This window comes from Stigmatopora argus, chromosome 12 (assembly GCF_051989625.1).
Source record: "Stigmatopora argus isolate UIUO_Sarg chromosome 12, RoL_Sarg_1.0, whole genome shotgun sequence".
In the NCBI taxonomy this organism is placed as follows: Eukaryota; Metazoa; Chordata; class Actinopteri; order Syngnathiformes; family Syngnathidae; genus Stigmatopora; species Stigmatopora argus.
Window position 1 is genome coordinate 6,344,724 of NC_135398.1, and position 141,107 is coordinate 6,485,830.

General features: G+C 40.7%; 9 protein-coding genes and 5 long non-coding RNA genes across 25 annotated transcripts in view; 6 read left to right on the forward strand and 8 right to left on the reverse strand.

Moving 5' to 3' along the window:
• Positions 1 to 9,839: 9,839 nt before the first annotated feature.
• LOC144086174 (uncharacterized) lies at positions 9,840 to 10,736 on the reverse strand. Its single transcript, XM_077616005.1, has 2 exons — positions 10,358 to 10,736; positions 9,840 to 10,233 (listed from the first exon to the last, which is right to left on the reverse strand). The coding sequence occupies exons 1-2, from the start codon at positions 10,560 to 10,562 to the stop codon at positions 9,998 to 10,000; spliced, it is 441 nt and encodes a 146-aa protein (XP_077472131.1). The 5' UTR covers positions 10,563 to 10,736; the 3' UTR covers positions 9,840 to 9,997.
• A 1,361-nt stretch (positions 10,737 to 12,097) lies between these two features.
• On the reverse strand, positions 12,098 to 13,812 carry LOC144086111 (uncharacterized). Of its 2 annotated transcripts, none has more exons than XR_013304355.1 (3): positions 13,038 to 13,812; positions 12,902 to 12,976; positions 12,098 to 12,140 (listed from the first exon to the last, which is right to left on the reverse strand). It is a non-coding gene; the product is annotated as an uncharacterized LOC144086111 (long non-coding RNA). The 2 variants fall into 2 exon arrangements; XR_013304354.1 differs by lacking the exon at positions 12,098 to 12,140 and adding an exon at positions 12,147 to 12,367 and having other exon boundaries at positions 13,038 to 13,810.
• Positions 13,813 to 15,244: 1,432 nt separating this feature from the next.
• LOC144086109 (transmembrane 6 superfamily member 2-like) lies at positions 15,245 to 18,585 on the forward strand. Its single transcript, XM_077615908.1, has 10 exons — positions 15,245 to 15,511; positions 16,092 to 16,198; positions 16,268 to 16,365; positions 16,445 to 16,548; positions 16,628 to 16,710; positions 16,800 to 16,924; positions 17,182 to 17,283; positions 17,355 to 17,447; positions 17,667 to 17,786; positions 17,875 to 18,585. Exons 1-10 carry the CDS (start codon positions 15,420 to 15,422, stop codon positions 18,082 to 18,084), a joined length of 1,134 nt encoding a protein of 377 aa, XP_077472034.1. The 5' UTR covers positions 15,245 to 15,419; the 3' UTR covers positions 18,085 to 18,585.
• A 509-nt stretch (positions 18,586 to 19,094) lies between these two features.
• On the reverse strand, positions 19,095 to 20,892 carry ndufa13 (NADH:ubiquinone oxidoreductase subunit A13). Its single transcript, XM_077615909.1, has 5 exons — positions 20,739 to 20,892; positions 19,935 to 20,013; positions 19,585 to 19,656; positions 19,409 to 19,478; positions 19,095 to 19,314 (listed from the first exon to the last, which is right to left on the reverse strand). The coding sequence occupies exons 1-5, from the start codon at positions 20,830 to 20,832 to the stop codon at positions 19,195 to 19,197; spliced, it is 435 nt and encodes a 144-aa protein (XP_077472035.1). The 5' UTR covers positions 20,833 to 20,892; the 3' UTR covers positions 19,095 to 19,194.
• Positions 20,893 to 21,243: 351 nt separating this feature from the next.
• Positions 21,244 to 34,444, reverse strand: LOC144086041 (transcriptional repressor p66-alpha-like). 5 transcript variants are annotated; one of them, XM_077615793.1, is made up of 11 exons: positions 34,252 to 34,444; positions 27,024 to 27,511; positions 25,623 to 25,773; positions 24,961 to 25,089; positions 24,804 to 24,881; positions 24,592 to 24,711; positions 24,345 to 24,521; positions 24,018 to 24,276; positions 23,565 to 23,950; positions 22,594 to 22,825; positions 21,244 to 22,365 (listed from the first exon to the last, which is right to left on the reverse strand). In XM_077615793.1, exons 2-11 carry the CDS (start codon positions 27,506 to 27,508, stop codon positions 22,226 to 22,228), a joined length of 2,157 nt encoding a protein of 718 aa, XP_077471919.1. In that variant the 5' UTR covers positions 27,509 to 27,511; positions 34,252 to 34,444; the 3' UTR covers positions 21,244 to 22,225. The 5 variants fall into 5 exon arrangements, with proteins under 5 accessions (XP_077471919.1, XP_077471920.1, XP_077471921.1 ...); XM_077615794.1 differs by lacking the exon at positions 34,252 to 34,444 and adding an exon at positions 33,837 to 34,189; XM_077615795.1 differs by lacking the exon at positions 34,252 to 34,444 and adding an exon at positions 33,699 to 33,795 and having other exon boundaries at positions 22,729 to 22,825.
• An 11,029-nt stretch (positions 34,445 to 45,473) lies between these two features.
• armc6 (armadillo repeat containing 6) lies at positions 45,474 to 48,935 on the forward strand. The gene is made up of 7 exons (XM_077615517.1): positions 45,474 to 45,797; positions 46,589 to 46,674; positions 46,756 to 47,326; positions 47,506 to 47,651; positions 47,731 to 47,862; positions 47,961 to 48,098; positions 48,166 to 48,935. Exons 1-7 carry the CDS (start codon positions 45,677 to 45,679, stop codon positions 48,376 to 48,378), a joined length of 1,407 nt encoding a protein of 468 aa, XP_077471643.1. The 5' UTR covers positions 45,474 to 45,676; the 3' UTR covers positions 48,379 to 48,935.
• A 465-nt stretch (positions 48,936 to 49,400) lies between these two features.
• Positions 49,401 to 53,655, forward strand: slc25a42 (solute carrier family 25 member 42). The gene is made up of 8 exons (XM_077615464.1): positions 49,401 to 49,784; positions 50,710 to 50,860; positions 51,092 to 51,203; positions 51,438 to 51,463; positions 51,568 to 51,734; positions 51,828 to 51,944; positions 52,610 to 52,761; positions 52,853 to 53,655. The coding sequence occupies exons 2-8, from the start codon at positions 50,783 to 50,785 to the stop codon at positions 53,176 to 53,178; spliced, it is 978 nt and encodes a 325-aa protein (XP_077471590.1). The 5' UTR covers positions 49,401 to 49,784; positions 50,710 to 50,782; the 3' UTR covers positions 53,179 to 53,655.
• A 4,041-nt stretch (positions 53,656 to 57,696) lies between these two features.
• On the reverse strand, positions 57,697 to 77,711 carry LOC144085978 (uncharacterized). Its single transcript, XR_013304314.1, has 4 exons — positions 77,288 to 77,711; positions 75,589 to 75,677; positions 67,170 to 67,812; positions 57,697 to 58,039 (listed from the first exon to the last, which is right to left on the reverse strand). It is a non-coding gene; the product is annotated as an uncharacterized LOC144085978 (long non-coding RNA).
• Positions 77,712 to 87,845: 10,134 nt separating this feature from the next.
• LOC144085979 (uncharacterized) lies at positions 87,846 to 89,954 on the forward strand. Its single transcript, XR_013304315.1, has 2 exons — positions 87,846 to 89,244; positions 89,634 to 89,954. It is a non-coding gene; the product is annotated as an uncharacterized LOC144085979 (long non-coding RNA).
• Positions 89,955 to 99,073: 9,119 nt separating this feature from the next.
• On the forward strand, positions 99,074 to 124,236 carry LOC144086162 (neurocan core protein-like). Its single transcript, XM_077615989.1, has 19 exons — positions 99,074 to 99,205; positions 102,178 to 102,381; positions 103,812 to 103,994; positions 104,902 to 105,076; positions 106,152 to 106,279; positions 106,607 to 106,891; positions 108,202 to 108,321; positions 108,790 to 108,870; positions 108,940 to 109,088; positions 109,177 to 109,348; positions 110,645 to 111,586; positions 115,551 to 115,661; positions 117,499 to 117,612; positions 118,597 to 118,648; positions 118,790 to 118,896; positions 119,253 to 119,335; positions 119,923 to 120,067; positions 121,379 to 121,561; positions 123,142 to 124,236. The coding sequence occupies exons 1-19, from the start codon at positions 99,133 to 99,135 to the stop codon at positions 123,246 to 123,248; spliced, it is 3,414 nt and encodes a 1,137-aa protein (XP_077472115.1). The 5' UTR covers positions 99,074 to 99,132; the 3' UTR covers positions 123,249 to 124,236.
• On the reverse strand, positions 120,301 to 124,557 carry LOC144086164 (uncharacterized). Of its 2 annotated transcripts, none has more exons than XR_013304366.1 (2): positions 124,432 to 124,557; positions 120,301 to 121,603 (listed from the first exon to the last, which is right to left on the reverse strand). It is a non-coding gene; the product is annotated as an uncharacterized LOC144086164 (long non-coding RNA). The 2 variants fall into 2 exon arrangements; XR_013304365.1 differs by lacking the exon at positions 124,432 to 124,557 and adding an exon at positions 123,036 to 123,808.
• Positions 124,558 to 125,069: 512 nt separating this feature from the next.
• LOC144086163 (uncharacterized) lies at positions 125,070 to 125,952 on the forward strand. The gene is made up of 3 exons (XR_013304364.1): positions 125,070 to 125,204; positions 125,702 to 125,760; positions 125,844 to 125,952. It is a non-coding gene; the product is annotated as an uncharacterized LOC144086163 (long non-coding RNA).
• A 327-nt stretch (positions 125,953 to 126,279) lies between these two features.
• LOC144086167 (cold-inducible RNA-binding protein-like) lies at positions 126,280 to 137,323 on the reverse strand. 5 transcript variants are annotated; one of them, XR_013304367.1, is made up of 13 exons: positions 137,156 to 137,323; positions 136,436 to 136,535; positions 135,441 to 135,547; positions 135,231 to 135,357; positions 134,407 to 134,572; positions 134,208 to 134,269; positions 131,730 to 131,825; positions 131,463 to 131,526; positions 127,462 to 127,660; positions 126,843 to 126,929; positions 126,657 to 126,736; positions 126,542 to 126,561; positions 126,280 to 126,358 (listed from the first exon to the last, which is right to left on the reverse strand). XR_013304367.1 is itself a non-coding variant. In XM_077615995.1 (7 exons), the coding sequence occupies exons 2-7, from the start codon at positions 136,533 to 136,535 to the stop codon at positions 133,046 to 133,048; spliced, it is 570 nt and encodes a 189-aa protein (XP_077472121.1). In that variant the 5' UTR covers positions 137,156 to 137,323; the 3' UTR covers positions 132,604 to 133,045. The 5 variants fall into 5 exon arrangements, 3 of the variants coding, with proteins under 3 accessions (XP_077472121.1, XP_077472120.1, XP_077472118.1); XR_013304368.1 differs by lacking the exons at positions 126,280 to 126,358; positions 126,542 to 126,561; positions 126,657 to 126,736; positions 126,843 to 126,929; positions 127,462 to 127,660 and adding an exon at positions 129,101 to 129,524; XM_077615995.1 differs by lacking the exons at positions 126,280 to 126,358; positions 126,542 to 126,561; positions 126,657 to 126,736; ... (2 more) ...; positions 131,463 to 131,526; positions 131,730 to 131,825 and adding an exon at positions 132,604 to 133,053.
• A 643-nt stretch (positions 137,324 to 137,966) lies between these two features.
• Positions 137,967 to 141,107, reverse strand: part of LOC144086166 (dipeptidyl peptidase 9-like) — an 11,266-nt gene continuing 8,125 nt past the window's right edge. For both annotated transcript variants that reach the window (XM_077615991.1, XM_077615990.1), the window contains exons 16-21: positions 140,913 to 141,058; positions 140,572 to 140,718; positions 140,353 to 140,505; positions 139,909 to 140,051; positions 139,709 to 139,820; positions 137,967 to 138,850 (exon numbers count right to left, since the gene is read on the reverse strand). In XM_077615991.1, the coding sequence (XP_077472117.1) occupies positions 138,758 to 138,850; positions 139,709 to 139,820; positions 139,909 to 140,051; positions 140,353 to 140,505; positions 140,572 to 140,718; positions 140,913 to 141,058 (794 nt within the window). In that variant the 3' untranslated portion in view covers positions 137,967 to 138,757. The remainder of the gene's footprint in view (positions 138,851 to 139,708; positions 139,821 to 139,908; positions 140,052 to 140,352; positions 140,506 to 140,571; positions 140,719 to 140,912; positions 141,059 to 141,107) is intronic.

Genomic DNA, 141,107 nt, shown 5'->3' on the forward strand with positions numbered 1-141,107 from the left:
TTCTGGAACTTTGTCTACTTCATTCTTGGCTCGCCGCAGCACATGCAAGAGCTCAGATAACTCGGATATTTTCAACCCGTCTGAGTAATGCGCATATCTTTTAAGTGGAATGGACAAATGCGTTCCCATCTTGAGCGGTAATGCACAAAGAGTTAAGGTTCAAATGATCGATGACCGTCTTGTAAAAAGTACTATACAGTTGTACAATGTCAAAAACAAATAGTTTATTTTGCCAATTTGACATGGCAACTATCTACCGTTAATAAATGTGGGTGTATTTAAATATACTGATCTTACAATAGCAATGACTTCTTCACATGCCATTTCCAGATACTGAGCGCTGGTCATTAAAAGAACACCAGCACAATCAACATGTTAGTTTACGATGAATCAATTGACAAGTGAATACTTTTCTGATTTTCTACTACTTAAGCGTTGTTTTAAGTGCATGTGTGTGTGTGAACTTACAGAGCTTTGTCCAGAAGTTGCTGTTTTTCTTGGACCTCCTGCTTCAAGCTCTCTACTTCCACCTTCAGCTCGATGTTCTACAACAAATCAAACCACCAGCGCTTCAGTTTCATTTATAAACCCCCATTCTAATTATTTCTGTGGCAATTAACATTATGGCTTAAGATGAGATAAAATAGCAATTTGCAACAAACAACATTTCTTTGCATCATATATGAATTCAATACATACTATAAATATATACACCGCATTTTTAGGATTATAGGTAGCACTGGATTATAAATCGCATAATTGGAAGGGCATTTTTTTTATTTTATCAGAAAAAGAACAAACATACATTAATGAAGCAATAGTAAAAATGGGCAACTGTTGAGATAACATTTTTTCATAGCCTAAAAAAATACATAACAGTCAGTGTAATAGTGTCAGAGTCGGATAGAAAAGCAATGGGTTTATGGTTTTTTTTCAAAATGTTATACAACAAGGAAGACTGAATGAACGTATATACTGTATCTCAGGTATCTAATACTAAGCTTTTGGCTGTCTCTCTAAAACTAGCACGATCTCACTTTCCTAATTTCTCCATCTGGAGAGTCAATCAGAGCTTGTAGGTGTTGCGTATCATGAGTTCAGAATCTGACCCTGCATTCATGACTGGTATATTTAGAGTAGTGAATTCACGGAAGCCAAGGTATTGAGCCCCTGGTGGTCAAAGGTTAAACTCTGCAGGTTGTTTACTATTGCTGTCCTACCAAGGTTGACCATAGTGTTCCCTGTACTAGTCCCTATCTTTTTAATATTTAATCTGGCCATCAAGTTTGGTATTTTATACACCTTGTGGTGCTGGACACGAGTCACAAGTATGAGGATGTTCCAGACATACTCACTTAAATCAGACAGGCAGGCAATGATTGTGTTGCCGTAATCTAAAACCAAAATGACTCATTCATGTTGTGGTGCAAAAAAAAAAGACCAAAAGACTGATCACCTGATAGGTGATCTAAATAATGTCTGTGTCAACAATTAATTTTGATATGTAATTTATTGTCTTTCAATTCATGTATGTGTTTATCTTTTTAATAATATGACTTGACTTCATTAAAAAAAAACTTCCGAGTGCATTGATTTGTAAAATGAAAATAGAGTACAATACTTTTTTGGTAACTTTTTGGGGTAGTATCAATATGAGACTTTTCAGTGTAGGGCACCCAATAAATAGTAAGTCAGCGGCTTTGACACAAGCTGTACTCTTATTTGAATGATTAAATTTGCCACCTTAACAATGATGATAATGTAACAAGCCGCTGAAAGGAATGTTTATCAGTGTGTGTCAACAACACAGCGGCCATCTTCAAAACAGCTTTATAAATAGACACCTATCAGGGTAGGCCTGCACCTGCTATTTTGGCCTCTGATGGCCCTCAGCAACAAACCCCCTCAAATAAACCAGACACGGACGGAGGGAAGCTGCAACATTATTGGATTGGATTGGATTGGATAACTTTATTCATCCCGTATTCGGGAAATTTCATTGTGACAGTAGCAGAGGGTGATTAGACAGAACAACAAAGCAAAAGCCCAAAGTACAAAGAAAATCAAAGTAAATGGGATCATTAAGAATCACCAAATCAGATCATTAAGACAGAAAAGCAGCAAAAACACAAAACGAGCAAGAGTGTACGGAACTACCGTCCACTCTTGCATGTTTTGTGTTTTTGCTGCTTATTGCTTATTGACTATATCTCAAATTATTTCCATAGATGACATCTTTAAAGATAGAAATACGGGTTACGGGATGGAGAACTGACAATCATTTACTGGCATAGGGTCACATCAACATGTCCTGTCATTAAGGCTCTCGTGCGACCACATGTGAGTGCATTCAGCCAAGCTAAAAATAGTGCGATAAAGCTTCCAGAGGGATCGCTATGTGCCCACCTAGGCTGTGCTGGGTTTCACTGAAATGTTTAGACAGTGGGCGCCGAGCCCTCGGTCATTCTGCCCTGCCAAATGAAACAAGCCCCAGCCGCCGCGTGCACGTATGGAAGATTTAGTCGCCAATCACAAAGTCATTAAATTGATAAGCGGAGAGATAGAAGATCAAAAACCTACTGGAAAAATATACTGACTAGAAATCTGTCCATCAGTTCTGGTATACACTCACAAAGCTAATAGTGTTGATCTAATAGGCACTTTTGCATGTATTTGTAATTCAGCAGATGGCATAAGCTGAAAATGAAAAACATTCACAATTTGGCTGATCATTTAAAAAATGACTTGCTTTGTTATTTTGTGCCACAGTTGCCGTTATTAAGGAAGTTTAGTCAAATGCCAGTCAGTCTTTAAATTAGAGACTGCACTGATTGAGAAATGTGATTGTAGTTATTTTTGTGAATCGGCCATATTAGCTGGGCCATGAGACAGTTTATTGATCCAGGATGAAAATTCATTCACTGATGCCACAGAACATTCATTCATGAGAGAAGCCGATGTTCAGATGATACACATTAGGTATACTTATATACTGCAGAACATCTACCATCACGGTGCCCCGATATTTTAATAAAACCCAAAGAGCACAAAACCAATTCCTAAAAATCTGCACCAAAAATAATTTCAGGCTGCGCACTGCCAAAAAAAAATAAAAGCAATGGCGAACACATTCATTAGATCACATGTGTCAAAGTGGCGGCCCGGGGGCCAAATCTGGCCCACCGCATCATTTTGTGTGGCCCGGGAAAGTAAATCATGAGTGCCGACTTTCTGTTTTAGGATCAAATTAAAATGAAGAGTATAGATGTATATTAAATTTACTGATTTTCCCCCTTTTAAATAAATAATTGTAATTTTTTAATCCATTTTCTGTGTTTTTAGTTCAGAAATCCTTTTCTAAAATCTAAAAATATATTTTAAAAAAGCTAAAATAAACATTGTTTTAGATGTTTAAAAAAATGAATATTCAGGGATCTTAATCCAGTTCTTTTAATCAATTTATATAAAAAATATATAAATATTATATCTAAAATGGTCCGGCCCACATGAAATCGAGTTGACGTTAACGTGGCCCGCGAACCAACCCGAGTCTGACACCCTTGCATTAGATCATCCGATTAATCAAATTTTGTGGCCAGAGTGCACAATCCTATCACTTTTCATTGTAAAACAGACCATTTAAAGCAACAACATCATTATTGTCCACAGTTTCCTGAGCACCAAAATGTGTCATTTGCACACAAGCACCCACCGTGCATGGAGGCAAAAGTTTCTAAGCAAATGGTGACACCTTCTCAAATTCTAAAAACAACGCTGACAGTTGATGACCAGAGCAGCTGAGCCAACAAACTTAAGATTGCTCAGGAAAGCCCATCCGCAGCCAATTCTTTTTAGCAGGAAAATAGCATTAACTTTCTTATTACCTATGTATTTATGTCTAAAATGCCTTTCCTATATCTGCATTCTCACCCTCTTGCTACTGTGACAACGAAATTTCCCGAATACGGGATGAATAAAGTTATCCAATCCAATCCAATCCAAATCGGGCCTGTTTACATTTTTAGTATTAACTCGTTAGCTGCCATTGACGGTGTGAGAAGTCCAATCCATTTTGACTGGGAGGGTTAGCAGGAGGGACGGTTCTCGCCGTCAATGGCAGTGAAATAGGTTCACTTGCTATGGTAGTTAATGAGTTAATGTAACAAGTAGAAAAAATATTTAACTATTTTATTATTATTAAAGTATGATGCAAAAATGTAGCAATATGCAGCAGATTTTATAATATTTAGATTGACACTATTAAAACAAACCTTGCAGTAAAACAAATCACAAAAAATAGCTCAATTTATCACATTGGGTGACCAAGTGTATTTATGTAAAGTACAAAGTTAAACAATTTGTCTGCAACCTTATTTTACCGCTGCACAACTGAAGAAGAAAAAAAGGAATTTTATGCTTTTTCTTTCCTTCATTAAAATCACCTTTTTAAAAATGATAAAAAATCAGACGACTAGGATTCAGAGTCACAGGCAAAAATATGTGATTGGGACATCCCTCGAATGAATTTGTACATTCTATTTTCCACGCGCACTTACCGTTCGATAGACATCTTCGCTGCTCTCCTCGTACTTCTGCTGAATTCTCTCCTCCAGGAAGTAGATGCGCAGCTTGAGGCTGAAGTTCTCCTTCTTCAGGTCGTTCAGGTGCTGCGACAAAGTACGGTAACTGTTATACATGACCGTCAATTAGGGCCGACGCCACTTGTCATGTCTTTTTCGGTTCAAAAATAAAAGGTCCTCCTCCGCCTCTCCATATCACACCCGGCCTCTCTTTCGGCCTGGTACTCGAGTCAAATTCTGCCCCGGTTGGGCCTCTGGCACCCCATTAACCAAAGCACACACTTCAAAACGAGTCTAGAAGAGTATTTGAGGTGCAGAGGGCATCTCTGCAGCCTGAGTGCTCAAAGATGCATTCGTGTCAGCTCCATGGCGTGTTCTGAGGGTGAAGGGACGCTGCTCGGGTTTAGTTTACAGGAGCACGCGTTTGTGGAATCCCAGACCGCCGGGGGAGAAGGGGGGAAGCGGCGGGGGAGAAGAGGAGGAGGAGGAGGAGGAGGAGGAGGAGGAGGAGGAGGAGGAGGAGGAGGAGGAGGAGGGACGAAGACCAGAAGTGGGGGCAGGAAAGATACTGACTGAGTTTACAGGCACTTGTGATATGATGAGAAGTCTCACCCTCTGGAGAAAAAGGGGAGCTGACACACACACACGAGTGCAAATATCCTCTTCTTGACCTCTTGGCTAAAGATTTTAGCGTTTTTGTAAGCGTTTTTCCCCTTAAAACACATGTGTGTGATTTTTCTTAACTATTCTTAAATTGTTCAACGCCCACACTGTGATTTTAAAATATGCAACCTACATATCCTGATCGGAATGAATGGAGATGTTGTTAGTTGGATGCAAAAACATCGTGTAGCATTTTAAAACTAAAAAAATACTTCCTAAAATCATAAAGTTCAAATATAATGAAAAGTAAATAATTGTCCAGTTTTCGCGTCAAACGACTCAATTCATTGGGCTAGCCTCTGGAGTGTTCACCTTGGCGATCGGGGGCCACTTATGTTGACAAAGATACAATAGCGCAGTTGTTCTGAAACTTTTGACACCAAGTTCCACCCTTCAAAAATATTTCCCTCTCCAAGTACAACCAAAATGAATAACATTAAACTACAGCTCCCTTGTAGGCTCGAATTCTTACTCCACCATGTACTCCATTACAGTACTACCTTAATAAATATAGGAAAGAAAAAATGGACTTCAATAATTATTTCAAATATTTTACACTTACTAACTTGTTTGAAAGCCACAAGGTGGCAAAATAATAGCAACATCCTCATTGAGATTTTTTTCAATCTCTCACTATTGTCCAAAAAGATAATGAAATCATTTGGAAATATACAAATTTATTTTTGTAATGTCATTTCATAATGGATGCTAGTGATCCAATTTGGATATACTACGTGATGACTTCCTCTTCCGGATGTGATCACTGAGTGTGTCCATTAAAGTGTCCTATTGCATCCTGCCGTTCAATAATTCAGAGCAAAATGGGTCAGGAACCAAATTTAGTGTCCTGATATATATAAGGGATGACATCATGTACCGCATTAAAACATGACACGTTCACTTCCGTGCACGCACACACAAACGCAGCTCTTTAAGTCGTATATATCTAGCACTATTTGTATGTGTGTGAGGTATTTACATAGATTTTTTTTCATCTTTATTGACGAGTGATTAATGTTGGATAGCTTTGTTCAAATTGGGGGCGAAAAAAATGCATTTGGATGTTCTATTTTTTTCCTTCTCAATACATTTCCCAGGTATCGGCAGATCAGCAAAATCAGGTGTCTCAAAAATACATGATCGGGACATCCCTAATATATAAGGTTATATTCTGGTTCATTGTTAATAACCTATTGGCAAAGGAATATCATAATGTAAACTAAACAGAGCCCTTTAATCCTATAGATGAGGGAGCATGAAAATCTGGGCCATGGTGGAGGCCTGAGGGAGAAAGCAAGAGATTCCATTCAGGGTATTTTCCATGCGATGCCCTCAGCTGTAGGTGATCCCATTTCTGGAAGCAACTTGTTTTTATCATTTATATACGTCACATAAAAGACAATTGTAATAACATTTTTCCCTCCATCAGACAGGAGACATGTTGGCAGTATATCCATAAATAAAGAGAATATGATTTTAAATCCCATCAATCCTCTTCCATTGTCGCACCGAAATGACAACCATTAAGATACTAAAGGTGCCAGAAGTTACTGCAGTATGAACAGGTTAGAACCATTTGCAACAGGCACAATAGGAACACTCAACTACATTTTAAGGCTCCAAAAATAGAAAGACTGTATACGTGTAATCTTGCGATCATACTTTTGACCACAAGACGGCGACATAGAGCACACAGTCCCTAGATGACCAAACATTGATAAAAGACATTCACCAATACATACAAAAAAAGGAAATGTATGTACCTGCTCAAACTCCTTTAGAGTGTGGGGCTGAAGAAGAGGAGTGCTGTCGGATTCTTCTCGGCTCACATCTAAAAAAAGAACAGTTTAAATTCCAGGAAGAAAAATCACAGTATGCTCTACTTTAATGTTTATATGAATTGTGGGAATGTTCTACCTGTGACATCAGATGATGTGTCCTCCTCCACAGCACTGTGAAAAAACCTAAGTTAACTTTCAGTGGGTTGACATAGAGTAAAATTGTACAATAATCATATTTTTTTATGTTTGCTAACAGACAAAATAAACATCAGCTATGCATGCCTAAAAATGTCCACATTTTAGCCTCCAATAACTCAATTGTTAACTTTGGTTTTTCCATTCAATTCTCTTGGCTTTAATAACAGTATTTTTAAATAATCTGTTTATTATTGTTTTACATACAGTAATATTGCTGGGCAATTTCTGTAGTTGCAGAGTCCAAAAATTACATAAACATTAGTCATATTTCAAGACAGTTTTCGGCACTTAGTCAGCGCCTACATTCTAAACCAAGTGCAATCTCGTATAGTGCTTTGTACACACGGTGAAAATATTATTTATCAACATTACAATTCAATAAAAATAGTTTTGTCTTAAGAACTAGCATATGTTTTTCCCCATGTATCTATGCAGTAAACCCTAATACATTAACCGAACTAAAACGTTATTATATAGAAATTACACAACAATATTTGAGTGACAACTCTAGGTCCCCAAATTCTTCGAGGGTAGCACACAAATTCGCCATCAATTATAAAGACTTATTCAATTAAAATGACTTCAAACTCAATACAGCCTTTATAGCTCAGTCAACTACATGAACACATTTGACAGTTATGACTTTAACAGTTATGAGTTGGGTATCCGTTTGAGTTTGTAAAAAAAACTGACATTCACATTTGTTCAACATCTAATCTTACTGTAAGCAAGATCATTTGGATAAAATTTTAATTTTTGGGACTCGCCATGATCCCACTCTTTCCAGCGTAACATTGAAACATGATTTCATCTTTTGATATCATACTATTAATAAAGAAGAAAAAGACAGACATCTTGAGACTTTTCACATTCATGTCATTTATACATCTGTGAGAATTTATGTTAATGTAGGACCACTAATTAGCCTATGGAAGACACAGCAGGGAACCTTTGAAGGGATGACAATAAACCTTAGACTAGCTAATCAATATGTATACCATGCTAGCTTGCATGCTAACCTAATGCTAAAAATCAACGTCCACTCAGGAATACCACTACACACGCAGGCCCACGGTTTCAATGCTCTTGTTACCCATCAACAAATGTCACATTCCTGAAAACAGCTGAAAATGACAAGACAGACAGTTGCGGCATGCCAGAGATTTAAATAGTTGAGCACATGAGCAAATGACTCGTCCACACGCCGTATTATTGTCCTCCAGCACAATGAAACAACACTATTGTTTTTTGTTTTTTTATGTGCCACACTGCAATATATTGAGAATTGACATGTGCCTATTCATTAGCATTATTTAGCTTTCATTGTACACTATATGTCACGTGTAAATTCTCTTCTTTTTGGGTTACGCCGGCGCATTTTAATCAAAATAGGCCACCAATACGCGTGTAATTGTTATATCGACATAACACCCCCCCAAAAAATGACGAATATGTAAATGGAGGCTGTACTGAAAATGAACGCGGGCCTTGTGCTTATTGACAAGCGGACCCGCGTGGAATTTACAATTTGGTAACAATATTGTTGAAAAAAAAAGAGGTTTTAAAAAGAAAATCTTGGCTAATTGGCATGTTGCGTTTAAACGCCGCTGTTTCCCGATTAGCTTAAAACAAGCAGCTCACCTCTCACATTCGCCCCACATCGGCGTCGAAGTCCTATCCATGCAAGTGGCGTTAATTCCTTTCAAATCAATGCTTTTCAATGTGGCATTCAAAGGACATGGTATTCTTGAGCAATCATTTCGGGACAGGAGCAAAGTGGAGCGTGTTGGAACTTGGCAGGGGAGGAGGGGGAGGACCAGGGGGAGGACGAGGGGGAGGTGGGGGAGGCAGAAAAAGCGACACAAAAGCGCTCTTCGGCTGCAGCGTGTCTCAACGTGAGGATGAGAAGGACAGTCGGAATGTAGCTTTACTAGTAGGAACACGCTTGATATGCATGATATTTAGCTCGAAATTCATCAACGACAATGTCCTTACTTGCAGGGCACGTGAATGCATCATTGCATCTGTCCACTGCTAGTGGAAAGGAATGTGACTTGTTAGTAAGTAGTAAAAAGGTGATTGTAATACGTATATCTGGATAGATTCAGATCTGCTCATTTGCAATTTTTTGTCTTTCTTTTTTTTTTACCTCACTTCATTTTCATTGTATCTAAATCTTTAAATTTCATTTTAGTTGTATGTATAATGACAATAAAGGCATTCAATTCAATGATAGTATTAGGACTATTATATTATAATTACATTACATTATATTATTTTATATTATATTAAAATATATTATGTATTAGTTTATTTGCTGTTCAGCTATTGTCGGTTTTAAGTCATAGTGCCTGTTGATTACATTATCTGCACTGATTGATCGTGGTGTTTAGTTTAGGCTTTAGATTTGAGAAAATAGGGTTTATTAGTGGGGCAAAGTTAATAGGATTATTGCACTGTTAGAAGTCAATCATAGAAAATTCAATTAAAACGGTCACTTTGAACAAGTAATCTTGTTAAAAACAACAACAACAAAAAGCACCATGTCACATTGTGGCAATGTGATAGAAGATGTAAGCAATCACTCATGATTTACAAAGCAACTATTAGAACCCAATTGACACCTTCAGAAAGCATTTATCATAAAAATATTCTTTCACATGCACTAACTGTAATAAGCACTAGACTGTACAGAATACATATCTCTATATTTATAGCTTGTTTTTACATAACAGGGAAAAAATCCAGAGGCCAGCCTTTTAGCGCACATTCTCCTCAAGTCCTCTTCCCAAAGACCACACGGGGTCCCGATCTGGAACCCCGGGGCTCCGTGGAGATGATCCAGATAGCGGGCGACTTCATGAAGTCTTTGTCGGCCATCTTGTTCTCCTCAGCTCGGGCCATCTCCTGCAGCTCCGGCGTAGTTTCTGGACACCAGTCGGCCACAAATTTGTCCTTGGCCTCACAATAGTTGACCACCACCTCTTCGGGCTGTTCCCCAAAGAGCCAGTCTACAAAACATAACGCCGTTATGCATGAGATCATCGTTATTCCAATCTACATCATTTTTACTTCAAGGTGTAACATAAGATACTACTACTGCTCGGTGTAGTAGCAGCACCGCTTGCTACTCACCTGCGAAGTCATGGATTAGGTCCATGATGAGGTGGCCGATAATGGCGTAGAGAACCCCGACAACGGTGAATACGGCCATGAGTAGATAGAGCATGTAGGTCGGCATGTGGATAGCATCCCTGGACGGGGGTACGTAGCTTTCAAACAACACCGCCCCATCGTCTTCTTTGTAACGGATCTTTAAGTTGTCTACGGGCACTTCCATGGTGTTCCAAAACTTCGCATGGACCGAGTCAGGAAATCAGTCTAGAAGCAAAAATCTGCATCTCTGCTGAATTGCGATGGGAGATGAGAGGAAAGAAACACGGTTAGGTTTTCCCACTCTTCAGCGCCATGCGTGTCTGTCTGCACGTTTGTCTGAGCTCACAGAGGTAGATTAAAGCAGCTTGGCGCCCTCAAGGTCAGATAAATGTTTTGTCTATGACGACGTTTCCATTCAGACAGGTACACCACGTGTCTAGCTCTATTGATTATAAACCCTTTTGACAGCTCTCTTGTGGTCTTGGTTATGCTCTTGCTAGCTATTCCTATGTCTGATGCTCGCTTTAGCTATTTATTGATCTTTTTCATAGTTTTAATATCGTTCTGACTCTTGCTAGCTCTGTCTATTCGTCTCTTTCTGTCTCTCTATCTCAGTCTCTTGCTCTGTATCATCACTATCATCATTTTATCCAGCCCTTAACCATCTTGCTTTCCCATTTTTTATCTACTTTTTTTTTACTAAGCAATATAATGTAACTTTCTCTTTCTACCTTTCAGCCTGTCTATCCATATAAATAGTGTTTAAGGCAGATCTTGACTAATCCTTTCCCCTTTCCCATTGATCTTACTGTAGCTGACAGTTGCAAATATATATATATATATATATATATATATATATATATATATATATATATATATATATACATATAGCTAAAATGGATTAAAAAGAGAAATGACACAACTTGTTTTGTTAAGTTGTTTACTGGAAAGAAATTTAGTTCAACAGTAACACTTGATGGAAATAGCAGCTCCGCACCAGAAAATTGTATCTAATATGATTTTTCATGTCCAACATTATACATTTTTAATTCCTTTTTTATCAGAGAAGGATTTGGAATGGTTAACAATACACGTTGAAAGTGTCATAGCGAGAGTTTTGGTATTATTATCTGAGTAATTGAAGTATACAGAGTTATAGAAGAAAAAAAAAAGCATTTACTTAAGCATTCCTCTAAGAGACTATCCAATGACTGAAAACAAACCAGGTGGCATCATTAAAGAATAGAGGGAGGAGATCTGTGGTCTCCAAGGGCAGGTGAAGGTCACGCCATGTGAGGATGCTCTTTTTTCTCGCTTGATGCTTCTCCACGGACTTTTAGCAGCCTGGATGGAAGGTCCTGGTAACCTGGCAACATCCCTTCTTTCTCTCCTTCCATCAAGATAATTTGCACTCTCAGTTGCTTCTTTCCTTCACCAGTTTGGGCCCAAAAATTCAGTCTGGAAGGGGTGAAAGTCCAGTGGATTATTACAACAGACCAGTTTATCGTTTGCGCGTTTAAGTGAACAAATAATCGGCAAATCATACAATCTTGCAGGCAATCATCGCATTATACATTAGGAAAAACTCAAATCTAAAATCTTCATTCTTCCTTGTGGACAGCTGGAGAATCTGCCGGTGTTCAAACACAGGCAAGAGGGACACGACTGGGTTCATGGTTGAGCTGTTTTCGACAAAGGGAGGAGTTCTTTGTATCAAACTGTTCGGTTGAGTGGCTTGAAATGTACTGCAAAGCACACGTGTCTGGAAGGATGGGCAGATCGGTCATCTTTAAGGAATGACTCTCCCAAAATAGCCAACATGACGTGAGGCATGAGACGGGAAATGTGGCAATTCGTCTAATCTTTACACATTCCCACTTTGAGGCACTTTTACTGGGAGTCCAATATGGTGGTGAGCCAGGACAGAGGTGAATATAGGACAGCGTTAATAGGATTGACGCGTGTCACCATGCAATATCAGCATTCCATCTGTGTGGGAATTACGACGCACTGAGAAGTGGACGCTAGGTAATACAGGAAAGAGGCTTAGAAGCCCCCGTGACCACTCTACATATGAAAATACATACATACATGCGTGTAGAATACAGATACTGGTTAAAAGAAAATGCCTCTCTTGCTTTACAAATGACATAAATCACTGTTATTATTGTAGTGATACCTTCACTGTATTTTAGGTGTACAGAAATTGGCAGTTAACCACTCATTCAGGATCATAATGGTGATAAGCGGTAGAAAAAACGGATTTATATGTTCGGGGGTCCAATCGCAGCTCATTTGAAATTGTTGTATTTATTACAGAAAAACGTAACATACCATTTAATCTGCTATAAGTGCCCAAAGCTACTCCTAAATGATTTCTTTGCGCTAACCAAAAATAAAAAGTCTTAGAAAACTGGACCAATGGACAAATGGTAACTTGAAAGACCTCAAAACACATTTGAACTGGAACTTTTGACGCTGACAGAAAAGTAGGAGAAATGAAAGAAAAAGAAGATTCTGTACCTGGCAATGAATATTTGTCTCCGTCTCTCTTTTCCTCAAAGCGGGGTCTTCTAAATTAGTTGCTTTCAGGTACATCTGCAAAAAACAAACAAAGTTAACCTCTTAAATGGAGCCTCTGTCAAAAGCACAAACATACCATCATAATTTGACTCTACGTGTTTTAAAAACAACAAACTAGGCTGGAGCGAACGCTTAGCAGTTCCTCCAGATCTCCTTCAACTAGGGTTCCGTCTTGTTATCTTTCTGCGGCATGTTAATGTGGACAAAGCGACTGATGACAAACTGCCACTCGATGATGATGAGGGCGACGTTTGCGAAAAGAATGAACCAGGAGACGGGATGCAGACCGCAGTAGAATTCGTGGCTCATGTTGAGCGAGACGGAAAAGCGCCGTTGGTTCAAAATATCTCTTGTGAAGGTTCGGCTGCTTCGGACAGGCGCTCCTCTCGCTAATCCTCGATTAGGATTTTGCTCACACGTCAAATGATGTGTCGCCAGGTGGATACATTTACTCGAGTCAGCAGATTAGCAGGTTGTTTGATAGTTACTACATATTCACTTATAAACCAGGATAAAATATGGACCACTCTAAAGTACCACAATGTCTCATAAACTGCATTTCATTACTATAATATCACTTTGTACTTATTTATGTGACCACTTATTCAGTGTTGACTACTACTTATCATATTGATGACTTATTTATTTATGATTTATTTATTATTTGTCTGTTTGTTTGTTGTTATTTGTGCACTCCATGGTGAAAGCTTTAAATCTCATTATACTTGTATAATGATAATAAAAGCATTCAGTTCAATTCAATAAATGTACATGGAAAAAAAATTGGTCATGTTTTTTTCCAGAAATGAATACTATTGGTTTTGCAGATGAAATCAGTGATTTTGGCGGGATGTTGCATCGATGTTAGCGTCTGACAGATTGATAACAATTCATTTTGTGATTATGGATATGTTATGTGGTTTTGTGATAGAACATACCTGTTTTCTTCTTTCAAATAAAAAAAACTAGGAGGAATTCAAAGCTAGAAGAGCTCCAAAGAAATGCACTAGAAGCCGACTAGAGTCCTGGAGGCATACAACGCCGTCAGGTGGGCCCATACGGACCCCTCAGGCGGGGGTGACCACCGTCTTGGGTTTGTCCTCCGGCTCCATCATCCACTTGAAGTAGACGTCCCCCAGGAGAAAGATCCAGTAGATGACGGTCAGAGAGGTGTTGACGGTCATGATGCCGATGACCAGAGGATGTAACATGGTGGAAAGCAGACAAAAAGGAGCACACTTTGTAAATATGGAGAGAGCTGGCGTCTATACCTCTTTCGACTTTGTGGCCCTGCAACTCTCGACTCGGACTGACCGTGACGTTTCTGCGGCGTGACGACGCGTAATCCTCTTCAGCCGCTTTATTGCAGAAGATAAGTTGCATTAGATGAAGGCCTGTTTTGAAATGTCGGAGCAAAAGATGTTACATAATGCACTTATCATTTACATCCATGCTGAAGAAAATCATGGGGATCTTTTAGATAGTTTATGTGCTCGCCAATGTACATAATCCAGAGTGATAAATCCTTCAGCGGAATTGTTCATGCTATAAACAAACATGACAGATCCCTTAAGGAATCAAATATTTCCACCACTTAGTTTCATATGGATCAAAATGAAAACAGCATTGTGGAACAATGGGAGCTATCAGTGTAATACATATTAATACTATAATTACAGTAATTGTGCAATGTACTTTTAATTAAATCCCTTTACAGCATGTTGCCTATAGATAACTGCAGTCTAAGGTTGGACGGACTTACAATAATATTTAAAAAAAAAATACTTTTTCATTATAGAGTTTGACTAAGTATTCTTTTGGATAGTTGTACTGTACATAATAGCAGTTGTTTTAGACAGAAAAGACATGTAATCTGTTTCATTTGTACTGGCACTGCCAGACCTCCAGTCAAATTGGATTGGACGTCTATCATTGTCATTGGCAGCCAATGAATGATCACAAAAAAAATTATAATGATATATATATTGTTTTTTTTAACCCAATTTCGATCCAATTTAAAGCTAGTAAATTGAATTTGGAAGCTCTGTCCACCCGGGGGCAGTGTTGGCAATTTCAGCATTTGTACTTTTTTTTTTTTTTAAAGGCTATGAGTTTTAAACAGCAAGAAGAAAATCCTCACAAAGCACTTTTAGTGAAAAGCTGTTATTTTTTTTTCTATTTTTTGTGCCATTTCCTACTCGTTAGTACACTTTCACATTCAAGTAATTAAATCTGAGAATCACTGTCTGTCCCTGGGAGTTGGACTTTGAAACCTGCTGGGAAGGTGGAGTTGATGTTAAACTGATCAAAAGGCGACTACGCCAACAATCACCTGCACAATTGGAGCCAACACCAAGCTCTAGCATGAGTCCACTTCTTACTGTGCGACGTTAGGATTGGCAACTGGCAGGTTTTTGTTCCTGGGACGTTTGAAAAGAGCAACCGCTGAGTGGGGATCATGAGGCTGCCCGAAGAAGTGTGCGTGCTGGGCCTCTCGCTGCTGGCTCCCGCACTTTTGTACACCATGAACAACGTCCCTGCGCTCCAGGGGTAAGTTACCTCACAGTCAAATGCATTCATTTGACATTTCGCTGGTTTTCTTGATTATTTTCTCGGGGGTTTCCACAAATATTGTTTTCATTAAATTATGTTCATATATTCCAAACAAATTGGACTTTTCCCCCCTCTAATCAGATTCCTTGTATATATGCTGACGTGCCGATGTCACCAGCACAGGACCTTAAAATGGTCGCGAGGGTGCTGGAGCCTATCCCAGCTAACTACGGGCACCAGGCAGGGGACACCCTGGGAGACAGGCAACTAATCATATGGACAATTTAGCATAGAATTAGCCTAATTTGCTTGTTTTTGGGATGTGGGAGAAAACCGGAGTACCCAGAAAAAAACCACGCAAGCTCAGGGAGAACATGCAAACTCCACAGTGAGGACGCAGCTGGGATCGAACCCTCGACCCCAGAACTGTGAGGCCATCGCTAGTACTTTCATTGTAGTTGTAATATGTAGGATTCTACAATTATTTCATTATGTTACGTATCGCTCGTATTACTTGAGGTACCATATTAATATTTTAGCCATATTTATTTTATATTTGCGGTCCTTTTTTCCGCAGGCCTCTGCTTATCCTGGGAATCGGAATGGCTGTTCTGGGATCTGTTCTTCTTTTACTACTCCTTCTAACAACGCCACATAAAAAGACCGTGGATCCTTTATTTTACGGTAAAGACCAACCCGGGACAATAAAAGAGGCCGATTTTACCGTTGCACCGCTTTTTGTTTTGTGTCTAGTGTTTGCCGAGTTGTCTTTTACTTGTTTGGTGGGCCTAACCAACGCCCTGGAGCAAGATGGCTTCATATCAGGCTTCATGAGTTTCTACCTCAAGATGGTAACAAGACTGTTCAAATAACCAGACAGTCTGAGTCACATTTCAAGGTCAAAGTCACAATAAACTGGAATCTCTTCAGGGAGAACCTCATCTGAGCACTGCCTACGCTGTCATGATGTCCTACTGGGAAGGCATCGTTCATTTTGTCCTCTTTCTAACCATCATACACCGCATGTTCAGGGGGTAAACGAAGGCTTGACAATTTTTTTTTCTGTGTTATGCGTTGGATTGAAATGTCAACGACTCCTTTTGGTGGTTGCAGGAAGTGCTACCGGAGTCTGGCACTTTTTTGGGTGGGATCCTCCATCATGCATCAACTTGTTCACATCCCTGGCGTGGTTGTGGGTGAGTACGCCAACAATATGGATTAAAAAAAAGGATTGGGATACCTGACTATTTGGAGTGATGCTATTCCTCATATGTGCTTTTTTTAGGTAAACATGGATCCAACATTCATCCCGCTTTTTGGAGAAACATTCCCTTCTTTTTAGCACCTTTCTGGGCAGCTACCATTCTTTTTAGCAGGTCAAGAGAGATGCCTATCATCCCAGCAGACAGGGTATGTAAAAAAAAAAAAAACATAAAAAAGTGGGAAAAAATTGTTGCTGGAATAGTACCACAAAATATTGACCTTTTAAAATGACTTCATCTAAAGCAGTGGTGTCCAAACTACGGGTTTGTGGGTCAACTGCGTCCCACTGCCCAGTTTTGATTGGCTCACAGTTTGATTGATGTCAGCACATTCCAGATTGAGTTGTTAAGAGTTGAATCCATAACGTTGTAGTGATTCTCTGAAACTGGTTTTGTCTTGACTAGATTGCCGCCGAACAAAAGAAAAGTCTGCTATCCCGTCCTCTTGAGCTGCAACTTGCAGTATTGCTACTAGCAGGTGTTGCCGTCTCGGTTTTTAGAGGCTTTGTAAGTACTGCAATCCAAAAAAGTAGCCAAAATCCTGTCTGTAAAATGTGTATAACCCAAACATTTTTCAGGTGGTACTGGATTGTCCTCTGGACTTCTGCTTCAAATACCTCTATCAGTTTGAACCCTATCTCAAAGATCCTGTGGCCTTCCCTAAAGTCATGGTGAGGGTTTGGGGGATTGGGTAGAACTTCCACACTAACCACAAACAGTAACTATTCTATGTGAGAAGAATGCTAAACTGATGTTAGTGTTTTTCGGACTATAGGTCATACCTGAGTATTAGTCACGTATCGATTTAATTTTTTAAAACAGTTAACGGAGGAGAAGGGGTCTGTTTTTACAGAAAAATAATTCTTGATGGGGTATATTTTTTCCTGTAGATGCTGGTCTATTTGTTCTACGCGGTCCCCTTGTTGACAGTCTTCATCTACGGTCTGATCAGGCCTGGTTGCGGTTGGATGTTGGACTGGACGGTCTTCTTTGCTGGAGCTACAGCTCAGGTAAAGTCTGCCTGCCCTGTTTTTTTTAATATTTTATGAGTAATCTTCCCCGGAGTTATTTTTAGAACTAAAACACGGCTCTTTTCAGGCGCAGTGGTGCCACATCGGAGCATCTCTACACTCTCGCACGCCCTTCACGTACCGAGTCCCCTCAGACAAACTGTGGAGCGTTATCACCTTCAATATCCTCCTTGCTGTTGTGCCTGCTCTGCTGGCTTTGCACTGCCACAACAATGCGGCTTATTTCATGAAACCTGTTCCCCATGGACAAATGGATAGCAACAAGAAGAAAAAGTAGGCCTTACGGGGAGCCGAGGCTTCTCCAACGACATTTGGCATTCCGTCAAAACTAATTCCTCTTGGAAGACCTTTTCGGCACACTACCTATGTTTCAGGCCTCCCATCCCCCCCACATAGAGGAAAGCTATAATCATGTTCCTGTGTGTGAACCTGTGTAACACTCCCTGTATGGACTGCTGAACTCAGATAAGGAGGCTCTTGACAGGGCTAAGGACTGTGATCAGTTCATACCCATTTTTAGGCAAACCCCTATAATATAGGGCCGAAATATCATTATGTATTCTTGTGGTCTGGCCACATATTCATCAGCTTCTGACAACCATCTAAAGTAAACAATTAGTAGTAGATAAAGCGAGGCAAACATTCTTTTGATTCACAGAACAGATATATCTCCTCAAAGTGAGCGTTATGGAAGACCCCAAGAAATAACTCTCTGTCGCAAATCTTAATGTTGTACTACTAAGTGGATATGATAATAAAGTACTCCATCTGGGCTCAAGCCATTTTCAAGAAAAGGAATCGGGCGACAATCACACACTGACCTGGTTTGATTGAAGCTGATCTTTTATCAGAAGATGATGTCACACTGATCTATGTGTTGCACGCCGTGGGCTTTCATGACTGATAAGAGGTGAACCCTGGATGAAAGTGGACTGTCACAATCTGCAATCAGTCATGTGACGTTCTTGTAAGCCTTTAGGAATTTAATGAGCCACAAATTAGTCCTTTGGAAAATAAACCAAAAAATTGAAGACCCAAAGACATAAACAAATTGATCTGGTTAAAGCTTGGAAACGAATTGAGGGGGTTGACAAATTTGGGTACTGTTGACACTGGAAAAAAATAAAAATAAATTGGTATATATATTTGGTAAAAATTTGGAGTTGTAGATACTACATCTATTTTTGCATTCAATATTTTGTCCTTGATTTAGATTCATAAGTGAGCCCACCAAAAATGTGGAGGAAAAATAGTTTAAAAACATAAATAAAAAAATACACCAGTGAATAGAGGTAAAGAAAAAGCATTTTAATAGTGCATTTACAAGGTAGGTGAAGCCGAGGCTCTGATCCATAAAGTTGGGAAACGTGTCCACCTTGAGGTGGATTTACACGTACCACAAAAAACCAAAGCGCTTGTGTAGAAACTCTTCACGAGGTCTGAGGTGAAAAAGCTCCTCAGACAAAGGAGTTACCCAGCGATCCGTGTGAAACACGCTTTCACCCACCTGCAGGAACGTTAAATATTGGCTTGTTTACAGTCGCTGCATGTTTTGTGCTCAACTACTTCCTAAATGACATTTCTCTAATCCATTTTTTTACCTTCCAGCCAGGAACATCCTTCATGATAATAGCTTCCTCCTCCAAATTTTCCCTCAGCAGCCGAAGGTTTCTACCAAAGAATGAGAACAGTTGACAGAACATATACAAATTCAGTCACATAATGATAAACTTCCAAAAGGGTGGCACTTATGTGACGAAAAATATTTAGCCGTCACCTGCGATCGTGTTCCGCCTGCATGAGCGGCATCATCGCTATCCTGGCTTCCAGCTCCTCGATCTGCAAGCGCCTGTGGATAGAAGACAAAGTAGTCAAGTTACCAGATCAAAGTCTTAATATTACCAGAATTTAAACATAGAATGTAATGAATGATAGAGGTTAAAATGCCGATGTGACAAGATTAAAATATTTGTGTTGCTAATGTTAACGTTACGTGAACCCAATTTCTTGGTTTCTTGGTATATTAGTTCTGTTTACGTTTTGTGAACCAAGAAGTTATTCGGAGTACGCAGACTCCAGTCTAAATGCAGTGGCTAAAAAGTATTGGGTACACCAGAATGTTCTTACCTCCTTTCCCTGTTCCACTTGAAAATTCTCCAGTAGCCAAACACCATGATGCCGATGCCAATCCCGAACATACTATAGCCTGTTGAACGAGAGTTTTCCCATCAGGTCACTTTGCTCCATTTGGAACAACAATTCACCAGAGCTCCCAGTACATATCACAGGTGCAGTAACTACGGTGCATTGCCTCATATTTGGCGATTCACAAGTCACGACTCGGTCCCGAAGTATCCGTGTATCAATTTAGTGTTTTTCTTTTAGGTTTGAACAACATCTGGCTTTCATTATCACATTTTCTCAGTTTTGCGGCTATTGTCCAAATTGTCTAAATATGAAAAGATGTACAGCACTGAATATTGAACAGTAATTTTAAAAATGGCAGGTCAAAACATTCACAGCCCTGACCGTCACATGACTATGATTTGGGAATTCATTAAAAAAGGCAATACTTTAGACTTGTATGAATTGCATTTTGAAGAAATAGGACTTATCTCTCGACTGGTAAACAGACGAGATAATCACTATTTCAGCGTCTACACATTTTGTTGCACCTTTCCCAGAACATTCAGACCTTTAAAGCCATGAATGATACTTATAAAGACACACATTTCCCTTCAGTGTAAAACCAGGGTTTCAACCTTTACCTCAAACACTGCGCCAAGTCGTAACTATTTATAATATAATAATTTAGGAGGTTCAAGCTAGCCTGTTAGCATTAGCATTACACCGATAACCCAAGCCAAACGAGCTTTTGGTGTGCTATGGTTAAGTTTGAAATTTAGCAGTTCGCGAGGGTGCTGGGCGTACCCGAGAGTCCTCTTTTGGGTAGATTTCGCTTGTAGTCGAAGGCAGCATAGCCTCCTGGAGGTGGCATGTCCTGCTTCACCTTGGAGCCCGCCATCTTGCCCCAGCCTCCACTGACAGTCCAGTCCAAAACACGCTAGTAAGGTCCCCGAAGAAACTCTTTTTCTATAATATAGCGAAGGACGAAGTGCACTTGAGCGCCCTCACATGGCTATTTGCTGCCATTGACAGTGATAGATTTCCAATTCATTTCATGTTATTAAGAGGAACAAGAGAATTCGGTAGCACTCTGCTCTTATTAATACATTTTCTTAAATGGCATGCTTTTTTAACATAAAAATCACTGTATGTTCTTTTTTTTTACATTTTCCTCCTTCCTGTCAGAAGGTTCTGTACTTACACTGACCATTAATTGAAACTAGTTATAATTAATTATCAACACCACTAAATGATTGTCAGGGACATATGTATTGCACTTTTTATCAATTTTCATACAAAAGACCCAAAATGAAGTTTTAAAATGTATGTTTTATTCATTTTGGAGCTAGGAAAAAAAGTTAAAGCAAAAATAAATTTTAACAATCATTTTCACAACTCAATTTAAGTTTGGTTGCAAAGAAAATATGCAAGGTGGTGAGAAGATTAAAAAACAAAAACGTAATTGTTTTGTGCTTTCTGGGTTCACAGTGGGAGAAAATGTTTTCTATTGAATTAATTATGGTTTCTTGTTCCAGCGTGTTAAAATTCAACTCCCCGGAATTTGCTTTTTTCCACTGAAGATGTGACACTCAAATTAAAATGACAACATTGACATGAATAAAAAAAAAAGAAGCAAATTACAGATCATTATAAATGATATCACCATGCGTTGTTAGCTAAGGTGCAAAATGAACATTAGGTTTTAAAATGTAGACATGCTGTTAACAAAAAAGAAAAAAAATGCAAAAAAAGTCTTTGTTTCTGAAAACCACAATATAGTGAGTTCAAAAAAACAAAAACAAAACATCAATCCAAAAATAAAGAACAAAAAAATAACTTACTGTCAATAAAAATAAATTCAAACTTTTTTAACCTATGAAGATGAATGTAATGGAACATTTACAACGCTTATCCGGAGAAATTTGCTTTAAGCTATGTGTATTTATTTATTTATTTTTTAGGGGGAGCATGACTAGAACCAAGTATATTCAAGCGTTAATCATTTAGGTGGTTTGATACAAATCTCAGTCATCACTTGACTACACAGACAGTAGAAGAGTACCAAGTTTCACCTTTTTTGTTGTTCGCCCCAATCAAATCCAAATTATAAGAGGGACAGAAAACCTTAAAACTAACAGAAAAGAAAATGCTTAAATGAAAACACACATGAAGGAAACGTTTTTTGTCAATGTTTCGGGATTGTAGTTCCCAAATAGTCCTCCTGGAGCGCTGTTGACCGCGAAATTGAAAGAAAAAAAAAGCTAAGAAGTGGGTTGGATTTGTTTACTTTTCTATTTCCATGTGTTTGCAGTCTGCGAGATGGACGAGCGAGAGGGGATCATGTCCAGCAGGTACTCCCTCTGGCGTGCGTCCACGCTGGCTGAGGTCTTGTGCCCACTCAGGCTGGGGTTCACGTACGCCATCGTCACACCTGCGTGATTAAAAAAAAGAAAAAAATTAATTAAAAAAATAAAATCAAATAAATAAAACATCCTGAAATTCAGCTGAAATGTCACGAAGAAACCGCCAGAGTGCGCAGGACCCCCCGATAGGGGGCACTGCAATTGTCGTCTGAGGTTCGTTCGCTGGGGGCCAGACGGGAGTTTTAAGAGAGCGGATGAGAGGCGCCAGAGTCGGCCTTCTGTGAAAGCCAGTCTACCTTTGTTGCTGTTGCTCTGCTTCTTCCATGAAGTGGACGAGGCACTACCCCCACTCATATTCCTGCTGCCGCCGACTCCGCCGCCGCTCACCTTTGAAATCTGGGCAGAGCGCTGCGTCACATGCTCGTGCTTACCTGGTCGGCTGACCAGGGAGGCGGCCGCCACGGCGCTTTGCAGCTGGGAGGAGGACGAGAAGGACTGGGGGATCCCCCTGATGCTCCCGTGGGTGCTCTGAGACAAGACAGGTGGGCCGGGTTATCAGCGGCACTAAAACATCCATTTTTTTAAAGAATTGCTCATTCTAGCCTATCCTAGTCCGAATGGATTGGACGTCTAACTGAACCATGACCGTTTACATTGTCAAAGTGGCGGCCCGGGGGCCAAACCTGGCCCGCCGCATCATTTTGTGTGGCCCAGGAAAGTCAATCATGAGTGCCGACTTTCTGTTTTAGGATCAAATTAAAATGAAGAGTATAGATGTATATTAAATGTCCTGATTTTCCCCCTTTTAAATCAATAATGGCAATTTTTTTAATCAATTTTTTCTGTGTTTTTAGTTAAAAAATCATTTTGTAAAATCTAAAAAAATATATAAAAAAAGCTAAAATAAACATCGTTTTAGATCTATAAAAAACTGAAAATTCAGGGCTTTTAATCCAGTTCTTTTAATCCATTTATAAAAAAAATCTAAATATTATATCTAAAATGGTCCGGCCCACGTGAAATCGAGTTGACGTTAAAGCGGCTTGCGAACCAACCCGAGTCTGACACCCCTGGTTTACAGCCTATGGGTAACTGTTGTTAACAACTCACTAACACACCGCAAAAAAAAGTCTTAAAACGAATATGTTCCTAGCTTGCAGTAAAAAAAAAATAATCGCCCTATCGCATCCTTGTCTTTCCTGTACTATCAGTGAATTTGTGTATATATCCCTTTGTGACAGGGTGCCCCGTCGGTAAACCAAGTCACCTTGATGGATTGATGGTGGACGATGTTGGCCCCTCGGTGCAGAGAAGACGTGCGGGCCTGTTTCAGCTGCTGCGCCACCAGCTGCTCCGCCTTCAGCGACGACGACGACGAGGAACCGCCGTGGGAGATGGACGAAGACGTCTGCTGGATGAGGCGTTGCTCGATTTCCTGCTCCTGCTGCAACGCTTTGACGAACGCCGCTTTCAGCCTATTGGTGTGCTCGGCTTTCAGGGCCTTTTTCTGATTGGACGACATGCAGTCTTCGCAGAGGACGGTGCCGCCTTTGGCCTTGTCCTGTCTCCACCTGCACGTGAAGTCGGTGTGGCACTGGGTGCACATGTTGGGCTCTCTGATGGCGGGCTTGGGTAGAGGTGCCCCCGTCTTCCCTGGAGAGAAAAGACACAAAGTTGGAGAAGCGGTACAAAACATGTACAAAACCCGCCGCCGAAATACCTCGGTGAATGCTATCCAACAGGTTCTGGACCACTTCCTCGAGTCCCACCAGGTAGATGAACTCATTATTGGCTGCCGAGGGCAGGAAGTTAAACTCTGGAGCGGGGGGCTTGGGTGGCGGGATCTCGAGGAGTGTCTTCTCCAGTTGTTTCCGCAAAGCGAGTTTGGCCGCCGCCTGGCGGCTGGCCGGACTGTCATTGGCGCCCACCAGCGACACTACGCTACTTCCCGAAGAAGAACCCTTCATACCGGACGAGCCCTGCGATTTGCGTCCAATCGTTAGTTTGGCATGGTTACGCCGGCGATATTTAGGAGCGAGATAATGACCAGCGAGGTTGCGGAATTTCCTACTCTGATGAGGCCCGGCTGCACCATGTTTCTCTGACCCTGTCCTGCAGGGGTTGAGGTCCTGGCACCCAACAGCAGAGGGGGCGGCCCTGAGCCCCCACCTCCGGAGGCTGCCAACTGCTGCTGTTGCTGCTGCTGGCGAAGAGCCTGGATCTGCTGTGGAGATATAGAGATGGGCTAACGTTAGCAGGTATTAGCCTAGCCATAAATTAGCCAAACGACTTACCTGTGCTCCTCTGACCAAAGGCGGCATAATGATCTGGGAGCCATGTTTCGACGAAATCTGCTGCCCTCCGCGCACCAAAGGCGGCGGTATGACCGTGCCCAAACTCCGACCGGTTACAATCTAGTCGGACAGACGGAAACGGACAATGGGAAACGCTGCCGGAGAATGGAAAGGCGACGGCCGTGCGAGAGACGCTGTCGTTTAGGTTTAACCTGCTGTGAGCCTTTGCTGCTCCCGATAGTCCCTCGTATTAGAGGAGGTGGGGCGCAGGTAATGGACAACCCTGAAGACTGAGGGATGGCAAATATTTGGGGGTTTAGGCTTCGTACAGCAGATACTAAATCCGATTTTTTTCCAGCAAACTTTTACCTTTTGAAGACAATCCCTCTGTAACTGGCTCTGTCTGAGTTTCTTCAGCAACACTAGCTTAGCCTCCTCCAGCCTCAGTTCTTCTTTCAACCTCTTGATGACACGCTCCCGTTCAGCCGGGCTGCTCTTCTGCGTTGGAAACACGGGATCGATCACTTAGAACACAGGTGTCAAAGTGGCGGCCCGGGGGCCAAATCTGGCCCGCCGCATCATTTTGTGCGGCCCGAGAAAGTAAATCATGAGTGCCAACTTTCTGTTTTATGATCAAATTCAAATGAAGATTATAGATGTATAGGAAATATTTCCTGTATTTTAAATCAATAATTGCAGATGATTTGTACAAATTTGAATGTCCAAAAATGATCTATCGATCAGCACGATTGAAAAAAGCTGTCAATTTATTAATCAATTAATTTTGGCAGCCTAGTTGGAAGACATACTGGCCCTCCGGATGAAATCGAAACTACAACGTGGCCCGCAACAAAAAATGAGTTTGACACCCCTGACTTAGAAGAAACATAAGCTTCACGGAGAGACGTCATTTGGACTCCCGTTAAATTTGATCAAGCGTGACGACGGAAATTTCCGTCCATGTTTGGAACTCTTACGAGGAATCGTTGCGTTTGTTTCAATACAGTGATGGTAATAGAAAGACGTCTCACCATGAGGAGTTCGGTGTCCAGCTCCTTCAAGTGGCTCACGCCATTCACAGGTGGACTTGGTGAGTCGTTATCTGACAATATTATGACATCATCATCATCATCATCATCCTCTTCATCTTCAGGTGATGGAGGCCGCTTCTCTCTTTTGACACTGTTGAAAATAAAGAGATAAATTGAGCATCTATCACGTAACTAACCAAGGCCGCACCAATGACAATGTGCAGTTCCATGACGGGAATAGACGTCCAAACTATTTTGACTGAGAGGGATAGACAGAAATAAATTGGATGTCATTCGCCGTGAAGGCAGTTAATGAGTTAAAATTGAAATCTTCACAACCATTGCACCATTTGTGTCATCTGAATTGAATTTATTACATCGCAAAGCATGCAGGAATGTAGTAAAAAAAGGAATATAATCTGTCTTATTTTTGTTTAGGACACACATTGGGCTGTAAAAAAAACAGGGCCAGGCTTGAGACTCTACCCACACATAATGCATTTTATGAAGCATAAGTCAATGCACTAAAACACGAGGACCGTCGGCCTGAGCCGCCCTCTTTGTGGTCGCGTGTGTGTGTGTGTGTTTCCTCGGGGCTTAGCACCATCATCACTTCCTGTGGATTAATCACTACTTCCAAAGTAGTCACATGATCTCAAAGTCATTATCACGTGACTCACTTTTCCTCCAATACGACACCCCCTCCCCTCTCTGCTTCTTCCATGGTGGTAGCCTTGGCAACAGCCGGCTGGAACCGGTTTATGACACACGGCTTCATTTTGTGTGCGTGGACTTTTTAGGGTTCAGGTGGTGAGTTGTGGCAAAATGGAGGCAGACCAAAGGTCACCTCTGAGTACAGTTGTGCCTTTTGCCGTACAATGTCAACATCTAGGAAACTTCTAAAAGTCTCTTCATGTCCAAAAATAATTCAATTATATGAATTTTGGGCCATGTTAAAAAAAGCAGTCCCCAGTATCTAAAAGCCAGTTTCATGGATTGCCATTTTTCACTGCTGGTAGCCGCACATCGCTACTGAATTTGAGGATTTGCACAGACTTTAAAAATGAATTGGACAAACCCTTGGAGACGTGACTCGTAGCGTTCCATTAGCTCACCATTTTTCACTTTTTTATGGCGCTGCCATGATGTTTTCAGTCCTCTGTGGTTAAGCTTGTATTTGGAGTATTTGGGCAGAACCCAAGACATTGGAACGTTTGACTTCATTACAATCTAATGATTGGTTCAGGAAATGAACAAATGCAGACAGCAAACATTTTTATCCAATTTATTTTGACTGGCAAGGCTGGCAGTGTCCATTCACTGCCAGTCAAAATGAATTAGAAGTCTTATCCATGTTTACAAATGAGTGTGAAAAGGCCCTCCAAATTGACAAGTTCTTACCCTTTGGAAGTGCTCATGTCCACTGGTTGCTCACCAGTCTGGACCTCCACTTTGATGGTTGCCTTCACCTCACCAGCAGCCAACATGCCACCGGACACTTTTGGTTCCGCAGGCTGGAAACGCCTCACGGCATCCACGTCGTTCTCCGCCTTCATTTCCTTGTCAGCTCTGTCACCGCATCCAATCGGATTGTCCGAGTTTGCTTCACGAGCGGCCTCGGCTTTCACCGGCTCGTGTTCAAAAGATGGCGCTAATTGCCCCGCTTCCTCGTTAGCTCCGATCCCGATCAGACTTTGAGGGCCCTGTTCCACTTTGGGCTCAGGTTGAGGTGGCATGGTCTCCCGGGTCGTGGGTTGGGAGTCCTCCAGCTTGGGTCTTTTGCTTTCATTGTCAGGACTGGAAGGTTCCGTAGTAATCCGCGGTTCTTCATCCCTCTCCAGTGCCCTTTTCTGGCTGCGTGTCTGGCGGACGGCCTCCTCAGACATCCCCTGTGAATACATCGCCAAAAGGATTTGGTTACATATGTGGATTAGGTAGGGAGTTCAAGAAAATCTGTGGGTCATGTTGTCCACTCATACCCACATTTATCAAATTAGCCACGCCTTTGACACATACCCTCACCAACTTTCACTCATAATTCAAAGTTGAACAAATGGTTGGTGGAGAATGAACGTTCTTGGTTCCACTTTCAAAATAAAAGCCTTATTAAAGTAGGAGGAGCTTACTTTATCTTCGAGATAGAAACATCTTGATTACAAAACTATTTTTGCTTCCATTTGCTAAACAGAACTACACCAACCGGTCGGTTCATGAAGTAACCCTGCGTAATTCTATGACATCCAATGCAAGAGATGTATAAAATATTTTATTTTTGGATCCATGACAATGTGCCTCTTAGTAACATTGTCAAAAATTATGCTTTGTAATAGCTTTCCATCTTGATATGAAGATTTTGTTTTGCTAATTTAGACAGTACACAAAATACTATAATTCAACGATGATTAGAAAGAAACTGACTGATGTAATATAACAAAAAAGTTCACTGGCTACTTGCAAACATGTCAATGTATATAGATATATTTTTTTTTAAAATACATTTCATATTAGAATATTATTCAAGTGTCTGAGCAAGCTAAATGAGCATGAGTACCATCTAAAATGTGGAAAATTGGTAGCCATGGAGGCTTCAGAAGAAGAAATAATTCATGTTGGGTTATGAGATTTGAATTTTGCTGCCTGCGTTTAGAACTGGCTGCTCTGCATCTTTTGATCTCATTCACATATAATCGCTTCTGCGATGGTCTGACGGACTGACCTTGATTCAAAAGCAATGAACACAGTGTTAGTAAAATGCACTCCAGACAAAAAAAAAAGTTGTGGAGCTAAATTCCACAAAAATTGATCAAGCGTTTTTTTCTTCTTCACTTTTTCAGTAACTATCCAAACATTGATTACAACTTGGATAGTTTAAAAACTACACAGGAGACTGAAGTCCAACATATAGTGAAAAATTCATCCCACAAGATAACGTCAAACGCCAGCAAAACTCAATTTTCTTCGATTTGATCCCACTCTTAAAACCTCAGCTCATCTTTTAAACGATCATTTGTTCAGTCACTCACACAAACACACTCCCGCATTATCATTGCAACGCCCGTCCTGAGTCTCTCAGGGTCAAATCCCAACCGAAACTCAAGGAGACACGAGGTCAGCCGGCCGTGGCTCGGTAATAATTATGCCCAGCTTTCCACTGATAATGACACTATGTGTGGAATTCCTCATTGAATAGGCAGAATTACAAAAGAAGAAAAGCCAAGAAGGAGAAAAATTGTGAAATTACAGCTACATGGATTCATGTGACGAACAAAATTCAACACCCATCTGCCATCATTCCACTTTGACAGTACACTAATCATACTATTCAGTTTGCAAACCCCTAAATATTCTGTAAATCCTTCTTCACGTCCAACAAAAGAGGAAAAACTCAAATGTGCCAAAGGTTGACATGCTCCAAGTCGGACCAATACGGCATGCAGTGGGAGACGACCTTTGCCCGTAGTTCACAGAAAAGATAGTCGGAGATGCACGCTTGAAACTATCACACTATAAACTTCTACTGTAGCATTAAAAATAATATTCACGCATCTACAGAACACCACCTGCCTACCATACGGCGATAAATGAATTTTTACGAGAAAAAAATAGAATTACAATCACGGCGGTTTTCACATCTCAATGGGGGTAACTATGATGCATATAGAATATGGCAACAGCTGACTAAGTTTATGTTTTTTTTTTTTTTCATATAGGCTCTTACATCACTAAAACACACATGACATGACCCTTCCCAGGATTCATTGGGACACACAAAGCACTTTTCCCGAGAACTGGTTTAAACCAGTTGGCTAGTGTGTGTATGTGTGTGTGTGTGTGAAAGAGAGGGAGACGCCGAAGCTAGTTTTAACCCTTCAGGTGCCGGAGCAGACACTCAGCGTCCACAGTGGCGGCCATTATACGTACTGTAGCAGAAGGAACGCCGCTACGTACCCCACGACCTCGGGACGACCTGTTTTTTCTTACACCGGGTCTGAATGGCTGACGGTTTCACATTTCATCTTCGTGGCATTTTTTTTTTTAACACGCGTTTCCTTTGAGGCCTTACACACACATACTTCAACACATGGATCATGGCCCCACTGACCCACCCATGAGCATGGTAATACAAGCAACCAGTCTGAAAAGCGTACAGGCAACTAAAACGCATGAAAATGGATTGCGTAGATCTGATGGCGATGACGTGTGCTTGCCCTGCTCGTATTGCGCCACATTTTTTTATTCATATTTCCCATCAGCTCTTACAACGTGGAGGGAAAAGGTCAAGCAGCTAAACACGTAGTTAAGCAAAGTGTGTTCTGTTTAGCTATTTTTCACCACCCAAAAAAGAAAAAGTACTATTCCTTTTGAATTCCGTCCAAAGTTATCATTCAGCACTGGGGTGTGTAAACTATTTTACAAAGGGCCACGGTGGATTCAGGTAAAATGAGCATTATTGTCTTTCTGCATTGATTGAGCTTGAGAGTTGGATCTTAAAAATTCTGCATGTAACCACAAAATGGAATTACAGAGTCTAATACTTTATTCTTTCCAATGTGCTCAAGATACATTAGCTACAGTTGTGCATGTGACAACGTGAGGATTAATCTATGATAATCTAGTTATTACGGCTCAAATAAAATATACCACATAGGAATAGATCACAGGGCACTCACTCCTAAAACTGCTTTCAGGACAAAGATCCATCCCAAGTAAATCAGGTGTAGGATAAACAACTATCAAGACAGAGCACATAGGCAGGTCGATCTGTGATGATTTCTAGGGTTTTCATTCTTTCACCCAGTAGCTGACAGATTCTCACTGTCAATCAATCTCCCTGTGGGGTAAACACATTTCCAGTATGTTTAGATCATGTTCATATTCACCCACTGACAGATTCTCTGTCAAAATGCCGAATACACAAGTTTTAGCAGTTCAATTTTCATATAGACCGAGCGGGACACAATCCCATATTAGGGTATTCTCCTACGCACAAGAACTATTAAATTAATTGCTGTACATTTGTTGTGCAACTTGGAAGTGTTGAACAATGTCAGACCAAAATGTTGCAAGAAATGATAACCGCCGCTCCATTTTTCCTCCTTCCCGACATCATTTCAGTGGCAGTTTGAGAATCCCCACGTCTGTCATACTGCTCCACACCATAGCACTCAACTTGTTGAGATCCTGATCTTTCACTTAAGCAGGGGTGTCCAAACTACTCCACAAAGGGCCGCAGTGGGTGCAGGTTTTTGTTCCAATGCATCCAGCACAGACAGTTTAACCAACGAGGTTTCTTCTGAAACCAAGAGCACTTGACGGCAATCAACTGATTACGCTTTTGAGACAGCAGATTGGTGAAAATGTATCCTCTTCTACGGTTGTAATGAAAACCTGCACCCACTTCGGCTCTAGAGGACCATTTTGGACACCCTATGGCTCAAGGCCTTTGAAACCCCTTAAGTCAGTTTGAGTAAAGCCCTAGCTTTGGTCTAACGCCCGCTTCTGGTGTTGAGCAGTATAATTGGTCAAGAACAGATCTTCCTTCAAAAAATCCTGCCTAGGAAAGCGTCAAGTCTGCGAGTTGGTGATGAACGGTCAGAAATCTTATCAAAATGACAGAAGGGGACAGAAAAACTTGGTAGCGAGAATTTCACAGTGTTGTGCTCGACCTTTGGCATCCAACTGTCCTCAAATCAAGTTGTCCTGTAACGCCAGCACTCGGGCAGCGGCTTAAAATGTTGCCTCCAGACAAAACCTTTACACAGAACAGTGGCCGAGCACACAAACACCCTCAATCAGTCTTGTTCATGCTCAGCGTAGCGGCACTTTCTAGAAAGTGGAGCAGAACAACGCTATAAAACTTCTGGGTATCTCCCAACTCACGCGTTCAGGTAAAGCCTGGTAATTTGAATTTGACCAACGTACTCAGTCAATTTGACGGACTGATTTGGCAATGTCAGCAGAGTCCTTCATGACACGTAACCTTCTCCACTCTTCTTTATTTATCTGACCATTCATCAAGGCTGGACCCCATTTGTTCCTAGACAATGCCTCAATGATTGTTTAAACTGCTGTTGCAGCATGCAAGGAGCTGGCCACCCCAGCATGCCCAAATGGTGAGCAGATGTCCAAGTTATTTAACAAACAGTAATTCAAATCATTACTGGCATCTGACGCACCCTTGATACCGTTAGAACGGCGGTATTAAGATGACAACTCATTCAATAAATGAAAAATGACTTGATGTTACACTGATCACAACATTAGCTATACATCTACAAATTACCACCATCCAACATTGCATCGTGAGAATTTTAAATATACAATGTGGATACTGAGGGTCACTTAAAAATCAAATTCATCGTCTAGTTAATGGTGTTGCCATTGAAAAGAATTCTTCTTTCAAAAATAAGGGAATATCTGAGTGAGCCCAACATTTTGAACAACTGTACGGCCAAACAATAGCATTGTGATAAGAGCAGGTGATATTACAAAAGCCTATCTGAGGAGTGATGGATATTATGACATAAGACCTTAATATTTCATCACACGTACAAACATTGCCACAGCTGAAGTTAAACAGCAATATGTGCTGCCTCAACAAGAAATACTGCTTGAGCTTTGTCAACATAACGTGAACACGCGCACACTAGCTTCTGTCATACATAAATTGAAGGAAAAGTCTTTGAAATACTTGATCCTTCACGTTGACAATCCCGAATTATATTTAAAGTAGTCTTAATAGATCAACGATACACAAACTAGACTGTAAGCAGGGAATCGGCAGAATCAGAACAGTCATTGATGTCAGTTTCATTGACGGGGATAGACATCCAATGCGTTTGAACAGGTAGTCAAGGCTAGCCAATTAGTTCATAGTCCATTTCCATTGGAAGACGGATTTGTCGCTGCCAACGCTCTAAAAAATCGAGTCAAAAAGATTGTACATCCAGTGTAATTAATGGCAATCAAACATGAGCTAGTTCGTCCAGTTTAAATGAATTTGACAACTATTTTTGTCAACGGCAATTAACTCGGCAATGGTATTTTCCCAGTGAACCAGCTCCTTGTCTCTATTTTGCCTTTAGTGGAAGCAGGAAAGGTAATGACAGTGAAACAATACTGAATTTAATTCTGTTAAAATGTTTCAGCCTTTAACTCTTTCAGTGCCATTGACAATAATCGACATCTAATTCTGTGTCTGTTTTCATCGTGCTGTAAATTTAAATGAGTTCATCACTAGTATACGTCCCATTCATTAGAACTGGGCTAACAGCAAATGATCTCAAATGGATTGGATGTCAAGCTGGTCACTGACTGAGTTAAAGGCACGTGGATTTATGCAACAGAACAAGACAGATTTAAAAGAGAGGGGGATTCGGTTTAGTTCAACATTGTTCTCATTAGGGTTCGAATTTGGGTTAGGTATTGCACGTTCGCATTGTTTCAGGGCATCGCCCGGAAGAGTCGGAAAGTTCATTCAACTCCATAATGGTTACTTCCTCGGGAAATGCTTGAAGTTTGGACTTAAAAGACATGGTTGAACTTTTAGGAATCAGACAGAATAACCACGGAGGCCAAAATCCCTGAACTAACTGGCACACTTTGTGTGTGCGTTAGGGACTATGTGCGCGTGTGTGCATGTGTGTGTTCAGCTTTAAGACGAGGAAGACTACGCTTGTCACAGCGAGAAGTAGGAAGATTAGCTACTAGATAGCAAAACCAATAGTGGCGGCAGCCGTCGGGCATAAAATGGACAGCGGCTGCCACAGTCCCCAGTCCACCTCCACGGTAGAGCCCAGAAAAAGTCAAGTTGGCCCTTTAAAAACTAAAGCCAGCCCACAGTACATGTGCTACTAGCCGGCTTTTTTTAATTGTTGACGCTGCCTCGGAAGAGGTGAGCTCACGGAGGAGTTAGCGAGCTAACATTAGCTCCCTCCGCACAAACAACAACAAGCAGTCACTTTAGCTCGTATGTTCAAGGCACACGTGAAATCACAAGAGCCGCAATACACACTTCGAGTCAGTCACCCCCCCCCCCCAAAAAAAAGTAGTAGGTTAGTAAACAATAGCCAGAACCGAGTCCGAATCCGTGACCTGGCTGTTCCCCCGATGAGGGACAGCCGTCATCTCCGCCGAGGGAGCAGCAACTTTGAAAAACATCCCGTCTTTACAAAGCCAAACTTGAACGCAGCAAACCGGAGGACTAGTGTTTACCTTTTCCGTCCCCCTCCCAAGGGGAAAATGGTCGAGTCGGAACTCGGTAACGTAAACGAACCGGCCCACGACCGGAGCTTGCCGCCGGCGAGGAAACGTTATAATCCCGGCTCCATTTCACCACTTCCAACGCACGAGAGCAGTTCCAGTAAGCGCGACAAGCTTCGGAAAATACGAAAAAGAAAGCATTTGACTAGAGCGGGGAGCCCCCTCCCTTTCCTCGCGGCTCAACCTTTGGCTCTGCGGAGAAGTGTTACTTTTCAACAGCCCATCAGCTTCTTTATCGTCACAGATAGGTGGAGGAAGACCTGGCTCCTTTCGACGAGACCGAATAAAAGGCTCCCCTCGAACCACTCCGTAAAAAAAACTTCGGCCCCCCTCTAGCCCCCCCTCGCCATACACACAGCCAACTTACTCGGTAGCTTTGTCGCCCGCACGTCGCCGATGGTCGCCCAAGGAATGTTTAATCTGCTGTTAACCTGGATAAATGGTTGCTTTTTTAAAAAAATCAAGGGGATATCCTCTTTTTTTCGGCCCTCCCCGCCGCTGCCGCCGCCGCGTCTGTTGCCAAATAATGCGCCTCAACACACATGGAGCCGCTGCGTCCTCTTTAGTGGGCATGCGCACCTCGGCATACCAGGGCGACGGGATCACATCATGTAAGCTGATGACCACCAAGGGCCAAGGTAGGGAGGATGAGCAAAGTCAACGACCACCTACAACCGAGCCCACCACTCATCCTGGGTGTCCCATGGGTGTTTTTTTCTCCAGTCTCTAAACTATGAGTTTGAGTCGGAGTTTTGAGTTTGATTTAGTATCTAGTAAGGGACAACACATTAATGAACACTCATATTCAGTGAGTGGTTAGCATGTTGGCCTCATCGCTCAAATCCAGGTCAGTCCGCCTGTGTGGAGTTTGCATGTTCTCCCCGGGCCTGCGTGGGTTTTCTCCGGGGGTACTCTGGTTTCCACATTCCCAAAAACATGCATGGTAGGCTGATTGGACACTCTAAATTGCCCCTAGGTATGGGTGTGAGTGCGAATGGTTGTCCGTCTGCTTGTGCCCTGCGATTGGCTGGCCCCCAATTCAGGGTCACCCCCGCTTCTGGCCCGAAGTCAGCTGGGAAAAAAACAAACTAAAAAAATAATGGAAGATGATGCAAAATCACCTATACCTCAATGACTGTCAATGAGGGCGATAGATGTCCGGTCCATTCAGACTGGAAATGTTGGTACAGAATAATATCTCCCAGCCCTCCCAGTCAAAACGATTAGATGTCTATTGCCGTCAATAGCAAGAGAACAGGATCAGCCTTTTTGTGATTTTCATTGATCTGTAGTTTCCTTGTGTATGAACATTTTTGATGACCATTGACTTTTTAAAGGTTTATACGCCCCGATTACAATAGTAGGTTAATGCGACAGTAATATAGCAAAATGTTCCACCATGAGGCCTGTGACACAAAAGACAAAGAATAAAGTCAGGAAGAAATGACTAAACTGGCTATACTGCTCAACTGAGCCAAGAAGTTGAGCTGGATCATCAACTTGTCAAATATGGAAATAATGTAGTGTTAATTGCTCCAGGATGTAAAACAACTAGTCTCAAGCTCACATCAAAAGTTTCATATTCATATATTACAAGAGTTTTAACCTCTCTGTGCTTCTTATGATGACTAAATTATTTGTTTACCTTTAACGAATTAAACTCATTATGACATTGAAAAAGTTCACATTAATCCCTTGACATAGAATATTATTACATATCAATACAATCATGGGAAAATACTTTTGAAACCAGAAATCAAGGACAACATTTACTTGAAATAATTTATTTGGTTTAAAATAAGGTTTGGTCAATTTAAAAAAAGAAGACTTTACAATTTTAGTTTTTTTTTCTTTTATAAAGGTTTCTTCTATAAAGACCTGGCCTGTGGACTGCAAGGTGGTCAATTACGATCCAGTACAGTCTTAAAAGTAGTTGCTGAAGATAAACCAATTAGTTTTGGGAAAGTTGCCAACCACAAAGCAACTTCAGCAAGATGTCATTTATGCATCCAACTCATCCTCTCACCTGAAGTAGTTTGTGCATCCATTAGAGGCTGTTTAAATGTCGAATATGTGAATGTCTTGGTAAGCAAAACACTGTATCAGAGTGCAAAAATGCATTCCACATTCCTCACCTCACTACAAAAAGTTATGTGTATGTAGGACCAAATCCTTCCTATATTTCAAGGGACCAAAGAAAACTTCCAACAACAGCTAGTACTTTTGAATATTTGTGTTGAAAATACTTTGTCGTCAATTAGACAGCCTAGACATGACCACTTTCTGGATTTCCTCCCTGGCAATTCTCTGCCAGGCCTCAACAGCCACTGTCTTTACTTCCTTATAATTCTGGAATGCACGCCTAATTAGATTCAGGTATGGCCACCGAAATGTTCGACTTCTTTGCCTTTACAAGTTCCTGTCTATACAGAGAGCAATCCATTGAGTTTTGAAGCGTTTGACCGAATATGAACAGATAATATTGCCCCGAAACATTTAACAATGCATCCTTTTGCTTTTCTAGGATTTCACACCATCCATCTGAATATAAGGGAACCAGTTGGGTTTGATTTGAAGGCAAGATAGCAAATTGAAAAACATATATTTTTATACTTGGTCAAATTGAAATGTGAAAAAAAGGGGAAAGCTTTCCCAGCAGTGGCGCCAGGCTTTTGATTTTTATCTCTTCGGCAGCACATCCCCGAAGAAGGAGCTATCTGTAATACTACTTCCATACTATAAATCTGATGGTAGCACAAGAAGTCAGCATAAGCACTGGAGTGTGAGGGGGGCCGCTGTTCTCTAACAGGTGGGGGTTGCTGCGTTTGAGTGCTTTGTCAGCTTCATTTTGCCATCCTAAGCTTCTCTTTAGATCAGGGGTCTCAAACTTGCGGCCCGCGGGCCAACTGCGGCCCGCGGGACGATAATTTGCGGCCCCCGTCTTAATATGAAATATCGATTTTTTTTTTTAAATTTTTTTTTTTTTTTTTTTTTTTTTTTTTTTTTTTTTTTTTTTTTTTTTTTTTTTTTTTTTACCCCTTTCCCCATGATGGCGCCGTTTAAGTGGCAGCCAGTGGCAGTAGCTCTGTCCACTCATGTTTTTCTTGTTTTACAGCATGTTTTACATGAAAAATTAGAGGGAACATTGACATGCACCTGCTTGTGGCAGGTGTGATACTGGTGTGCCGATAGCGAGCAATGATGATGTCGTGACCGGATGATTCGCCTAAAGACGTTTCGCCGACGGACGTTTGACAGACGGACAGGTCGTACTAGTATTTGTTAGTTTAATGATTAAATACAAATACTAGTATTTGTATTTAATCATTAAACGCTGTTTTCAGCTGGATTTGACCGAATTTGAGAGCATTTTGAGCCGTTTGGCGAATGGACGTCTATAGACGTTTTTTTGCCTCCATCGCGATATCATCCAGTATTTGTATTTAATCATTAAATGCTGTTTTAGGATGGATTTGACCCGATTGCTGTCATTTTACGGCTCGGTTCTGCTACATCTGCCTGCCCAAGAGTGCTTATTCCCGGACTGCCATTGATGGTAGACGAACATTGATTTTTACTATAATTTGGAAAACACCGGCGGCGGGCCGGATTAAAAATCGTAACGGGCCGTATATGGCCCGCGGGCCGAGGTTGAAAAACTTGTACACACACGATCCGGCGGGGCGAGCGTTCGAATCCCGTTTCGGCGAAACCTCCGTTCGGCCGAATGAACGTTCGGTGGAACGTCCATTCGGCGACCTGCCCGTCTGTCAAACGTCCGTCGGCGAAACGTCTTTAAGCGAATCATCCAAGTACCGATGATGTCGCTCACACTGGTACTCAGTGCGCTCAGGGAGGTTGTCTTTCTGCTCAGACCAACAAAAAATTAGAGGGAACTTTGGTTCGGAGCTGAATGAACCAATCACGGTGAGGTATACGGCTCTGGAGGGCGGGACATCGGCCGGGCTGTCCAGTGCCTCGCTCACTCACTCATTCATTCCTCCAATCAGCTGGGCGGAGGAGAAGCCGTGAGGCCGATCACTCCGCTCGGCGCGCACACTCCTCCGCTGCTCTCAGCATAGAACTGAATGAGGCGCTATGATCTGTGATCCAGCCTGTGTCAGTGTCTGTAGCCATCTCCGCGATTGAAACGGAGAGCGAAAGTGCACATGCGCCACAAACCCGCGCGACTGAATGTGAAAGATCAACCCGAGACTCATTCCAAGTGGAAAAACATATTACAGAGCCCCAGAGATGTCTCTTTCAAAGCCTGCCGTGAAGAGAAAGGTCGGTGATGAGCACAGACAGTTTCAAGAAAAGTGGGGAGTGCAATATTTCTTTGTTGAACACAGGGGCACCCCGACGTGTCTCATTTACACTGAAAAAGTTGCGGTGCACAAGGAATACAATTTGAAACGTAATTGTACTACGAGACATGCTGAGGGGTACGAAAAATACCAGGGAGATGAGAGAGCCAACCAGGTTGCCAGTCTTAAAACACGTCTTCTGAGGCAACAGGATCTCTTCAAGAAGGCTACCAAAGACAGTAATGCAGCAGTCAAAGCTAGCTACGCCGTTTGTGAGTTGATTGATCCTGTGCTAAGTGATCCCAAATGGCTCATGGACTTGGCTTTTCTTGTTGATATCACACATGAGCTTAATGTACTGAACAAGAAGCTACAAGGCCAGGGGCAACTTGTCAGTGCTGCCTATGACAACGTGAGAGCATTCTGCACTAAACTTGTGTTATGGAAAGCCCAGCTCTCTCAGACAAACCTTTGCCATTTCCCAGCATGCAAGGCTCTCGTGGATGCAGGCACACCATTCAGTGGTGAGAAGTATGTTGAGGCCATTTCGAAGCTACAGGAGGAATTTGATCACAGATTTGCAGACTTCAAGACACACAAAGCCACATTTCAAATTTTTGCGGACCCCTTCTCCTTTGATGTGCAAGATGCCCCTCCTGAGCTTCAAATGGAGCTCATTGACCTGCAGTGCAACTCTGCACTCAAAGCCAAGTTCAGGGGGGTGAGTGGAGAAGCAGACAAGCTTGGGCAATTTTTGAGAGAGTTGACCCCCAGCTTCCCTGAACTTTCCCGAAGGTTCAAGCGGACCATGTGCCTTTTTGGGAGCACATACTTGTGTGAGAAGCTCTTCTCCACCTTGAACTTCAATAAGTCCAAGTACAGGTCCAGACTTACTGATGAGCATCTTCAAGCTCTACTGAGGGTCTCCACTGCTTCCTCCCTCAAGCCAAATGTGACTATGTGAGAAGAAGCGCTGCCAGGTCTCTAGCAGCAAGGAGTAGGCAAAAGAAGCCGTGTTCAGAATATTTCATGTTCAATGTTCCATTCAAGTTCAGAAAGTTAAAGGTTAAAGAGCTGTTAATACAGACATTTGAAACTGAATAAAAATAATTCATTTTCTCTACTTAGCCAGCCAGTGTATATCTACTGTATGCTCATTAGTATTATTTGGTTTTATATTACTGATTGATTTATTTTTTATTCATCTTTAAGTTAATTTATTTAATTCATTATTTTTTGTTAAAAAATAAAGATATTTGATAACGTTGGAAAGTTTTATCAGTGCTTTTCTTGTGGAAATCCTGATGCGGCCCAGTCTCACCCAGACTCGGCCTCTAGCGGCCCCCAGGTAAATTGAGTTCGAGACCCCTGCATTAGATGAAGGCCTGTTTTGAAATGTCGGAGCAGAAGATGTTACATAATGCACTTATCATTTACATCCATGCTGAAGAAAATCATGGGGATCTTTTAGATAGTTTATGTGCTCGCCAATGTACATAATCCAGAGTGATAAATCCTTCAGCGGAATTGTTCATCTATAAACAAACATGACAGATCCCTTAAGGAATCAAATATTTCCACCACTTAGTTTCATATGGATCAAAATGAAAACAGCATTGTGGAACAATGGGAGCTATCAGTGTAATACATATTAATACTATAATTACAGTAATTGTGCAATGTACTTTTAATTCAATCCCTTTAAAGCATGTTGCCTATAGATAACTGCAGTCTAAGGTTGGACGGACTTACAATAATATTTAACAAAAAATACTTTTTCATTATAGAGTTTGACTAAGTATTCTTTTGGATAGTTGTACTGTACATAATAGCAGTTGTTTTAGACCAGGGGTCTCAAACTTGCGGCCCGCGGGCCAACTGCGGCCCGCGGGACGATAATTTGCGGCCCCCGTCTTAATATGAAAGATTGATTTTTTTTTTTTTTTTTTTTTTTTTTTTTAATTTTTTTTTTTTTTTTTTTTTTACCCCTTTCCCCATGATGGCGCCGTTTAAGTGGCAGCCAGTGGCAGTAGCTCTGTCCACTCATGTTTTTCTTGTTTTACAGCATGTTTTACATGAAAAATTAGAGGGAACATTGACATGCACCTGCTTGTGGCAGGTGTGATACTGGTGTGCCGATAGCGAGCAATGATGATGTCGTGACCGGATGATTCGCCTAAAGACGTTTCGCCGACGGACGTTTGACAGACGGACAGGTCGTACTAGTATTTGTTAGTTTAATGATTAAATACAAATACTAGTATTTGTATTTAATCATTAAACGCTGTTTTCAGCTGGATTTGACCGAATTTGAGAGCATTTTGAGCCGTTTGGCGAATGGACGTCTATAGACGTTTTTTTGCCTCCATCGCGATATCATCCAGTATTTGTATTTAATCATTAAATGCTGTTTTAGGATGGATTTGACCCGATTGCTGTCATTTTACGGCTCGGTTCTGCTACATCTGCCTGCCCAAGAGTGCTTATTCCCGGACTGCCATTGAAGGTAGACGAACATTGATTTTTACTATAATTTGGACAACACCGGCGGCGGGCCGGATTAAAAATCCTAACGGGCCGTATATGGCCCGCGGGCCGAGGTTGAAAAACTTGTACACACACGATCCGGCGGGGCGAGCGTTCGAATCCCGTTTCGGCGAAACCTCCGTTCGGCCGAATGAACGTTCGGTGGAACGTCCATTCGGCGACCTGCCCGTCTGTCAAACGTCCGTCGGCGAAACGTCTTTAGGCGAATCATCCGAGTACCGATGATGTCGCTCACACTGGTACTCAGTGCGCTCAGGGAGGTTGTCTTTCTGCTCAGACCAACAAAAAATTAGAGGGAACTTTGGTTCGGAGCTGAATGAACCAATCACGGTGAGGTATACGGCTCTGGAGGGCGGGACATCGGCCGGGCTGTCCAGTGCCTCGCTCACTCACTCATTCATTCCTCCAATCAGCTGGGCGGAGGAGAAGCCGTGAGGCCGATCACTCCGCTCGGCGCGCACACTCCTCCGCTGCTCTCAGCATAGAACTGAATGAGGCGCTATGATCCGTGATCCAGCCTGTGTCAGTGTCTGTAGCCATCTCCGCGATTGAAACGGAGAGCGAAAGTGCACATGCGCCACAAACCCGCGCGACTGAATGTGAAAGATCAACCCGAGACTCATTCCAAGTGGAAAAACATATTACAGAGCCCCAGAGATGTCTCTTTCAAAGCCTGCCGTGAAGAGAAAGGTCGGTGATGAGCACAGACAGTTTCAAGAAAAGTGGGGAGTGCAATATTTCTTTGTTGAACACAGGGGCACCCCGACGTGTCTCATTTACACTGAAAAAGTTGCGGTGCACAAGGAATACAATTTGAAACGTAATTGTACTATGAGACATGCTGAGGAGTACGAAAAATACCAGGGAGATGAGAGAGCCAACCAGGTTGCCAGTCTTAAAACACGTCTTCTGAGGCAACAGGATCTCTTCAAGAAGGCTACCAAAGACAGTAATGCAGCAGTCAAAGCTAGCTACGCCGTTTGTGAGTTGATTGATCCTGTGCTAAGTGATCCCAAATGGCTCATGGACTTGGCTTTTCTTGTTGATATCACACATGAGCTTAATGTACTGAACAAGAAGCTACAAGGCCAGGGGCAACTTGTCAGTGCTGCCTAGCATTCTGCACTAAACTTGTGTTATGGAAAGCCCAGCTCTCTCAGACAAACCTTTGCCATTTCCCAGCATGCAAGGCTCTCGTGGATGCAGGCACACCATTCAGTGGTGAGAAGTATGTTGAGGCCATTTCGAAGCTACAGGAGGAATTTGATCACAGATTTGCAGACTTCAAGACACACAAAGCCACATTTCAAATTTTTGCGGACCCCTTCTCCTTTGATGTGCAAGATGCCCATCCTGAGCTTCAAATGGAGCTCATTGACCTGCAGTGCAACTCTGCACTCAAAGCCAAGTTCAGGGAGGTGAGTGGAGAAGCAGACAAGCTTGGGCAATTTTTGAGAGAGTTGACCCCCAGCTTCCCTGAACTTTCCCGAAGGTTCAAGCGGACCATGTGCCTTTTTGGGAGCAGATACTTGTGTGAGAAGCTCTTCTCCACCTTGAACTTCAATAAGTCCAAGTACAGGTCCAGACTTACTGATGAGCATCTTCAAGCTCTACTGAGGGTCTCCACTGCTTCCTCCCTCAAGCCAAATGTGACTATGTGAGAAGAAGCGCTGCCAGGTCTCTAGCAGCAAGGAGTAGGCAAAAGAAGCCGTGTTCAGAATATTTCATGTTCAATGTTCCATTCAAGTTCAGAAAGTTAAAGGTTAAAGAGCTGTTAATACAGACATTTGAAACGGAATAAAAATAATTCATTTTCTCTACTTAGCCAGCCAGTGTATATCTACTGTATGCTCATTAGTATTATTTGGTTTTATATTACTGATTGATTTCTTTTTTATTCATCTTTAAGTTAATTTATTTAATTCATTATTTTTTGTTAAAAAATAAAGATATTTGATAACGTTGGAAAGTTTTATCAGTGCTTTTCTTGTGGAAATCCTGATGCGGCCCAGTCTCACCCAGACTCGGCCTCTAGTGGCCCCCAGGTAAATTGAGTTCGAGACCCCTGCTTTAGATGATGCTGTGTCATCAGGTCTGATTGTCTATGGCTTCTCATCCCGTCGCACCATCTCCTGAGGCCATACGTTGACTTGTATGCTTCCCTAGCGAGACTTTTGACTTTTGCTCTTTAAAAGATCAACATAAAAAAAGATTTAAATAAAGTTCTAGGGAGATGTTGGAAAAAGTTTTGAAGTCTCGAGAAAATTGCCACTTGAAATGGGGTGTGTAAACTGCTCATGTATATCTTGTTTCACTGAGGGATGGTTGTGTGCTTAGTCATTTTAGGAATGTAATTACTAGTATAGTCTTTTAAGATTCTAAATTTCCTAATTGAAAATTTTCCTTGTAAAACTGTCGGTGGACTGGGGAAAAAAAGGCAAGAAAAGTTTTTAAATATACAACTCGGAAAATGTGTTGATTTTGACATTTCATCACAAAAGTAATTAAAGTGTTGGCTAAGATAATAAGATAATTGCTTTGGTAATGACCTCCCAAAAGTGATGTTTTGTGTCCTACTCGTGGACATAATAACTGGAAGAACTGGAAAGTTCAGGGAGTTGCAGAGACGGTAAAAGTACTCACACTCTATCCTTAAATAGGAGTTAAAAATGTCTAACAAAGGCTCTGGGAAAAGTACTAGTACTGATTCAACTCTTGTAGAGTAAAAGCTAGACTTTACTGTTCTTTTTTTACTGGATACCTTGGTACGATAGGAATAAAAATGCCACCCATAAATAATTTCACTTTTTATTAAAACTTAAAAAGTGATTGTGTAAAGAAGAATGGTACCAACCACTGTATTCAAATCAAGTACAGTGCAAAATCTACTTAAGTGGGACAATGTAGTAGTATTTGTACTTTGTTCCTGTCAGAAAATGTTCAGTATGCAATGAGGAATATAACATTTTTATTTTCTTAATGCCAATAGATGGTGCTGTTACAGTTGTGGCAGTGGCTCTCGAACTTTTTTATACACTATCAGAAGTAGCATCTAAAATATTTAAGATTTGCCATTAGTGCAGTCATTATCACAGTAAAAATGCATTAGCACATAAAGCCCAAGTGTAAAAAAAACATGCCTGAGCTATAACTAAGACTAAGTTTGAACATTGATAGTTTGTTTTAGGCAAAACATTGTTATTAATTCACATTTCACTCCTAGTTAAAGAATGTATTTTTGTCTGTTTTTTATGTGAACCCAAATGAGTTAATGACTAGACGTCCAATCAATTTAAGGAGGGAGTGTGGCAGCCAATCAATGTTCTTTCATTCGCTGCCAACCCTCCCACTTAAAATGGATTAGACGTCTAGCACCGTCAATGAACGATAAGAAGTTAAGCATTTCTGACCAAGCTCAGGCAGCAATTACTTTACATTCAAGAGTGTAATAACAATAATTTAGTATTAATATACATATTTCAAGAAAAACGTGTTATCGTAAGCCAGTACCAAAAAGCTAGGTTCCTGAATGGTCTCAGTACAACGCTAATAAAGACATGTTCTATTCATTTTAATGGTGATTTGAGTTGAGAGCTCGGTTACAAAACAAATGAAACTCGTAAGTCAATGCACTGCTGCTTGTACATGAGTTTTTTTCCTCCTCGGTCTCGTGCTGTTGGTATTACAAAGCTCTATATTTAGTGAAGTCAACTTTGGAGAAAATGACTGGATACAAATTTGTCAATAATTGGAATGTTTGTGCGGAGGCCTAATGGCTGCCGGGAGCAAGACGACAGAGTTAAAGTTAATCCTCGTAAAATGCCATGACAATGAAGGCAGGAAGAGGTTAGTGCAGTGACGATGAGCAGTGGCTCACTATTTGGCAGGAAACGGCTCTTCTCGGCTGCGTCCAAGAAAGCCTCAGGCGTCCCAGAAGTTCAAACTCATGACGAACAGGCTCCACCCCCTGGTGACGTGAAGGTCCTGCGCCCTCGTCGACCTGCTAAGATCATGACAAGAGAGTTTCTTGTCGCCATATGATATGTTCTATGTATAATATCATCAATTGGTGAATTGACCAATTGATTATACGAATGCCTCAATGCCAATTATGAAATATTATTTTATTCTCAGGCCTAAAAAATAAGGTCAAATCAAATATTCCTTGTCAAGGAAATTTAGTTGTTGTAGCAATAAGCAGAGTTTTGTTTCACAATAATTGAATTGAATTGAATGCTTTTATTGTCATGATACAAGTATAATGAGATTTAAAGCTGAACCTTGTTCTTAGATATACCATTTTTTTTCTTATTGCATTCCTGTGGGAAATGTTACTATATCAAAATTTTATCAAATATTGTGCTCACATACTTTAGGACACAGGTAAAATGTTGAATCTGAAAAGTTAGATGACTAAATTGAAAGGTAGCTCAATATTTGAATTTATTTGAATTCATCACCTTACCAAGTGCCTTGTTCTTCTACAATTTCTACCTATTTATTTATTAAATTATTTATCTGGTCTTTATATGAACCATATATGTGATTTTGACTTATAATAATTTTTCCACAATAAAAATTCAAAACAATAAAAAAGCTATGGAACATTATATGTGTGTGTATTTTTAACCGAACACATATAAGCGCAGGACCATTTTACGGAGCCGGCAATTCACTAAAAGCGATCGGAAAGAATTACTTAACGCACAAACGACCTATAAACAGAGTTGGATTTACGTAAATTGCGTAAAATCTCCGTAGTGCTTTCACTGTACTGCGAGGAGTGACAGGGCGGTATCAAACGTTCTTGTTTTGGTAGTAGAAACCTACTATTAAGCAACGTTTTGTAGCGATAGCCGCTTTGTTTTTAACAAAAAAATACATAAAAAATATATCAGAAAGCTATAGCCATAGCATAATAGCTGGAGTGACGTGAAAATGGCTCTACGGAGGATTACTCAGGAAACATTTGATGCTGCAGTGAGGGAAAACGTCGAGGAGTTTGAGATGGATCCTGATGAGGCTTTGAAGGACGCTGTGGACCAGTTTCAGTCTCAAGGTATTTTTGTCCAAAAAATAAAAATGTGAACATGAAATCAAATGCTGAATTGTCTGAATCATAACAAGCCAGTTTGATTGAACATCATTCATTATGCAGTTAGTCTTTCCACAACAGCATAAAAACTTATATTCTCCAAATACATCAGTGGTCTTTGGATTCCTGGTTTTCCTATTGACAGTGTAACAAAACAAATGGTTAAGTGTTAAGACCTACCGTATGCATGCATGTACATCTATGTGTATGTATACATGTGCTTATATATATGTATGTATGTATATATTTGTATGTATGTATGTATATATGTGTATGTACACGTATGTGTATGTGTGTATATATATATATATATATATATATATATATATATATATATATATATATATATATATATATATATATATATATGTATATATATGTATATATATATATATGTATATATATATATATGTATATATATATATATGTATATATATATATATGTATATATATATATATGTATATATATATATATGTATATATATATATATGTATATATATATATGTATATATATATATATATATATATATATATATATATATATATATATATATATATATATATATATATATATATCAGCAACACGCTTATTTATATGTATTCATGTATTTATTTATTAACTTACTTATTACCTATCTATTTATGTCTAAAATGCCTTTCCTATTTCTGAATCCTCAACCTCTTGCTACTGTGACAACGAAATTTCCCGAATACGGGATGAATAAAGTTATCCAATCCAATCCAATTTATGCAGGTGTGGATCTCAGCTGTATTGTTAAAGCTGTACCTGCCGAACCATCAGATGACAAACAACCAGAGCAAACACACAAAATATTACAGGTATGTATTCATGCTATTCTCTGGAACTGGACTTTATGCACTGCCCATCACTTTCTCATGTCATGTTTCATTCACTTTTAGACCTTGGAGTCCCTCAGTCTTGCACAAGAATCGGAAAATGTCACAAAAGCTGCGGCGGATGTAAAATGTTTCACCGAGCAATGTTTACTTGGATTCGCTCAAAGGTACCTGGCGGGCCAGAAAGGCGCTTATCCCATCATCCTCTCCCAATGCCAAAAGAGCTTGGGAGAGCAGGAAGCCATCTTGGCCGCTGTGACCGCTTTGGCTGCACTTACCGATGGACAGCCAGACTTGTTGGACGCAGAGGGCAAGGGCTTCCTCTTGGACGTTTTCAAAACGCATCACGACGATTCTTCAGTAACGCGAGCTGCAATTTCTGCCGTACGTCACTGTTGTCTGAAACATGAACAGAATAGACAGGATCTCATCAAAGTGGGCATCCTGCCGCTTCTGATGGACGCCATTAAACAGCATGGTGGAGATGCCAACGTGGTTAAGGAAGCCGCCGGAGCGCTCAGGGTCATGACTTTTGACGATGATATCCGAGTTTCGTTTGGGCAAGCTCACGAGCACGCCAAGATGATTGTTCTTCAGCACAATGGCCTCAAGGTCTTGATTGAGTCTGCGAGAGGTGAGACCGGCTAATCTCTACATTGTCACCTACAGTGTACGGAATCAGTGAAGGCATCCATGTTGCTGTTCAATTTAAAATCATTTAATTGTAGGAAATCATGTAAATTTAAGGCATGTTTCACTAATTCATTTTGTGATGGTAATACGTATACTTAATGCGTCTCTTTCCATCCTCAGCTCACAGCGGCAATACCACTGTTTTGAGTGAGCTGTGCGCCACTTTATCCCGTTTGGCTGTGAGGAATGAGTTCTGCCAAGATATTTGTGACCTGGGTGGCTTGAAGCTCATGATGACACTACTTGCAGACAGTTACGAGTCAGCGGTACCGAAACAAAGGTTATAAAGATCCGTTATTCGTTCACATTGTCACTGGGTTGTTGCCTTTTTTTTTGCCCTCACAGGAGTTGGTGCGACAAGTCCTGAGCGCAATACGAGCCGTGGCTGGAAATGATGATGTGAAAGACGCTGTTGTTAAAGCGGGAGGAGTCCAACTCATTGTTATCGCCGTAAACAGACACATGACGGTATCTGCGGTGAGTCATGTAGATGTGTGTGGGCACCAGAATATGGAAAATAATTGTGTTAATGTAACAAGAGTTTGTCTTTTGTCCATTTGAATCTCTGTTTTCAGGTGTGCGAGCAGGGTTGTGCTTGCCTGGGCGTCCTTGCTTTACGCAAGCCCAACAACTGCAAAGTCATCATGGAGGAAGGAGGAGTCTCAGCAGCAGTGCAGTCTATGAAGGTTCATCCTGACATTCTAAATGTACAGGTAAGCCTGACCACTCATCCCTCCCTAAATACTTATATTTATATGCCCTTTTCTGTATTCTAAACAGAAACAGGCTTGCATGCTGCTACGAAACCTGGTGTCACATCAGCCCAACTATAGCCAACTCATTCTGGAGATGGGTGTTGAGGCCCTGATATTGCACGCACTAAAGACCCATCAGGATTGCGGGGATATTGCCAAAGCTGCCCTCAGGGATTTGGGCTGCAATGTGGAGTTACGGGAGCTGTGGACCGGCAAAGGTGCCGGCATCACCAACTGAAGTGGGAGGAGAATGGCAATGGAAAGTCATGTTATCGCGAATGTGTGTCATGTTTTCAAGCAAGCAATTCCATTTTATTTGGATTCATAGTGCCTCTTTGAAATAATAAAATGGTTGCCAAATGTCAATACATCTGAAAAAAAAACTACAACAAATAATAAGCTCCAAATATTATATTGTTTCCTTTAGCAATTCAATTTTAAGGTAGATTCATTGAGGCCGCATTCCGAAAAAGGCCATGAGTGTTTTTGTATTTTATTTTATTTTGATACATTTTTCACGAGTGTTATTTATCTGTGCTCTGCAAGGTATGTGAATTTTCCACCATGCAGATTGCATCTTTTTTTAAACACTCAACCTTTATTGAACTGGTGCATGTTTTACATTATGAAGTGTCCCTTGGTACACTATCAAACAAAACTGTACTGAAATAAAGAAGTCATGTAGTACTGAAAAATCTACTCTGTATGAAACTTCATCTAATTGTCCCCCTATTTTGATGTGCAAATAGAACAGCTGTGGTTGAAAAAAATAAAAATCAATTGTGCTGAGGAAAACAGATATCTATAATTATAATTGATGAAAAATAATGTATATCATAGATATCTTAACACCGAGCCATACATGAACTAACAACAAAAATCATCGGTGACAATTTTCTAACTATTATTCATGTTTATATCCAAAAAGTAAGAAAAAACAAAAAACAAAGAATGCATACTAATAATAAAAAAAAACGTTAAGCGAAGAATACCTTGAATGCTGAAATCAATTTATTGGAGGAATATAGAAAATAAAATCGCAGCCGGCTGACTTTTAACCCATATTGCGCATCAAATAGTTAACACAATTGACATTTACAATGCATTTACTTAAACTCTTCTGATCCACCAGGATATTTCAACACCGAGACATAAAGTTCATTGTCAAACCATTCCTAAATTCTACTTTCACTGTCACCTTCTCAGGACTTCTACTTGACGCACCTCCATCTGTCCTATCATGGAACGCCTGGCCTCAATAAGACTACATTTCCCAGAATGCCTCGGCCTTCCACACGACGTCCGACTGGCTTGTTTGGGGTTGTGACAGGGGGATCGCCAACAGCAGCATGGACGATGGCAACCACTCAAAGTCACCACCGCACCGCTGAAAAATAGAACTTATTATAACTTAGTCGTCGCGTTACTCTGTTTAAATTAAGTTAGGACCAACGCCATGTAATTGTGGCACTAAAATTAAATTAAACAATTGTGCAGCAGCAAGCTAACGGCTAGCTAGCATTACCTAACCAAATGTTTGGCTAACTTTAATTCTCGAAGGAAGCTTCGAGAAATTTATACTATTTTCCCACTGAAAAGTACTCCTTGGGCAATTCATTCAAAGCTGTGCCAGTGTGAAATCAGGTAAGCAACTGCTTGCATGTCATTGTACTATTATTGTATTATTAAAGATCAGGTGGATGAACAACATGGTGCTTTAACGTCTGATAGCTTCTACACAGGGTAGCATAACGCCCATTAAGAAAGCTTTGTATTGTTAAGTTTGTGTGAGAAAAAAGTTCCAGTACTCCCGTCACTAATGATATTTGTTTGAAATAATTGTTTGAAAAGATACCTAGAAAGATATGTCCAGGTCATGGCTTCTGACTACTGTTTCGTCGTATGATTCAACTAAAACGCCATTAAATAGCTTCTTTTTAGTATGATAATTGACTCTGAAACCTCTCTTGGCAAAATATAGCTGGAGTCCTGAGAGGTTAAAGATGAAAAATAAGTAATGAATACCTTCATAATGATTTGCTTACTTAAAAACAGGTTTGTTAATCAGAGTGATTTAGGTTACTAGTATAGTCAATGTTCTTTCCATGCAACTGTTGACTGTAAGAACACAAACTTTTGTTAAAAGCGTAACCTTGTAGTGAGCAAGGCAGCGGCATGTTTGTAGTTCTCATGGAGGCGGTCTACCCGACACCTTTCACCTACAAGTCAACAGTTGTGTTCTTCAGATATTTTAGGTTGCAAATTTGCTCGGGATCTTGTTTCAGAGTCAATGTAACAAGTGCACACGATTGTCTGATTCTAAACTACAACAGTATTTGTGTTCCGAAAAGGTATTTCATAAGTACTGTTGGTCAGAAATGTTACCTTTGAAACCTCAAGAAATTTGCTTTAATTCAATTAAATGTTATTTGAGTTTGTTCATAACAGCCTTGGGCAATCAAAAGGGTTGCAGCTGGATTTCCCTTCAGCCCAAATAGATTGTATACTTCTTTCTATTGGCATCAATGGCATGCTAAGTTATTATTCCTTCTGACCCTATACTCTTCAGCCCCCAGAGCGATTGCCCTCTGGTGGTGTGATTCATGAGTGCGTCCCGAGGAGGCAGTTTATAGTCCCCGGGCATGGGGAGTGAAGTCCAGGATCAACATGCAGCACTCACCCAGGGAGAAGTGCTGCCACGGCCTTCCACGCAGTCTGAAGTGAGTTATGTCATGGTTATATGCTCAATTGTACTTTTAGAAATGATTCATTACTATTAATCCATGCAAAGACTAATTTTGGCTGACGGATTTTGTCAGCTGGTCCATTACTTTAAATGCCATTTGGCTCACTCATATTTAAACAATATATGACACTCCAAATGCAACATAGTCCACAAACATATTAGGTAGTTGAGTAAACTCTAAAGTGACCCTTTTCTTACTGCCCAGGGCTTGAAGCAGACCAGTTCTATCATCAACTCGCTCTTCTCAGGAGCTTTGGCAGGAGCTGTTGCCAAAACAGTTGTCGCTCCGTTGGACAGGACTAAAATCATCTTTCAAGGCAAGATGAATGCTGGGAAGGTCTAAATATGGAAACTGTTTGTTATATTTAGATTCATTGGGGATTGAGTAGCATATACATCTGGTTTATAGCTCCGGTGGATGTTATAAAAAGCTTTTGACAGTAGTAATTTGACCTGTAGCCCGTATAACTTAAGCAAAGTTCTGTAGATATTTTATGACCATCGTCTTGGTATTCATTGGTAATAATTGAGAGGGGACTTTGTCTTTTCAGTGTCTTCAGCTAGATTCTCAGCAAAAGTAAGTTTGAGATGATCAAGTATTTATGCTGTGCTAAATTTACCACTCATTAATATAAACTATAAAATCGACAAATGTTAAACTATATCCTGTGTGCATTTCAGGAGGCTTACAGATTAATCTACCGCACATACCTTAAAGATGGTTTATTCAGTTTATGGAGGGGCAACTCTGCCACCATGGTGCGAGTCATCCCGTATGCTGCAATCCAGTTCTGTGCTCATGAGCAGTACAAAAGTCTCTTGGGAGACTACTATGGCTTTCAGGGCAAGTGAGTGTCAGCCTCATCATGGCATGCAAGCTTTATATATTACAAATCAAATTTGTAAATTCGCTATGTTTTTATATTTAACCTTTGATCCAGGGTCCTCCCTCCACTGCCAAGGTTACTGGCTGGCTCAATGGCTGGTACCACTGCAGCCATGTTAACGTATCCCCTGGACATGGTGCGAGCGCGCATGGCTGTCACACCAAAAGAAATGTAAGGCCATTTAGTACATGTGTAACATATCATATTTTCTCACATATTAGCCGCCTCTGCGTGTAAGCCATACCCTTAAAATTGCCTTAAAATCGATGTTTTCTCGTATAACACGACCCCCAAGTCACAGTTTTCACCTCTATATTCATGGTTTTAATAGGGAGTACTAATGTCTTACTTTGAAGGGAAAATCTTAAGAAAAATCATCGCACGTGGTATTTCTGAGATACTCTATGAATCGAAAGGATCGTCTGCTGGATTGCACATTATTTGGGTCAATATATATTAATATGCCTGTCTTTGTAAATGCAAAATATCAAATTATTCAATTTGAAAAAAGAAATAAGTCTATCTTGAAGAGAACCTGATGCTTTTTAATGACAATAATTACAATTTTCTTACCAGAAGTTTGTGGCGGCCATATTGCTTATAATGTGGAAATATCTCGATTCTTTCGATGGTTCATATTACTGCAATAGTTGTCACATTGGAACAAGAAATAAATGTAAAAATCAAAGCGGGAAAAGGAAGGTTAAACTGGCAGGGGGTTTCCTTTATAACTCATTTCGAAACATGGCAATTTACACTTGAAGAAGTTGCTAAGTCTATTTATTGCATATAGGAACAATTCAATGTGTTTCTATTTTCTTGCCCTCTCTCTTTAGGTATAGCAATATCCTTCATGTTTTTGTGCGGATTTCCCGGGAAGAGGGACTGAAGACCCTGTATCGAGGTTTTACGCCCACCATACTGGGTGTAGTCCCTTATGCCGGTCTCAGCTTCTTTACCTACGAGACACTAAAAAAGGTTCACGCAGGTAAAATACGAGGGCACTTTGCTTAGTCTTCATGTTGTAGGTGCAAACTCTGATTTTACGCAATAACATCGGCGTCTCCTCCGTGATGCAGAGAGAAGCGGGCGCCCGCAGCCCTACTCGTTTGAACGGCTGGCCTTCGGGGCCTGCGCTGGCCTCATCGGTCAGTCGGCGTCGTACCCTTTGGACGTGGTACGGCGGCGCATGCAGACGGCGGGGGTCACGGGTCACACCTACAGCACCATCTCCGGCACCATGAGAGAAATTGTCGCCGAGGAGGGCGTTATCCGAGGACTCTATAAAGGCCTCAGCATGAACTGGGTCAAAGGGCCCATCGCGGTGGGAATCAGCTTCACCACCTTCGACCTCACTCAGATTCTCCTGAGGAAGCTGCACGAGATGGGCTACACGTCTCGGTAAAGGTGAGAAATCAGAATTTCTGGATCTTATCCTCCTTTTAGGGTTCAGGGAAGAGTGAGCGTGGAGTTTCCTTTTTGCCAACCAGGCAAACGCTCACACTGACGGTAGGTGGTAATGTGTGGGGTCCCTGAAGATGTGAATTAAGATTCTGTACACTTGTCACGTGCGTCAAAGTGCAATATGTTCTGTAGTTTTTTTTTTCTGTATGCTTGTGGGTACGCTAAAGTGAGACAGTAAGTGTAAATGTTCTATACACCCCAGGGGGCTCCCAGCTGCCTGGTCTGTATAAAGCGATGCCTACCAATCCAATGCAAGCTTATTTAGGGTCCATGTTAAAGCTTCCATGTCATATGAGATTAGACCGTGAATACGTTTTACGTGAAAGATAAAAGTGGAATGAGGTTTGAATCGAGAATGTAACTCTTGATACTCGTTGGCTATGTAGTTACATCAATCACAAGACGTAGCTTTTTTGTATTAAATGTACAGTGGTACCGCTACTTACGAAATGAATTGGTTCCAGAATTTGTTTCTTAACTTGGAATTTTCGTAAGTAGAGTTGCACCTGTATTTTAATGCTTTGTAGCAGTAGCGCAAATATTTATTTAGCCTTTTTCCACTTGGTTTTGAGTTTTTTTTTTTTTTTTTTTGTGTTTTGTTTTTGTTTTTTTATTTTCCACCAGTGATACCCAAGTTTTGTCCTTCAAGATCTCTCTAGATCAGGGGTGGCCAAACTATTCCACAAAGGACCGCTGTTGGTGTGTGTTTTCACTCCAACCATAGAGGACACCTTTTCACCAATCTGGTGTCCTACAAGTGCAATCAGTGGATTGCAGTCAGGTGCTTCTTGTTTTCTGCAGAAATCTCATTGGTTAAACTCTCTGTGCTGGATCGTTTAGAACAAAAACCTGCACCGCTGCTGTGGGGGTAGATTTTTATTCCAACCCATCCAGCACAGTTTAACCAACAAGGTTGTGCTGTAACAAGAAGCACCTCACTGCATTCCACTGATTGCACTTGTCGGACTCTTCATTAGCAACAAAGGTGTTTTCGTTATGGGTTGGAATAAAAACCTTCACTCACTATGGCCCTTTGTGGAATAATTTGCCCACCCCTGGGTTACTATCACAAAGCACAAGAGTTCGCAGATGAGCTATATGAATTAAATTCATCCCATAGAATGAAATTAAATGATAAAAAAATATAGGAAGGCACATGGTTTACACTTTTGATGAAGGTCCAGGTTCATTTCTCAGCTCACCTTACAAAAATGTGCATGTTAGAATATGTCAAGTATCAAAATGTGGTTCTTTGTCTTTATGTGCCCTGCGATTGGTCAGTGACTCCCACTGGAGTCCAAAGTGCGCACCAACCTCTCTTTATGTTATTCCTTTGATTTTAAGTCTGTGCCTTAATTGTAAATGAACAACACCAAGTTTAATGAGTGCTCACATGAATTCATCAAGGTTGTACTGTGTCATATCGCTGACTTGTCATATTTTCGTATTGTGATCATTTGACTGACATTTTTCTCTCTTGACTGACTGATTCATAAAACTAAAATACCCACATCGTTAGTGAAGAGGCATTAGAGAATTGCGTCCCATCAGCATTAGCACATTTTCTTTGTTTATGTGCTTTTTTTATGGCCAATTTTGCTCAAAGGGAAAAACCTAGGCCCAAGCGCAACCAGACTGACCTGTCTGGGCCACTAAAGTGTCTTTTAAATGTGAGAGACAATCTTAACATCATTTAGATAGCAGCCTATTTAAACCACTGAGACATTTATATTATGACTTTACATCAAGAAATGTGAATCTGAATAAGATAACACAACTTTAATTTGTATCTTTTATGGATAGTTCATAACAGGGGTTCTCAGCCCTAAACACTTGAGAATCTGAACACCAATTATGTCCTAATTACCACCAGAATGAAAACCTTGCCTCATTTTGGTACAGCATAATTGGTTGCAATTTACATTGGTACTTGTAGTTATGAACGTCACGGAAAGCCTCAATGGGCAAATTCTGTTTCTAGATACTTGAGAAATTTCAAGTTTCGAAACGTAAAATCTCAAGCCGGCTTTGATACCAATGTATTTGGTCCCAAGCTATGACGACACAAGAATTGCCTTTTAAGTTTGTATTTTCATCTCAGCAGCTGCAAACTGAAACTCAAGTCGTGACTAAAAAGTGCCTGGCGACAAATAGGTAGCCTTTTACAATGACTCAGCAACTTTGCAAAACAAAACAATTTTTTGCAAGGTCTGCTGCTGGAAGTGACTTTATTAGGACTCTGAATGGATGTAATTCTTCAGTATGATTTATTTTTTTATTTTATACCAGTGTTTTGTAACCCTGATCAGTTTGTGGTAGGTAGAAATTGAACCTACGTCTTCTCTTGAATGTTGTACAACCTACTGAGTTTGAAAGTGTTTATAATGCTAATATGTCATAAACCTACCTAAATGCTGCAAATTGAATACCTATATTAATTTCCCTGGCAGTCATGCACCCTCAAAGTTGATGCTATGTCTGGATTTGTATTAGAATGAAATCTCGTTATAACAATGACCTCATGAAATACTAACAAAATTACTTTTTTGGCAATTTTAGTGATGAATTATTTTATTGTCAGATAAACATAGATTTTACTGTTCCCACAAAATTTTCATAGCATCAAATATCGCATGGTCCGGCTTGTATGAAGTTGTTTCGAAGCAGTTTCGTAAATTTAAGTGACTTGTGCCATCTGAGTGTTAATGTGCCTGGTTATCCACTCTTCATTCAGATTGACTTTTTTGAAATGTCAAATAAAATGGGTTTACTAATAATTATTGTTTTTTTTTAATCCTATCTCGCAAATATCGCATAGAGTAAGTCGATGATGTGGCGTGAGATATTTTCAAATGTAAAAAAAGACAATTGAGTCAGTGATTTTCATAGTTTTGCATGGGCTTCTCTAGTGATTCAATGTGCGTTTTCATCAACGGAAACAAAACAAACAAAACAAAAAAACAGAATTTTTTAATTCGGATGTTTTCTTTTTCTTATCCTAAATTGTTCTTCAAGTGGGAGAAAAAACTGGAGACCAGGCCTTTTTGGGTATCCAGGCCTGATTGTTAGTTAAGCACTGTTGTTAAATATATTCCCTAGCCCAGCATGACTGACTCTGTAATTGAGTAATAGAACCACTAGAGGGACGTCCAACCTTCAAAACGTACCAGTTGCCCTATGTCGTTTTAATAATGGTCGTTAGATGATGCTATAAGCACAACTTTTTCAGGCCTGTGCGCGAAAGGTGACAAGAGTCAAATTTGTTCCCTCGACGCTTGAACTTGAACCTTGACTGTGAACGAATCATTCTGATATCCCAAATTTAACGCTCCATAAAACTCATGTTTTATGCTAACCACGAAGTTTGTAACCATTTTTCACCTATTAGTTGCTTGTAAATAAAATAATAAAAATAATAATAGTAATAATAACAATAATAAATAATAGTACATTTTGCACTGAGTTTTTACCTTGAATGACAAATGATGTGAACAAATGGCCGAGTGCAAAAGAGGAAAAAGGTGCTATTTGGGCTTATTGTGAAGAAGGCCAGGATGCAGGAGAGTGTTTCAGAAGATGTGGTTGCTATAGATACTTGGCAATATGCCAGAGGGAAGCAGGGACAATTTGCATTTATTCATATCCGCGTTTTCGTCTCTCTCTCTCTCTCTCGCTCACCTTTAGCACGCACAGCCACACACACATACACACACACACACACACACACACACACCCACACACACCCCTCACATTTTATCAGTTTATTTTTATTTACACTAATTCTCCCCCTCCCCTGTATACATCGAACTATAAAGAGTCCCCGTAGACCGATTTTCTTTCACTATTATAGACAGTTTTGTTCCAAAAACATAGCAATTTCTTTTTACAATTCGAAATATATTGATTTATTAAAAACTGACATTTAAAGAGACCTTTCTATCAGGATGTTGCTATCTTACATTTGAAATTTTGATTCAAACAAATACATTTCTGCGTTACATATTTAAAATGCCAAATGTGTATCTTCCACACATCAGAAAAACTGGAACAAATTTTTGATGTTGAATTCCCCGCGCCCTCTTTTATTTATTTTTTGCTTAATAGTGTGTATTTGTATTTAGTGTCACCTATTTTGTATATTACCTGAATGTTGCCATGTTTCCAACGAGTGCACATATTTGATAATAATTAGATTTAAGATTATAAGCACATTTTTGTCAATTTTGAAATCTTTCTTACAGGGACAATGTATATTTTTCAAAGAAAAGATTCGATAGATGTGCACAATTGCTTGCTTAAACACCAAGACAAATAGTGCCAGATTTTGCTTCACCGAATGACAAATGTTATCTATTTAGCTTGACAAATTATGTAAACACCTCACAAGTGATTTAAGGATTAATTAAAATTTCATTAGATCCCATGTTTTAAACACAAAATATGAACACACACACAAACATGATGCTCAAATCAATGTGATTTTATTGAACTCACATAAATTAAACAGGGTAATAACAGAACATGTTTTAAATGCAAAAACAAAATTGATCGCAATTATTCCGCGTATGGTAATATAACAAAAAATAAAGCCGGCAATGATACAGTAGATAAAAGTAGTTTCCACTTTTAATTGCAATAAAAACACCTCGTACATGACAGAATTTTATTTGCAGCCAATTGAAATCATCAAAAATACGTACAATTAATGAACACATTTATGAATTGAAATGTACATGACAGAAATTCACTGTTGTAACTCCTCCGTTTTAAACAGGAATCCGTTCTTTTTCTTGCATCACATTCTGCAAAACAAAAACAAAGAGATATGGTGAGAATGAGTCAAATGAAAAGAAATTCTCAAATAGTAACAATGTCTGCCACTTTTCTAAATTAAATATAGTGCGTGTGTCCTCAAAGAATTGACCCATCCTGCCCAGATAAAACGATTGCAGCGACTTACAGTACACTCTCTCGTCATGACTACCAATACGTAACTTTATGCCCATTCCTGACGTCACCCTTGACCCCCGCTGAGCGTAATGACACAGCCCCTCTCATCCCACCCGCCCTATCGGTCTACTTTTGCGCCGTCACCGCACGACAAAGATAGACCCGGCTAGTCGGGAATCCTTTAATGCACAGAATCAGCTCGTATAATAAAATTCTATTTTTTCACGATATTCCCACGACTGCAATAGAATAGGAGGAGGAGTATAGTTAGTGCTGAATGGAGTCCCTGGATGGACCCAATGCTTCATACATGGAGCAATTACGAGAGGCCTCAGGGCTCTCCAGAGCTCCTCTACTGCCCACGCTGTCCCGACCATTGCTTAATATATGCACTATTGTAGTCCGCCAAAACATTAGATAGATCTTCAGCGCCCCAGACACGGCATGGAAGGTAGAAATTGTGCACTCATGAACACAAATGATGTATACATTGCTCATGAAATGCTAATTGTGGCCACAAAATGACTGCAATAGTGTTTAATGCATGTACGAAATGCTCATTTTAGAATGCAGTAAATTGCATTTCAGTGCAAAACCGAAGAAAATTTACAACTGAAAAACCCTTAAGATTTGAAGTTGAATTGCTATTTTATCAATAGAAAAACACTAATGTGCATACTTCTATCTTTCTTCTAAACCCTACATGTAAGAGACATTAAACATTACCGTAACTAAAAAAAAAAAATAGTACTTTGGTGGTCCCCCATTCTTTCTTCACCACGGACTGATTTTAATTGGAACTGCTTAATGCTTACTTAAACCTTTTGTAATTAATTCATCACAATTATGCATTAAAGCTCCATTTGTAGACTCCTTATTAATCTTTCACTAATTACGACAACACATACTCCGTTGATGAGTTGTACTGCATCATCATACTAATTTGAATATTTTTTCCTCTCCCATGTGTCTTAAACAAAGTAGCCGTAATATTAGAAGCCCTTCTCAGAGCAACGCAGCGCTGTTTCACTTGACTCCCAAAAGCTTATCCACAATCATTTACAATGCGGCGAGAGTGAGAAGCGTAAAGGTTAGATCGTGAAGAGATAAAGTGAAGGCTGGATGATGTACCTGCTTAAAGACAATAAGAAAAATGTGCAAACACATGGCGAGGTCACTTGAAGTTTATTTTGTAGGGATAAACATGGGCATTTTTCAATTTAATTTCTCTCTTCTTTTTTTTTGGAAAGGCAAATTTTCCATTAGAGAAACTGAAATAAAAGAGGAAGGCGAAATGTGTGATATTTCTCTTGACACACAGACTTGGCCTTACATTGTGTGAGCGCAACAAAGACGTGGTGGCGGCCCCCCTCATTATAAATACATGTCATTGGATCACAGCTCGTCTGAATCCCCGAGTCTGCTGCGCTCTTAAGTGGCCGTGACTGAGCTCTGAATGGGTGGCCGAGTGACAGCTACACCAATAGAGCCAACACAGTGTGTGTTTGAAGGGAATGCCGTGCCCCCTGCCCCACTTCACCCGGCCTATGGGAATGAAATCTTCCCAATAGGACAGATTTCAACTCACTGCTTGTCATTGATGGTAAAACATCCATGATTCATCCACTAATTGGCAGCTTTTTTTCTAGTTACGGTCATTTTCCGACTATAAGACGCACCTGACTGAGAACTCCAGAAAACTTCACATAACTGTTTATTACACCTTGATTTGTATTATGATAATTTCATATGAAAGGAAAAACATACGCCAAATTTCTCAAGAAAATGTGTTTGTTCCCATATAAGCCTCACTTCACTATAAGCCGCAGGTGTCCATGTCGTGTTATCGGATATTTTCGCTAAAACACATGCAGATAATTTCCTTGCAATAAATCAAAATGATGATTAACAGATAGCATGATAGTTATATAATATTCAGAATGGTCCAGTTTACAGTTGCATTGCCAATTTACAGCTAAAATGTCATTTAACCACGGACAACGCGTGATTTATACATGAGCCGATCAATCGATAAATGACGGAAATATTCTGCTATACGTTGACAATGGCGGGCAACAGTTTTGAAAACCTGCATGCGAGTGATCCGTTTGAGTTATTTCTTTCGTTTTTGCGAACTGCAATAACCTTTGAGGAGTGCATTTATGGGTGAAATGTGGGACAGTAACTTTCTTGCCACCTCGACAACAAAGCAGAGTTGTCTCAGTAGACGGGTGGAACAATGAGCATGTTAAAAGAGCTCACGCTATCTCATTTTGCAGGCAAAAAGTGTCGTTATCCCAGCGGAACCACAAACCAGGTCACAGTATCGTTGGTTTCTCCTCCGTCAGCCCCCTTCCTCCGTCACATTCCTGCATTTGACTTCAAGATTGCATCTCTTAGCACGAATATAACAAAACTCCCACTTTTACTCCAGCCTTGAATCCACAGAAATAGGACCAGGACTCAACTTTTAGTGGCTATTTCTTGAAAATAATCACTTGGAATATTGACTACGCAATGATGATAATATCTACATTGTTGATTTTCACATATAGATACATATTGGATGTCTTAGATAAATTCATAGTAGAAAGTTTTCATTGAACTCAAAAGCTACCATTGATACGCTACCCCCTAACTATTAAGATCGTAGTATTCAAATGGGATTATGTAGTTGACTGAGGTATAAAGTTTCAAGCGATGTTAAGATTCATGCCCCATTAATTGAAATTTTATACCTAATATACTTGGTATGCCCAAAAATGTAGGAACCACACTGCAAATCACTCAAATATTGTGGTATAATAATTATATACTACATATTTGTTTATTTCTATGAATAGATCTGTTTTGAATGCAGTAAGTCCTAGCAATTTTATTTATAATGCTAGGCAATGAGTTTAATAGTATGAAATAAGAAAATATGTCAACTTTGAGTGTTATAAGAGTGGTGTATTTCTGTTTCTTATTTGTTTGATTGTATTCATTTTATTAAGATTTTGTTCATTTCTAACATTTTCTACACTAATGTATAAAAATAATGATGACAAGGTGGGATGATCACATTTGAGGTCACATTTTTGGTGATGGAAAGTATTATTGTGGCCTACATGACCCAAAATGCCCATTCATGTAGATGTCAGGTTTTAATTGGGGTAGTGTTTTTTTTTTTCCATGACCAAAAAAGTAACTTCATTTATGTTTAGTTTTTTTTTTTAATTTACCAAAAATAAAATCACTTGCACGTTGACTTAAATATGACATTATAAACATATCAACTTTAGAGTGTAAGTGGGGGAGGAGGCACATAAAAGTAGTGTATTTCGTATTTTAATTCTTTTAATAGTTTTTGTTTGTAAAAAGTCACTTTCTCTAATATAGGATTAAACTATCAACTGTAATGTGGGCTTGTTGTACACCCGCATAAAAGAAAAGGCACACCATGGGAATATATACAGATCTAATAGTGACAAGAGCCTGTATGGAAAGCGGCGTTTTGTAAAAGATCTGAGCCTGATGGGAACTCTCCATCCACAAAAAAAAGGGAACACAATGAGGAAAATGGCAAAATAACGAAACGCCTGCCTAGGAAAACGAGAACGAAGGACAAAGACAGACGCGAGCCTTTAAAAAAAAAGTGTCAATGCCGAGCCTTCTTTAGGCTTGAGTGAGAAACAATGAGGCCCCGTGGTGCGCCAATGGTCGGGGAAACACGCAGGCGTGCACACCCACTGGGCCCGACCGAGCCTGGGCAAGTGAGACAGGTCTAGGGATCTATTGAGGGAGCCGTCCTTTTCTGTAGAGCTAATGAAGCCTTCAGCCACAAGCATAAAGAGAGCGCGGAGGTGTAGCCTGGCGCTTCTTCATCTATTCACTCGCTTGCTTCCTTCGCCCGCAACTTTAGTCAACACGCTGTTAGCGAGCAGAATGCTAATAAGTAGCGTTCAACTATCTAAAAAAAATAGATGACTTTTTGTTCTCGGTTAGGCACCGTCACGCACTCTTAAAAATTTTGATATTTTCTTTTTTGGGGGGGCCTTTTTGTAGATTCATTTATTGTTTTAATGATTAAAATAGTTTACACACGAGTTAAAATTTTCTGCGCCATTGATGATGGTGATGCATGTCCAATGATGTGGGGGTTTTCATCCTTCTGTGATAGTTTTGAGTTTGTTTGTTTGTAGTGGGCGTCTAATATGACTGAATTGGGAGGAGTGGCAGCGAATGTAGTCGTTTGTTGTCGTTAATTGGAGATTTCTTGTGAAAAATTGACTTTTTTATTTTTCTTTGATCATTTTAATCCTTAAAGATTTATTCACAGCAGAAGGATGAAAACAGACATGATCGGACGTCTATCATCGTCACTTGGCACTGAAATAATAAAAAATCTAAAGATCCACTGTAATAGAAAACAAATATGAAACATTTGAATCCCCTTGCGTATTAAACACCTCTCCTCACATGCAATGCTCATCTGTGGGATTAACGTCCATTCGATTTCAGCGACGTCACGTGCATATCGAATAATCTGGCGCGACTCCTCCCTGGTTCGTCCCTCCCTCCGAGCAGACAGAGCGGACTAACAATGGAAGGGCGCCGTTAATCGAACAGGGGCGGCGGTTTGATTAGCATGGGCTGAGTGACACCCCAGACGACGTGCAAAGAACCAGACAACCTCTTCAACTGGCTATGACCCTTGAACTCTAGGGTCCTCATTCACCTGCTATAAGTCTGGCCCGCGGCGGGCCCGCTCTGCTCCGTTCGCTTTTCCCACGCTCTCCTCATATTCCCGCGGCCGTATTTAGCGAAGACATTATGGTAATTTGCCCCGTGTCCCTTTTGTGTCTCGCCGTCTGACACTTGACAAGCCGCCGTATTGACTGCGCCGACAATGAATATGGTCTATAAATAAGAGAGTTAGCGATAACTTTATTTAAATAGTATTTCTCACAAATATGACTTACTTTATGTGGCTGAAAAACAGTACTATGTTAGCGCTTTAAATGGCATTTAGCAGTAAAAATCTGGTAGTGTTGCGGTCAAATGGAGTTTAGTTATATTTAACTTTGATGCTTAACAAATGAGCATTTACAAAGTGCTACTTCATCAGAAAATTTAAAGAAAAATTTAAAAACATGTGATTATTTTGATTTGAATTGTTTTAAGATTGTTCATCCTACTGTTGTTATATGTGCAAATAGCCACAGAACACAAAAGTAGTATCAATAACAGAAATAGGAGATAATTATAGATAAAGTGGGGAAAAAAACTAGAAATAAGAGTATCTTTAAATTAAAGAAAAGAATAAAAAAGACAATTATAAATTAAATACATTTGGAAAATGTTTTTAAATTCCTTAAGTGTATTTATTACAATATGCTTAATACGCTACAGTCTTAATGAGAAAATTTTAAAGAGCAATTTAAACCAACGTGAACATGTTTTCATTGTCGATAATCTTTCTGTAAATCGATTGGTGAGTACAATCGGTGACATGAATACAGCCATCGTATTCATATGCAATGTCTGTCTTCTACCCACAATCCTATTCTCTCCCCCACCCTGTGCTGTTTATTCTCTATTTTCAAGCACACGAAGGGTAAACTGATGAAAGCCTTTCCCTTCCTCTTCCTGATCATTGGCCATTGGTCAAAATCACCACGGCCGCTGGCTTATTGGGCAAAAGCCCAGTGATGCTGCCGGCGTGACCACTTTTATTTTGACACATATGGCATGCGCGCATCTTCCTGCTGAGAAAAACAACAACCTCCGTGCGGCATATGGACGCGCCTTTCCTCTTTATGCAAATGGCCGAGATGCAGACGCATGTTGGCAAACGCAGACAAACGACCCCCCCTCTTCACACAGCCTCTCATTATTGGTGTACTAAAACCAGACACCCCCCTCCTTAAATAATAACCTCTCCACTAAGCGCCCCCCGCTCCTTCTTTTGCTCCCCCACAGCAGTCTACTCTCTCTACCCCCCCCAAAATGTGAACCCCCACATCTCTTTCTCCCGCCACCAGACATGTGATTCGCGTGACCGCCATTTTCCTCCAAACTGTACCGCACAGCAGCTGCCTCGACCGTCGAATGCAAATTCGGGGCGGACGACCCCGTCGTGTGAATTAACACTGAGCCCGGCTTCCCAAATCGTCCAATCAAACATATTCTTATCATTCTTGCCGCTTTCTGTGAAACTTGCCGAAACCTATCTGTTAAGTTTTCACGCTTCTTTTCTAACCTTGCCAAATCAGACAGCACTCCACGTGTTCACTGCCATGGAAACCAGAAAGCACTGTCTAAAAATGAAACACTATTAGTAGGTCACCAGCAGGTGTCCAATCTATTTGTACCAGGAGAGGTTGGCAGCAGAAAAACATTTTTTTCTCATTTCCTTCATCTTACTACAAAGGGATTGGACGTCTATTGCCACCAATAGACGAGGTCATTCACTTGAAATTTTTCATCTCATCTCATTTTCTGAACCGCTTTATCCTCACAAGGGTGGTGGGGGGTGCTGGAGCCTATCCCAGCTGACTTCGAGCCAGAGGCGGGGGACACCCTCGACTCGGTGGCCAGCCAATCGCAGGGCACAAGGAGACAAATAACCGTTCATGCTCACACTCATACCTAGGGGCAATTTAGTGTCCAATCAGCCTACCATGCATGTCTTTGGAACGTGGGAGGAAACCGGAGTACCCGGAGAAAACCCACGTAGGCCCGGGAGAACATGCAAACTCCACACAGTTGGACCGACCTGGATTTGAACCCAGGTCCCCCACTGTTAGGCCGACGCGCTAACCACTCATCTCCCGGGCTCCACTGAAATTTTTCAATTTGGCACATTACATTTGTTCAGAATGGTTCAGTTGTATTTAACTCTGAATTTCATGACAGATGTGCCATAGATTTTCTTATAGAATAAATGTTCATGCTAAAACTATGAATAGTGTTACAGTGAAATAAAAGTACATTTCAGTGAAAAAAGTATCTGCCTCAATTTGGTAAAATTAAAACCTTGAAAGTCAATCTATTTCATTTTTTTGTCATTTTAGTAGTATTTGGAGGGCTGAATATTGTTTGTATGATTTTTGCTAGTTTGATTGCAAGCACAATTTCCCCCTTGATTTTGGATTTCTCTTGATTTTCCTTCGTTCAACTGTTTTCTATTGCAATGCTTATTTCATGGCACGTGAATTTGTGTGTGTGGCGATGGCACTATCTGATTAAAAAAAAATATGAGAAAGGCTCCTGTACAGTCCCATTTGTATGGAAACACAGACACCATATGGCACAGCAGGACCGCCACAGCTCTAATCTCGCATCCAAAAGCTACCAAAACAACGCATCCGGGGAAAAAAAACACTGACTGGCGAGATTACGCATTTAAAAAAAAATCCCCTCAAAAATCATCCGCCTCCTCTCGGCGCGTTTGGCGCAATTGACTATACGGGGAGGTAAGACTGTGGCGGGCGGGTTATGCAAATGCAATTAGTCCCCCATTTGCATCCGACAACGACTAAAACGAAGCACAGATGGCAGAGTGCCGAGACGCGCCCGCCATCTTTGGCAGGTGGAAAATTCTGGTGGCCATTTTGTCTGAAGCTCTGCCCATCTGGATAGGAAAAAGCAAACGCTCACACACAATTCCCGCGCCGTGGTAGTGATAACGAAGACAAGCTGGAATTTTTGCCCACTGGCACTCTTTGCAAAACGGTCAGCAAATGTCATCATACACGTTTATGGAAAATGTAAACAAGGAGCTATTATTTTTTAAATAGAAAATATATTGGGATTTCTTCAAGGAGGTGGTGAGACCACAGAAAAATTGGAGTAATAGTGAAAAAGTCAGATATTACAGTGCTATTGCTAGTACACCGAATATGTCAAGATATTTGAAATACTGTTAGTCATTTTTTTCGGGTAATTCTTCAATTTGGGGAAATGCAAAATGGGCAACTTTGGGGTATTTATGTTTTATCAGTGGTTATAGTGGGTGTACTTTAAGCGCGCCCAAACACACATTCAGGGTGCAAACCTTGAGGTGAAAGTTTTTGAAGTGACAGTTTACTCACAAATAAATCTTTCAGAAAATAGCAAACTTAACCTTCTAAGACCCAAATTCTTGCAAGGCATACATTTTTATTTTCTCTTTGATATTTAGGCTAATTGGGACCTGATGAGTGTAAAAACAGAATTATATTTTTACATGATGTTGTTTCTGAGAAAAATCCCTTGTAGTTAAAAATTTAACATTGTGGTAAATGTGATGTCCACACATGCGGATGCCAGGTCCTAGGAGCTTAATATATTTATATACTAGATAAAATCCCTGTAGTATATTATGTCTGGTGTGTTACTGGCATTTTTTTTGCTTCGCATCTGAGCAAGAGCAAGCAGAGTGGCAAAAAAAAGTTCTATGTGGAACTTGTCAGGGGTTTGAGACCCAGGATGACACATACATATGCCACAGTCGAATTTGGGAGTTAGTTTAAAGCCAAGGTTCTATTTTGGTATTTTGTGAAGAGAGAGTGTCTGACTCCAGTGATGATTTTAGTGGAAACGTGGCGCTGAATGTCACCGGCAGATAGTAGTACCTAAGTTTAGGGGTTTTGGATCATGTAAGAAACTGGTGAGAATTAGGGATGGGAAATCAAAAGTGGTTCTTTTGCTAACCAGATGCAAGGAACTTGTTTCCAAGAAATTTTCAATGAATCTACTTTGCAATTTCTAGTAGAAATGAAGTGCCAATGCCACTGCTTGCTTCAAGCGCCTTGGTCATTTGCAGTTATTGGGCTCATGGGCTCACACTCATGATTGGAAAATCATCACTTTACTGTGTTAGTCGTCAAGGTGTTATGTATTTATACAAAACTATTAACAGAAATCCATATATGGTGGATGAGGTGAGTTTCTGATCTCCGGATATCATAGATAGTGTGATATAGTGTTCTTTGTGTGTTGCTAAATGGTACTTACCACAAGCTGGATCCTCCCTTGTGGGATTGAACAACAAATGTCATGGAAGGAGAAAATGTCCCTCTTTTTTGTCAGGTGCTTGCAGTGTTAGACAGTTTGGGATGGAGAAAAAGTCAAATGTCCCAGAATGGTTTTGATTGAAGGTAGGGAGGTTGTCAATCTCTTGCCTGGGGGTTAAAAAAAATGTAGGAAAAAAAATCCCCATCCATTTTGGCTGCGTTTCAGCATTCACTGTATTGGAATCAATGATGGGAGGGAGGGATCCCCCTCAGCAAAACCACACACAGCCAAGTTGACAGACGGGGTCCGGTCCAGCTGAGAGGGGCCACACAGGGTCTGTCCTTTGGAGGCCAGCGAGCCCCCGAGGCCACGGAGAAGTAGAGGAAACCCTACTCGGAGGCAAGCATGCTCCGTATCGATTCCTCCCGCGGAGGTGCTTTTAGCCTTCGGGGACCTTCTCCATCCTTCCCTGCGCACTCACTAGCTTCTTGCTCGGGCTTAGCTGGACCCGGGGATGGAGGTTCGGGCCACGGGAGGAGTGAACGAGAGCCCGTGGCAATGATGATGAGCCGCGTCGGGGTCTCCGAGTTCAGTCGTCTACGCGCAATCATCCGGCTTTGCAACCACCCACCCATGTTTCCATCTAGAGAGAGAGAGATAGAAAGAAAGAGGGAGACAGAGAGACAGAGAGAGAGGGAAAAAAAGCAGTGTTTTACAAAATCTCACCTTTGGCATTCAGCATCCCTCCGTTCAATGCAAATGCAAATGCAAACACTAAGACTTTGATTAAAAATATGTGGGAAGAAAACACCAAGTTGCTCTTTTGTAACCTGCCCCAAGGCGCCCACCGCTGCACACAAACAAATACAAATGGGCTCTGTGTGCTCTTTGAAACCGACTCTCCTCATAGTGGATGCGTTTAGAAAAGAAAAGACTACAACACAGTAGAATAGGACTGAAATGTTTGCACAAGTCCTATTAATCAGTCTAGCAGCTTTTTTTAATAATAGAAAACCAAACATTTTAATCCATGTGTCTGTTCTGTATATGTATATATATGTATATATATATATATATATGTATGTATATATATATATATATATATATATATATATATATATATATATATATATATATATATGTATATATATATATATATATATATATATATATATGTATATGTATGTATATCAAATAAACTGAGCAGTCCTTTCAGTTCAAATGAAGAAGAATATAAGAGTCACATGACTATGATAATCATTTGTTGTTGTTGAATGGTAAGGAAAAATATCAACATTCTGGAAAATGTATTTCCACACAATACGCATGCCTTGATATTTTACCAATGCAAAAAACTGCCCTTTTTTCACCCCAAAAAAGGCTACTCTAAATCGCATTGTTATATGTTGATATAATGTCATCTCTTGTATCTTTTTAATGCACACCAAATGGCTAAAATGTCTCCCCCCACGACCCCGGTTGTGTCAGGAATAAGCGGCCCTGCATCACATTGAGCTCGGCGTGTTTTGCCAGAAAATGAATAGGACAATGAAGATGGTGAGATAAAGCCACGCGGTCGCAGTGCTCTGTTTTCCCAATTTGAGTTGGCTGGATGTGCATGCTTTCACCAAATCAAAGTGGGGGAGCAGCGGCAGCCGCGGTCGCAGTCGCTCGCCCCTTACTGCTCCGCACCCGTGGGGTGAGATAGGGTGAGCCGGAGGAAGATTCGGACACAATGCCCCCATTGAGCGGGTCCACGCATGGGTGTAAACTCCCCATTCCTTCACACACAATAGCCCCCCCCTGACAGGGCCCAAGTGTGGGACAATGTTGGTTCAGGGCTGCCAGGCCAGAAAGAATGGAGACGCATTATCAAGATGGGTGGAAGGGAGGGATTGCTGGTGCCCTGACCCGTGGCTTTGGACTTGACCAACAAAACAGAGATGTGTCCGTCAACACAATCGCACCGTGGCCTTGAATAATTAGACGCCTTTGCAACTTGGCCCTCACTTCAACCTACTATTTTAATCTTCTAATAGTGACGTGACGACATTTTTCAATGTAGTCACCCACAATCATAAGGGAGATGAGAACATTTATATCACTTAATGTGCCTTTAACATGAATACATGGCCGTAAGTGACCACCTTTTATAAGGAAAACCAAACAGGCTTAAACAATAAAATCAACACAAATTAAAGTCCTAATTGTCTTCCCGAGAACAAAAATTGCCACAAAAAGTAGATAGATACGTACATCCTGGTGGAAATTATTTTTTTCTGAAGAAAATGTAACTACTAATACAAATATTTCCCATAAGTAAGCAAAATATCCTTTGTCAGACATTTTAAAACGCAGGCACTGTTTTAGCCAACCAAATGTGTCACACACTGGACTTTTGGAGAAACAAGCTTTCAATCACAGCCTGATGTTAAATGGTGGAAAATGTGGCTAATGTATATTATCTTTTATTCCATTTCAGCTGGACTAAGAAAAAAAAATCCGAAAAAAGGAGAAACAAGCTTTAAAGGAGCAGGCTTCATCTCAATCCCAGACAACGACATTGAACAGGTACAGAAACCAGAACACGTGTTTGCCTAATTTCGTAGTTGCTTTCTACCTGTTTTAAGTGTCATTCTGGGAGGCTTTATTTAAACATGAGTTTTTTTTCTATTGGTAAATAATGTGCAACCGAATTTCACATGGTCATTTATACAAAGTCTGGCCCGCCATTTATGCAAAATGTATCTTGCATGCACTTGAACTTTGAAACAAGACCGAACACTTTTTTCCCCCAGTTTGCTATTTTGATCATTTTGTGTACTGATCGTCCAAAGTTGTCATTTGAATAAGGAACTGACGTCGAATACTCAAATATGCTACCTCGTCAATGTTCGCGTAGGAAGCTTAGCATCGTTACTTGTGTTTGTGCTGCAACTTTTCACACAGTTTTGAATTTCTGTCTAAAAGGGGCTAAAGTCACCCCCCAAAAAATCAATTCTCTCTTGCACCTTTTGCCTTGAATTTTAAGCAAATTTTGACTTGAAAGTGGGATGTTGCTAGCAAACGTCCCAATTGATAGAAAGCTGTAGAACATTTTTTCAAATACTGGAAAAATGACAGGAAATAATTGTCAGTTTTGCCTCATTTGCTGTCATTGCCATTAATTTTGACTGGGAGAGTATGCAGGTAAAAATGTGTTATCTGATTTTAGTACCTCCAGGGAAAGTTAAAGCACTACTGCAGTAAAATATGAAATGCCTGTCAGGTTAAGGTGCTTGGAAACCACAGAGCGACCTTCCTCTCTCAAGCTCACTAGTGGCGTTTACAGCTGAGTGGAGGAATCGCATCCTCCACTGACTTTTTAAAACATCGTGAACAGCGTCAAAGATAATATTTAACAAGCACTTGCTTCTCTGCTGTAGTAAGATGTTTTTGTTTTCTCGTGTGTAGCTGCTAGCGTGGACCACAATTTACTAATGTCCTCTTTTAGTTCACATTCAAGACAGGTAAAGTCTCCCCGAGCGAAAATCAAGCTGGGAATGGAAGGGATGTATCGCTTTTATATGTAAAAAAAAAAAAGGAAAAGTATGAATGTGGCTGTTGGTAGAAAAAAAAAAGTCTTAGCGGGAGCTTATTTTGCTGATGTAAAAGACTACAATGTGCATTGGGAAAAAAACAGGAGGTAGAGCAACAAACTACTGGCAAATAAGAGAAGACAGATAGTATTTCATCAATAGACTGACAGATAGAGGAAATAGATTCGGGGAGGGGGGTTATAAACATGCAGGGACGGGATAGAAGACCTCGAAAATAGAAAGAAAAGAGGAAAAAGGGCTTGGGTGAGTGTGTAGGAGACCACACTGAGTAGGAACAAATGATGTCTGTCTTTGCTTGTCGGTCTGCATCTTGAGTGACACTTTAGCACGTTGGTGGGAGCGCGCGAGCGCAGCAGGCAAGTTGAAGCTCATGCTTCCAAACAATCCCCCCCCCACCTTGCGCGCATTTTTCTTCTCCCCGTTCCGTCGGAACAGTACCTCTAGCTCATCTGTTTGTGGCCACGCTAAAATGCCGCATCGCCTCTTTTTTTGTTGATATTTTGATACGTGCTGACATCAACCTCCAAAAAGTAGGTTTGAAAAACTAAGGAAAAATGTCTTGTTGAGGTCATGGGAATTTGGATTCATTCCATATACACAACTAATTGAATGATACTTTACAATTTACAGTATGCATAGAGAACATTTAGTGGAAAATTCAAAAAGTCGTTTTGGGTTCAGTTCAGTGTTTGCTCTCAAAGTTAGTTTTATGTCAATGAAATCATTTCCATGTAGTTCTAATGAACGAACAAACGAAATGAAAGTATAACCTGCTTGCTGGAGGTGATGAATATCTTTTTTTGGTAGTTCCCCCTTAAATTGTCTCCTCATCTGAGGAGCAACACGACCCGGTGAATATTTCCCCTTTTTTAAAACGTGCACAAAAGATGTTGTGATGCCGCCGTCGTCGTGGGCGCACGACGCATCATTATCATCATCATCATCATCATCTGCATTCTGGCCTTCTGAAACACTTCAAAGGTGGTCCAAACAGCAGGACACACACTGGGCTAACAAACCTCATTAGTGCTCCATGCACCGCACCTCTATGCTAACACTGAAGCTGTCACACATCCGCTCTCAATACCCATGACGTCCACAAAGCGTCTTTACAGAGCTAATTAAGAGGGTCCCCACTGCATTTGAAACTCATCTGAATAGGAGGGAAATGGGAACGAACGAGGAGGACGGATGAGGGAAAAAAGGAGGGACAGCCAAGGAACAAGAAGAGAAGAAGAAGAGAGAAAGAATTCAAAGCGGCGAATTAAACAACGCCGACCGTCGGCGTTAGCTTCTCGGCGAACGCCGTCGGAGCGAGAGCCACGCGGGGTTAGGAATGGGTGGAACGGCCTCTCTCGGCGCCAAAAGAGCAGCTGCCGACATTTGTGAAAAGCTCCTCGAGAAGCTTTCAAAGAGAAGCGCTCGAGCCTTAATGGAAAGAGCAAATCCTCTCTAAATGTGAGGCTGCTTAATTCCTGCGTGATGTTTTTGACCTTCTTTTCTTTCTTGAAAGCTAATTGTTTTTGTACCTTCTTTTTTTTTTTGAAGACAGCGGTAAGGAAATGATGAGTGTTGTCCTCTGTTGAAAATGTCTTTTCAGAGGCTCCCACAAAGAAAGACAGAAGGTCACTGCGAGCTGTGTTTTACCTTTAGAAAAAACACTTGCTGTTTTTCTTGCTCTGCACTATCTAAGCAAGTATTAGCATTTGCAATGGCGGGATGTAATACTCGTTTACTGAAGTCATTTTCTCAAAGTACTTGAGTATTTTCCTGATCACGCAAACGATTTCAAGTCCCCAAACTGGCAAACCAATCATCTCACAATATGTATACCTCGATAATAAAAATCTGTATAAAATTAAGCTAGAATATTGCTTTCTGGAGGTGTAAAAAAACAAGATTGAAGTAACTTGCTACATTCTAAAACTGGAGTTGAAATGTGTCTTCTTTTTTTTCCCATCAAAACGTCGATGCTGACCGTAAAACAAGGCAAATAGATTAGAGTGGAATGAGATTATGTATTGTATGTCACTGGGTGTTTGCATTTGTTTTGACTTTTCTATTTAAAAGCAGGTCTGCAATCACTCACGCCAATTTCCGAATGATAACTTTGATTGCTGAATAATGCATCTAACGTAACATATTTGAACATTGGGCCCACCCAGTGTTGCCTCCATGAGCATCAACTTCATCTTTTGATCAACTTCTGCTAGCATTGCTAAAATGATCAAGATGAAAAAATGGAAAATTTGAACAGTACCAAAAATCTCTTTCTTTTTGGGCCTTGACTCGGTCGGTGGCTTTGTGAAGCCCGCCCGCCCGCAAACAAATGTTAAGTTCAAGTTGAAGTTATGACCCAATTGTGGTCTGCTCGCAGCCTGGATGAGAAAGAGAGCGCAAAGCATTGTGGGGGAATGGCAGGTGTCCCTATGTCACAACAGCCAAGCTTGTTAATTTGCACAAGTCGTCCACACACGCACACACACACACTCCCCTGCGTGTGTGCACGAGTGTATATATCAGTGATGGGACTTGACCCTGGCGAGTTAGGCAGTGTTTGCGCGTCTTGCTGGGCGTGGGAAAAAGACGGGACCCCTTTTCACAGCTGCCTCGGCTGAGGCCTAGACTGCTGGGTGGGGGCCCCCACCCTCGGACCCCCACACCCTTGTCCGACGAGACCCTCAAACCCCCTCCGTCCCCTTCAAACCTATTCACGCTGCGGCCTAGTGGCTTTCAAAAGCGGGGATCCCCCCCGCCTTCCCCACGGCAGCCCTTCATAAATACATCTTATTATTCAAGCCCTCGTTTGCATAAAGATCTCCTCCACTTTGCTCACAAGGCATTTTTTTTTGGACTGAACAAGAGCAAAATTCAGTTTAGTCATCTCCTTGTGTTAATATTTATTTAGACAGCGGTGGGCGCAATTTGAGGAGAATTTCAGACACTGGTGTTTTGCGGCGAAGAAACTTGGCTAGCTGGCGTGTATTCCATCTGCCACCGGCTATTGTACAGTAGCTCACCCACTCATACATCCGCACGCCGACACCCCCATTCTCTGCAATGCATTACCGCAGAGATTTATCGGCCATCAGCCTGTATAATACGGAGGTTATAATTTACATCCACTTTAGAAAACAGCAGCACCCGGCCCGGTCCTTGCATATGCTAATGGCGAGCTTGGGAAAATCGGACTAACTCAAAGAAGTCCACGCTAAAATTTGAATAACTGAGCTTTGCTATTGAGCGCCAAGGTTGCGGAACCGTGAAAATCTGACCTTGGTGATAATGTGTACTTTGTGTTTTATTCGGAATGCTGGCGCCGGAGAGAGGAGCGTAAGATGGAATGCCGTCTTCTGTGGGCTTTAGTTCAAATGAAGCACACAAAAAAAACTGCAAGTAATTTAGCATCATTTGCAAAACCGTTTCCGTTGGCCGTGGCATGGACCTTTTTTTGGGCGTGCGTTTCCAACAATGACAAGGAAACAAGAGGAGGTTGTGGCACGCAGGCATTAAGGACGAAAAGGACAGAGCCACCCAAACGCTCTTTCCGCATGAGCGGGTCCAAAACGCGGGCTTGAGCCCGACTCCCGTGCTTGGCTAACGGGATAAAGGCACCGCAGCAAAGATTACACGGCCACCTCCCAGCCACCTACCACGCTCTCTACCTGACAAATAGGATCATCGTGTTTAAAGGGATAAAACGCTGACTGCATTAGAATGAAAGAAGTGTGTGTGTGTGTGTGTGTGTGTGTTTGTGTTTGTGTGTGTTTGTGTGTGTGTGTGTGTGTGTGTGTGTGTGTTCGTGTGTGTGTGTGTGTGTGTGTGTGTGTGTGTGTGTGTGTGTGTTCGTGTGTGTGTGTGTGGTTGTGAGGGGAGGTAGGATGATTGGGGAAAAATATGTTGATAACTCAAAGTAGCTTCACAAATGTGGGAAGGAAGTAAATCAGCATTTAGCTGTAATATTGAGTCTTTAGAACAAATATTTGCCAATATTTCAAGGTCTATCGCAGTTTAAGCGATTGATATATTTGATATGATATGTACACGTTCAGCACAGTCAGTTTGATTTTTAGTTTTTTGCCAATTTTGTTACTGAAACTAAATATTTGATTGGATTATTGCTTAACCAATGGATGTATGGATTCAGAGAAGGTTATAAACTGAGTACACTTGCTTTGTTGTTGCACTTGGTCGAATCAGATGTGGGAAAAGTCTGCCTACACAACCATAATAATAATAATAATAATTAGGGCTGCCACAAACAATTACATTGTAAATCGATGAATCACAGATTATTTTTGTAAATATTTGACGTGTTGGTTCATGTGTAACTCGCGTAATACATCCACTTATTACAGAAATCAGAGAATATTTCGGTTTTTTTTTAATTCTAAAGAAAAAAAATACAAATATAGAAAATATTTATGGTATGTTATCATTTAAATTCCTTGTGCGGTTTTATTTTTTTAATGACCAAAAACACAAAATACAAACTAAAAATAGAATATTTGGACTTGAAATGTTAATAACATTACATATGTATATATACACACATTTGCTTGTGACTCATTGACGCCATTGACAAAAATTGGGCATCCAATTAATTTTACCGTGTCTCATCTTTCAGTGCTATTGACATCGTTAGACGTCCAATCCAGTTTGACATGTTTATGGAATTTAGACATAAACCACCACTTTATGAACGACTCACAAAACACACAGCTAATCCGCCGAAAAAGCCCGAAGCTTATTTACGTTTGACCTCCAGGCGAAAGCTATAAAAAGGAGCCTTTTATAAGACAGGTGGAGCACATACGTACCCGTGGGCTGACGTACGAGCTCCTCCTCCTCACCGGCGGCCTTCTGGCATCAAAAGCTAACTTTGGGGCCGATGACGATTGCATTTTCCCTTCAAAGTAAAACAAAATGACAACGTTAGCGCACGGGGAAGCTCCCGAAAAAAGACACCTGCCAAAAATACACAACAAAAGGATTGAGACTCAAACGCCTGCATAACGCAATTAGAGAAAAATGGCGTCTTTGAGGCAAGTCGGCATCAGTTGCTAAGCTACATACGGTACAAGACATGCTGCATGTTTTCATGTGTAAACACACACACACACACACACACACACACAGTCACACTTCGGTCCGAGCTCTTGTCTAACAGTGCACATCAAATATTGTCAGTCATGGTCTAAATAGAGCATGCTGGGACTTCATGGGTATTCAGTCATCGCCGAGGTTTGCCGATTCCATTCCAAGAATAGATCGAACGCGAGGCGCTCGTCCTATTTTGTTTCACGCCAGCAAAAAAAAATCTACACGATTGAATGGGGTTCCGAAGATTCAGATTGGATGAGAACCGTGGAACAAATGACACAATATTTGTGTCTGCATCGATAAAGCGCACAGTGGAAACAAAACAAGCATATTATCAGTGCTTAGGTCCTCTATAAATATAATAATAATAATAATAAGGTGCATGGAGAAAACATATACAGCATTGCTTATGTAGGTTATAATTACTGCAACACCGATGCTAGTTTCGTGACCTGGCCTATGGCATTTTCAATTGTATGTTAGCATTGAGCTACCGACTTCAAATTATATTGTTTGATTAAATGCCCATACAAACGTAATTGTCTTCTGGAAGTGTGAAGTTTACTACTACAATACTTTCATACTGCTACATGAAAAATTATATAATATTAAATTGTCATATTAGTTGTTTTTTTATTACACCAAAATAGTCACTTGTTAAAGGTTTTAATAGTCAACTTTTGAATAGCACTCAGTCTTTAAAAAAAATCCTTAGGCATCAAATGGTTCCAAAATGGCAAGAACACAAAAAAAATCTAAATAAAAGATAGCTTAAGCAAGCATCTATGAAAGCTGGCGTCTGCTGCCACCATCACGTGACCCCCAAGCCGACCAATCACACGAAGCCTTTTAACTCTTTCCACGTCTTCCATATGGTGACATGATTCTACTTTTGAAAGCCACTCATGTGCCAACAAGTCCCAAATCTCTCGCAAACCTAAAATAATTGAATAAAAGGTCCGGCGAGAGCCATTTTCTGAATGTCCACATCATGGACGAACAGAAAAACCTGATGTCTTTTTCAGGAGCCTATTTGGTCCTCCTCGGCGTCGCTTTGAGCATCCTTGTCACATCCAGCGTCCCTTCGCCGCCTCTAGTCCGGAAAGCCACCGAGCGGTCGCGAAGTGATCGGCGTTAGTCGGTACTTTCGGTTCTCTAGCTTTATGAAATTAAAACTCATACAGCTAGATAACCAAAGACACAAACTAAGCCCGTCGTCACGGTGGACCAAGATGTATCGTCATTCAAGGTCTCCATAAGAAGGCCATTCCTTCTTTCCCTTAATGGAACCTTATTGGGGAATCCATATTCTGCTATGGTCCTCATAATAATAAAAACTCTTTGAATCAACATTTAAAAGTCTTCCGTGTAATAAAAATAAGACAGTCAAGGAAAGGCAAGCAGCATCGCACTTACTTCCACAGCAGGCGGATTACTCCTGCTCGTCGTTCTCTTTTTGGTCAATTCCAAAAACAGTTCCAGTCCGCTTTGGGTTTTAAGTCTATCCACCCCAAAAGGTGCAGATTTTGCGCTGAAAAAAGTGAGCGAGGGCAACTCCGAGCTGCGCGCATCCTCTCGCGGTGCCACTGACAAGTGGATGGAGTGCACATGGTGAGGACACACGCATTAACTCTGCCTCACTGGGGGGAGGGCGAGGGGAGAGAGAAAGAGAGAGACGGGGGAGAGAGACAGAGAGAGGCGGGAATATGAAAACATAAAAATGAACAAAAGATATTTAAACCCCCCCAATTTGCACATTGAAATATTTTAATGATCCCTGGGGTTTTCTATCCAAACCTGATGCTCATCAAGTAATGCTTTTTTTAGTAAATTTCTATCATGCAATTAATCAAAATTCTGAATTTGAAAATGTAAGTTTTGTTATTCAATAATTGCATTTCAATTACGCGTCATTTTCCTCTTCTTCAGGAAAATTCATATTACGAGTTCAAGAAATTGCAGATAGGAAATTTTAAAAGAGCTTAAAAAACGCATTTTTGGTTGGGCGCTTTTGTGAAGATACATTTATAAAAGTAGTTGACCTACATTCTCTTCCTTCGTTACTTTGACCTATTTTGCCAGCCACGTGTATTACATATAGTAAATATATATAAGGCATGCCCACTGTATATTTTTATAACCTGGCAAAAGTTTTGAAATAACTACAATTTGGCCTTAAAAATATAACATCGGTGTTCTTCTTTGTAAACATAAGAGCTAAATGATTCCTATTCAACTGTAATTTACTTCATTTCTGTCATCAACAAGTACTATTCTATATTTTCAAAATGGCTGCTAATATTGCAAATTTTTAATTGTATAATATTAAGCTTTGACTGATATGAACACTGACAAGAAACACAAACTTGTGCAGCTAATATAAGATAAAATTGTGTGTGGGTGTGTGCTTGCAGATAAGTTTTTTATATATTTTGTTTGAAGCAAAACTATATGTGCATGCACTAGCTGCTTCCCAAACAAAGCTCTCATCAGATAGCAATTCCATATCTATGATTATTGCGCATGGGCAATCTGTTCTACGACTCGGGTGGGTGTCAAGCCACGCCGTGCCCCTCGCATGTTGAATCTTTCGGCTCCCACTGCATCATTTAGAAGAAGATTGAATCATTCAGGCAGTGCAACGTGCAACGTGCAAGCCTGCGCCCCCATTTTGCTACAGCTATGGCAGTGTTACATGGATCGGACGTTCATTGCCGTCATTGGCACTGAATGTGATCCCTCGCTGTCTCCCCAGATTTTCCCACAAGGAAAATACATCAGCCACCACCCCGTCTAGAATCCAACTGAAAGGGGAGGGTGGAGAAAGAAGTCAAAATCAAGTTCAACAACGTGCTGGAGACACATTAACATGACAATCCGGTCTGGTCCCCCCGCCGGTCCCCCGCCGGTCCCCCCACCCGGTCCCCACACCGGTCCCCCTCCTAAGTGGCCCCCACTCGGCACAGCAGAGTCTGGCGTCAGCCCCGCTACACTTTCCCAGGCTCACAACAATGCCCCCCGAACGGTGCACCACCGCGTTGGCTGCCCGCGGGTCCTCCTTCACCTCCTCCTTTTCCATGAAAGGCCCTCACAAGAACACATGGTGGCAGAAAGCCTCATTAAGCAATCTACACTTTGCTAATTAACATTCTAAACTCCACTTCTGAGTGCGCATGCTCCGTTTTCATCATTTGGTTATTGTGTGATGAACCATTGCAATATTCTTATTATTGAAGTTGGCCTGATTTTAAAAATGCAACCTGAAATATAGATTAAATCATAACACACACAATCTCCATCCCCAACACACACACACACACACACACACACACACATTCTGGTACTTGAGCTCATTTTAAATGGAATAAATATACATTTGGATGACATTTTACCATGCACACACAGTGACACTATTTTTTTAGTATTTAATTCAACTTCATGGGCTTAAATTTGGTTTTCTTTCATCATTTTTTGCACATTTTGCATCCATTTTCCCTAAAAAAAATTCACACCTTCAATATGTGCATGGATGTGATTTTAAAGACTGATGTAGATGAGTGTACATATTTAATGGGAGTGATGAAAGCTTGGAATAATCATTCAAAAATGCTCCATTGTTTCTTTTTAGACATGCTAGTTGTTTCTTTGTTTACAATTAGATTCATTCCTGCTATTTTTTTAGCTTTGCTTTGATTTTGGTTGTTGTGGTTTGTCTGATTATCGAACGACATGTTGGCATTTTTAAAACTAATAATGCATTTGAATCAAATCGACGACATTCTTTTAGAAAACACAATCGTGTGAATGTCTTGAGGGTGCAAAAAGGGCAAAACAGCGCCGTCCTGTGGTGACAAAAGATATTCACACAGTATTGACAACTATAGGTACACTGGTTTACTTGCAGTAGAGCTGGATCGAATTGTGTGCAGTATTTGATTTTTTTAACACGTTATTTTAGATTTGAATATTTTAAAAATAGATATAACATTTGGTAAGTTAACGAAATGGCTTGAAATAAAAACGTGGGGAAGTTTGGCAATGGTCATCTATTGAATCCCTTTCGTAAATGATCAATATTATTGTGTGTTTGTAATGAATTCATATTTTAAAAGTCACAAACCAAATTTAAAGGAAAATTTAATTGTAAAATCATTTGTCTGATGTTATTTAGGAAAAAGGGCATGGATAACTTTAATGTCGCTCTTTTAAATTCGTGACCCAAATTGCAATTCGTTCTGTCATTAAAGAAGATTGATTGATTTTATTATTATTTGAAAGTTAACTTGAAATATCGTCTGATTTGGACTTTGACAAACACTTGTTGCCGAATGATGACGTAGGCAGGACAATTTCACCGGATTATTTCTTCCTTTTGACTCAATTCACTTTGTCCTGTAAATAAGAATTACTTTTATAATCACTAAAGCATAAATTTTGCTCACATTATTGCACTAAGTGACGGTTGGTGTTTAAATTGTGTTTTATGATCATATTTTAGGGTATTTCTGTGACTTTAGATTCGCGTCTGAGCTCTAAACAACACATTTCGTTCAAATGTTTTCAGAATAAGTATCCACATACAACTATAATATAATTCATAATTAAAAGAAAACATTTTAAAACACTAAAGTAAACTAAAATGGAAGCACAGTAAAATAAAACAAATACAGAAAGTTGACTTATTCTTCATACAATCACACGAAAAAGATCGTCTATTTATCCACGAACTGTGATCGATTAAACAGGAAAGTATCGACACGAAATCCAACCAATTTCACATCGGGGATTAAAAAAGTTATTTTGACAAACGATATGCAATCAAAACATGTTCTCGGCTAGTTAACACATCCTCAACAAACGCGAACACAACCTTGTACGTAAAACAACCAAGATACTAAATACCTTGGTAACGTGTACCAACAAAAATCCCACGTAAGCAAACGCAAACGCACTCAAATGAATGAATACATGTCAACAGCAAGGATGCAGTTCTTACCAACGCGGTGTTAGTGTGTTAGTGTGTGTGCGTGGGTGCTCGTGTGGGTGTGTGAGAGAGTCCAAAGAACAAGTGCGCGTGTGAAAGTAGTGTAATTGCACAAAACTCCGGCGGAGTTTTGTGCAAATAAGCCGTCGCCCCCAACCGGCAAACCACCCTCCACTAGAACCCCCCACCCCACCCAGTCAATGGAAGGGGACACTGGGGGCCAACGGGGGACTGTGTTCCCACGGGCCACATTCCGTCACCGTCGCTCAGCTCGCTCGAGTTCAGCCTCAAAGCTGACTACCTTAGTTCGTTTTGGATTGGATGCGGGGCGTGCGCGCGCGTGCGTGTGCCTGGGTGCGCGTGCGTGCGTGCGTGGATGGATGGATGGCTGTGCACGCGATTTCCTTCATACACAAATAGATGTGTGTGTGTGTATATATATATATATATATATATATATATATATATATATATATATATATATATATATATATATATATATATATATATATATATATATATATATATATATATATATATATATATATATATATATATATATATATATATATATATATATATATATATATATATATGTATGTGTGTGTATATGTCTCTCTCTATACGTATGTGTATGTGTGTGTGTGTATATATATATACATATATTTATATATATATATATTTTTATATATATATATATATATACATATATACATATATACATATATACATGTGTATATTTATATATATATATATTTATATATATATATATATATATATATATATATATATATATATATATATACATATATATACATATATATACATATATACATGTGTATATATATATATATATATATATATATATATATATAACATTTGAATGATGGATGATGGATTGGGTGGATGGATGGATGGATAGATAGATCGATGTCCTTGTAGAACTTGCACGTGTGCACACCTATTGTAACTATAGGGGTTGTGTTCAGAAAAAAAAGTTCACCTTCCTTATAACTTCCTATGCTTGTAGAGTGGATGTTGTTACATAGACGAGTTTTTTTTTGTGTCTGAGTTGAGGGGCCGCCCAAAAATTGTCCCACGTTTCCCAGAAAAAATGACGACACGCCCGTGTCCTAAGTCTAGCCACGGTATAATTAGCCGGCTGACACCCAGACGCCCGCTCGCACCTCCCTATGTTCCTTTATTTGAGCTCCAATAAAATGGTGTGTGGCTCGCTGATCCCACCACTCCCGAGGGGATTAAATCCCTCACTCATACTGATGCTAGCATCTTTAAGGGGCATTGACTTGAAAATTTGGGAAAAGTTTATCCTTTGACATTTGTTCTGACAAAAACAATGAGTTGGAGTTAGAAAATTGTTATAAATTCGCAAAGATTTTCACTCGTGACTATTTAATGAGTTGAACGTTTCTTGGATCGTGTAAATGCCCAAGTGACTTTCCACTGAAAAAATCTCAATGTGCCTGCTAAAAATGGTCCTGTACTTTTGCCTATTTTATGTTTCCTTATTTTTTCTTAAGACAACGTGCATAAAAGGATAATCAATATACTTTGACATCTGATAATCAGGCCTTTGCTGCCTTTGATCGAAGGAGGAGAAAACGAGAAAATTCAGCCTGAATCTTAAAGATGTATTTAGTTCACCACACTTTTCTGCTTTTAGCTCTGTGATACCATTCTTGATTTAATGACTTATCAGCTGTTTGTATGTAGACCCACATAAAACCGACACCAAAACATACTGAGACGAGTCATTAGATTAGAGAAAGCCCTTATTTTTAAATAGTAAATATCGCATCATAGTACTCCTGAAGTACTAGTACTCATCATAGTACACTGGCTTCCAGTCACTAGCGCTCGGGGGCGTTTACACCACTTGTCAAATCTCTCGGCAACCTTTTGTTCGCCATCTTTACAAGCTTGTAATGTACTTTCACTAGCCCCCTTTAACGGACTCTCCCCGATGGTCTTAAAGGCTCGAACGGCACCGTAAAACACGCCACTTATGCACGAAACGCCGCGCACAATGGAGTTAAAACCATCGGCGCATTGGGGAACACCTTATTAAGTCATGACAACAAAGGGGGCGGCCAGGCCAGAGGTGGGCCGACCCCGTGAACTCCCCTCTCGAGGAGCCGGAGCGTGCCGCTGACCGCCGCCGCTTCTTGATGGACTCGCGGCTAATGCATTTGTTGACCTGCGTGCGGGGGTCGTTTGGCGGCCAGTGGACGGATGTGTCTTTAACCGGTCGACATTGATCACGTGACCTTTCGTGACATTGGACATGATCACTTGCCTTTAAACCAGCGGTGGGGTTACCATCCGGCCCGTGGGGGTGTCCGGCCTGACTTTTTTAACTTATTCGTACTGTACATAAAGAATGAAATGCTTTAGTTTTTCTCGCCACGGGGCGCTGTAAAACTAGAATTTTGTGAGTTTATGATGGAGTGCACTTAACTCCATTTCTCATATATTTGTTTTTTTGGCCCACTGCAGTTAAAAGTGTGCCATCGAAGGCAGCCAATGAGTTAACAAGGAACCTTAAAATCCCCAAAAACCAACAGGGAATATTGGATTGGATAACTTTATTCATCCTGTATTCGGGAAATTTCATTGTGACAGTAGCAGCAAAAGGCATAGTTATAAGTTAGACAGTACAGTCGCAAAGGCCGCAGAACAACAAAGCAAAAGCACAAAGTACAAATCAAATCAAAGTAAATGGGATCATTAAGAATCACCAAATCAAATCATTAATACAGAAAAGCAGCAAAAACACAAAACGAGCAAGAGTGGACGGAGCTACCGCCGCCGGCTGCCACTTGAACGGCGGTTGCGGTAGCTAAAACGGATACAGACTCAAAAAGATGTTGTAAAGTTGGACAAAAACTGGAACTGGAATCCAGGAAGTGGCAAAAAAAAGCAGGAACAAAAAGTAAAAAAACACAAAAAGTAGCCCCAAAATTAAAGGAAATGATCCAAAATTTACAGGACATGACCTACAAGTAACCTAATATGACAAGGAATGCAAAATGAACTCACTGCCTGCCATTGACAAGTGGTAGTGGTTCAATGCACTCAAACTGGCTCATCTTTCAGTGCCATTGACGGCGCTAGACGTCCTATCCATTTTGACTGGGCAATGGTCCCCCCTCTTCCCCCTATCCCAGCATGCCCATTTTTCATCCATTCTTATGGGCTCCTGACAAGTCTGGGAGAGGGTCTCCCCACGTGTAAGGCAGACGGGCCCGCCTGACACCTCCGTATAGTCACGTTAATTACGGGCATCTGCTCAAACGAGCCAGTCGAGAGGCCTCGGTGGCCTCGGGGGCCTCGGGGGCCTACCGGGGTCCGTGGCTGTTGTCATAGGGACGGCGGAGAACCGTTGATGCTTTGGGGGGCCCAGACAGAGACCCCGTTATTCTCCTGAGGGGTGGCCAGACATGACCCCCCACGACTAGCCCCCTTTTGATTGGGGTGGGAAAGTGCAAGCAGCCCCCCAGGAAGAAAGACGTCATTTTTAGATGGCCGTTTTATCGCATGTCTTCAGATCGCTTCAAATCAATGTACTTTTAATTAGAAAGAGAATTGGAAGGATCTCAGGAAATGTTTTTTTTTAATTGCCCAAATAGTAGTGTCCATTTTTAACATTGTATATTGGGGGTGAAATTATTGGAAATAGTTGGATTGATTTGAATTCAGTCTATTAATTTGATTGTATAGTTGTTTTTGTTTTTTCACCTAAATTTTCCAACATTGCCGTGTTTTGTCACACATACACACTCGTCTATGCATATGTTAATGGGGGTTTGTGTTCTTGAATGCATTGTTGTGCGTGTTCCCACACTGGCTGTTTGCATCTTTTGTCAGTTGGAGTAAAAGAAGATGGATGAATGGATGAGAGAATCAATGGGCACAAGGCAGCGGTAATAGTGCCCCCTGCTGGACAAAATAACGTACGTATAATGTGCAGTATACTACACACAAATTCATTGTATATTCTCCTAATTCAATTCAAGTAAATCCTTTATCAAACAAAATAGCTGTATAGATTAAAATATAAAAATATGACATATCCAAAAATATTTTAACATATAGTAGCTACCTCGGAAATATTTTGGATCAAACCACTCAAATATTCGGAATTCAATCTAATATTATTGGTAATTTAAGCGATAAAAATTGAGACTTTTCTATTTGATGGAATATTGCTATATATCTACTTATTATATCTGCAATATGGAACGTAATGGTCGTTTATTCCACTAGATGGGGCTATAATTTCGCTTTGAAAATTCCTAAAGTCATTTAATATCATATTGTATGAAGTATATTTTGAATTGATTGACACTTTTTTTATATCACTGTTTGATGGCTGCCAGCCCCCCAGTCGAATTGAATTGGACGTCTATCGCTGTCAATGGCAGGTAGGCTGAACTCAACAGCTCATCTAATTATTTTTTTGCTCTCATTATTTCATAGCATTAGAAATAAGGACAAACAGTGTGATGCAATAACATCAATTCAATTTAATTCGTAAATCTAAAACAGGTGAGTATACACTGGGGCATTGTGGGAAATGTAGTAACATGAAAAATTTCACAGTTTATTAGCTTTGCATTTTAGCATGAGCCTGAGATCTTAATGTTTAGGTTTTTTTTTGTAGGTTACTCCTGCAAAAATATGGCAAACAACAGCAAAAGTTACAAGTATAACACAATAACTGCAACACGGTACGATTTCCACATCTTTCCAATCAAGTGTAAGGTGAGAAACATTTTATTAAAAGAGCCATCATGACAAAGTGTTGCGAGCATATAAAAGCCGCTGAGCCACATGTCGACGACTCTGATCATTCTCTCCTGGATTCTGCGGCGATGACAATAAACATAATGAATCTGCGCCGTGTGTGTCCTCTCGCGTTGGTCTGCTTGTGTAAATAACGAAGATAGCTGAGAATTCAGTCAGAAGGCAACCCCTGTTTCAATACGGGTGCTTTTTTTTCCTGGTCGTGGCAACATATTCGAGACAAAAAAGGGGGAGAAAGACCAAACTGAGTGGAACACACAAAGCACAGATGCTGCACAGGCACTCATTAGACACACACACACACACAAACACACACACACACACACACTGATGCACATATGCTCAGCCACACATGACCTGAATTTTAAGTGCCTAGGTAATTCAATATGTAATTGGGGATGTGAAAAAAGTGCAAGTGGAGGAGCTACTGTCTGTTATTTTACAAGATAAGGTGGGCTTAAGGCCCCCCCACTACTTGACCCATTTGCAGGGAAGGAAATTTGGTCTAGTCTCTTGCCGTGTCACCTTTTCTGTTACGTTTTAATATCATTTAGAATAATGTCACCGTAATGGGCGCCACGGCGAACGAGGGTTTGGCACGTGCCGCCTCACACTTCTGAGATCTGGATTCCTTCCCGTGTGGAGTTTGCGTGTTCTCCCGTGCCCGTGTGGGTTTTCTCCGGGTGCACCGGTTGCTCGTCGCGTCTGATGACTACACTTGCTTTTGGATTTTGTTAAGTGGGAGCTACATCATAGATTAGGCAGCACGAAACAGGAAACTGAGCGGTCCAGAGAGGGACCCACAATTGGCTAACGTTTTAGACAGGAGCTGGACAGAGTGTTAACGAGGCACTAAATTCATTTTGCAGGATTTGTCACCGTTTCCTGCATGAGTGAGATGAGCGTCCTTGTTGGAACGTTTGACCTTTGATTACACTCACTTTTGTTCGGGAAATTTAAAAAAATGTGGGTTAGATTTGAAAACACTGCCACTTTCTGGTCCTAAACGCCGTAACATTAAGAATACTTAGAATATTTGTAAAATGCATGGGCTGCATTTTTTCTGCTTGACTACAATACCTTTCTACTTTTTATTCCATGAATGAAATGTCCATTAGAAACAAAGTCTATCTACATTAGCGATAGCGCTCTCGTGTTTAGGGCCAACTTTATTTGTGGTTAGCTTCCCTTCCAACCACGTCTCCTTCACTTCCGCCATTACAGCAGCCGTCCGGCACCCGAACGAAATCCATTTTATGTGGTTGACTTACTAGCTCGTTTGATGTCTTCACATTAACAACAGCACTAGTAAAAACAAAGCGTGCAGAACGAGACTTTCCGGCCAATAACAAGCGTGCGCAGACGGCCGAGAGCGCCGACATCGGGATGGAGAATTTATTATGCCAGTAAAAACATCATTATGCTCTTTGTTCCCGCTGTGGGACCGTGTCTTTCTTTCCTGGCAGCGGCGTTAAGATGATGGAGCGCTTTTTTTACCAGCGTAATCCGGCTCCTCTCAAAATCTCGCCTTTGGATGGCTGCTCCCTTGGTGGAAAATGATTGACGGGTCACAATGCGTCAGTCTGCACGTCGTTCAATAATTCTCTGCCATTGACGGCGATAAACGTCCGATCCATTTGACGTACGCTTTAAACGAATCGGATGTCTAAAAGCGACAAACTCTTTTCAATGCACGCCAGACAAGAGAAAAACGATTGGACGTCGAAAAAAATGCGGCAGTGGCACAAGTCTGATATTTTAAATGGTTAGGGCGTCGGCTTCCAGTTCTGAGATCGAGGGTTCGATCCCGGCTCCAGACCTTCCTGTGTGGAGTTTGCGTGGGTTTTCTCCAGGTACTCCGCTTTTCTCCCACTCTTCTACACTCACACGTCAGCTCAGTGAAACTGCTCATGGCCATTGTTGGCTTTTATTGATGCATAGACCGTGTTGTTTTACCTTGTTTTGTCGCCGGTCTTTTGGTCGCCGGTCTTTTGGTCGCCCGTTGTCGCGGTCCGGGCGACCAAAAGACCGCGACCAAAAGACCGCGACCAAAAGACCGCGATCAAAAGACCGCGACCAAAAGACCGGCGACCAATCGACCGCACACGGGCTCAGGCACCCCACGCGACCCTAATTAGGCATAAGCGATACAGAAAATGAATGAATATTCAAGCTAGCTTTGTTGGCATGTTGTTTATATTTTTTGCCAGTGCTTTCAAATAACAGGAAAACGGTCCCATTTCAATTTGTTCCACAGCCTGTTCTGACAAACTTGGCTTTTAAATTGTCCCGAGAAAGCACTGTTTAACATGTTCCAATGTTTGCAGTCATTTCCAATCCCGGTCGTGTCGATGGGATATCTTCCGCACCTCCCGTTGCGACGGGAAGGAGTCGTATGTTCCCCCGCTGCTTCGTTTGACTGCATGTTTTGACCATCAACTCTCGGCGCTCTGAAGAGGTTCCCCACCAAGAACGTTGCCTGAAAATGTGTTTTCTTGCAAAATGACCCCACGAGTGGATTCCTGGGTGACTCTGAGTCGGCAGCTGGTTATTTGCATCCGTCCCCCTCAATATGGCATGGCCTAAAACACACTGCTAATTGAATGACGATGCATTCACGGCAGGGAGAGAAATGGTACACTGAAGCCTCGCTGGGATTCATTTATTACAATTGGTTTTCAGCTCATCCGCTGGTTTTTCATAGGTTAGATTTAGACAGATTAAGGGAAATTTGCTCCCAAATGGAAGCACTTTTTCCAAAATGGATTGTGTTCAACCTTTAGGATGAGACAGAACGCTTGAGGTTGCACAGTGCCTATCTATTAATGAGATTTCCCAATATGGACTCCAAATTAACTTCAAGTGGGGCAATTACCTGCAGCACTTTTCACATCTGAGTTTTAGCGATCTGCGCCGCTATTAGGAGTGCAAAAAAAAACCTGCCTCCATGACACGAGGGAAGATGTATTATTCAAAAGCATGCCGAGCACCTAGCAACAGCATTCATATCAACACTGGGACAAATAATATACTCTGTTATTTGCTTCTTTTTTTTTCACGACTGCGCATGTGTTGTGGGAAATTACTTGCAGTAAACACACACTTGTTCTGTTTCTACCCGCAGGATGTTGAGTGAATACATTGATTAGAATGTTATGCTAAACAAATTAGAAATTCAAACACAGATTTGTGCTTATTTGTATTTTTCTGCTTTATTTATCTCCACAGGGCATATTTACACACATACCAGTGCAAGCTAAACAAGTAGAACTGATAGATAAACTATACATTTGGCCTTGTGTCCCTTCTGGCTTTCCTTACCTTGGGTGACCCAGGTGTTCTTGATTGTCATCAACCCCTTTGTGGTAGTGTTGTTTCCTGTTTAGTGTTGCTGCCTGTTCGCAATGTGCGTCTCCCGTATTAAATTTGTTTGTTTGTTAACTTTGTCCCAGTTTTTATTATTTTGTATAGTGTTTTTTTAATTAAAATTCTAAGTAGTGCACGAGCACTTCCCTCGTGTTTGCCTGCTTTTGGGATTCACCTCGCTTTGCAGCAGAATCAGGTACTATTTCCAGTCAATGACAAACTATTAGTTAAACACTAGGATACTAAATGACTCCTGTTTTCATTTATTTTAATCTTGTCCAAACACTTTCATTCATCATTGTATTTATTGATGAAATCATTTATTTTAAAAAAGATTTAATATTAACGCCTGGCTTCCGACTTAAAATAGTATTTCACATACCCCAAAATGTAATGTCTTTAGGGGGTTAAGTTTTTTTAATTACCGAAAATATAGTCACTTGCCCTATAAAGAGTTAAGCCGCTGGTCAGACTGACATTTGAATTTAATTCACAGACACTGGCTCAACCTTTAAAGGTTTATGTCGGATTATAGTCATATAAAGAGACCCCCCCTCTTTTTTTTCTTTTTTTTTTTCCAAACAGGCACCCTCCCCCTCCCACCTACACCGCCACCCACTCTCTTTGAATGGAGGGGGGCGTTGAAGGCGTCTGCCGGCCTGCCTGTCAGGAGCCTTTGTTTCAATCTGATCACGCTTCTCTCCGGAGCACCTAAAGGTGGCAAGCCGGCGAGCAGCCTTCATTCCCGGGGAGACGGAGAAGCGGAGAAGCGGGGAATGAAGCGCCCGTCCTCGGCCGCTCGCTGAACAAGTCAGGCTTACCGCAAAGTGCCGCAAAGTGCCGCTTCACGGCCGCTCCGTCGAGCTCGCACTGCACCTGCAAAAACAGCAAAAAAAAGCCAAAAACCAAGAAAAAGAGAAAATAATCTTTTCTACCCCGTCCTGCCTTCTCTTCACGGCGCACATTCCAGCGGTTGCATCTTCTCCGCCTCGAGGTGAGTGTGAAAGCGATCGTTATTCCTAGCGGAATTGACCGCATCATCGTCAAGTCTCACTTGCATGGTTTTAAGAAAAAAGGAGAAAAATGAGCCGCACGTGCGCTCTTGTACGCGAGGAATCAAATCACTAAGCGACAAAAGTGACGCTGGCGTCAATGAGGAGAAATCAGTCTTCGTATGTTGGAATAATTCGCTCCTCAAAGCTGTTTAGGAGCTGCTGAGTGAAATTTACCACTAATGTAGGGACATGTATAAAACATGAACTGCTCTTGCCGGAGTGTACGTGAACGCGGCTGTGGGTGCTTTCAACTCGTGGACTGCCATTGACGGCGATAGACGTCCAATTCATTATCTTGACTTGTGATGCTATACCCGTAAATGGAATGACGTTGGAAAATGGACCGTTGATGTTTGCCTTGTGGGCGTGTGGTGCTCGTGGGATTGTTTGTGCTTGGATATCGGTCAAGAAAAAAAAACCCATTAAAAACTAGTAGTATTAGCAATTCTTATTGATAAAATGCTATTTTTTTCCTGGGATTTGGTCAGGAAAATTGGACCTAAATGATCTCTCAACACATTGGTTTTCATTGACAACAATAGGCATCCAATCCATTTATGCTGGGAGCGATGCCAGTTTGTTCATTCGCTACCATCCCTCCGAGTTTAAATGGATTGGACGCCTGCTAACGACGTAGTACAACAATTTTTCCCCTCCTTGTTTGAATTAATTTGAGATTTAGTACTTGTACACTCATTTAAATGCATAACAGATGGGACGTTCATCATCGGCAGTGGCAACAACTCATTGGTTCATCAATGCTCGTGCCCTTCCGTCCTCCCCGCTTCAAAAGGATCGGGCACCTACTAATAACAAACTCATTTAAATTCAAAGCAACAGGATGAAATAGCCACACGATTGGGTGTCTCACGGCTTGCCACCGACCGAGATAGGCGTCCAATCCTTTACTGTGTTTTGATGAAGTCTTATATCACCTGCACATGACATCAAGGACATCTTTAAAAGCCCCGAGCTAATTGGCTGCTGCAGCGCTCCCGATGTGCCTTCGGGGGTTTGAGCCAAGGTAGTTATTAATATTAGAACAAAAAGGAACGAAGCGTCAATGGACAAAAATGTCACATAAAGTGATTACATGACCTCCTGTGATTGGCATAGTGCAGCCCAGGGGTCTTAAACTTGTGGGCCAGGGGTCATTTGAGGCCTGCGGACAATATTTTATGGCCCCATACTTGATGTCAATATTGTCAAGAATGACGCTCTTTATATTTTACTAATACAACTTAACTCCAAAATATGTTTTCCATTTAGTGCAAGTTCAGGAATCCTTAGACCTTAAAGGCAACAAATTCTGCATTTTTTATTTAATCCTTAGACCTTAAAGCAAGGGTGTCAGACTCGGGTTGATTTCACGTGGCCCGGACCATTTTAGATATAATATTTAGATATATTTTTTTATAAATGGATTAAAAGAACTGGATTTAAAGCCCTGAATATTCAGTTTTTTATAGATCTAAAACAATGTTTATTTTAGTTTTTTTTTAAAAATTTTTTAGATTTTACAAAATGGTTTTTAAACTAAAAACACAGGAAAAAATTGATTGAAAAATCACAATTATTGATTTAAAAAGGGGGAAAATCAGGAAATTTAATATACATCTATACTCTTCATTTTAATTTGATCCTAAAACAGAAGGTCAGCACGCATGAGTTACTTTCCCGGGCTACACAAAATGATGCGGCGGGCCAGATTTGGCCCCCGGACCGCCACTTTGACACATGTGCCTTAAAGGCATCAAATTCAGCATTTTTCTTTAAAAAAAGAGGCCTTAATTACTATTAAATTGTCTTAAATTCAATTATCAACAGTCTCAAAAATGTGAGCACGAGTCCAAGTTAGTTAATTTTAAATTAAAACATGTGGTAGTGTTTTTTTAGTTAATTTTAAATTAAATAATGTGGTAGTGTTTGTTTTCAAAACAAATGGGCCATTTACTATGGTAGAAACATTGCGACATCACTTTACTAGCTTAGTGAAACTTACTAGGAATTTAACTCATGGTAAATTGATAATATTTCATCAGTGAAAGTCAAATTGTGTTACTTCCTGATGATCTTTCACAATGACTTCTTTAAGAAAACCCCCAATTGAGGAATAAAACATTTCATTGATCCCACGCTCACCATTTCCTTGTGTTAGGAGAGCAGTTGGCGTCACTTTAACAAATGGGACCGTCGGAATACTGCCGATCGGTTCCTGGGAGAAGCCCCCCGCCCCCATCTTGGCCTTGTTAGCGCACCCGCCACCAGCTGGGTGGCAGTGGCGTAAAGCAGGGCGAGGTTAACAAGGTGGCCGTATGCACTGGAGCAGGAGGAGGAGGCGAGCGACGGTGTGTCGGATGATAAAGAGCGAAAGAAGAGCCGTGCTAAAAGCCGCTAGTTGATAGCATGCATTTTTTAGTTTTTCTATGTGTAGCTGAGTGCACTTACTGTAAGGCAGGATGGACACAAAAGCAGTCTTCCACCTTAGAAAATGGCCCGAAAATAGCTGTACCTTTTCACTTTGTACTGTACATCATGGTGTGATGGGCCAAAAGCTTTGATAGAACAAAACAAGGCATAACACGGCGGCGCCATTAGTTACGCAAAAATCCCATTGAAGTTTTCCGTTGCCTGACACTTTCAGAGTAGATAGATCCCTCCATCATCTTTTCAGACTCCAAAAATATCATATTATTTGACAGCATAAGCACCGAGCCTACCGTAAGAACGAATGGACTTCAGTTGTTGTTTTTTTGTAATAATATAAAGCAACGGAAATATGCGACACACATCTTACATTTTTTTGTACTCTGAGTGTCAGGTGTCATACTTTGTCTACTTCCAAAACGTTGATGAGACAAGTAGGGAATTGCTTCTGATCTCTTTCTACTATTAAGAAATGGTCACGTAACACCGCCGTCTACAGGAAGTTGCACGGTGGAAAGGGGATTGGTGCAGCACAGCTATCAATAAATATTTCAATAAATGGTCGATTGGACTCACACAGCGGGTGTCGTAATTGGTTTCGTCAGAGCAACCTCTGACCTTTCACCTTTGTTGTTTTTTTCCACGTCCCAAATGGTTTTAACCTTTAACCCTTCCACGCAAATTTATGCATACAAACCTACTTTAAAATAACTAATACCCCAAAACACTCCCCCTAAATTACTATGTTCTCCATTTGATATAAAGGCGGAAGGCCACTCAGGTCAGGTTAATGTTGTTGATCTTGTAGACACTAACTTTGAAGTCTGAATATTCCATCATTCGTCAACTGGTCGTCTTGGAACTGGGTAGCTAATTAGCATGGGCCAGTATCTTTTGATCTCTGTCCCAATATTATTATTATTATTATTGTAAACTTAACTCAATTCATTGTGGAGTTTTTAGCTAGTAAATGGCAGGTAGTTGTAGGTTAGCAATTTGCCGGTAGGACAATGTCACGCTAGCTGGAAGCAGGCCGATCCTAAATTCACATCATTTTTAAGATTTACGTTGGGTAGAAATTAGACAGCATAGAAAGAAATGGTCTTTCTTATTTATTGTTTTCCCGTTTTTATGATTGACAGGTACTTAGTACACCATGGTGTTGTTGAATTTCTTTTTTCAAAGCAGGTTTCTAAAAATAGAGCTCTCAGGTCCTGTGCATAACACTTCAAGTATGATTCACCATACGCTTAAACAGGGTTGGAGGATCTATCATACATCATAAGTGTATGTATCTGGCACTTGAAAGTGTACATCTGCTACTGTGGTCTGTTCTCACACACTATTTGTGTGTGTGTGTGTGTGTGTGTGTGTGTGTGTGTGTGCTCTTATGCAAAGAAAACGTATGATCACATCATTGACTCTCTTGCTTGTTGTTGAATGCGCAGTATAGATCATTTTTCTGCACTCCTGCCTGCCTCGTTTAACAAAGGATGTCGTTTGCATGTTGTGGGAGCACAGCAGAAATCAATTGGCTTATTTCCATGTAATAAAAGAGACACTAGAAGTAATGAATCATCAATTGTTTTTCATGCTGATTAGTCATGCTGAGGCCTGTTGATCGTGTGTGTGTGTATATATATATGTCACTTCAAAAATGAATTAGGTGCTTGATTCATGGGTTCATTGTTCTTGTTGGAAAGAATATTGAACCATTTTTCTCTCTACAAAATATTGTGCTATGGAATGTCTATACAGTATCGGCTTTTTATTTTGGAGAATGATATATATAAATACTTTCATCAACTGTGTGATTGAACATGTAGGATTTTAGAGGTAATCAGATATTTCCAAAAAGTAACCTAAATGTTGTACTTTTCATACGTGTGGTGTGAGCTCGTGTATTTTTGGAGTTTTGGCACTGACTTTTAAAACTAACAAAAAAAAAAGGCACGCAAACCTTGTCCAAAACACTAACCTTCAATTTCCAGTGCTATATTGACAACAACTGTTTGCAGTAAATCTGCCCAAATTGTAAATAAAATACACATTCTTAATATCGAAACAAATGTAAAATAAAATCAACCGCTTTCTAGTTTCGCAATAGCGCCGAAATTAGCTACCGAAATGTTCTTTTTTTATTCGTTAAGGTTACCACCAGTTAACGGATGCCAAATTGATAATGGTTCTGCCCCAAAATCTATTGTGAGGAATTCATTTTCACAAAAGAGACCTTGAACAGACAGTTGATCTCAAAAAGCAAGTTTTAGTAGAAAAGAAAAGAGATATTTATTTTCATTGGACACAAAATTGCTATTCCAGTTACAACAACATGCCCAGAGAACAGTAATGACACAAAGCCTGCTGGGTCAGTCATGAAAGAGCCTCGATTCCTTAGATGAAAAATAGAAAACAACAGACTGGGGGATACAAAATGGAGAACGACAAGCTAACGTAGCATCACCAAAGGTTTTCAGCAACAAAGTCAATCTATCCATGACAACATAACATAGTATCTAGTTGACCAAACTCTCAATCTAAATCACTACCAAATCCACAATGTTGAAAAGCTTTGTTTCTATTCCGGGCGCTTAGAGTAGCACTTTGTTAGCCAAAAGTTCATTCAATTTGATCAACGCACCAAATTACTATGAGAAGTCCCCCAAGCTTTTGACATTTTACATTCTCCTGAAATGAAATACTTCTCAAAAATGACCTAAATACTCCATTTTCTACAAAGTATGGAAATACGATTAATTCTAGCCTGCACAAGAATCTTAAATTCATCCTTCTGTCAAACTTGCCATTGGTTACTTGAACAAAATGAAAGCGAAAGTCTTCCGAGTTGGCCCTTGCATCCTTCAATTCTTCTTGAAGAACAAACTTGTGCTAAATTGTTGGGTTTTTTGGGGTGAGTTGAGTTGATTAAAACCTTACAATGAAAGAACTCATCACTCCCAAAACCTTCAAGTCCACTTGCTCATATCTCAATGCACCATTAATGTCTTTCCATCCTCAAATAAGCCAAACTTGGACCACGTTTATGAATTTAGAGGAGCAAAAGTTAGCTTCCCGCTCGACTCTTTCATTCCAGCGACGCCACAAGGGCGATAAAATGACCTCCCTTTCATTTGTCTTCCTTCATTTCGGTGTCACTCTTATCCCGCTCCTCGCCATGTCCGTCACTCATCGCTAGCTATTCGGCGCTTAAGAGTTTTCTGCGACACAATTAGGAAAAGGGGCTGTGCAGAAACTCATTCCTCACTCAAGCGCTGACACATAATTGACTGTTTGACTTTTCATGTTGCCAAAGAAAATATTTGAAGCAATCGCTCTTCAAATAATGTCTATTCCATTTTAAATTATCCCTTCTTTTTTTTTTAACCAAACGGTAAAACACAAAGGTGAGGAAAGCGTTTACTGAACTCCTCATCTGTGAATCACACGAAACATTATTTCAGGGATGAGCAGACTTGGAGTCAAATTTAACAGCTGGCAAAATGTGTACTTGTTGGGATGTGTCAGTGTAAGTGGGAGTTAGCACATGACTGCGGAATTCGGTGACCTATCGTGTGCATCGTCTCCAATGTCGCGGCAAATGCGCCGTGTACACAATTGTTAAAAAAAAAAAGATGCCCTGGTTTAGTACTTTTTGGGTTTTTACTCATGTTTCAGTGCCTTTGATGGTGAAGGATTAGACGTCTAGCGCCATCAACTGGTGGGGAAAATGTTACTCTACCATCCACTTGCGATACGTCTACAGCACATGTGTCAAAGTGGTGGCCCGGGGGCCAAATCTGGCCCGCCGCATCATTTTGTGTGGCCCGAGAAAGTAAAGGATGAGTGCCAACTTTCTGTTTTATGATGGAATTCAAATGAAGATTGTAGGTTATTTCCTGTGTTTTCTCATTTTAAATCAATAATTGCAAAAAAAAATGTACTAATTTGAATGTCCAAAAATGATCTATCGATTAGCACGATCGAGAAAGCTGTCAATTTATTAATCGATTAATTTTGGCAGCCTAGTTGGATGACATAACGGCGACAAAAGAGTTTGACACTCCTGGTCTACAGGATATGTTCGTTCACTACGTGATTCTGCCAATGCGTATCACCCAGACGGTTAAAATCTGTGTACTTTTTATACATTCTTTAGTAGCACTGTTTTAGCCTGGCGGTCCGGCATGCTTATAAAACATTGGGGAAACCCTGAACATTTTTTTTGGGGGGGGGGACTTAAGACTGTTAACACTTTATAGGACTTTCAGTCATTCATTTTCCATACCCCTAATCCTCACAAGGGTCGCGGGCGGTGCTGGAGCTTATCCCAGCCAACTGCGGGGGGCACCTTAGATTGGTGGGCAACCAATCGCACGTTGCGTTCATGCTCTCACTCAATTTAGAGTGTTTAAACAACCTAGCATTGATGTTTTTGGGATGCGGGAGGCAACCGGAGTACCCGGAGAAAACCCACGCAAGCCCGGGGACAACATGCCAACTCCACACAGGAAGGTCCGGATGGACCTGGCATCGAACCCTCCATCTCAGACCTGTGAGCCCGATGCGCTACCCACTCAACCACGTTTAACAATTTTTGAGAATCGTCCTTTGTGCATTTAAAGGATGAATATTTTGATAATGTCGTATTGCTGAGCAGGCATTTTTATGCTGAGTCACTCATTGGATTTCTGTCACAGGTTTTTATAAAAATCCATTGTGACACGGTCGTCAAAATATATCCGCTGTATACTAGCTTGTTGAAGCTCACCGGAGCATTTTACAGGCCCCCGGCTTGATTTGCGTTAAGTTGGCGAGAGTAAAGCGGCGTGACTCAAGAGTTGGCGTTTCTACGTGATGTCTTGTCTTGAACAAAAAGTAGCGCTTGTTAGTATGCTGCGGGTGTTAATGGGTGGCCACCGTCAAAAGGCGCCGCTAAACCTTTCAATGGCTTCTTTGTGGGAGCTCACATCGCATTGTGTCACATCCACTCGCATGTCGGCGACTTAAAGTGGGAACGGGCCGCTTGGAACCGCGCCGGGGTGAAACCAACACTTTGTATGCGCCCGTCTGGTGGGCGAAGACCCCGGCCAAAGCTTTACAAAACGCCACCCAGCGAGCGCAGCTCACGGTTCACAAACGAAGAATCCGGTGTTCCAACCCTAATCTGTCAGAGCCCATCAAGAGGTCCGAACCTACTTTTCACACGCTTGACGTTTTAAAGAGGGCGCAACGGCAAAGCCTCACCCTCGCCAGAACCCCCCTGTCGCGAGTCCAACTTCCATTCCATTAAAAACAAAAAACAACAACAAAAAACCACTCAAACGGTTGTTGTTGTTAGGTGCCACACGGTTTAGCGGATGATGCTATCACCAGGGAAGGTTTTTCTTCCAAAGCTTGGAAAGACTGACGTTGGTTGTTGTGTTCATTTATCGGCGCTTGAATCGCTCTTGCGTAAGGGTCTTTGGCGTGCTGTTGGGACGAGATGCCGTTACCTTGGTGAGAGCGAGGAGGCCTTCGTGAATTATTTATTTTATTTTGGAACTGAAATGGAGACGTTGCACGGTCCACGTTCAACCTCATTAGGATCGGAGGCGAGCTTCACTTGAGGACAAATATCCGTTACGTTTTTTTAATCACCTCATTTGTTTCTCTTTTATAACCGTTAAACCGCCATTGACGGTGCTAGACGTTCAATCCTTTTTGACTGGGAGGGTCGGCAGCCATCATTCGCACCGAAACTTGAGCATTCACGGCCAGCTTAACCCGAAATGGCCAACATATCATATTTGCTACATGATAGGCTTGATGAGGCTATGCTGGATTAACCTTTTTGAGAGATTATCCGTACAACTATTATGACAAATGTAGTTCGTTAATATACCGATCCACTTAGTTAGCTCATGTCCAGTGTGGGCTTCCATTTAAAAATCAATGATGAGAGTCTAATAGAGACTGACAACATTTGCGTTTGACATTACAAGATGAATATTAGATAAGAGTGAAAGGGAGGGTTTCTTCTTGTTTGGCTTGCATTTGGAGGGCTTTCAACGGATTTTGCATGTTTAAATCGGACAAATGACATGGGTTTTTCTCGCTAAGGTTGGATTTTTTGGGATATTTATGTTGAATTATTTGGCGGAGTGACCGAAATGTCATCAGTTTGAATCCGGCCTGTCTGCTTTTGACGTGTCCTTGGGGAAGATTCTAAACCGTAAATTCCTCCCAGTGAGCATGGCAGCAGAACCGCCCACTAGCGTATGAAGGTGTCCACGTACATTTTCATAAGCCACTGTAAAGCACCTTGGCCATTAAAATGGCAGGATGTACACAATTTAATGTTTTTTTCAAATTAGAGTTTATTCTTTGTCGTGTTTTTCAATTTCTTACAATGTAGGACTGACCACCGCCCTCAAGTTGACCAACCTTGATAAAAATGAAAAAAAAAAAAACTATTTTTCGTCACGGACGTCCAATCTGTTTTGGTGGGGAGGGCTGTACGTGATGAAAACGTTCCCTCCCCCACGGAATCAGGAATCGGACATCCACCACCGTCATTGGCAGCAAAAAAGTAACTATTGCCCTCTCTCTTTTTCAGATCCAAGATGGCGCTTCTTGGACGTGCAGTTGCAGGACACATCTTCTCAACTCTGTTTTTGCTGCACTGTTTTGGCTTTGGTGAGTTCTCTTCATCTTAAGATTTTGACCTAAAATCCCAGCAAAATATCCCCAACTTTTTCTAACTTGTGTACGCGTGATGACGTATCGCTTTCAAGTGAGTCCTCTCCAAATGCAGAACCCTCATATTAGCTCCCACGAAGTAAAATTTGACATTGTGGTGAAGGTGCGTTGATAGTCATCTCTGGCATTACCATTTTTATGAGTGACTTTTTGTGCAGAAACTTCATCCGTTCTTTGTTCTTTCTGAGCAATCTTTGCCGCGTACGATCCGAAAAGGTTAGCCCAAGGACACCCGACGAAGATGTAGTGATCCCAGCTATAAAAAAAAAACCCTGTCAGGGCGGAGACGGGAAATAATCTCAGTAGACGGGAAATAGGATTTCCATATAATGCCGTTTTTCACTCTCTTTTAAAAGAGCATTTGATGGAGGCCAGTTTCCCGAGATAATTAACAACCTGATTCGTGGAATTAGGTCATTGTCGGTGATGTCATTTTGTCCCATTTCCATGTCGGACATGTCCATTTAGTATATTGAGCGGATGACGCGTTCGAGGGAAATAGGGAAAAAGGAAGTGCCGTTGGATTAGGATGCACTTAGTTGCCATTCCGGGAAAACACATCTGTTCCTATGTTATTTTTTTATCCTTTTGAGACAGACAGGTGTGTTTGTGTGTGTGTGTATGTGTGTGTAGTAATTTCAGTGTTGCAAGTGTGCGTTAACACGCCGGGAATGTTTGTAGACATACTCTGCGGGATTGAACTGGAACATCTCCAAAGCTATTTAGGCGATTTAACGCTACCATCTGTTCATTTATGATTGCGTGAAATTCACAATTACGCAGGAAAAGATTTATCCCTATTAAAGTTGTCAGCTTGTCAAGGAGTGACAGGTGTGCCGGAAAAATGATAGGAATAAAGTGGCAAAAAATACATTTTTGTTGCAAGTCTTGGAACTTTTCGGAGAAACTTTGTAGCTGATCTTAATGGTCGATGAATTTGATTGTCGATTAGTTGACAACATAGACATTATTTGCATTAAAATCTTAATAACTATTCACAGCCAGTGCTTCCAGTTCAATGAATTGGACGTCTACCATTGCCAAAGCAGGCAATAACTTAATAGTAAATGTTCTCTCATTTATTCTTTTTTTTTGTTATTGCAAACATAGTACCCAATTGTTCATTCATTTCAATGTTGTTTTAATAAGCTTTTGATTTATTTATTACTGTATAGAAAAATGTTGATTATTATTATTAGTAATAATAATACATACCATATTCTCCAGACTATAAGTCACACTTTTTTGTAGTTTGGCTGGATTTACGACTTACATGTCCTTTTATATTTTTCATTCTGACTAGCAAAAGCTTTTTTTATAGGCTATAGTTATCTGGAAAAGATATTACCTTAACAGTTGCCTATTTTGTCTGTTGTTCCTTATGTTACTTTTATTAGTTTACCATATAAAAAAAATATTGTTGATTTCTGGTCAATTTCAAAACTGCCCCAACAAAAGTGCAACTTTTACTCCAATGTGACTGAATAATGTATCTTTTTTTTCACTTTTATTGTGCATTTTGAGGCTAGTGCGACTCATACCTCCAAAAATATGGCCATTAGAACCCAAATATGTGGACATCCCTGTTTTGGTCATGTAGACAAATATTATATTGTGGTTTTTGTGAGGGGGGAAAAATGGTTTAATGACAAAAATAGTCACTTGCCCCTTAAAGTATTCATCATGACAGCTCTAATCTCCAGCACTGAGTACTCCAAGTTGTCAATTATCACATTTTCGGCGATGATCTTTAAACAATACCAATGTATTTCGAACCCCATCTCTGAGCAGACTTTTCTAGGTCTGTAAGACTCGATGGGATTTGACGCCGTGTTGATTTCCGGGCTACGGTGTCATGTCCCAAAGCCAAAAGCATTTGGCAAGTGGACTGCAAATTGCCTCCACCATCTTTTGGGGAGCTGACAAGAAACCGTGTCTGCTAATGACAGCGAGTGTCCCTTCAAGTGACTTCCAGAGCTCTTCAGCTCACTTTTAGCCGTCTCCCCGCAATCCCATCTGTCAGTCGCATGGCCGCGAGTCCACTTGTCAGCCCCCCAGCCCCTCCATTTCCATCATTCAATTTACACCAGCTCCGTTTCTTTGTCTGCTTTCCCCGCTCCATCTGAATCCGCCTCACGCTCTCGGACCGTATGATTTTCTTTTCTTTTTTTCTTTTTTTGTTGTTGCTGTGATTACATCTGATTCTACGGGGGCTCGCCCGAACCCACCGAAATGATCCCGTGGGGGTGGGCGGTCTCGGCGTGTGAAAGATGTTCAATCTAAATGCAGATGGAAATATCCCCCAGAGATTCAAATCCATCATTTGTATTATTTCAAAAAGACCTTTTGTTGATTTGAGTATTTGTACACACACTATTTTGCATTCACTGACATTTTTTATTAAATACATATTTATCGCGCAGGGTCACATCGTATCAGATGAAACATAAATGGGATTTTTTTCTAATGCACCGACCGGATTGGTTGGTTCCATCTTTACACATTCTTAGCACAGGATCTTTAAAAAATAATGTTGACATTTATGCGGATATAATGAGTGGAAATAAATGGAAGGAGCACGACCAATGAAGATCACTTTAGCAAATTTTGCTTGGATACACTTTGTATTCTCGTAATGATCACGTCGTTCTTTTTTTTTTTTTTTTGATGAGGACGGTGTGAAAGTTACTAATGAATCCCCGATGTCTGATTAGCAGACAAATTGGTTTAAAGCCAGAGCTGACCCTCATTTCCATTCCTTCTACTACAGTGCAGCGACAACTATAATCAATGAGACGACCGATTGACGCTTTAATCAGAAAATATCAATGTCCTCTGATGAAATTGTCTACGGACCGTCATGTCCCTTTCACGATCCCATTTTACTTCATTTGTTATGGTCCTGGCAGGCGCACCCTCCTCCATCGTCAACATGCGGAGGATCACCCATCCTACTGTACAGCAGCCGCTGGCAGGTGAAGCCGTGCTCCCCTGCGTTTTCACCCTCGCGGACGCCTCATCCGATCCGAGCGTCCGCCTCCTGTGGACTCTGGACAGGCTCCCCGCCGGCGGGCGAGGCCCCCCGCCGGAGCTCGTTGTGCTGACTGCTGAAGGTAACACTGACTCAAACTAAGGGAAGATCACAGCTGCTTTACATGATGACGTTTGAGCCACTGAACGGGGATCAATGCCAATAAATGTCCTTCAACGTGGAATAGAGCTGACTCAGGGGGTACTTAACTGAATGCGATGGATTGGACTTTGCTGAGCCACCACCCATAATCCCCTTCTTTGGAAAATAAACCGATTCCGTTAGCTGTGATAGGCTCCGCCACGACACTTGTGAGGATGGTACTCGGACGTTTGGTCGCTGGACTTTTGGTCGCTGGACTTTTAGTCACCGGACTTTTGGTCGCCCGGACGTTTGGTCGCCCGGACGTTTGGTAGAACAGGTTCAAATTATGACAGAGAGAGGGAGTTTAGAGTTTAATATCTAAATACTGTTGAAACCAGCTCTCAAAATACTGTTGAAACGATCTAAATACTGTCTAAATACTGTTGAAACGATCTAAATACTGTCTAAATACTGTTGAAACGATCTAAATACTGTCTAAATACTGTTGAAACGATCTAAATACTGTCTAAATACTGTTGAAACGATCTAAATACTGTCTAAATACTGTTGAAACCAGCTCTCAAAATACTGTTGAAACGATCTAAATACTGTTGAAACCAGCTCTCAAAATTATATTCATGTGATTCATGAGAGGGAGAGTTTAATACCTAAATATCTAATACCAAAATATCAATAAGAGCACTCATTTAACACATCGGCTGCTGCCATCTTCTGTCATAGGCGTCCAATGAACCTTCATTCTATCTGGGAGATCGTTTCAGCAGTATTTAGACAGTATTTAGATCGTTTCAACAGTATTTTTATATTAAACTCTAAACTCTCCCTCTCTCTGTCATAATTTGAACCTGTTTTACCAAAAGTATGAGCGACCAAACGTCCGGGCGACCAAACGTCCGGGCGACCAAACGTCTGGGCGACCAACGTCCGGTCACGTGTGAGGATAAACGGTATGGAAAAGGAATACATGAACGAGCACTGCCTCTATTTTTTTTCTGTGCGCGCAGGAGGTGATCTTCTTCCTTCATGTCAAATAATATCAGTGCGACAAAATTAGCATTTTTAATTGACGGCAAAAGGAGCCGGCGGTATTACATGTTCTTACTTAATGCAAAATCATGCAAATCGGAGTCACTTAAATTGGAAAATAGCTTCAAAATGCCATTAGGAATCATTGTTTGTCTCACTCCAACCTGCGAATCAGTGGCGAGTCCAAGTTTTGTTCAAAGCTCCAACCGTCCCGTGACACTAATTCAGATTTTGATTTGATTTATTATACTCAATATCAGGGCTCAAGGTCAAGCTTGGTGCAGAAATAAGACAAATCTGAAGTTGACTTTTGCTCCGTCCTTGTCTAAATTCTGCGTATTCCTCGCCGTTTCTCGTGGTGAAATGTGTTGTCTGCCCAAGGTGACGTGATTAAGGTGAATAAGGCTTTCAGTGGGCGCGTCAAGCTGCCAGGTTATGCTGCAAATCGCCTCAACGCTACCATGGAGATATCCAGCCTGCGTAGCAACGACTCGGGCACTTACCACTGTCAGGTTGTCAAGGGCAACGACTACGAGAGAGACGCTGTGCCCCTGGTGGTCTACGGTAAGATCGGTGGCAACTCCACTTTTCTTGTCTTTATGTTGATTTTTTGGGGGGAGCAGGGCTGATTTCAATGGCATATTCATGTGCAGCCATTATACTGTGAAATAGTTGAACCCTCCATGCATGAATGACATTTTTTGACATGTTTTTAGTACATATCTCAAACCTGTAACCAATATTTTACGGCTTTTGTTTGGCAGTCAATTGTAATATTAGCCTCAATTATTTTGAATACAAATAACTGAATGATTTGAAGGACCCAATTTGGGTAAACAAATCAAATATCGAAATAGTAAGAAATAAAATAGTGAAAAATATGAGTGTTAAATACATATCGTATTTTGCGGACTATAAGTGGCACATTTGTCTCCAACTAATAATCAAGTACAAAGTGTGACCACCCAAAATTGGTTTTTTTAGGCTATCGTTATCCAAAAAAAATGTAAATGTTAATGTCTTATCCTTTTTTTAACCAGCTCCTCCCAGTTGAAATGGACCCAATGTCTATCGCTGCCAACGAGTTAATACATTTAATTTTAATACATTTTTTAATACCTGATTTCGAACATATATTTACAAACAATAGCCAAACAATTTCAAGTAGGCCCTTGCATGATTTTTTATTTTTAAAGTGTCCCTAAGAGAAAAAAAAGAGTTTGTGCATGGTTTGAATCCTTTGGCCAATTATGCATAAAAATAGGAATTCAGCTACTAAATCACACAACTGTCTTGATTCATGGACAGGTTCTCTATCTGCCCTTTTGTTTCTCGTCTCAGTTTCCACCTGAGTCATTGTGGAATAGTTTTTTAATGAAGGCATCGGGGCCGAATAGCAGCCACGCTCAGCTGTGAAATTCCGACAGGAGCGCAAGCGGGCTCTTTGTGATTTTTCTGCGCTTTTCTGCAGGTGTGGTGTTTCACTATCAAGCGCCCAGCGCCCGCTACGCCCTGTCCTTGGCGGACGCCCGGCGAGCCTGCCGCGAGAATTCGGCTCAGATGGCCACGTCGGCCCAGATGTGGGCGGCCTTCCACGACGGCTTGGCCAGCTGCGCGGCCGGCTGGCTAGACGACCAGACTGTCCGGTGAGGAGACCACTAATGGCCCCTTGGCTCCTTATTTAGACACCCGCACTTTTTCTTTGTCAACCCAAAACGGGTTGTTATTCGTCAATGCCGAAAGATGAGCCCTTCGTTCATTTGCTGCAGCGTTTAATCGTCGTTAAATCCTAAATGAAGACTTTGTAGAGTGCTCGTGCGAATCGCTGGCCGCTTTTGATGGCGCCAGACCTCCCATCCATTTGGATTGGGAGAAACTGGCAGCCCATTGAATGAGCAAGAGTGCTCCCAGTTTAAAAGGAACCGGATGTCTTTGTTGTGGATAGTGGGTTAAAAACTTTTTTTTTATTAAGAAAAATAAAAATACACAGTGATATTGAGGTATATTTGAAGTGCAAATCTATTTTTATCAAGATATTTTTTATTACCTTTATATATTTTTTGTCAATTTTTTTTTTTCAATAAATTAACAATAGAATAAAATTATTTAAAAATGAAAAGTTTAAAATGAACTGGATGTCTTTGTTGTGGGTAGTGGGTTAAAAACTTTTTTTTAATTAAGATTTTTTTTTATTATTATTTCTTTATCAAGATAGTTTTTATCACCTTTGTATATTTTTTTTCACTTAAATTTTAGCAATAAATTAAGATTAGAATAAAATGATATGAAAATTTTAAAATGAACTGGATGTCTTTGCTGCAGGCAATGAGTTAAACAGCCTAAAAATAATTTAAACATAAAAATCAACTATAGACTGGTATTGAGATATATTGTGTATTTCTGTTTTTATTAACATTTTACATTTATCTAATTTTTTTTAGTCATAAAACTTTTATCATACCAATAAATTAAGGTTAAACAGAAATTATACAAACCTGGACACTATTTTGGGTCATGTAAGACACACGTTTTATGTTTATACATAATGATGTCCTTGATTGTGGACACCTTGTTTTTATGGGCTAATCATTAAACAAATAGTCTATTGTCCTTTTAAAAGGTTGATGATGGAAAAACCCAATCCTTTCAGTCCTGTTGTTGTTTTTTAATTAATCACGATAGAAAGCTACGTGTTAGCCGTTTCCTTGTCTCTCTCTCCAGGTATTCTGTCCAATCAAATAAACTCGACTGCTCTGGACACAAAGAATACTCTGCCGGAGTCAGGAATTATGGGAAGAGGGACCCCAAAGAGTTGTTTGACGTCTACTGCTTTGCAAAAGAACTGGATGGTAAATTGCATTGTCAGAATATTTCATTCTATTTAGCACTCAATTCAATTTAATAAACACAGACACAGTATGCTCAAATACAAATATCAAAACATGCACAATTCCACTTGACATTGAAAATGGCTCATGTTTATTTATAGTCAATATTGGCCTTCCCGTTACCATCACGCTCGCCGCTAAATATATCCCGCTATTTTTTGCCCGGCCGTGGAGAATTGTTGAAAAGACATGGAGAAGAAACGTCTTTTTGTTCCTCCCTGGCGCCGTCTAACTTTTTGAATGATGACCTTTCGTCTGTCTTCTTCTTCTTCTTTTTCCCGCCTGCAGGCGAGGTGTTTCACACTTCAGTTCCTGGCAGATTGTCGCTATCTTCGGCATCAGACCGCTGCGTCTCCCTGGGGGGTCAGCTGGCCACCGTGGGGCAGCTTTACCTGGCCCGGAGGGCCGGCTTGGATAGTTGCGCCCCCGGTTGGCTCTCGGACGGCAGCGTGCGCTACCCGGTCAGCCTCCCTCGCCCGGACTGCGGCGGGAACAAGCCCGGAGTCTACACCGTGGCGCCCAACGTGACGGGTGACGAGGCAACGCCGCTGTACGATGCGTACTGCTATAGAGGTATCGTTGGAGAATAGAATCATTTGCTTTTTTTCGACATAATACTAATATTTGAACACAATCGGTGGAGTAACGCGTGTAGAAAGATAAAAAGCCACGGGCATGTCTTTGTTTTCTTCAGGGTAAAACAAAATTTAAACATTTTAAAAATCAGATTATTCATTCTTATTGTATGCTTTTATGAATTTTGACATGAACCCTTTCAGGGAGAGTTGTCACAATTGTGGACAGCATTCATAGGGCAAGTGACTATTTTTGGTCAATAAAAACAAAAAATCTGTTTTATACAAATTTTTTTTTTTAAATATTTTTTTCCTTATTGTAAAGTACAGTGTCAAAGTGGCGGCCCGGGGGCCAAATCTGCCCCACCGCATCATTTTGTGTGGCCCAGGAAAGTAAATCATGAGAGCCGACTTTCTGTTTTAGGATCAAATTAAAATGAAGAGTATAAATTTCCTGATTTTCCCCCTTTTTAATCAATAATTGTAATTTTTAAATCCATTTTTTCTGTGTTTTTAGTTCAAAAATAATTTTGTAAAATCTAAAAATAGATATTAAAAAACATTAAACAAATAAACATTGTTTTAGATCTATAAAAAACTGAATATTCAGGGCTTTTAACCCAGTTCTTTTAATCCATTTATTTAAAAAAATCTAAATATTATATCTAAAATGGTCCGGCCCACATGAAATCGAGTTGACGTTAACGCGGCCAGCGAACCAACCCGAGTCTGACACCGTTGCCATAAAGTAACACATTCATTCATTCACCCCTCCTCGTCAAAATTGATTGGACATTTAGCTCCCATTAATGAGGGGACTGATTGCCTTATAACGTTTAATAATAATAATTTTGGCCTAAAAGGAGTAAAAAAAATTGGAACAGATATCTATCATTTTTCTTCTACAATTCAATATATTCAAGTTACAAAACAAATGAAACCAGTATTTATGAGTCTACTGGTTTGTGTTCTCTATTCATTTATTCTCAGCAGTACTACAACATGATGTTATCCAATTGCTCAGCTCCTAAAATACCGTTGATTGACCGTCCAGGAAGATAATAAGTGGTTTAAAATACCGTTGACAGGCCCCAAACTATCTGTGGTCGCAGGCGTGGAAAGCTCCAATCGGCTCTCTAATAATGACAGCACATGCCACGGCCGGTGTGGTAGCCATGGCAACAGTAAATCCTGAGCTACATCTTTGTCACGCCGTTGGATGGACGCAAGCAAAAAAAAAAAGCATTGACTTGAGCGGTTTTGTCTGAAAATTGTCAATTTAGTTTGTTTCAATGGTTATTTCTGAAGGTAAAGCGGAGAAGACAGACACCATTTCTCAAATCTACTCTTCCCTGTGGAAGCCCTGGAGCTACCTCACGGACTCCACCACAACATCTGCAGCCACGGACAACCCGCCAAGCATGAAAGGTTTTCTACGTTTGCACCATCAACCATCACGTTTCCCCGCCTTTGACGGCGAGAGACGTCCAGCGATTAGATTGGACGCCTCTCGCCGCCAACGGCAGACAAAAAGTATAACACGATCCATGCCACCCTTTTAATTTTGAGTACATTCCGAGGAAATGAACTAGTCATGAGACTAAATCTAAACTTTCTCTGGCGCAATGACCAAAATTGAATCTTAAATCGAACTGTTAAAATTAGAAATTTTATTTTTTTGTAGTTTTTGATATTGTTTTGAGCAAGACTGGACTCCAACATTTAAGGCAGATAGACTGAAGAACGGCAGGAATCCTGAAACACACAAAAAATGTAATTGCATATACTGTATATGCTACCTAATACAAATAGAAATGCTTTCTACTCATTATTCAAGACTTTATGAACCTTAATCTCCTTCCATTCCACAAAAAAACCTTTTTTTTTACCCCACAGAGGAGCACGACCAGGTTCCATCCAATTGGACCGGATTGGTGGACCTTGAAGAGGAGAAGAGCCTTTTGAACGTCAACGCTTGTAAGGCCACTTTGCCACATTTTGCCGACACGCCCAAACTCCAAAGTTAAAAACCAACTATGTTCCCAGCCTCAGAACCGTGGTCTTCAGAGTCCTCGCAGTCGTACGTCAGCCTTCAGATATTTCCGGGTCAGAGCATCGACTGGGGGGAACCCTTTGAGCCCGACTCGCCCGACTTTCTCCGACCTCCCGTCGTTCCGACTCCCACGGAGAAGAAGGTCCCAATTTTTAAAAATAAATTTATTGGACCTCCTGTCCAGGATTTTCAAAGTGCGCCACTACTAATGCTGAATCTACAAATCCTAGGTCATCTCGGGGATCGTCAAGTCTTTTTGGAAGCCTTGGAACTACCTGGTCGGAAGCGGAAGCGGAAGCGGAGGCGAGGCAACCACTCAAACGCCCAAAGAGACAAAAGACGAAGATGTGAAAATGAAGAAGGCGGAGGACCAATCAAATTTGGACGCGACGACATCGCCAGGTGGGGAATTTGATGTTTAAGATTCCTGTTTAATCTTCAAGTAGTACATTTTCAAAGCGCGTTCTCTGTTAGAAAAGTGTTTGAAATAGAGATAGGCACAATAAAAACAGGCGGTAATAATTCACAGGCAAGTATTTTTCTTCTTTCTCTTATGCAAAAAAAGATGACGCCCTAATTAGTGTTATCAATCATCCGTGCTTTTGCCTATTTAAAATGTCAACACACTTTCAGAGGTGAATTCATTAGTACTGTGTATATTTTAACATTTATGGTATACTATATAGTTCAGGATTATCATTCTGCTGAAAATGCAAACAATGTGAATCTAGAAAAAAGACTTTAGTTTGCTTGAGAAAATGACATTGTGCAATGTTGTACTGAATAATTGCATTTATTGAAACATTTAGAAATAGAATCCACTTTGGTGTGGTGATAAACCGCTGCTGCTGGCGGTATTCATTTGCTCTTCTTGACATCAATGTTTTTTTTAGCTATCTTTTGGGGATTCATCACGTCAAAATCATTAGACGTGGAGCACATCTCTTAACCTGAAAAATGGCCTCATCATCTCCCATGTTAGCATTTCGTCAAGATATTTGGGGAGTTGCACGCATTCAAACGCGTCAAAAAGGAAAGTGATTGCTAATTAAGTCCATTATCAGTCCTACAATTCAATTTTATGTGGCATTTGTCTTCGCCTTTGTGCTTCTCAGTCACATTTTTCATCTTTTTTCTTGAGTGAAAATTCGGGGAGTTCTTAAAAAAAAAAACTAGAATGGAACAAAGATTGTCATTATTTCACTTTCCGCTACCATTTTTTTGTCTGTGATGTTTTTTCAGAGTGGCTCAATGAAAAAAACACTAGTCTACATTGTTTGCTAATATTCTTCATCCCAAAGTCAAACATGTCATCTTTGTGTATGAAATAATAGTAAGTTACTATAATTGAATAACCGTTTCAGTGCCATTGTTGTTGCTCTTTTAGTTTAAATCAGTTTTCCGCTCATAGACATTCATTCATTTGCTGCCATGCCAACCCTCCCACTTCAAATGGATGGACATCTATGCTTGTGGCTAACCATAAGTAAACAAGCGACTGCAAATCTTTGTTTCCTCCATTGATTATTAAAATTAATGCATATATATATTTCAGCAACACACTTATTTATTTATTCATCAACTAATTTACTACCTATTTATTTATGTCTAAAATGTCTTTTCCTGTGTCTGTATTCTCACCCTCTTGCTACTGTGACAGTGAAATTTAATCTAATCTAATCTAATTCTCATCTGCAGGCTCCTTTTCCTGGAAAAGTGTGGTTCCCAGCGATCCGACCTCTACCAACGAGGAATCCTCCACTCGTACCACATCTTCAACCGCATCTAATCATCCCTCGCCTACCAGCGTCCGCCAGGAGACGCGTCCCGAAACACGTCCGTCCACCCCGACTCCCGAACCGTCTTCATCCAGCGTGGAACCGTGGGTTCGCGTAGATGCCGAAACCACCACACCGCTGGACAAGAAGCCGGTCACGGTGACGTCGAGAGCCGCTTCCAGGGGAGGAAGAGGCAGGGGGAAGAAGAACCGAGGCGAGGACAGAAGCCGAGGAGGAGAAGACAAAGGAAAAGACGAGGAAGGGAGCGGCGAGATTGCCGGCGCCGAGGCCAAGGGGGAGATTCACGTCTCGCGACGTCCGGCCGGAACCAGCAAACCCAGAGAACGCTCCAGGTCTAGGGATCGCGCTCATAGGAAAGGACAAAGCACCACCGCCACCAAGACCAGCCCCGAGCCCACCGCCGTGCCCACGTCCCCGACGGTCGACACGTCCACGTCCAGACTGTCGTCCGGCGTTTCGACGGAAGCCCAATCGCCGTCAATCCGTGCAGAACGGGAGCCCGCCTCTTCGTCGTGGAGTTTAAGCTCCTCCTTTTCAACCCGGACCCCGTCTCCATCGGTTCCGTCCGCGTCCGCCCCGTCCCCGACTCAAACCGTCGGATCGGCAGAACCCGATGGATTCCCCCCGGCGGACAACCGGACCGGCTCGGCCGAGCCGATAGCCTCGCTGGACTGGGTTCCGGTGGAGAGCGTGGCGGTTCTCAACGTCACTCTGGGTTCTCCTATAGAAGAAGAAGAGCCCGCCTGGTCCCAGACCGTGGGCTCGGGGTCCCCGTTGCCGGGCAACGTGGAGGAGGAGATCGGCAGGATCAATGTCAGCGCCATCACTTTGGCCCCAGCTGGTGAGCGATGACTTCCTTTTTTTATCGTACACAGTAGATACATGTGGAATACGCTTATGTATTTATACATAAATAGGCAAATGACACGTTTTTCAGACTATGATCATGGAGACAATCATGTTTGTACACAAAACACAACCATTTTTTGACAGCAGCACATACGCATTGATAGACTTGAGCATTGCTGCATTTGATAATGAGGATTAATGACATCATTTGATAGGAGGGGCATTTTAGGGGTACTTGCCTTTGATGGCAAAAACAGTACCAGCATTACATAGTCTCAAATTTTCTGCAAAGTGGACAGGGTTCCCAATCAGTATGCACTAAATTCAAGATTTTGTAGATCGCTGACAGCTTGACTGTCTGGGTACATTGCTTGCTGACGCGCTATATTTACATAGTGAAAAGGGTGGAAGTGTGAAAGGGGAATGCGCGTGCAAATATCATGCTTAAAGCATGTCAATATTAGCCATCGACTATGGCTTTTTCGTCTGCTACCAGTGACCGAGACGATCCGGAATAGAAGCGAAATGGGTCAAATGAGATCGGTTTAAGAAAAAAATCCCGTACAAAAGTTGTGATACGACATACGCAATTTGAAATGATCAAAAAACGTGTAAAATACGGGAATACATATGAGTTGACAGGTATGAAACACAGAATAAGAGTCTCATCGAAAAGGGAAGACCACCTTTTGGCCATTGTAAAGTCTCCGGCGGCTTTTCCACTGCTTTTGGCTGGATAATGAGCATGGTTAAGAGGAAGCATCCCATCAGCCGCCAGCCGAAATCCTCACGGGACTCGGCCGCGGCCGTTACTTTGCTCTTCTGCAAATCCGCAGCGGGCCGGTCAAAGCCGCCGATTGGCGGCGAGGGTCGAAAACCGGCTGTAAATCGTATTGACGATGGCGGGGCTTGAGGGGGGGACGGGGGGTCTGCTTGAAGGTCGATTGATTGAACGGGAGCCCCCGCGGCCAAACGCTGATGTCTCAACCGTGCAAACTAACGATTGGGAAGGATGAGCGGGGAGGGGAGGGGATTGAATTTCCACTTCTAACTCTTCTTGTTGGGGTGCAAAACAACAGTTCTGTCAGTCTGTCAAATAATGTTTTTAATATAATTTATGAATTAGTGAATTGGTGTGTTTTAAGAGAGAATAAAAATAAGAGAAACACGAAACGAGGCAAAAACCACAGTATATGCAAAATATGATAGTAGCAAAGAGCCGCATTCGGCTCGAGAGCCACGTGTTTGCCACCCCTGAACTAGTAGAGTGAAAAAAATAGGTACACTATTTGATTTACTTTTACGATAACTACTACTAGTTATTGTTGAGGCAATATTTTGCGGATATTGATGACTGGCCACTAGTAATTAGCACTAGAAGTGAAAATAGGTTGTCAACTAGTTTTTGCTAATGTATCCTTATGCGGAAACAACTTTTTGAATGATTTTTTTTTTTTTTTTTTAATGCCAGGAAGAATTGTTCAGGGAGCGCATTAGTCCGTCCTGTTTGAATGTATTAGTCACGTTGTTTGCGTCAGGCGGGAGAAGAGTTGACTCTGTCAGCTCCTTCTGCAAACACCATTGATTTTTCTCCGCCACTCACTTTAATGAAGAGCCAATCGCGCAAGGTTTATCTTTCCGAGGCGCACGCTCGTAACTCGGCCTGTCATATTGCGTGATATTTTTTCAGGTGCGACTTGGCCTTGACTGACGCGGAGGGCTGTCAATCTTGATAAGATAAACTTTACTACTCTACTTGATTTGGCAACTGGGGATGTTCATTTTTGTTGGAGTGCTTTTTTACATAAAATATTGGTCACTCTTTTACAGTATTACCTTGACTTAGTGACAATATTTAAAAAAGAAAAAAAGCAGCCCCACATCTTTTGACTTTTATTTTGTTGGTCTATTCCTGTCACAAAAGACAAAAATTATTAATTAATATTATTTTATATGTATTTGTTTCATGTTCATTGATATTCCAGAGCTAATGCAAACACACTGGCCTTGGCAATTAAGCAGTTTAGCGGTGCATTCCCTCAGCCCGTAGGATGTTTTTCAACAGTATTTTTACACGTCGTTATCAGATTTTTTTGCACGAATGAAGCCCTTGTCCTTGATGGGGTCACTTTGCTTCGGATAAACATATTTTCTGCTGAGCTAAGCGGCGACCAAAGTTGGTGCAAGGTCGCTCTCGTGGTCTTGTTAGCGACCGTGTTAGTAATGCTCTGCTGGAAAACTAGCAGTACTAATACATAGAACTTTATTTCATCCCGTATTCGGGAAATTTCCTTGTTTCCAGTAGCAAGACAGAAGTAAGCACAGACACAGAAGACATTGTAGACCTAGGTAAAAAAAAAACTGGAGCCACACACAGGAAGTCCACAAGGTGGGGACCTTCTGCAGACTGAGATGTAGCATCTCATAGTATTATTGGATTGTTGTAGTATTGCCTTTAAAAAATAAATAAAAATTCTAGTTTATAAAAATGCCAAGATTGCCTTACTGGCAATCTTGGCATTTCTAAAGCATTTTTCTCCCTCTAGATGTCCAATCCATTTGAAGTGGGAGGGTGGCAGCAAATGAAGCACCCTCCCACTTCAAACGGATTGGACATCGACTAGTCATATACTAAGTGCATGGTGTTGGCATTTGTCGTTATTATAGCAGGGGATTCACTATATTTTCTACGCTAAGTTTTCCGAGGATTTCTCCATCTTTGTCTAAGATACCGGATTTGGGAATACATAATCATCGGCCAGCGATTGATTTTCACCCCACTCCACGTTAGTCTTCACACACACAGACGGTAGGAGATGGCGGAACAAAGGATCCTACGGCGATGCTTTGCGAACGGAACGAACGGCTGCTGCTTTTCAAAGCCCCAAAGTCGCCGTAATGAGCGGTCGAGGGGAGAAACGCGTGCTGCTGCGTCCATTCATATGGAAATGCACAATTGTGGAAGCCGACCACACGCATTTGGCGGCCTGAAAGGCAGGTCCGAGGCGTCCGGCGGGGGGTCCGCTCATTTCTGCGCCAGGACGTCTGAAGTTCTCACGCCGCCCGCCGCCACCGCCGTCGGGCCGGGCGGTAACCATGACGACGGCGGATGGCGAGCTTCGGGCGCGTTGACTTCTGATCCTTGTGAAAAGAGGGACGGACGGACGGGTGGGGGGGTGGAGGATGGGGGGGTCGGGTGCCGGCTGCGTTAATTAACCTTGTAGGATAGCGGCTGGTTTATTTAAAAATCATTTTTCAAGTATTTTGGATATCATACAGTGGGAACGGTCAAGTAGTACAACAAGGTCAAATTGTAATATTAGATCTTCTCAAATGGTATTTCACCATAAATGACTATTTAACAAATAGCAATGGAGCCTTCAAAGATTAATTTAAGCTAAGAGAACCAAAAATAATAGAATTACACAAACCCTCTTAGCTTAAATATTGAAAATAAATGTAAATTAAGGCTACAACAAGGCCAATGAGGTTAAATATAAAGGATGATTTTGAATGAGATTCTTCTACCATCATTATATTACTTTTATTACTATTATTATTTTGTTGTTTGCCCTTGCAATTAAACAAGATCACACCAAATACCACCAGGATGATAGCCCCCCCTCCCGAAGGAGTCATTTTTGGCAATGTTTAGAATAGTGCCAGAAGAAAACAATACTATTCATTAAAAAAAGTTTTGTTTGATGACGGTAATAAGAGAATATGGCTGTATTATTATCAAAATCTAATGAGACTATTCTAAAAGCACTGCGGGGAGGCAAATCCAATGTCTCCCCATCTGAAAAGGTGAAGGATATTTTTTAAAGCTTTTCTTCATCTAAATATAACAAGGTTTCTCCTAATGATGTTGTCTTGGCGTGGACAAGCAGGGAGTCAATTTGAGCATTCCAATGAAATATTCAAATGTCTAAAGCATGTTGAATGGTCTGTTTCAGTGGAGCCCTGCGTGACAAACCCATGTCTGCACGGAGGCAAGTGTCTTCCTCAGGGAACGGGCTACAGCTGCTATTGCCCACAAGGCTACGCGGGGGAGAACTGCGAGATTGGTGAGTGACGCCCGCAACACGCAAAACACAAAAGACGTTGGCTGACACGGCCTTTCCGTCTCGGGGTGGGTGGGCGACGCCTCGAATCTTGGACGACGTGAGGCTGCCTCAAGGTCAAAATGCCTCCATCACTTATCAACAAACACATTTGAGATGATTGGAGGAGAAAAGCGTAAAAATGGGGACCCTTAACCTTGTTTTAACACTTTATAGGCCAAGTGACTATTTTTAAATGAGCCTTGTAAAGACGTGGCCACAATATATATTAACATTTAGTACTGAAGTGAATATAAGGAGATTTAAAGCTTCACCACAAAGTGCACAAAAAAATAATAATGAATAATAAATAAATAGTCACAAAATAAGGAGTCCCATAATAACTCGTCAACAACATAAGTAAGTAGGGAAGTGCAGAAATGAACAGGTAAATAATCTATAAATAAGTAGGGAAGTGAGCAAATTAAAATAAACAAATGAACAGATAAATAACCGATAAATAATAATAATAAATACATAAGCCATAGATAAGTAATAAATAAGAAGTCAACATATTAAATAAGTAGTAGTCAACATGAATGAATGAAGTATAGGTACACAAAGGGACTAAAGTGGTTAGCAGCCTATATTTAACAAGTGTGTCTGCGATTGGCTGGCAACCGATTCAGGGTGTCCGTCGCCTTCTGCCCATAGTTAGATGGCTCCAGCACCCCCTGTGACCGTAGTGAAGAAAAAGTGGTACAGAAAATGAATGAAGGAATGAATGAATACACAAGTGTGGCCTACATGACAAAAGTGGCGCCATCTGGTGGCATCCTGGTCTCAGAAAACTTCAAGTTGAAGTGACTTGAGGGGCTTCATTGACCATAAAATGGTTCTTTGCTGCCACCTTCCATTGTAAACGCCACACTCTATAATCTTGGAAATAATTGTCAGTCCGCGCCGCGACAAAAAAAACCGCACAAAAACAATCATCCTTTTTAAAAATAGACTGTTGGCTGCACGCATTGTGACGGCGGTGTACAAAGCTAATGATGCTGTCGCCACGCTTGTGGGCCGTGTTCAAGTTGCATATTAGGCAGCGGCGCACTGCCTCGAAATAATCCTTTAAACGGTGAGATGGTTTAATTGCTTCTTTTAAGGAACACTTGACCGGTGGCTGAAGCAGTCCTTCCTTCCTCAAAGAAGTCAACGCAGAAAAAAAGAAAATGTTGAATCATTTTTAGTCATTATTGTCTCTATAAATTGCTATATTTCTTATTTCCATAGACTTTGATCTTCTCATTTTGAACTATTCTTGCAGGCCTATTTTTTTCTTCTTCTCACTTTGAGCTTTTGTCGACGCAATGTTGAGGAAGGAACTGAAAAAAAGGCGAATGTGAAAATATTCCATATTTTTCAGACTATAAATCGCAGTAGCCAAAGAATGCACGATGAAAGGGAAGAAAATATAAGTTGCATTTTTGGAGGGAGTTTTTCTCATTTATCAGAAACCAAAAACAACATTAACTATTAAAGTATTTTTGTAAAATAGGCGCCTGGTAATGTAACATATTAAGAGTTTTTTGGGGCAATCATATAGCATCCAAAACAAAATATATACTGAAGCGTCGTCTCCTTCTGTGACGCAAACGGCATCAAAGCGCCTCATGTCTTGTTTAGTTATGATATGATGCTCTCCAACATCAAAAGTAGCCTCTTCTTTTAAGCGACATATTTTTTGTTAGCAGCTGAGTGTCACACAAATGGACACTTTCTTCTTCTATTCACTTTTAGCAAATCCCTTTCATGCGAGCCATAATTGAGATTTTTTTTTTCTTCTTCTTTTCTTCCCTCGCAGACGTCGACGACTGCCAGTCGGAGCCGTGCGAAAATGGAGGCACTTGCGTCGACAAGATTGATTCTTTCCTTTGTCTCTGCCTGCCCAGTTACGGAGGAGACGCGTGTGAGAAAGGTGAGAAATAATACACTTGGCAGGTGGGAAAAGACAAAAAAAATTGAAGATTTTATTTGCAAATTGACCAGAAACCAAGCACAAATATTATACATTTATATCTAATAGTAAAATAGAGAAAGACAGACAACATGGGTACCTGGTCATGTAACAAATTCAGTTTTTTAGATAACTATAGCCTAAAAAAAGTGTAAAAAAATAGAAATACATCTACCGTCTTGGTCCGAATATAAGACGATGTTTTTTGCATTAAAATTAAACTGAAAAAGTATCAAAACAGGTACAAAAAGTGACTACGAAATTAATCTAGATGAAGTCCTCTTAGGTCCAGAACTCGATTTGATGCCGTTGTTGCAATTTCGTTGTTTTATCACAGTAGATTGTGATTGCACTTTATTTTACATATTTAAATGTTCATAAATTAAGATGCAAAAGACAGTTTTTGCATGATTTGAATGAGGCAAAATAACATGCTTTTTCTCTCCAATATATTGTTATAATCATTTGTCTCAGATGTAATGTGATTATTTTGTGTATAAAAATTGAATTTGGTCTTTTTTTTCCCCCATACTTGAATCTTGAAAAAGAGGGGGGGTCATCTTATATACCAATATGCTAAAAGTCGCACTTGAGTGTACATCATAGCCCCAGCTAAATGACAGAAAATGCAACCTATAGTCCAGAAAATACAGTACGTGGCTTTGTATTGGTCCTATCGTGAGAATGAAGTAGTCGGTGGATTCTCCGTGTTATTGATTAGATTGGATAACTTTATTCATCCCGTATTCGGGAAATTTCATTGTGACAGTAGCAAGAAAACAAAGATACAGCCAGAGAAGCTACGTGCTATGAAGTAAAAAAATAACTTTTCTAGTACCCCAAATTGGCAAATGACTCTCCTCCCATCTTTTACCGTCGACTTTGTTGCTTCTCTTTGACGTAATACGGCAATATGATGGCATCCCCTCCGCTTTTTCCCTTTAGACATCGAGGGCTGCGAACACGGCTGGAGGAAGTTCCACGGACACTGCTACAGGTTACACATTCTGCTTTTTCTTTGGCGTTTTTGCTTTTTTGTTGAGCTCCTGTTGAGTGGCAGGTTTTTTTTTTAGTTTTTTTTTTGTAAATGGCCAAATTGTGTGGGCCTGTCATTTAATGTTGACTTTTGATCTGGCAGGTACTTTACTCACAGACACACGTGGGAAGACGCAGAGAAAGACTGCAGAGAGCACAGCGCCCACCTGAGCAGTGTCACGTCGACCAATGAGCAGGAGTTCATCAATGGTAAGTTGAAGGTGAAAATGACCACGTAGAAACAAAGGCTGTTCAATCACATTTTTTGTTATGCCACACCAAATAATGTTGCAGAAATCATGTTTAGATATTTTGTTTGGCATAAAATCAACTTGTATATGTCAATAATAAAGCACATCTATAGTTATAATAAAGTACTGTAAAGTAGTTTTGACCTTATTCAATGCCATTGACAGTTATGTAATAGAATCCATTTGATGGAATTGAGTCATCTTCTTTCACTGCTATTGACGGCGATAGATGTCCAATCCAATTGGAATGAAGCCCGGCGGTGATCCAACGATGAATCCAGTATTTAATGAGTAAATATTGCTTGTTGTTTACAGGTCTTGGTCATGACAACGCCTGGGTTGGTCTGAATGACCGCACCGTGGAGGATGACTTTCAGTGGACTGATAACAACGAATTGGTCAGTTGGCATTCTTAAAATCATCTTGGTTTATAACATGGGTGTGTCCAACTCGGTTTGGTTACAGAGCCACATTTATGCTTGCTAGGTCTTGCCGTTTAAGTGAATTGAAGATCTGTCCTTGTTCATATCGGGCAATGATGAGTTAGCATTGCATCACTTCCTTGTCATTTTTGACTAAAAGGTCACGTCATGTAAATTTTTAATCATGTCCTGTTGATTTGGGGGGGGGAGTTCTGGGTTACTTTCTGTTAATTTTGGGGCATTTTAAAGTTCCTTAGTAACTCAGTGGCTGCCATTGAGGGCGCCTTTTTGACTGTAGGGGGGCAAAGAACGACTGTGACTGCGGATTAAAAAAAAATACAGTAAGAATGAGCAAAAAAGTGGCGAACCTGATGGCCGGATCGGACCAGGTTGTGGGCCTCATCCGGCCTGCGGGCCGCAGGTTTGACACGTGTGGTTTAAAATTGTTACATTTACATGAAAATATAATGTATGTGCTTTTTGTCATCCCTCACATTAAATGGAACCCACCTTCAAGTGCCACTGATAAAGTGAATTTACTTATTTATTTATTTATTTTGTAGGTATACGAGAACTGGCGGGAGAGCCAGCCCGATAATTTCTTTGCAGGAGGCGAGGACTGCGTTGTAACCATCGCTCATGAGGATGGCAAATGGAACGACGTGCCCTGCAACTATAATCTGCCCTACATCTGCAAGAAAGGAACAGGTAGTGTTTACTTGCACCCATAACGCAGACATAAAGGCAACTCAATGAAATTGGAACTTGTTGTCATTTTAAAAACATTCAAAAAATGTCACCTTTTGTTAAACATGTAAAGGCAATGTATTTATTCACATTTTATCATGCCTCAGTGCCATTTAGGGAAAAAAAAGTGTATATATACAATGTAAGAAATAGTCTGTTTACACCATTTGTCCAAAATATATGGAGAATTTATCAACATGGAAAATGATAGTGAATGATCCATACAAAAATGTTGCACGCTAATTGAAAATTAATTTAGCGGCGACCGCCACAAAAGAAAAAAACAAGTATGGCGACACATTATGAAAAGTTCGATTAATTAAATGCTTTGATTCAACAATGGGCAAATAATGAGTACCTGAAGCAGCAGAGGTCAAATGTTTATTCAAATCTGCCAATGTCAAACAACTATAAATTAGGAAACAGTCAAAAATTGGGCTTGACAGTCTTGATTTGAAAAGGAGAGGACCACAACCGTTCAGTTACCTTTATGGCTTCTCTAGTCCAAATGTAGTGATTTTATCATGAATATTTTTTGTTTTTAATTAGATTTTCATTCTCAATCCCTCACCCGGTATTCCCTCAGTTAGATGCATTTGATTGAACAAAAGCAAATAGTTTAACCAGGTTGTCTGTTTTCGTGATGAAACGAACCGGCTGGCCAATCTTCCAAAGCGCTCTCACGCTTTGGACTTGCACTCGAAATTTGGCCCGATTTGACTTTGTGAAAGGTCACGTGCGGCGAGCAAATGCAGCACAAATTCATGCCAATAACAAACTCAAATTGGAGGCCAATGAAGCATTACTGTCAGCAAACCATATTGAGGTCACATTGTTCTATTTCACAAATGTCACACAAAAAGTCCTTATCTTCCATTTGTCATCAAAACAACCAACAACCATCAACAGTCTTTGTAATATCCATGGCGTTGCCTGTGATGTGTTAGCATAAAGGTGCATTAAATTCACTAGATTGGACTTCACTGTGCCACAATAGAAAAGCGCAAAAAAAAAAATTAAAGCTAGTTTTGGTGTGGTTTTATCGGAAAATCGTTACGTGTCATGTAGATTGCTAAAAGACGAATACTGCTGATATAAGCCCCTATTTTTTTATGAGTGAATTGAGCACGTAAAAGGAAATGGAGACCCCGATGAGTAGCCTATTCTGTTGTTTTGATCCAAACATTGCTGAAGACAAGCAACCAAATGATGACGGTTAATTGAGGCCATGATGAAAATAAATCGGAGTTTCCTCCTCGTTTGTGTTTCCAGTGCTGTGCGGGACGCCGCCCGCTGTGGAAAATGCCAAGCTGGTAGGTCGGCGGAGGTCGCACTATGACATCCACGCCGTGGTGCGCTACCAGTGCTCGGAGGGCTTCTACCAACGCCATATTCCCACGGCGCGCTGCCGGGCGGACGGGAGCTGGGAGCGGCCCAGGATCATATGCGCCAAGTGTAAGTACATTGGCTCGGAAACATCGGCGATATTTCCATTGTCTGCAAAATAAAGCAGAAATAATGAGGACCCAAAAGTAAAGAGTGACACCAAATTGATTGAAGGTTGTTCACTTGGATCCGACCATCCAACAATAAAAGTGGGATAAGCCATTTTGCAAATAATGTCATCCTCCACTTGGCACCAAAAACCGGAATGTGGCTTTCCACACTTGCTCTTCTAACACTCTTCCAAGGACTACGCGCGAAGGCTCCACTGTCTCTGCTGTCTCAAAATGATTGACCAACCAAATGGGGTCCAACATTTTGGAAAACCCATATTTGTGGGCCAAACTCATGTGCACTGATGGTGGTGCCCAACCCACCTCCCTACTATGCACTGGCTGACTTATTATGTTCCCACTATTTTTAAGTGTTAATTTGAAAGATGTGGGATTCGATCACGCTACCTTTCGCATGGTGAGGAAACGCTCTACTAGTTGAGCTAAGTGCCCAACCCACCTCCTTACTGTGCACTGGCCGACTCTTATTATGTTCCCACTATTTTTAAGTGTTAATTTAACACTAAGTTAACACTAAAAAATAGTGAGAACATAATAACAGTCGGTCAGCGGAAAGCAAAGAGGTGGGTTGGGCTCTTAGCTCAACTAGTAGAGTGCTTGCTCACCATGCGAAAGGTAGCGTGATCGAATCCTGCATCTTTCAAATTAACACTTAAAAATAGTGGGGACATAATAACAGTTGGACAGAGGAAAGCAAGGAGGTGGGTTGGGAACTTAGCTCAACTACTAGAACGTTTGCTCACCATGCGAAAGGTAGCATGATCGAATCCCGCATTTTTCAAATTAACACTTAAAGATAGTGAAAACATAATATGTCGGCCAGTGCATAGTAAGGAGGTAGGTTGGGCACTTAGCTCAACTAGTAGAGCGTTCACTCACCATACGAAGGGTAGCCTGATCAAATCCCACATCTTTCAAATTAACACTTAAACAACTCAAACAGGAGAGCACTCACTTACCAGTAAACTAGATTAGGACATATCTGATTTACTACCTGTTTAGTGCTGATTTTTCATCGAGTTTGGCCTGCAAATATAGGGTGTTCCAAAATGTTTGAGTCCATTTGGTAGGCTAATCATTTTGAGACAGCAGAGCAGGTTGGTGAAATTTCCTGCATAGTCCTCAGAAGAGCAAGTAAGGAAACCCACATTGCAGCAAAATTTGTGAATGAATGGTGCAGTGTCTTTGGCAACTGAGTCCAAACATACTCTAACACCCAAAAGGCATTTCTTAACCTGAAAAGACAGAAATGCCAAACATTACACACAAAAACTTGAAAAATTTCTACAAAAGCTGTGAACATTTGAGATCACTCCAGTGAAATTTGTCAAAAGAAGTGGCCTATGAAATGGGGTCAAACATTTTGGAACACCTTGTATATTATACATTATAATAATATTTAAAAAACCCACTGTGTATTGTTAGTAACGAAAACCACAAAACCTTCCCCCTCAAGCATAGAAAGTTGCATCTGAGAAATTAATTGCGCCATTGCTCCAATTCCTTTTGCGCTTTCAGCCCGACGCGCCCACCGATACCGACGCCATCATCGCAAGGAGCGCCGCGAGCATCGCGGCCACCGCCGACACGGCAAAGGCCGAGAGGACGCGCACAGCTACGACTGAACCAAAGACGGCGGCCGCAAACTCAAGGTGCTACCGTGTCTCCAGTTCAAGCAAAAGCAAAAGACAACAATTCCCTCGCTCCGCCCCTATCCGCTTCACTCCCTCCGATACGGCTCGATGATCCATTAACCGCAGCGAGCGTCTTCTTTTTTTGTTCAAATCTCCAACCCACATCCCTCAACTACAGTCCAAACGCTAACGCTAGACTTCACCCTTCCCGTTCCTTTCCGCAACCGCGTCCTCATTTCCGCGATGAACTCGACTCGGTCAGACTGGCAGCCAATTGCGCGAGAGTGCATGTGAGAGAGGAACGTTCCATTTTTTTGTGGGCGTCACGTGAAAATGACTCATCTAGTATTTTGTTACAAGCACAGATGACATTGATGTAAGATAGCGAGGCTTTTTTGTACACACGGTTGTTTTATTTTATGGTCCATGAGCACACACGTTGTGGATTTATTCTACTGACACACTTTTTTTCTAATATCTATTCCGTTGTCATATTTTATTTATTACTTTTGCTAGTGAAGACGCACGCGCTTGTTATTTTGTACGTTGGTGTATAGTTGTCTTTTTCCTAACCCAGTATTTCATGCGCTCAGTTAGAAATAACATCAATTGATTTCTCTATTCTGACTATTGTGCATATTGTGGTGTTTACTGGCTGATGTTTAATCAATAGCTGGATCTGGTCCAATCAGATCATGCGCCTCGAGCGCTTGGACTCGGTGAGTGGCATTGACCACTTGAATGATATTGTGATAGGGATGATTTGACATGACACGCTGATTCCTAAATTGCTTCAAAGTCCCTTCCATCATTGCATGGCTACTTTTTACTTGATGGCTAGAAAGTGGAGATTTGTTGGGGGCTTTAGCATTTGAATTGTCATCAATCCTTTTTGGTGGTCTTATGATGTTTTTGTCCTGTTGTGTTTCATTCTTAATAAAGAAAAATATTACAGCATTTGTGAATTTTTGGGATCATTTATCTGCTTTGACCACAATCTATTCCAATAATAAGTGTTAATACATTTGTGGTTTTAGTGCAATAAAAGATGCAATTAATTTGGTCGTTTACATATTAATCGCACACATTTGGATTGTCTTTAAATGGTTTATACAGCTAATCAATGAGAGTATGCATTCTAGCAGAGTCTAATGAAAAGAAAAGAAAAACATACCTTGTTAGCAATGTTTTCAGTGCTATTGACTGACTAATGCACATTATTATGAAAACTATGTATTTTTTTTTGAAGTATTAATGCCCAACCTAAAAGTATTTGCAGCCCCAACCCCCTGACTAATGCACTCTATGTTGAAAACTATGTCTTTTTTGTGTCTATGTGTAATAGGCGTGGCCGAGGCGTGGCTAAGCTCAGAGTTCAAAAGACCGCCGCCATTTTTAAAATGGCGGATAAGCCGGAAGCTGGACGCGGCGATGGACTGCTGAACTGCTCAGAATTGACGATTTCCCGAAGAAAGACCCGACAAACTTCTTCCAGGACAATGCAGCGCGTTCGTTACTTTGTCTTTTGGGGATTTCGTAGCCCCTGTTCTCATTTTAAGAGTGCTTTTTGACAGGAGCGTTCTTCATTGGCGTGATGTAGCCCCGACGTGGATGCAAACACAAATGTTTGCTAGCAAGTTGGCTACATTGCGTCACCTATTGCTCTTAATGCATACCTGTCAACCTCTGCCGATAACTGCCATTATAAATGATTGATTCCCCTTACAAACCCCCCCAAAAACTTACAAACACCGTACGACTCGTACGGTGTTTGTAAGGGGAATCATAATCATTTATAAGGGCAGTTATCGGCAGAGGTTGACAGGTATGTTAATGTTTAAAAAGAAATCATTCCATTGTGTGTTTCAGCACCTCAACGAGGACAGACTGCTGGGAAACATCAAGAATGTGGCCATAACGGCCAAAAAGGAGCAGTTTGTCGGCAAAGTGAGTCTTTTTTTAAATAGCTTCTAATTCCTCTACCCGTGTAATGTTTAGATATCAGCGACCAGTGTTCACGGCTTTCCTAAATTAGTTTGTTTAGCATCATGATACACTCCAATTTTGAATGAAGACACTTTAACTGGGTTGGCGTTGATTTTTAATAGCAAGATCCTGTGTGGATAACACACACCCACACTAGTGCCATCAAGTGGAGGTGTAAGAAATAAATGGTACACTTCGAGAATATATACCTTTGCCCTTCACTTTCCTAAAGGAAGACTTCAGGGCCTTTTGATTTTTAAATGTGGTTTTGACAAAACCTAAGCGAGACATTCATTCAACCGTAGCGCAGGGGTCATTTTTGACTCGTTAAAACAACCATTTTTCCTCCGTCTAAGAGCTTTGTGAGACGTATTTTATTTTTTTGATTGAATGGGAGTCATTTGTGCATCAAAATGGTTAAATAAGCAATGACATAATCATGCTGTGGTGTTTTGCAGAGGTTTAAAGCCACGAAGATGGTGGAAGCTGTCCAGATCTACAAGACCAAAGAAGTCGTGTATGACATAGGACCCGTTTCAGGTTATTTGATCTATTATTTTCATGTGTACTAAAAATACTCTGTATTTTGCTTCTCTTCAGGGTCCACCCAAGTTTACCAAATCAACGCTAAAGAAAGGTGACTTTGGAGTTTGGCACAACCTTTGACACCAACATCTCGAGGGTCCCTATCCAGTATCTCCCACCACATGTGAAAGGATAGATGGATCCTTCTGATGTTGGTAAAACCTAACTTATGTTTTTTGGTCAAATCTTTTGACCCAACTGGTCACCAGTCTATTTTTTTTAATGTTGGACTTAGTCTATTGTGCCTTAACCCTCTTTTTTTTTTTCTTCTCCAGAATTCCATTGAGTGCCAAGAAGAGATTCTTCATCAATGGATGGAAACACCAGCTCATCTTTAAATGCTGGAAGACTTATGTGAATGCCTTAACCCCATTTTGTGGAAAAATAAAACCCTTGAAATATATGCATGTATTTTTCTTCATAGAACTAGCAAAGGAATGCAAGCAACATGTCATTTTATAGTTTTTATTCAAAAAAAAATTCATTTGCACACTTAGATCACATTGTTTGGTGTGGCTGGTCTTCTCCACCTGTAGATAAAACACTTAGCCACTTTTTTTAAAAAAAATCACTGACTTAAAAAGAGGAAAAAAAAAAGACCATTGAGGGTCTTGGGTCTTTTTTTCTCCAAGTGTTTTAACAAAGACAAATAACACTCAAATCTCTTTTATTAAAACTTCTGATTGAAAAAAAAAAAATGAGATCCTCCTCACCTTTGGGATTGGGACTTCACCTATAAAATAAGAGGGGTTAGTAAATTGCAACTTTAGTCAATAAAATAATGTGAGATTGGAATGTTTTGACTTGGATACTCTACAATATATTAACCTCAGAGACGATGAATCATCTTCAAGTGGGCAACCTGGGAAGATCACCTGGTCCTCCAGGGTCTAGACATCACCATGGACCTGGTGCGTGCAAAAAAAAAAAAAAAGAAAGAGCAAAAGTTATCATATACACAGACTGGAGATTCAACAGATAGGTTTAGGTGGGTTTTTTTGTAATTAGTATTACCTTGATACCTTGGCCCAGTCTCCTCTCCCCTCAAGGGTGTGCATGGTTCTGGACACACGGGAATAGCTGCATCTTGATTTAACCAAGCTATTTGGGAAGTGCAAACAATTATTACAGGAAAGAGAAATCTTAAAGTAAATGATCAAGATCAAGATAAAGAATGAAAATAAGTTAGAGTGCTCGGTGCTAATTTCCCCTTTCCAGACAAAGCGATTAAATATACAGACTGATGTTAAAAGCTAGGCGAAAGTCGGCTTAACAAATTGGAAAAGGGCGTTTGGCAATTGCAGTGAAAACTATCATTACATACAACACACCTTCACCTGGCAAACTGTCCGTTGATATCGCGGCTTTGTTTGATAAAATGAAGTCTTCCCCCACGACTCAATAATGGAGAAAATACGGACAAAATACTTTTGAAGTCAAATGTCGTGAGGCTAATGCTAAGCTAGCTAGTGACATGCCAAAGAGCCCATACTTCAAATGTCGACGGTGTTCGACCTGGCATTAAACTAACAGATTTATTGGCGTTTTTGGCTCAATTGATTCCTAAAAATATCTCCCGGTAGGGTGTTAAAAATGCACATAGGCCAGTAAATTGCTCTAGTCTAGGGCTTACCTCGTTTAGGTGCTAGTCGTTCGACCGACGGCATGGAAATGACTGCGCCGAAGGGGCGCGATGCTGCACATGCGCATAATTTACGCAACTGCGTCACCAGTGGGCGTAACCACGCCCATAGGAGGTGATTTGTCCTCCCGACTCAATGTCCATGTTTGGAAGATGACGTAGTATAGTCGCCATTTTTGTAGTCTTGATGCTATAAAACAGTGTGTTCGTTTTTTTATATAAAAGCCTTACTGTTCATGGTCATTTTTTTAAAAGCCTTACTATGCATGGTCATTTTTTTTTAAATTAAAAGCCTTACTATACATGGTCTTTTTTTTTTAAATAAAAAGCCTTACTATACATGGTCATTTTTTTAAATGCCTTACTTTGCATGGTCATTTTTTTAAAAATAAAAAGCCTTACTATACATCGTCTTTTTTAAAGAAAAAAAGCCTTACTATACATCGTCTTTTTTAAAGAAAAAAAGCCTTACTATACATGGTCATTTTTTTAAAGCCTTACTTTGAATGGTCATGTTTTTAAAATAAAAAGCCTTACTATACATGGTCATTTTTTAAAGAAAAAAGCCTTACTATACATGGTCATTTTTTAAGAAAAAAAGCCTTACTATACTATGTCGTTTTTTAGGGGAAAAAGCCTTACTATACTATGTCGTATTTTAAGAAAAAAAGCCTTAATATACTGTCGTTTTTTTAGGAGAAAAAAAACCTTACTATACTATGTTGTTTATAAGGGGAAAAAAGCCTTACTATACTATGTCGTATTTTAAGAAAAAAAGCCTTACTACCTTATGTCGTATTTTAAGAAAAAAGCCTTACTATATATACCATGTCGTTTTTTTTTTTAAGGAAAAAAAGCCTTACTATACTATATCGTTTTTAGGAGAAAAAAAAGCCTTACTATACTATATCGTTTTTAGGAGAAAAAAAAGCCTTACTATACTATGTTGTATTTTAAGAAAAAAAAGCCTTACTATACTATGTCGTCTTTTAGGAAAAAAAGCCTTACTATATATTACTATGTCGTTTTTTTTTAAAGGAAAAAAGCCTTACTATATATACTATGTCGTTTTTAAGGAAAAAAAGCCTTACTATACTATGTCATATTTTAAGAAAAAAAGCCTTACTATACTATGTCGTTTTTCAGGGAAAAAAGCCTTACTATACTATGTCGTTTTTCAGGGAAAAAAGCCTTACTATATATACTATGTCGTTTTTTTAGGAAAAATAGCCTTACTATACTGTCATATTTTAAGAATAAAAGCCTTACTATACTATGTCGTTTTTTTTAGGAAAAAAAGCCTTACTATACTATGTCGTTTTTTAGGGAAAAAAGTCTTACTACACCATGTTGTTGTTTTTAAATAAAAAAGCCTTATTATACTATGTCGTTTTTTAAGAAAAAAACCTTACTATTTATGGTCGTTTTTTAAGAAAAAAGCCTTACTATATATGGTCTTTTTTTTAAAGAAAAAAGCCTACTATTCATGATCGTTTTTTTAATAAAAAGCCTTACTATAGATGGTCATTTTTTAAAATAAAAAGCCTTACTATTCATGGTTATTATACATGGTATTTTTTTAATAAAAAGCTATGATACATGGTCATTTAAAAAAAAGGCTTAGTATAAATGGTCTTTTTTCTAATAAAAAGCCTTACTATATATGGTCTTTTTTTTTAAATAAAAAGCCTTACATGGTCATTTTTTAAAGGAAGAAAAAGCTTTACCTTCCATGGTTTTTTCATAGATTGTATATTACATGCATGTTTTGGTAGGATGGGAAAAAAAAGTGCTTTCTTCCATATATTGTGCTTTGGAACCAAAGCTTGCTTGCAAAGATGTTCCAAATGCAGAAGATGTGAGGGAAGCTGCATCTCATCACAACTAGTATTGCTCACTTTTGCCTCATTTTAGAGACAATTATCCATTGTTTTGCCAAACAAATAAAAAAGCACGCCAAACCAATAGTCTTTCGTTTCCTTTTCCGGTCGGTGCAATACTTCTGGTCTCCGTCGCAGGCATGTCCAGAAACTTTAAAAGGTTTTAAATGATCTCTAAAAAACAAACAACAATCTCGGTTATTAACTATCAATTTGCCAAAGTATAAGCAAAGTGTCAAAAGCTATTGTAAACAAACTTGCCTTCTATTGTGTTTCAATCTACGTGTTGGAAATGGGTTTGTTAGTTAAAAGCTTAGTTTATTCTATTATTTAATCAGAAAAAAAAAACAATAAAATAGCAGAAAAACTGTCGTGGATGCAAAGCAGCAGCTTATTCTGCTGCTTTCCGGATGCAGGGGTCACATGTCCACGTCCCTACCTAAAAGTACCACTAGGCGGCGGTCGTGCTTGCACTAATCGCAATTCCCTCTTTGTAATATTTCTGGTCGCAACTCTCTCATAGGCACCGTTCAAAGTGGTTGCAACCAGAGCCATTACAACGAGGGAGTTGCGAGCCGGTCTTTGAGCAGCGGAGCGATCGCTCAAATGTACTACAAGACTTTCTCGTTGGCAAGTGGTCGTGGGTTATCCTATTGTGAGGACATTTGTGTGAATCATGTTCAGAATATTTTGAAGGGAATACAACAGCAAACAGCCCATCGTTAGCGAACGTGAGGGTGGAGGCGTGGCAAACCGCCAACCCGGAAAACGAAGGTAACAAAAGATTACAACAAAATTAAAATTCAGTTTTGTGTAGTTACATTAAACGTATGTTTGTGTATATATTAATCCAAGTTAATTTAAATTTGTTTGTTCCATTTACGATTGTATTGTGAAAAAAACGAACTTTTTTCAAAGGGTTGGAACGAATTAATTTGTTTTCCATTCATTTCAATGGGAAACGTCCGCTCGAGTTACAAGAACCTCGTCATACGATCTCAGTCTCGGAACGGATTACGATCGTATGTTGAGGTACCACTGTATTATAATTTATGTTTAAGGCCTATATAAGTATATTGAAGGTTTATACAAGTGCATTTGTATGTTTAAGGCTTGTATAAGTAACACACACTGGTTTGTAGTGAAAGTTTTCTTCTTTTTTTAATCATAAATGTTGCGGTAGCACTGTATGGCATCATTCAATTGATTTGCAAACTTTGTGCAACGTTCAATATTTGCGTCGTGCTGCTCGATCTTTATGTTTATAAATGGTACTGACGGTTGAACGATTCAAGTTTTATTCACGTGCAACGCTCACCACTTCCTCACGCGCATCAAGCTTCGTTATTGCCACTCATTTCAAATGAAATGGCTTGCCTCTTCCTTGCACCTCCCTCACCACAAGCCTTTTGCTTTTTACCAACCATATTGAATAATGGATCCACGAGATATTTCATGATACAAATGAAAAAAGTTCTTTGCGCACTGGAGATACGTTCACGCACTTCCGCACTGCAACGAACTGGGCAGAGGAAGGAAGATGTTGGGTGAGCTGAGCTCTCACAGCGCCAGGCGTCGGTATTAGCGGCGGAAAGAAGCACTACTCGGAAAAAGGCGCATAATACAAAATCGAACATAAGAACATTTTTCGACATAAACGCAATATGCAGACATGTTTGTATGTACCGTTGTTCGTAACTCGAATGTTCGTAAGTAGGGGAGCGTCTGTAGTCAAGCTATTTTTCCATTAAGAAAAAAAAAAGACCATTTAATCCAGGAATTATTTTTTTTTTAAAATGAGGCCATGTATAATAAGGCTATTTTTTGTTTAAAAATAAGTTTTATCATAACTTTTCTTACAAAAACGTTTGGTAGGCTATTTTTTTAATTTTTTTTTTTAAAAAAAGACCATGTTTAGTAAGGCTTTTGTTCTTTAAAAAAAAAAAGCGAATAGTGTGCTCAAACTTTTTCCATATGTGACAAAATATTCTAATAACAACTGACATTCCTCAGCATGTAAAATAGCAAAACTAGTTTCCAGAACCATTTTGTTTTTATTTTTTAAGTTACAACACAACAAAAACCAACATTGGTAAAGTTGTTGAAACTCACTTGTCGGCCCATCTATCTGTGCTCGTTGTTTTTCCTCACTCAAGCCAAAACTTTCCAGCTGGGCCTAAAACGAGAAAATCAGATTTTGATTGTACTCCGTGAAACAAGGATTTATTTATAACTACAAAAGTGTTACACCAAAATATGTTTCAGTGGTCATAGACCACTGTCATGTCATGGACATCAAGCACCGTCAATGAGTAAACACTACACCTGCATTCCGGTTTAGAATTGTACAACGCCCAAAAAAATGGAATGGAAACCTACCTAATTGGCCACCACATCTGTTCTGCCATCAATTGACGGAATACGCATCTCACAGACAGTCTCTCAGCTGCGACATCCAAATTTCATCAGGTCAACCTGGAGAGAAAAAATAAAGTATCAAGTCTCTGCACTTAGATTGTGACTAACACAAAAAATACAATTAAAAATTAAACCAACTGCATGCAACACTATTCATGGGTCTGAAACTCACCGCTTAGTGAAATATAAAAATTCAAGACAATACATTTTAAGAATACTCGGTTGGGTTTGTTACATGGGGGGCAAATTAGAACTAATGCAGTGAACAGAAGTAGGTGGACGGGTCAGTACCATCCATGACTGAAGGAGGCCAGAGCTTGTTTTGGTGAACTGATGGAGTATTTACATTCCAGGAGCTTCACAAACAATTCCTCAGGTTTTTTTTCTTAAAAGCCACTCGGAGGTGGGGGGGCAAGAAAACCGAAACTTTAACGGCCATGGCATGTTTGTGGACAACTTGCGAGGCAGAGGACTAGAAAGAGCGACTGAACTTTGAGGGCATTCATGGAAACAAATGACAACTGAGTTGGAAGGATGTGAGCAAAGCAAAAGGAGATTTTTACCTCACGTGCATTGGCCTACTCTTCCACAAATGACCTAGGCAAGAGAGCAGCTTTCATCTGTGAGCAGCACTTGTTGGGTAGGCGCAACGCTTGGCTCTCCAAGGACTCGGAAGTAGTGCACCTCTTGAATGTAATGAAGCATTAACATGACCAAACACTAGCTAAACGTTCCCGGCGTTAAACCCCACTAGAGGTTCAAGTTTGCAGCAAAAGTCGCCCCAAAAAAAGGCTTTGAGTCGGCCAGAGCAGTACATTCTCATTGGAGGTTCAGATTGGGTAGTTAACAGGCAGGCATCTTTATTTCAATTTTGGACTCCAAAATCATTAAAGGAACGAGCACACAATTTTGAAGTCGTCTCCCCATGCTACATCTTTTGAGGCAAGAATGAAAAGTATATTTTCCACAATCTGTTTAATGGGCTCCATGAAGCCGAACTGACAAAAGAAAAAAAAAACCATACAAAGAACATAAAGTACAAATCTGTTCCCGATCGTGATTTTTTTGTGTTTTTTTTTTTACTTTTAAGGAAACGAAGTTACAGTTTGTTTCGATCACTTGACAAGATTAGTCCAATTTTACAGAACATGTTTTGTTTTCCTCCTTTAAAAAAACGAAAGCAGATGTTGAGCAAAGCACAGAGGATACCTGGGGACAGACTGTAGCATGCTGCAATTTGCAACTTCATGAACAGCCAGCCACTTCGGATTTGTTGTTCACCAGTCTGAAAGGAATTCACGCTTTTTGGGAAACTGAACACAGAGGCGGCGCAAACTAACCTACGTTTAGTACTCTAAAAAAAAAAAAAGGAGGGGATAGGAGGAAAAAAGTATTTGGCCTTAAAAAAATCCAACCCTCCCCTTAATTCTTTCTGGGCAAATGTGTCTCTCTCCTCAGTCAAAACCCTGTCAAGAGGTATGGCCAGTGGAACTTCAGATAGTATAATAGGGTCCTTCAATAACTGTATAAAAAAAATTGACCAGGATACAACGAACTCTTGGACATCGTGGACAAACTGAAATGGCTCGCTCGCAAAGAATAGCTATGGACTGGTGGAGTCAGACCCCAAAAAAATGGGGCTTCGCGGAATTGACCTAGTTGTTGTATTCAAGATGAATTTGAAGTGCCCCCTCAAGCAAGTAAAGAGCGTCAATTGAATTTTTTTTGCTTGCAACACTAAACTGATAAAAAAGGGAGTCAAAGTGAAAAGGGGAGCTGACCATATGACCAAAACTCAGGGCTACATTTTTATCAAGATGCTCGGGCTACTACAACAAAACTACAAAACTAAGGTCAGTCATTAACAACATGGACGGGGATTCTCTTGGAGCGCATCTTTGAAATACAGCCAGCCAAGTGATGATCTTGAATCGGGGAGGCGTTTAGTCGTTTGCAGCTGAGGATAAGAAGTGGGCACACAGGTAAAGACACTGAAAGTTCCTACTAAACATCCCACACTAAAACCCACCAACCACAGTCCAGAAGCCCTCCCACACTTTTTGACACAAGGAGCTCCCAGTTTTCCCCTCTCAAGAATGGGAGCGATGCAGCAGGCTTTCTTATGGTGCGGCAGCTGTGTTTCAATGGAGGGGTGGGGTGGGGGGGCTTCGATTCTTATTTCGAAAATTAAAAGTGAAATTTTGGCAGGTGGCCTACCTAAAAGGCATCACTTGGCTTGGAGAAAACGGTGTCAACACACAAAATAAATATGTTGGGGCTGTGTGTAAGTCCCAATTCAGTCAATTGAATGGGTATTTTTTTTTCTTTTGAGTTTTTACATGAAAATAAAATTGGGGGAAAACACTCAATTGGACAGGTGAAGTGTGCTTACAGCCCCAACATAAACCTACATGGAATAAAATTAACATCGCTGCCTACCATAGCTGTCGTATCCGTCACGATAGGAGCTGGAACGGTCACCACCGTAGCCGCCTTGTCCCCTGGAGAATATCAAAATCAGAGTGGCCCCTCAACAGACTAATCTCTAATCATCACAAATGGCAAAGGGGTCCAATACAGTTTGCTCCTTCTCAGTCAAAATGGATTGGACACACCGCCGTCATTGCACGCCACTGACCTATTGTCTCTGTAGCCGCCGCCGCCACCGCCGCCGGAATAGCCTCCACTCCTGTAGCCGCCGCCGCTACCGCCGCCAAAGCTTCTGTCTCCCCCGCCGAAGCCTCTGTCATTGTACCCCCTGTCTCCACCACCATAACCTCGGTCTCCATTGTAGCCGCCGCCACCTAAAAAAAAAAAAAAAAAAAAATGAAATACCTCTTGAGCAACTTACATAGATCATGAATAATGATGGGGAATATGAGGGGAACTATTTCGCACACCGTTTAGCAGGATAGCGATATTGAATTCTTTTTTTAATTTAATCTGTGTCCCATGCAAACAGAAGTGAGACAGTTGTGCATATTATTGGCACAAAGAAAGATATTATGTGTATCAGTATGTGCAGGTTATTTTAACGAAGGTCGTATAAAAAAAATGCCATCACGAGTAATCAAATAAATTGGACTTAATTTTAAATGTGGCTCCAAGGAAGGATGCATAAAGCTCCGGAGAATATAAACCCAACAAATTTCACCAAGAATTTGAGAACCCAATCCAAAAATGAACAATTTTATTTTTGGTGTTTGTAATAGTTGCTAATTTTAAGTAATCACCATTTGTGTTAATCTGCCTGATTACTCATTTTAATCCTCCAACACAAATTTCTAAATTATCATCAGGTGAATTAGCTGCATTGATGCAACTTGAGTGTAGCGTGACAACACTGAAAGCCAAAATTTTACTCAGGTGGCTCAAGCCTAAAACAAACGAATTAAGATCGATGAAAAGCGAGCCAATCAATATGGAGAATGTCGTTTTGGAAATGTACAACGTGTGCGTTACCTCTACCTCTGGAGCTCCCGAACCGGCCTCCGCCGCCGCCTCCACGTGGGCCGCCGGAGCTGAATCCTCCTCTGGAGCGGCCGCCCTTCCCCGCTTCGTCCACACGAATAGACCGGCCATCCAGAGTCTACGGACGGATATGCGTGCTCAATAGCAGCAATCATTCGGTCGCATAATAGTTGAAACATTGGAAAATGGCACAGGGTTTACCTTTCCGTTCATGGCCTCCAGCGCATCTTTAGCATCTTCCACATTTTCATATTTGACAAAGCCAAAACCACGGGACCTTCCTGTCTCTTTGTCTTTGATCACATCAACTGAAAAGGGGGGAGGGGAAACCCATGAAGTGACAACTTTTTTTCTTTCAGTTTTCCTTTTAAGTTTGACTCATTTACCTCAAGTCCCTGATAGAAAGATGTGAAATGGCTAAAAATGTGAAATGGCTAAAAATGTGAAATGGCTAAAAATGTGAAATGGCTAAAAATGTGAAATGGCTAAAAATGTGAAATGGCTAAAAATGTGAAATGGCTAAAAATGTGAAATGGCTAAAAATGTGAAATGGCTATAAAAACAAAGGGAGATTAGGAAGATCGTCTTCCTTCCATTTCATATTGGTTACATTTTTTTCTTCTACCATGCAACCATTTTGTTTGAGGAAAACTACACATGTTAGTAACAGTTTTGGGGGTGAAGTTGCAGCAAACCACTGCAATTTTTTTTAGGGAATATGCATTTTCTCAGCTTTTTAAATTGACAGAATGGAAATGTGTCCATTCTTCTTACCTCTCTTTCTACCTGTGTGCTATAGTTTACATAACTTGCTCCAATTAGTCATGCCTCTTTCTGACTGCGGGTGATAGTTAATGTAAATCATCCACCTCGCTCTATCTTCTGCAACGACTGCTTATTGTGTAGTTTAACAATTGGCAAGCTGCCATCTCGAAATACGTTCTATTGTGACCTTAAAACCCCCCAGAATACCTTCAAAACCATAACAAACAGACATGTAATGCAGTATACTAGTATTTAAAAAAATTATGTGAAGTAAATTTTGACTGAAAAAGGCGCCAATTTCAGGAATGCTGAAAACTGCTGGAATAAAGTAAATTATTCTCGAATAGAAAAGTTGACTTTAATTAAAAAAAATGGAGGGACAAAAGTGGTTGCAAGAGAATTCGAAAAAATAATGATTATAGCCTACAAACCTTTTTCGATGGTTCCGTATTTGCCAAAGGCCATCGCCAATGAGTCCTCGGTCGTGGTGAAGTTCAAGCCTCCAACGAACAATTTTCCCTCGTCCGACATCTTAAAGCAAAAGATGCAAGAATTCACAACACGTCCATGTTTTAACGCACTTTTCAAACGACGTCACGGCGTACTGCGGCACGCGGTGGGCAAAATGTAGGCAATTCTCCCATAAAACACGACAATAAAACACGATGGGTCTTATTCAAGCATTCGACTTATTTCAATATTAAACAGCAGAGCCATTTGATTCCCTCGTGTGCCGAAACAGTAACGGTAAGGTAGTTTAAACTTTAGGCCTCGAGGCCCCAAACGTGGTCAGAAGCGTTAGCCTGATGCTAAGCAAGGTAGCATTTTTCCCTGTGAGCGCCATTTTAAGAAGAGCTTCAATGGCCGCCCGCTTTGTTTCACCCAAACGACAAATTCGCATCAAATACAACACCATAGTCCATATTCAAGACTCTTACCACAAATGGTTCTCACCTGCATTTAAACGCCACCAAAACATCTAACAATGTTTTATTTAAAAAAATGTTTTATTCTCGGCATCCAACACAATGTGCGTTCAAACGAATATTTGCTAAAACCAACATAAGCCCCCTCATTATGTGCTTCATTAGCGTCGCATGAATTTAAAAAAAAGCAAGTATGCTCAAGAGAATGAAAATGAAAATCTCTACCTTTCCACGGGTGAAGAACTGGCGACTGTTTACGACGAGCTCCTGAGCGAATGAGAAAGACGGAAGCCCTCGCAAGCCGTTTTAATGTGACCGAGCTCGACACTACCAGTTACGACCACTGATCGGAGGATCACGTGACGTACCGTTAACTTCTACGGCACTTTACGACAGTTCTTACTCACTCACGTCCCTCCTCGATGTATGTATGCTTCAAATATAGTAGTAGGCTAAAGTAAACTATAAATAAACGAAGGGGGCGCTCTCCCGCGTTATCGTCATCGACCTACGCCCACTTTGGCTAAATCGACACAAGGCACGTCAAAAATTAGCTTTCAGCTCTAATCTTACATATTTTTCAGGTATATGTTCATTAATATGTATTGTCACATTCCATAGATTGAGATCACCTGAGTCTGTTGAATATTAGAAATTTAAATGACATTGGGACTAAATGACAAATATGAAATTGACGCTCATAGACTTCATTGGAATTCTGAAGCCATGTACTTATTTCCATGGTAAAGACCTTGGAATCCTACCCGGTAGGGTTTCGAACTAAGGCCAAGTGCTCCAAAGTTGGGTTTTCAACAAATTCTGGTTTCAAACCAAGGTTCTGAAGTAGTGGGGAACTTGGGTAAGAATCAACTTCTGCAGAAAGATGCCCTCTTCTCTCCTGACCTGGCGAGCGCTTACCGCTGCATCTTCTGAGACGCCACCACGAACCGGATTGATCGAGGACGTGCACAACCTGATCAAGAACACAACTTTTCGTGGTGGTGTCCATCCGACGCTACATGCAGCAGAAGAAAGCTTTTGACTGATTCATCCATTTATTCATCATGTACAAATTGTATTCTGGTGGTACAAAGCTGTTGTCGTAAGCCTCCAGTGCTCAACCTTCTGTCGGCTGTTGCAGTAAAAAAAAAAAAAAGATTTACAAAAAAAAAGCAAATACCGGCATGATGTGTAGTCAAGAGGTAATTTGGCAAATATAAATTATGTTTCAAAGGCAAGCGAATCTGTCATACAACGCAATGTAATGGGACAGAAAACGGCAAAGAATTGGCCTCTGTCAGCTTTCATTAAAAATTATAATAAAATTCATAAAAATATTTTATTTTAAACACACTTAAAACAAGTGGACAAGGGAAGAGGCTTTCTCCCGTTTCTTCATCGTTACATACACCGAAGGTTACAGACTCCCATTAAGCGTGGAGATTTCAGCTTCTTTTCATTTCTACTATAAACTGTATTTGAACACATATATTATGTATCATGTGATTTCCATTTTCATATCCGTGAATCTTAACCTCTTACCTACGACTGACACAAGTGGGTAAAACACGTGATTTTAAACGGGGAGAGAAAAAAAGTCGCCGAGTGAATATAATAACTCAGTCTTTGTGACTCAGTCTGCACCGATGATTTCATGTTTGATTTCAGTTCACCAAAATGCACAAGTGTTGGTGCGTAACGACGGCAGAGTGAAAGCGCGATGGACCGATGAAAGGATGCTTGATTTTAGTGTGAGATCGGAAAAGGTGGACCTTGGGTGTCCGGATGGGGGCTGAGCTAGAGGGAGGACATTTTTTTTTTATCATCTCAGAGGTATTGTTGTAGAAAGTGCAGCAGCATGATCTCATAGTGTTCTCCAGACTCGGGGCAGCGGATACTGTGTCGCTCGTTGGGGTAGACCTGAAACAAGTGATCAAAAAAAAAGAAAAAAAAGATGAGAGATCACACTATTAACATATTCATGCATCAAGTATGTTAAGAAGACAATTGAAAGCATGGAGTTAATGACAATGGGAAAAAAAATCGACTTTAGAGTGTTACTTATCATTCATACTGTTACATCCCTGGGAAGCTAGACATGATCATGAATTCTAGTTGTGATCAATGTTCGTCTTCTCTTCGCACAGCAAATCATATGGAGTGCACAAAATAAAATCCCAATTTTTTTTAGCTGTGAGGCCGACGCGCGAACCACTCATCCGCCGGGCCGCCCATTCATAGATATCAATCATTACATTTTATTATTATTAAATCATTTATGTGTAGTAGACATACACCTGCTTATGGCAGGTGTGATACTGGTGTGTGCCCATAGCGAGGAATGATGATGTTGCTCACACCAGTACTCAGTGTGCTCAAGGAGGTTGTCTTTCTGCCCAGACAAACAAAAAATTTGAGGGAACATTGGTTGTGATTCATTGTTTTGTTTGAAATAACTATGAAAGTGCCAAATTAATTTTTTACATGTAAAATGAGTGGTCTTTTTTATTTTTTCAACTGGTCACCATTTCATTGAACCGTTAAAACTCTTTAATATCAATAGCCGTTTTGAGCAGTGTACCTCGTAAGAGTTATTCATTCATTTTCTGAACCGCATTCCCTAACAAGGGTCGTGGGGGGGGGGGTCGCTGGAGCTTATCCCAGCTTACTACGAGCACCAGGCGGAGGACACCCTGAACCGGTGGCCAGCCAATCGCTGGCCTTGAAAGAGTTAACTAATCTTTTTGGGTCTGTCAAGTGACGGTGTGTGATAGTAACCTGAAGTTGATAGGGCTTCCCAGCACGGATTATCTGCGACACCAAAAAATTGGTGTGGAAAAAGTGCACATTTTCATCTAGAAATCCATGTAGAATCAACAAGCGGTTGGGCCTGCAATGACAGAAAAAAACAAAAAGACATCAACCTCAAGCTAGTATCTTAGTAAATTGAGAGTAAATGTTAGTTGCAAGCGACTCACTCGCTGGGCAGCTTGTCCACGTGCAGCGCGACCGAGCCTTCTTCGTAGCCCTGCTGGTTGTTCTCAGGCACATCCATGTAGCGTTCCGTGTAGCCCGTGTCGTATGCCATCCATACGGTCACGGGGGCCCCAGCAATTGCCAACTGGCAGAAGTAAAATGGCGTCAAGTGGTAAATAAAATAAGAGGAATAGGATCACCAAGCAGTCAAAAACGAAAACTCACCAATTTTTTTGGTTTTCATGATTTTTTTTTCATAATTTTGATACAAATTGAGCATTTAGTAGTTTAGTAAAGACCGGCGAAGTAAATGACGGAAAAGTTCTCCAAACTGTTTGTGGATTTTCTAATGTTCAAACATTGATGCCATGTGGTCAATTATTGAAAATGCAAAATTCAGTCGCCGTTTCAGGAAGAAAGTGACATTTTCGGGCCTCCTAACTAACCTTGAATATGTTGGGTCGCTGGATAAGGCCCATGAGCGAGAGGAAGCCACCGTAGGACCAACCATGGATGGCCACACGACTCAGGTCCACAAAGTTAAACTTCTCTGCTACATACTGGAGGCCCTCCACCTGGTCTTCTATCTCTACCTGACCCTGAGGAAACAAATGGAGTCCGGTCCTCAACCCAAAATTCAAAACAACATTGGATATTTGCTTTACCATTCTATTTTTAAGGGCGCCTTCGAATTCAAGGCCCCTCTGACAAGAACCCCTCCCATCAATGACAACCACGGCATAGCCCAGTGAGGCGAGCGTGTTCAGGCGGAGGTACTTCATCCCCTTGAAGGAGTTGTTGACCAACTGCACCTAAAAAATAAATAAAGAGTAAACAACATCTATTTGGGTCGACTAATCCCCAGTTGTGTTAGCGATTAGTTGACGGATCCGGTTGTTCATTGTTAGTTCCCTTGTTTTACAGCGCGAATGTGTGGTTCATTAAAAACCACTTTAGACTTAAAATCACAGCACAGTCCAAACAAGGAGCGTTTCGAGGCACAAACCTGCGGGCCGCCATAAACAAACAGAACAGTTGGATGCTTCCTGCCGGGTTGCAGGTTGTGAGGCTTGTAAACCATCCCATAAAGCTGGAAGCCAGACTTGCCGGGAAAGTCGAAAATTTCAGGCGGGTTGTAATCTCCTGGGCAACCTGGCGGACACGAGAGCAAATTGTCAACTGTTTGTTTGCTCCATCTTGG

Bases quoted from the DNA above. Each gene is read 5' to 3' on its own strand.
- LOC144086174 (XM_077616005.1), bottom strand. From the start codon at position 10,562: ATGGAAGTGCCCGTAGACAACTTAAAGATCCGTTACAAAGAAGACGAT. The intron at 10,234-10,357 runs GTGAGTAGCAAG...TATGTTTTGTAG, and splicing joins CCTAATCCATGACTTCGCAG to ACTGGCTCTTTGGGGAACAG.
- LOC144086109 (XM_077615908.1), top strand. From the start codon at position 15,420: ATGAGGCTGCCCGAAGAAGTGTGCGTGCTGGGCCTCTCGCTGCTGGCT. The intron at 16,366-16,444 runs GTAACAAGACTG...GAATCTCTTCAG, and splicing joins TGAGTTTCTACCTCAAGATG to GGAGAACCTCATCTGAGCAC. The intron at 16,549-16,627 runs GTAAACGAAGGC...TGGTGGTTGCAG, and splicing joins ATACACCGCATGTTCAGGGG to GAAGTGCTACCGGAGTCTGG.
- ndufa13 (XM_077615909.1), bottom strand. From the start codon at position 20,832: ATGGCGGGCTCCAAGGTGAAGCAGGACATGCCACCTCCAGGAGGCTAT. The intron at 19,657-19,934 runs GTAAGAACATTC...TTCTATCCACAG, and splicing joins AAGTGGAACAGGGAAAGGAG to GCGCTTGCAGATCGAGGAGC. The intron at 19,315-19,408 runs GTAAAAAAATGG...ACGTTCCTGCAG, and splicing joins AGGATGTTCCTGGCTGGAAG to GTGGGTGAAAGCGTGTTTCA.
- LOC144086041 (XM_077615791.1), bottom strand. From the start codon at position 33,782: ATGTTTTTCAAAGTTGCTGCTCCCTCGGCGGAGATGACGGCTGTCCCT. The intron at 24,882-24,960 runs GTAAAAGTTTGC...GCCATCCCTCAG, and splicing joins AGAGGGATTGTCTTCAAAAG to TCTTCAGGGTTGTCCATTAC. The intron at 23,951-24,017 runs GTATTTCGGCGG...TTTTCTCTCCAG, and splicing joins GTTGGATAGCATTCACCGAG to GGAAGACGGGGGCACCTCTA.
- armc6 (XM_077615517.1), top strand. From the start codon at position 45,677: ATGGCTCTACGGAGGATTACTCAGGAAACATTTGATGCTGCAGTGAGG. The intron at 45,798-46,588 runs GTATTTTTGTCC...CAATTTATGCAG, and splicing joins GGACCAGTTTCAGTCTCAAG to GTGTGGATCTCAGCTGTATT. The intron at 47,327-47,505 runs GTGAGACCGGCT...TTCCATCCTCAG, and splicing joins CTTGATTGAGTCTGCGAGAG to CTCACAGCGGCAATACCACT.
- slc25a42 (XM_077615464.1), top strand. From the start codon at position 50,783: ATGGGGAGTGAAGTCCAGGATCAACATGCAGCACTCACCCAGGGAGAA. The intron at 50,861-51,091 runs GTGAGTTATGTC...CTTACTGCCCAG, and splicing joins GGCCTTCCACGCAGTCTGAA to GGCTTGAAGCAGACCAGTTC. The intron at 51,735-51,827 runs GTGAGTGTCAGC...CCTTTGATCCAG, and splicing joins TACTATGGCTTTCAGGGCAA to GGTCCTCCCTCCACTGCCAA.
- LOC144086162 (XM_077615989.1), top strand. From the start codon at position 99,133: ATGGCGCTTCTTGGACGTGCAGTTGCAGGACACATCTTCTCAACTCTG. The intron at 108,322-108,789 runs GTTTTCTACGTT...TTTACCCCACAG, and splicing joins CAACCCGCCAAGCATGAAAG to AGGAGCACGACCAGGTTCCA. The intron at 120,068-121,378 runs GTAGTGTTTACT...TTGTGTTTCCAG, and splicing joins CATCTGCAAGAAAGGAACAG to TGCTGTGCGGGACGCCGCCC.
- LOC144086167 (XM_077615992.1), bottom strand. From the start codon at position 136,535: ATGTCGGACGAGGGAAAATTGTTCGTTGGAGGCTTGAACTTCACCACG. The intron at 135,358-135,440 runs GTAAACCCTGTG...ATCCGTCCGTAG, and splicing joins TGGAGGCCATGAACGGAAAG to ACTCTGGATGGCCGGTCTAT. The intron at 134,270-134,406 runs GTCAGTGGCGTG...GATATTCTCCAG, and splicing joins GGCGGCTACAGAGACAATAG to GGGACAAGGCGGCTACGGTG.